Source organism: Falco punctatus, assembly GCF_963210335.1.
Source record: "Falco punctatus genome assembly, contig: scaffold_54, whole genome shotgun sequence".
NCBI lineage: Eukaryota > Metazoa > Chordata > Aves > Falconiformes > Falconidae > Falco > Falco punctatus.
In genome coordinates this window covers 301,149-443,046 of record NW_027660068.1, presented here as the reverse complement: position 1 = coordinate 443,046, position 141,898 = coordinate 301,149, and positions in this window count along the sequence as shown.

Here is a 141,898-nt window from a genome sequence, read left to right as displayed (position 1 = left end):
TCTAAACTGTCACAGGTCCAGATCTCCCAGCGGTGCTTTGCAATCCCCAGCTTGTATAAACTCATCTAGCCGCACCAATCTGAGGGAGACCTTCCCAGCAGAACCTGCTGAGCTCTTGCCCGTAATTGCCCTTCAGAAAGGGAACAACACCAGGTTAGTAAGCAATTTCATTGTGATCTGTCTTGGTGTTTACATCTTGCTTGCTTTCACCAGGCATCAGCTCCCCATCTTGACAAAGCTGGGCAAAAGTTAAATCCCATGAGGACACCACGGGCAAAATACTCCTGGCAATTTAGCAACCAACTGACAAGTGAACAACGCTGACAGTTCTGTGGCTCAGGCTTTCCCGAAACCGCACTGCCTTTTCTCTTGCAACCGTACGTTTAGTCAGTGCAGCGTGCAACGAGGCTGCAACATCCTTCGTCCCATGGTATGTTTCTCTTCTACAACCAAAACCCCTTTACTCCACTGGTGCCTTAATTTGCATTATAAAATCATCTGAGTTTGTGAGAATTGATTTCATTAAAAGCTGCCTCCAACCCCAAGACCGACAGTAAAATTACTGGTGATTGAATTGCCTCGTCTGTCAACTAAGACCTATTGCAGGAGAAAAACCCAAAGATCATCTAATCTTGGCATACATAATGTTTTGGTAATGGTATAAAAGCCAAAGTCAAGCACTGTAACCACTCCGGTAAAGACAGCCTGTTAGGTCAAAGCATCCAAGACTCCATCTCCATACTGAAAAAATCCTGCACAGAGCCAGCATCTCACAAGCTCTCTCTTTCCCTCTTTCCCTGCACGTAGGCTCTGTTGTCACATCCCTGTACACCCCATGGTAACTCTCCAATCCCACACCTCCATGTAGTATAATGGTACTGCAGGGAGGGATGCAAGGCGGCTCCTAGCACTGCGCCATGTAGGATCATTTCCTGAGCTTCCAGAGCCTGATGGGACATTCCTAAATGGACCTTCTCAGACAGATCCTCTCTAACCCATAGCACAGCACAGCACAATGTAACGTCAGGAAAAGGCAGTGCTGCACCGAGAGCTGCTTCCAGGCACCATTTTCAACTGAAATGTACTGGAATGACATTTATCTCCGTGAATGCCGTGGAGAAGAAACTCACTATCCAGCCTTAACAATGAGAACGGCAGGAAGAGATTTTTTATATTTATACTATTTTTGTTATTACTACGCTATGCAGTGAAGAGCTGGGTATGGACATGCAGGGGGAGGACAGGCACAAAGACAAGCTGCATAATGGGCAGTGCTTCGGTGTTAGGGTCCCTGCGCCCCCCCGCCCTTATTAAAGAGGAGTCAAAACGTGGCCATGTTTTCTGGTAGATCCCATGGCAAGGGAGAGTTCTGAACAAGCAACAGCAGAAGGATGCTGAATTGGCCCCGTGGATTCATTTGAGAGCTCTGCCGTGGAGTGAAATACACCACACAAGTCCTTAGATAAAGTTGTAAGAGGCAAGGAATGTCCTTATGAAGTGACCCGCTGCAAGAGCAGAGCTCGCAGTACTGACCGAGAGGAAAGGTTAGCATTGGAGATGGGCTGAAAAATGCACTGAAGGTGAAAGCTGGTAGGTTACGCTTGATGCCATAGAGAAGGGAATCTTGAGAAAGGAGGCAGAGAGAAGTGACAGGAGCAGCACATTGGACTAGGAAACTGTGGCGCCTGCAGCTGCCTTGCAAAGGGGCAAGAGCCTGAATTCGCCCACGCCAGATGACAGAAGTTGCAGCAACTAAGAAGTCTCAGTTGTGCAGAGAGAGAATAAAGGACACCGAGGCCAGCTGATGGTCTACAAACTTTGATCTCTCATTCCCTTCTACTCCACTAAGCCTCCTCCCCCTCTCACGTGCACGCACGCTTACACATAGCGGCACACAAAACTATTATGTGATATTAATGTTGGCTTTAACACAACACTACATCCGTACTCAGCAGAAGTTAAGCACACACTAAAGCTGCTTCAGTTCTCCACTAACTAGGAAGAAGCTAAAACAGTCCTGAATTTAAGTCTGTAAGGCTGGCACTCCTACCACCTATGCCATAACTCTTAAATACTGCGTCTCGTATCTACACATTAAGCTCTCCAGGACAGGAAACATCACGCATTAATGTCCAAAGCACAGGTTTAAGTGTTTGTGATGCTGAACAACCATTACGGGAGTCATTCAAACGAATGCATGACATTAAACGAAAAACTTCCCCTGTCATTAATAATGATGCAGCCTTGGTCACAGCCTCTAACGCAGGGAAATTAATCCCCTGACATGAGGAGGAAAGCGGTCTCTCCCATGAAAGCCTCTGTAAGTAGAGTTGTTCAAAGACAATTAACAGCTAATGACCTAATCGCCTGTGGAGCAGTGTATTGGTGTGACTCTCCAGCCAACTTGTCATGCCAGCCGGGAGGCCAGTTCTTTTCTGCTGGGGTTGCTGGAGCCACTGAGCTCACCTGGGACGTCGGGGCAGGCACAGCACAAGCAGCAGGGAACCCACTGTCACCCGGTGCAGTCCCCAGCACTGGCTGGAAAAACCACTCCTGGCCCACCATGGCCTCATCGCACAGGGAGAACGTGGTTGTTCTGCTCCCAGGCTGCAAGGGGACGTGGTGACCTGGTCAAGAGTGGGCAGCACTCAGATTTTGAGTGGAGGATACAAGCTTGGGGGAGTACAGTCGAGATACTGGAGGGCTGGGCTGCTATTCAGGGGACACAGCAGAACCGCATGCAGCCGAGGGATGGAAAATGCAAAAACCTGTATTTGGGATGGAAGAATCCCTGGCAGTACAGGCTGGTGGGCACGAAAGCCTTTCTACAGAAGAGGAGCTTAGGGGCTGGAGCACAGCACATACAGGGAGATGCTGGGATAAATGGCTTTGCACAGCCTTGAGAAGGAAAGACGAAGGCTGGTATCACTTGGTCTTACTTTTCGTGTTGAGTGCACACCTGATCAAACTTTGACACCGGTCTTGCTTTGAGCACTGTGTTTGCTCAGATGATCTCCAGAGGTCTCTTCCAAAGTTATTCTATGATTTCATCTTCTCCAGCAGCCCAATTCCATTTCACATGTTCCCCAAATTTCTCATATTATTTCCTATACATCTGTGCATATATATAGGCAGATGGTAGACAGACAGGCATTAGAGGAACTCAACCTTTAAGAACGTTCCCAATGAGGAATTCATTATGACATTTTGCTGAACACTTAAAGCAAAAAAAAAAAAAAAAAAAAGAGCAAAAAGACAGGAACCTCAGAGTGTTTAAAAAGAAATCTGAATGAACGTGGGGGCGACCTAATTAGAATAAAACGCTGCTTATATTCAAAGATCATCAGCTTGAAATTTCAAACTGGCTTTCAAAAGTTCATAACGAAATGGAAGAGATGACTGATGCCTTTGGCTGACATGGGAAATCTTACCAGCTTTTGATCTCTGCGCACATGCAATCCAGTCATTCAGAATTGTACTTTCTTGTGTAGTTTGAAATAAAGCTTTCGTAACGCTTCCCATCCCTTTGTTGCAAATCAGGATTGAAACATTCAATCGATGAAGTTCAGCATAAAATCCGTATCAAGCAGGATTCAACATACGCTGTATCACTCAATAGAACAGTTGGCAAGGGCATTGCCAAGAGATGCTACGCACGACTGGGTACTTGTTTTGGTGGTGACGACTAGATCTGGAAATCCCAGAGGGAAGCTGTACAGGGATTTACAAGTTCCTGCCTGTGTATTTCCACAGTGAAAAGAAGCAGCCTGCTTGAATAGCATCCTGGAAGCCTGCTTCAACAGCCTTGCCAGGCTTTGGTAGAAGCCTCTTGGACCTTCGCATTTCCCAGGAGAAAGAGCAAAGAGCCTTCTCTTGACCCCTGTTTTCCTGGGGAAGAAACCGAAGCAACTCAGGTGCACTAAGGCAGACAGCAGGTCTTTGCTGCATTCTGGACCTCAGCTCCTACACCAAAACCTCTGGGACCAAGCAACTCGGAGCTAACTACCAGCCAGCTGAAGTGGTTTCCTTGCAGGTGCAGTTTCCAGAACGCATTACCCTCTCCAGTTCAGCAAACTGGAAAACCACTGACTGTCTTCTCAGACCAAGAGGAACAGTACAGGCTGTCCACGACACAGCACGCATCAGGCGCTTGACCAGGAGACTGCCGAAATGCCACGTGCTTGTGGCCTCCCAGGGAATGGGTATATTTGGCCAACAGGGCCACATAACCATTTCAGAAGGTACTGGAGATCAAGGAGGTTGCTGGTAGCTACTACAGCATGCTAGAGCACTTTCCAGGAGATCTGAGAGAGACAAAGCTCTAGAAAAGGCTCCCAACCCACACACCAGGTATTTGCTGCACCTTTTGCCTGTGCGCCCTTTGGCATTCTGCTTTGGGGCTAAAGTGCAGGTTTGTAGCCGCTGCCAGCTCATCTCCGCTTAAGAGCTCATTCTAATGAAGAATATTGGATCCCAGGGACCGGATCAAACCTACTGGAAAACCAGGTTCTGGACCCCACAGGGTTTTTGTCAGGGTCTCAATACCAGTTGCTTTGATCTATCATCTCTGATTGCACTTGCTACTATAGACAAACTGCTGGTAAAGCTGACGATAAATTCTTAAATGTCCCTTCCACCAGCTCAGAGCTTGCCCATTTCTTAACACTGCCTTTGGTCTTCAGGAGCTGAGCTCCTCGAGCTGTCGTCTGCCACGCAGGATCTTATACAGCCCAAGGGCAGTCCAGCTGCCTTCCTACATTTGCTCGTTCCATCTAACAGAATCAGTCTTGCGCGACTGTGCACTGAAGACACCGTTGCACTATAAAACTCCACTCTGCAGCTTGCAGAGTTTTAGCAGAGGCTGCGCCATGCTTCAAACACTATAATCAACAGCAAACCCCACGTGCCCTGCCCATTTCCAGCCACGGCAGCAGTACGGCAGCTCACATGCTCTGGCTCCTTTTTGTCGCTGTTTACCAACTATACTATCACACAACAGTGTTTTGCGCAAAAAGAGATGAGCTCCCTACCTCTGAGTGCTGATGCAGTAGCGGGCCGCCCCGTTACCGATGTTGCGAACCAGCAGTGTTTTCTGGGTGCTGTACTTGACTGGACAGGCTGAGAAATTCACCTGGTCGGGGAAGTCCAGGATAGCTCGGGCACCTATAGCTCGGAGAGGCACAACAAACTTCTCCCTTTCTGTGATGCAGATGAGCTCGTGGAAATAAACCTGCAGGGAAAGAAACAATCTCAGCACAATGTTTTTAGTACTTTCCCCACGGCAGAAGGAAAACTCCTGTTTTCTATGACTGTAGCAGTATCATTCCGTAACGCAACAGTACTTTTTACCTTCATGAGCTTTCATTCCAGTAGCATGACTTGCACAGGGTCGTTAACTTGCAAAGAAGAAACAACCCCATTGACTCACCTGCTTTTGCAGCAAGCTGGCAGCACCACAATTATCTGATGCTTTGATTCTGAGACACCAGAACAGTCTCTTCATGCAAGGGATCACAGCACTAACGCAACCTGCTTCGATCGCCACTGCAGACTATTGGAAGCACCACTGAGAACCCAGCTGTGCCACAGCACTAACTCCAGTGCCAGCAACGCGGCGACCTCGTTGAAGCTTGGCAGGGGATGCTCAGGTACACTTTCAAAAGGACTTCACCACATGCATAGTCAACGGTCAGTCTTTGGTGAAATACTTCACAAGCTGGGCACGGTAACTGCGGCAGCGTCAGGGCAGTGTAGGGTACGGCTGTATTTCCTGCCCCTTCTCACAGCGTTACAGGGCCAAGGCTGGGGACACGCACCCTTCAAAAGCCACCTGATCCACCTCCCCACACCAGAGCTGGCTCAGCTCCAGACCCAAACTGTTTTTGCGAGAGGTTTCACAAGTACCTAAAAGCGCTAACAGTTCCACCCCTGCCCTCAGCAGCCTACGCCAGCTCTGCGCTAGAGTTAAAGGGTGTTAGTTCTTCCTGTGTCTGAACTCCGTTTCCCTTTACATCTCACCCCAGCCTCAGGGGACACAGGAGACAGCTCTGGCTGATGCCTTAATCACACCCCTCTGTAAGGTCTGTTCTAGAGGAGTAAGTGACGGGGTGCCTGGTTAGCACACCCACCCCAGGCAGGCGGCATCGGGAGCTGCACACGGGGGACACTCAGACACCCCGCCAGAGCAAAGCCGGCTGTGCAGTCCCAGCCACTGCCTTCTGCAGAACAGAGCCAGGCAATCCCCCCCGTGCCCCGGCTGTCTGGCGTTTAGCAGCAGGAAGGCAAATCAAATTACCAAAATCATGTTACTGTAGAGATGAGCAGAGCAGTCTCCAGATGTATGGCGTGGCATCGCTGCGCTGGAACTATCACCTTGCCCCCACTGAAATCAGTGGTAAATCTGCTGCCATAGGGCCAGGAGCCATCACGCCCAGCAGCGCTCTTATTGATGAGCTGATAAAAACTCTGCTTCTCGTCACTCACTGGCTGCCCTGATTTTTTCCTCAGTGCTTTTAATTAATTTGATATTTTTATCACTGTTGAAGCAGCAAGTGCTTTAGGATTGTAATGGTTTAGGAATTGCATACAGCAGCAAACTCCCTTCAGCAGAACCGATCCAGACTCCCCCACAGCTGGGATTTCCTGCTCCCGTCCCCATCCCCTCCTGGAAGGGCCCTAAGGCAGCCAGCCCAGGCACAGACACGTACCTATTGCTCTAACGCAAGCACTGACAGCCAGCGCCTCACCCACCACCCAGCACCTCGCCTACCACCTGCTCAGCTGGGGTTTAAGCTTGTCAATACAGATGCTGCCCCATCCAAGACAAAAAGGAATAATCTCTTTTTCTAGACATCTCAAATATTCACCCTAGAAACTGCAGAAGGGCTTTTGCTTTCCCTATTTGGAAGGTAAAATACTAGGAAGGGAACTGCAGCAAGCAACCTGCATGATTTAATACCGCATTTCAGGAAAGCGTTTCATCTTCAGCAAGTCGTTCTGAATTGGCAATTTTGTACTCAATCTTGCAGCCTAAGCCTTCTAAAATAAAAGCTATGGGCAGCCCATATGAATTTAAAGCACCTGTTATCTGGCTACTTCACGTCCTGCACTGTTTCGGTCCTCAGAAACTCATTAGCAAATGAAGAATGTTATTTGCTTTTGTTGTTGTTGTTCTTTTGGCCACACTACTGTAACAAAGGCATTGCAAAGCCAGCTGAAAGCTACCTGCCTTATTAAGTCTTGGCATGCCATATTTACTTAGCTCCCTCTTTCAGGTGCCAGGTAGGCAGAGGAGGATGCAAGTTCAGATCAGCAGGAGGATAAAGAAAAAAGGAACTTCAACAACTGGAGCTACTTGAAGGAAGTAAAAGGAAGTAATTGTCAAGGCGTTGTCATTGCTAAGGAGCAAATGGATCAACAGCAATGCAATTAAGAGCCCAAGAAATAAATACCCCCCAAAAGCAAGCACAGGCAGCCTTCCCAGCTCCGTTGCTGCTGAGGGGCGCTGGGACCACCTGCACAGCAATGCACAAGGGATTTCTCCAGGGACCCGAGGGCAAGGCTAAAACCGCAAGGATTTGGTTTCACAGAGACAACCACGACCTTGAGAGAGAAAGATGCCTCTCGCCATTCATGCAGATGCACATTATGCTACAAGCCCCCTCTCCAGGGACACCGTGGGACATGGCATCCCGTGCAAGGCTTGACTCAGCACTTCAGAGCGGGCTGACCCTTCAGCCACGCTCTACCACCCCCACCAAAGTGGGACCTTGCACCAAGCTGAATGCAGCATCAGCCCAAACAGGGGGAAACCCAAGGCAAGAGGGGTGCTAGGCAGAAGCTGGCTGTTTGTGCCACTGTGAACCTACGGTCCCTTAAGCTTCTGAAAGCTGAATTGCCCTCCCTTGGGGGCCACAGGTTGCAAAGTCTCTACTGCAGCACTGCCTCGTGTTACCAGGGCACTAACTCTGCTACGCACTCGCTTGCAGCCTAGGGGCACAGTTGAGACCAGTGCAAAATGTTGTTCTACTTTGCAACTGCAAACCCTTAGCAGACTGTTTAAGACCAGGTTTCTAAATAAACGTGCCTGGATGACAGAGGGGTTGCATCCCATCTATGCGTTAAAGTTTGCTGTGTTTAGACACAGCTTCAGGCTATAGGTTTTCATGAAAATACGACTCCATCCTGCATACAACTCCCCTCAGTTTCAAGGAAGATACAGACAGTTGTACGATGGTTCCCCTTCTCGTGCTCCCCTGTGACAAGCAGTAAATTACAAGCTCTGGCCTTCCAGGTATCACCACTGGCACCTGAACTGGCACCCACTGAGACTGAAGCAGCTGCTCGTCTTGGGTGTTGTTTCAGGCTCTTTGTAAACTCAGGCTAACAGTAATTACTGTCACAGCAATATCAACCCTAACTGCCCAGAACCCCAAACTCAGATGTCAGTTTCCCTGCATAACCTATCCCAAATGCTTCACTGAAGCCCTTGCAGCAGCCAACTTGCAAAGAAAAGATCCTTGTAGCATGAGGTAACACGGCAAGCCAAGCAGGGAAAGCTCCCGCTGAAACCCTGATATCAGAAAGGCTGGAAAATAAGGGCCGTGACAACAGAGGAGAGACCAGAGGATGAAGATCCGTTCGCAGCAGAGGGGGTGCCCCTGCGCCTGCCCCCCTCAGCCGCTGGTTCGCAGGAGTCTTTGAAATGAGTCACTTGGCTTCAGGTTCCTGTGGCGCCGCGCCATTTGCCTTGGTCTTCCGCCCCTTTCCTCCTCACAAGAGTCATCTTAAAAGTATTCTTGGAATAGCTTCTGTGCACAACAAAACATCTAACAGGGCTGGGCTGAATTTTAAAGGACTTCATTTCAGTAACGCAATAACTCACTGTCCTGTCATATTTCAGAGTAATCAATGTGCATTAATTCAGTCTCCACTGAGCATCAGCAATGAATTTCACAAACCTCACAGACTGAACTTGCATTGCCTGAAAACAGTGCGCTGCTACAGTGGAAAGAGCAAGAGGACAACACAGAATAAGCTGTGCTATGTTTTTATGTGCTTCTTACTTCCTTCTTCCTTTACAATAAACTATTAATAAGCCTGAAGGACGCACAAATGGAAGTATTTCTGTCTGTTGTTTATCGGCCAGTCAGTGCCACAATGGTTCCCAATTCAGCAGAGGCCGTCAGACCATAACGCAAGAACGCACGGGAACAGGGGCTGGCACGAGAACACCCACGCTGTACAACTGGAGCCATAAAACAGAAACGTGCAAATCAGAAGCAGCAAGAGTAACAAACTGGAAATGTTGCCCAGCAGAAAAATTAGCAGTTCATTTATAACACAAGTGCCAATAAACCAAAAGGCACACCAGCTATTCCTTTTCTGACAGTCCGAGCACGTGGCACATTCCCAAATGACTGCGAGACAGTAGGAAACTGCTCATTTTCCAAGAAAGGGCTACGTGGCATTTCAGCCACTAACAACTCACATGGCCCTATTACTTAGGGCCGAGGCACAATTTTACTCCTTTCAATCAGGACTGACTTCACTGAAGTCAGACTTACTCCAGGGAAGAACAGATTCAAAGCAAGAGAATGACACAAACCAGCTCCTCATCAGGAAGGTCCGGACCCCACTTCACTGGGTTACCCACAGTCCCTGTGGATCATGCAGTATCAGAGACGTAGGGGTTATTCAAAGGTAGCACTCCTGAGCCTTCCACAACTAACACACAGACACTCTGCAGGCAAGCAACTGCAAGCCCAACACAGGTGGCTTTACAGAACCATCTCCCAAAGCCTGCCTCTTGGCTAAGGGCTTTTCAAGGTGCTCTGCACATCCTGACCATGCTACTGATGCATTTCTAGCTGAGCGACAGCACTGCGGGACTTTGCTGACTCACACTCCACCAAGTATGAGACAAAAAGTCCGATTTGTACAACGTTCTGGTTCTGCTGTAGAGTCCTCATGTGCTCCTCACCAAGCAGCCCACATGCCTCTGCCAGTGCCCTGCAAGGAGCACAAAACCCAGGTCGGCAGAAACCGCCAGGGTGTCGCTCAAGCTGTGCAGAGGACCTCGCTGGCACAGCTCCCTAATGCCACACACTCACCAGTTCAAGGGCAAGACAAGGGACAAAGTACTGGACATGAGTGCTCCTGGGGGTTCTCTCACCCTACTTCTATTCGGGGTGATGTTCATGTGTTGCTCTGCTGCTTCTCTGTAGTTGAAGAGCGGCTCTTTGCCCTTCATGGGAACCGATTTACTTCCATCCCAAAAATGAATGCTCATGAATACTAATAAATCACATTTTAAAGGAAGCAGCGTCCCCTGCAAAGCCCATCTCGGTGAGATTAAGCTCTTATGTCACTTGGGCAGTATGGAGAACTGCCCTAGGCCAACATCATTTTAACCTTCCATACGAATGACGTAAAACAATTTCTCAGTCCCTCCCCAAAGCAACCGATCATTTCACAAGCATGGGGAGCCAGGCACCACAGGGCATCTCCTCTCTAGTTTGCCACAGCCATGCTGTTTGAGGATAGGACAGGGTGTTAAACTAAGTGTAAGCAGCAAACGGAAGATGAGAGAATAGCTGTGCCCAAAGAGAGCCTGCACCTCTGGCCTGGTGCAGAAACACCAGCTGGCTCAGAGCGACCCCCTCACCTTGCATCACCCACAAAGTCACGCAAAGAACTGTGCCAAGAGGCAGCAGAGTGCTGGTGCAAAGAGTCAGCCTGCCTGTCTGTGTTCCCCTGCAGGGCTTCCTCCCTTCCATGCCAGGTACCAAACCCTTTGGCGTTAAGAAGCCTCCAGGTAACACCGCCGCCCCTTCACATCACGGCACAGTGCCAGACTTGCCAGGGCCACAGCACCGATGCTCCAACCTCCGAGCAAAAGCATGGCACACGGGGCAGGGAATAGGTGCCAGCTGACACAGCAACCACAGCCCCATGCACGCAGGCACAGCCACACCAGCGTGACTGCCCAAAGGCTCCAGGCTAACACGCTGCCTGCAGATTCTACCTGCCCCTTCATTCCTGTGTGCGCTCCAGATGCCTCTGCAGCACACCAGCCTCCTGCTGGTTAAAGACATCTGGAGCTCAGCGTGTCTGTGCCAGGCTGGCTCCCTGCCACGAGCACAGCGCATCTTCTCCCCTAGAATCACAGCTGGAGCACAGGTGGGCAAGTATCCTCAGGGGCAGCACAGCGGCAAGGCTGGAACACAGAGGGTATGAAAAAGCATCACCTTCGCTCCAGCCCAGGCTGAGGCAGGGAACTGGTTGCCAGATGGGAAAGGGGAAAGCTCTCGGGATCTAGCCATTCCCCTAGCGTTTTCCATCATAATTAAGCCCCTAACATCGAGTAGAGAGGTGCGATGGCTAAACACCTTATCAGCACCCCTCCCTGCCGTTTCCCTACTGTCCCACGTGCACCTTCCCCTGAAAACGCCCAGGAAAGCACAGGGAGGGAACGCACAGCTCGTCAGTCCCTGCTGCGGTGGCATCGCATGGTGCTGCCAGCCAGGATGTGACCAGCTGCAGGCTGCCTGACCACAGCCTAGAGCAAACCTCGCAGCACGGCATGGGCTATAACCGGTGTGCAAGAAAAGTGCCGGCTTCAGACAGAGCGTTCTGCCGTCTCACTACTGCGGCCAACACGATACGCATTCAAGAAGCGGCTCCAGTTTTCAAAGGTGGTGGTCCTCACTCTGATCAGGCTCAGCTTTGGGTCCAACAAACAACACGTTTGTATTTATGCAAACAGGCTTTTGTATTTATAATTATCAGAGCAAACCCCTAATTATGCAGCAATGGTCAGATACTAGAAACCAACACCATGAGAGGCCACCCCACCACACAGTGCACTCTTATCCCTGAAGCCAACAGACATGGCATTAAACGTTCCAGCACCGAAGGATAATCACAGTCTGAAGCATAGAAGAGCCTCCAGCCTATGACAGCATCATCTTCACCACAGGAAAAGTTTCCCCCAGCTGTAGATCCAGTGCAATGCCACTGAAACCAGGACAGCGCCTCAAAACCCACAGCAGATGCCCTGTTCTGAACCCAGCCCCGCAGGTTCACCTCCCACTGAAGGCACACATCTCTCGGGACCTCCAGTCTCACCTTGTTCTCATCAGGGGAGAAAACGATGCGGAAAGTCGCAAGCATGCCAGGCAGTACCTTGCGGCACACAGCATGGTGGCTGATCAGCTTGAAATAAGGTGAGCTCTCCAAGATGACCTTCACCAGCCCAGGAACCTGCAGAAAAGAGAGGGAAGTACGATCTTGCAGCTTGTGGAAACAGGAGGAGAAGAGACCTGGTGACACCACCTTCGCAAAGCACTTTTAGCTCTGGAGGTACATGCACGTAACACATAAGAGTGAACATTAATCCCTTCTGCCTGGGCAAAACAGCTCGAGGCCAGAGGCAGCAGGGCGATGAAGGAAGCGCCAAGCAGGGAAGACACCAGCAGCACGGAGGTATAATATCTGAATCAAGTCACCCGTGTATTCAATAAGCCCAGAGAATCTGCTGGCTTCTGCCCGTACGCATCCAGGCAGACATGCCCCTAGAAGGGGCATGTATTATCTGAAGGCCAAACAGTACGTGTTAATCCTGGGGGAAGGAAGAAATCCACTTTAACGTGCTGGGTTTGAGCGGGGCAGTCTAGCTGCGGTGCTACAGCCATGTAGGCAGACCAGCAAGAGGGGACCACAGATACTGTGGCCTTACTGGGAATAAAAGCAGCAAATGAAGAGCAAAAGGAGGAGACACAGGAAGACAAAGAGACAACCCCAGAAACAGAGAGATGGCTGGGAAAATCCAAAGGGAGCTGGAAAGAAGCAAGGGAGAAGCACAATAGGCTACAAGGAAAGGCTGATGCAGAGGATGAGAGCCAGCAACCTGGCACAGTGATGGAAAGCCAGGCGACCCCCCAGGCTGTGCCTATCAACTAGGGGCTTCAAAGGCATTTTCTGCCCCGAGATACATGACTGGCACTGGCTGGTGGTGGTTTCATTATTAAAAGCCAACCTCTGCTCTCCGGAGGCTCCTGCTGCCTGTGACTGCAGCCAGGCAGCTGCCAGCGCAGGCAAGCCAGATCCCCGGGGACCCCTGCCCACCCCCAGCAGTCCCTGCAGGCACCCTGCTGCACGGTTCTGACCTCTGGGGCACCACCAGCACACAGACGGCACACAGGCATTTTGCTAGCACACAGACAGCAACCCCTGAGCGCCAAATCTCAAAGTCTGAAGCAGGTGATTTGGACTGGTGGGCAGCTTCACGGATCAACAACAACCCCACATGAGGCTTGGAAAAAATGGAGGCTCATTCTGCACCACCCACCCGAGCCTGGTAACCCACGGCCAAGGCAGTCCTGAACTCTCCAAAGGCCCTTGGAACCCAGCAATGTCCGGGGGCAGCGAGTTCCAGGAGCCAACTTCACAGTGCAGACAAGCATTTTGGTCACCATGTCCCTTGGAAGAGGAACACGTGTGGCTCAGACCTTCAGCAAAAGCCACCCAGAACATCTGAGGGTGCTGAGGAACAGCCTGAAGATAGAAAAGCAATTTTACAACACGGGTAAGAGCAGGAAGTATATAGTACAGCACTTCTGTAGTTGCATGATTACAGAGCCTCTATGCGGAATATATTTTGCTGTCAGCTGGATTTTTATGGGGCAGACAACTTCAGGCTACCATGCAGTGTAACTCAGTATGATTCAGAGGAATGGGGGAAACTGGCACGAAAAACTTGAGACAGAGCACAACGTTGCTTTTCTCCAGGACATCGCCAAAAGCCAACCAATTTAGAGTATAACACCCTCGCAGGATTATCCTGTCCGTCTTTCTGTATTTAAAACATACCAAAGATTTTCCTGGAGCTTATCTTACTTTTACACCCATGCTCTCCAATGGTTGAGCTCTTACTAGCTTCAAAACTACATTGTTTTGGGAAAAAAAACACAGTTCACACATTGCCTCCCCCTTCACAGGGCACGTAAATCCCAAGGTGCAGCTTTACACAGTACAAGTTTATTATCTTTTACTGGGAATGGCAGAAATGTTAATGCAGATGATCTTTTCCACTTGAGGAAGCACGAATAGAGCAAATTAACTGTTTGCCTGTTGGCTGGTACTTGGCAAAGATAAACATTTTTAAGTGCTGCATGGATAATGGAGCAGGTGAAGCCAAAGACTCAGTGGGAATGAAGCAGAGAGTAGGAAGAGAGAAACCGAGGCACATTTTAATCAGGGACGAGGATACCTACAGCAAAGACTGCCCAAAACTCAGCGCAGATCACACCAGTGGCATCCCCCGGGTGCAGGCGCCCATGCTGCATCTTAGCAATGTTCCCAAGTTAAATGCCAGACCAGGAATGGTGCAGTACTCTCCCGGAATAACTGAGGGAGCACACCTGCATCCTTCCTTGCCAAAGGGTCTTCCATTTTCACCCATATCCCTGTCACAACCTGTTATCTCAGGAGATACTTGGACTTCTCTTGCTGTTCTTCCACCTGCAATATGCCTCGACAGCTTTTTTTTGTTGCCCACCTGTTTGTCCTCCCCAACAGGGACATTTGGAAAGGAGGCGAATTCACCGTCTCTTGTGCACACTTCCATCTTCCCATCCCACCCTGCCCTCACGCATACCTCTTCCTCTCCATTACAGAAGAGTATCCTTAATTACACCCCTCCTTCTCACCTGTCTCTACTGCCCGTGCACTTACTGCTGCGTATCAAGAGAAACCCTTGCGTGTAGGAAAGCGCGCAGGGAGAGAACACCGAGCTCAGCTCCTTTCCTCCCTCCTGCCTTTTCCCACCAGCTTGCCCTTGGCACATGCCTCATTCCAGCAAACGTTTCCCCAGCTGAAGTTCAAAAGGTCCCAATTTCCCTCTTGACAGTGGAACAAAACCGCTGACATTTTTCGACTTTTCCATTCTCAACTTTCTTGGGAAGTCTCAAAATGATCGTTTTTTTTTCAAGTAAAGGTGGAGACCTTTGAGGGCACTTTACTCCGAACATGCTGTGGCTCTCCAAAGGGGAAGCAGAGCATCACGTTGTCTCAGGAAAACCTGAGCAGAACCCAACTAAGCTTAGCAGGAGCCTGAAGGGGCACCTAAAGGCCTCCCGCTGCTGATGCTAAATCAGCCTGCTTCCACTGCTGTTTCAAAACACCTTTCCTGAAGCGCTGTTACCGCTAATTATAACTTACTCCAGCATAAAGTGGAGAAGACCCCACCCCGAGCTCTGACAGCCCGTTCAGCTCTCTGTGCAGCTCACCCAGAGGCAGAGGTGCCCTGTGGAAACTGAGATTAACCACGGAGCCACCAGGACGCGGTGCACACTCGAGGGAAAGCACGAGGGCAGGGAAGAACTGTACAGCCCCCAACATTCCCAGCCGTGCAGGGCTTCCACGGGGAAAGGTCCTGACTAGAAAAGCTCCTTCCAGCGAGGTACTACCAACACACAGCCAAAACCAGGGGGAGAAACCTCAGCATGGGAAGATTTCCACCGTCTTGCAAAATAAAGGCGGTGAGACGTTTTATTCTGGATGCGCTGTGCTGCAGCAGGCGACTGGCTACGCTGTGCACCGCGCGGATGACACTGCTCTACAGTTCCAGCACAGGGTTAAACTTCCACGTCCCAGCACTTACCTTGTCCACGTTCCTCAGAATCAGTGGCACTTCATAGACCTCATCGGGGACGTAGCTCTGAAATACCACCTCTGATGGGAAAGGCTGGAAGAAGCTCTGTTCCGGGGCAACTGCCGAGAACTGGAGATGCAAAAGAGAGCAGAGAGTTTCAGCCGCGGGGAGAAAGACTCATCGGTGAGAGAATACAACACCGGCCTCCAGCGAAGGACAGTCCCTTGGTGAGTACGCCTGCCCAGCTCACGCTAGGGGAACAGCAGCTCACCCACCTGTGTTCTGAGCAGACCAAAAGTTTCTGGGCCACACCGAGCAGGCTCAAGCGAGCAGCTCTTTTGGCAGGCGTTTCTCCAGGTCTCCTTCTCCAACAGGCAAGGCAGCACTTACCTCCGGCAGAGCCCTGGGCTAACACGGTCACACAGCTCCAGAGCACTCGCTGCAAGAGCTGTAAGCACTCGTGGAGCAAGGGAAAGCCAAGAATTTACAGGAGACCCCATGGGAAACAATTTGGGGATCATCTTTACTTTGAGACACAGAGACCAAGCCCAACACATCCTCAAATCGCTTTTTTGACACACAGCCCAGAAACCAGGAAGAAGAGAAGACAGGCCAGAAAGGAACACCGCCGTTAAGAAAGCGACAGATGAGGTGGTAAGTTCCAGGTACTTTCCCAGCATCACTGGGCAATCTGAGTAAGGGTGGACTTGGCATCTCCTTTTCCCACGAGCTTTAAGTGGATGCTTCATTATATTCTATTATTGCCATTTTATTTAATACCACTACAGAAGCAGGTCTGAAAACATACAGAAACAGCAAATGCTTACAGCGCCCGGGCGTTACTTTGAGAAAACTCCTCCCTGCTCTGCCTCCCCCCTTCCAGCTGAACTCTTCACACCCACAAGACACAGGCACGTCTCCTGCTTCTCCACAGCAGTCAGGGTCGTGCTGAAGCCAGCGGCCACAGCACACGGCCAGTTCTGTGTGTGCTCGTCCGAGGCGTTCCCAACCTCACGCGCTGTCTAGGGCAATCCTTAACCAATTTGCTACAGGTCTCTCGCTGGCAGTTTTCCACTCAACAGCCTACCTCAGTCATCTACCCCTTTGGAACGTGTGTTATACTAAGCCGATCTGTAAGAAAAGCAGCTTTAAACACACGTGTAAATAAACATTGATCCAGATAAAGCACACCCACTGCCCTCTGCCCAGGGCCATTCCCCTGTGTACCTGGCAGCCTGAAAAATCTAACACCCTGTATGGGTCCCACTCGATGTTCCAACCCAAAGCATTCATGCAATTGCTTTAGCTACACCTTGAGTAGTTACCGTAGGCCCTCAGCCCTCAAAGACCAACACAGCCACCACTGAGGGCATCCTATGACCCCAAGCGTTTGACAGAGACTACACCCAACCAAGGGCTGGCTATTTCAGCAGGAAGGTGGGAAATTGCAAGCTTGCATCCTTGTGGCCCGCCCCAGCCTTCCCCCAGTAGCATGCTTTAGCCACAGTAGCTCATCTCCAGCAAAAGCCACCAACTTCAACAGAGGTTGTTTATATGGGCTTAGTGCAGGTCAGGACTTCGACGTCTCACTGGGGAAAAATGTTTTACCTTTCCCCCAGCAGAAGGAACTCCACACCGGCAGCAGTTTGAAACAACAACAGGACTTAGTCACCAAGGCATTTAGATAAGCTGGAGGCAAGCCTGTCACAAGCACGCGCTCTCTTCAAATGTCACATCAAACAGCAAGGAAAAGGGCAAGAAAAGGCTACCTTATGATGGGACGCTTCGCTCATGTCTAGAATCTGGATAATCTGGGGTCGCCGCATCTCCCGAGTGTTGGCCAGCCTCTGCCTGGTGGTAAGAGACGTCTCCTTCAGGAGGGCAGAGGGAGTCAGCTGAAATGCAAAACACCAGCAAGAGCTACAGAACTGCCTTTATTCAGAAAGGCTTTTCTTCTTCAAGAGCCACCGATGAATAATTTGTGATCATAGCCGCTAGGATAGTCCTGGAAGTCCCATAATTACCTGTTGAAATATTTACCATTAGTAAAGTAATGATAGCGCAATACACATGCTCCAAACAAGTAGCTTTGTCCCGTTAGCTTCTCCTTCGTGATTTGATGTGACATGTTGGGGGATTTTGCTCTTCGGGCATTTGTTTCCTTTCCAGTTTGGCTGGAGTGAGCCAGTGACCTTTGAAAAAGGTTGGGAGGAGTCATCAGAAATCCCTTAACTCCATCCTTGCACAACGCTCACAACCACCACACATGTGCAGATGTCACTGCTGGGTGAGTCAGGAAAGCAGAAAATCAGTGTTGTGCCAAGACTGAGGTGGAGAGGAATGGCTCCAAGTTTTAGTTATCTCTTTTTAATTAGCACTTGTTTTCTCTGTTTGGGCCTCCGAGACTCCTCCACAGCAGTATGCAAAGGTATCTCCTCGACAGAGCTTCAGCACCAGGTCATCTTCAGCCAGGTGAGCTCTGGTCCGCAAAAGGGCCGTCTGAGGATGGGGAGGAGGAATTGCCCTGGCTCCGCTGCTGTCTGCAGCGCTGGATCTGTGCTCCACACGGGATACGGGACAGAACAACTGTTTTGGAACCTGTTCCATCTGGGACCAGCCACACCTCTCGAAACCTTCAGGCAGAGTTTGAGCAGCCCACCACATGCCCAGCTACCTGGAGGGCAGGTATGGTCAGAGCAGCGCTGGCAAGCATCCCGACGTGACAAAACGTTACTGCCCACACAAAGCGGGCGGAAAGAAACACACGCTCATGCTTCAGCTATTCCGGTGCAATGCCCGGTACGTTCATTTAAACTGGCTCCAGTGGCACATCCAGACACAACTCTGGACTTCCCCTGAAGCAGCACACAGTCCATCCCCTACTGCACCATGGTCACCACCTCCGACAGAAGCATGGCAGCAGAGAGACGGGGAGGTGGTGTCCAGCTTCACAGTGCTGCCAGACAACAGGAGGGGCAGGTAGAGGAAGGACGCGGGGGCAGTTTCCAGCCTTACACAGCTCCTACCTGGCCGCAGCAGGTACTTACAGTTGCGGGCTTCTCTGTCCCTCTGGCTAGCTTCGGACTACGAGGCACTACCACTTGGCTCGGGAATCCACCGGCCATCCTGGAGGACCCCGTGAACCAGCGGGGCTTTCCGGTGGCCATGCCTCAGTTGACCTGCAAGGAACAGCAACGGGACTTGGAAAATCCAGCATCCCCTTCCATGGCAGACCCAAAGGAGACAGCTGTGTCTCCGGGCTGTGGCATCCTTCATAACTGGAGAGCAGCCGGCATCCCCACCCTGTCTCATAACTAGACCATAGTTCAGTGGCAGAGTTAAGACTGATAGAAGTAAAAGCCCAGAACAAACACTCCAAAACAGCCCTTTGCTGTGGGCGCAGTCCCACAAGCCACAAACACACATCAAAGACTGCTGGCACTTCTCATCTTCTCCCCCTCTTCCATGTATTTTGCAACTATTTGCTGGAATTATTATCCAAATCTCTATTAATACCCAAACTGTCCTTTATTACTCTTTAAAAGTTTTTTGGTGGGAACAAAGGATAAATGTCACTTCACTGCTTCATTTTGCAAAAACAGCTGACCCCATGTGACTTTGTGCCTGACCCTACTAAGTGCTCAGAGTATTATGAACAACCTTAAACCCAGGGATCGCTGCTGCCCCAAGCATCAAAATCAGACCGCTCTCCTACTTTGCAAACCAAACGCCCATCCTTTGTGCAAGGAGGTTGGTGATGTTTTTAACTAAGGGACCATAGAGTTCAATACTCTGATTAACAACTATGGTTTCTCAAAGCTAATTTGGTTAGGTTACAAAAATTATCCAGCAAATATGACTCCTTCCAGGCATGAAATTACCATGCCCAAGAGCCTTTCTCCATGGAGAATGAGGGCCTTATTTTTCACTTACTAACACCCAAACTCTAGGCTCCCTACAGGCATTAAAAGCTGTAGCAGCAGAAACAAAAGCATGAAACCATTAAAGTCGCATGAGCAATTAGCTCAAATATAAATACAACAGATGTGACAGCTCGGCCACTTCAGGCTATCCTAATGGCAGTTCCTCTCAAGCATCCTTATCCTGCAGGCAGCATGGCTTAACAGGTCCCTGGGCCATCCTTCTTCTATCACCAGCCTGCTGACAACCTCCCCATCTGTCTCTCAAAAAGTGGGTGTGCAAGAAAGGGAAAGAAAACACCCCCAGAAAGTGGGTCTCAAGCACCGACAAAAGTCAAAGGTAAGTATGTACAGCATTTACTAAGCACTACTTTGGACGAGAAATCATTTCCCCTCCCTTTCTGGCTAACTGGACCAAGGAACAGATGGATGTCCCCACCTCTTTTTTTCTGGGACTTGAAAGACCAGTGGCCTCAAACCCAGCTCTACCCTAAAATTATTTTACATCCTGACATTAAGTAAAAAATCACAGATCCTACCCCCTCCTGCTTCCTCCTGTTCCGCATCACTTTTCTTCACGTGGACTTGCTGTACACGGCTAGACACCATTCTGTGCAAAGACCACCATTCCCTTCCCCTCAGGTTTGACCCACATCCTGCAAACAAGGCAATACTTTCAGCTCATTACTCCCGAAACAGCCACAGCATTGCGCATGTTCACGGTACCAGGCCCTTCATAGTTTCAGGGAACAACAGGGTTGCCATTTCCTTTTGTCCTTGCCAGGAACATGAGAGAACAGCACGGTCCTACGGACACAAGGGCATGCTGCAGCTGGAGCTCGGATTGAAAGCTAGAAGTAACTATTCGTTAAGAGAGAAATCTAATGGGGATGATACAACACTAATCTGGGTATCAGTGCTTTATTACTGGGTCTTGAGAGCAACTGGATTATTTGTTTCAACTTTCTAACTATAATTTCACTTCACTTGAAACTAATCCTGCTCATCATGCCCACACCAGTTATTTCCAGAGGGCTTCCAGTCTGCCTGCCCCCATACCAGTCCAGCAGCTTCCCCTACCCTCCAGCCCCAGAGTTAGGCACTTCCAGAGCCCCGCTTCCCTGGAGCCTGCAGGGACCAGCCTCCTGCATCAGGAGGAAAGCAGCAGAACTAAGAAAGCAGCCACATTCTCCTGCAGGGGCAGGACAAAACAGCAACCGCAACACAGCCCACCTCCAGCCACCACCCCTGGCTGCTGCACGGGGAGCTCCATCTTCCCCACCTCAGAGAGCCCTTTACCCCCTCCCCCCCCCCCCCCCCCGAAATTAAGGACAGACTGCAACTGCCCCTCTGCTCCAGGCTCAGGGCACAGACAGCTCGGGCACCTCGACTGTGGGTTCAGAGCATGAACGCCCCAAACCTGGGCAGGGGAACCAGCTGCGCCAGGACACAACAGCTACCATCGCCTCAGAAAAGCAATGAGGAAATATACCCAGGGCTGGGGTACAATTCCTGACGTGTCTCAGGAAACCCAGATGTGCCAGAGCAGGGTGCCAAGCTCCAGCCTCCTCCCCCACGCTCCCTTTACTCCATTACCTACTACTACCTACTGCTGTGCTTTTGTGCTGTGCCTCACATGGCTGCCAGGGCAGGGTGAGAAGCAGCAAGAGAATTCCTGCCTGGCACCTTCTCCAGGGGAGCCGTGCTGCACTTTGCCGAGGTGAGGTTTTTTGGCTCTGCATGATTTCAAATGTGAGGGGTCTGTTTTCTCACCACAGAAAGCAGGGAGCAGAAATTTTGTGCTGTTCCTCTCATGGCTGCCAGGGCACGGTGGGAAACAGCAAGAGAATTCCTACCTGGAACCTTCTCACCATGTCCTTGCAGCCACATCAGGCACAGCAGAAAAGTTCGGCACCCTTCTCTCTGTGGTGAGAAATTGGACGCCTATACATTGGCAATCATGTAGAGCCCCAAAGAGTCACCTTGGCAAAGTGCTGCACTGTCCCCCTGGAGAAGGTGCCAGGCAGGAATTCTCTTGCTGCTTCTCACCCTGCCCTGGCAGCCATGTGAGGCACAGCACAAAAGTTCTGCTCCCTGCTTTCCGTGGTGATAAAACTGACCCCAAAATTTTGCACTCATGCAGAACCAGAGCTGACCTTGACATAAGTGCAGCACTGTTCCCCCCTGGAGAAGGTTCCAGGCAGGAATTCTCTTGCTGTTCTGTACCCTGCCCTGGCAGCCATGTGAGGCACAGCAGAAAAGTGCTGCTCCCTGCTTTCTGTGGTGAGAAAATGGAACCAAAGTTTTTGCACTCCTGTAGAGCCAAAAGAAAAAAATCTATCTTGAGAATGTGCAGCACTGCCCCCCTGGAGAAGGTGCCAGGAAAAAATTCTCTTGCTGTTCTGTACCCTGCCCTGGCAGCCATGTGAGGCACAGCAGGAAAGTTCTGCTCCCTGCTTTCTGTGGTGAGAAAACTCACCCCTTCTCATTGGCAATCATGCACAGAAACAAAAAAAAATCACCTTAGAGCGCAGCGCTGCTCCCCTGGAGAAGGTGCCAGGCAGGAATTCTCTTGCTGCTTCTCACCCTGCCCTGGCAGCCATGTGAGGCACAGCACAAAAGTTCTGATCTCTGCTTTCTGAGGTGAGAAAATTGATCCTTCAGAGTTGCAATGGTTAAAAGCCCAAAAAATCACCTTGGGAAAGTACAGCACTCCTCCCATAAAGAAGGTACCAGGAAAAAATTCTCTTGCTGTTCTGTACCCTGCACTTGCAGCCATGTGAGGAACAGCACAAAAGTTCTGCTCCCTGCTTTCTGTGGTGAGAAAATGGAACCAAAGTTTCTGCACTCCTGCAGAGCCAAAAGAAAAAATATATCTTGGGAAAGTGCAGCAGTGCTCCCCTGGAGAAGGTGCCAGGAAGGAATTCTCCGGCTGCTTCTCACCCTGCCCTGGCAGCCATGTGAGGCACAGCAGTAAAGTGCTGCTCCCTGCTTTCTGTGGTGAGAAAACTCACCCCTTTTCATTGGCAATCATGCACAGAAACAAAAAAAAATTACCTTAGAGCGCAGCGCTGCTCCCCTGGAGAAGGTGCCAGGAAGGAATTCTCTTGCTGCTTCTCACCCTGCCCTGGCAGCCATGTGAGGCACAGCACAAAAGTTCTGCTCCCCGCTTTCAGTGGTAAGAAATTTCACCCAAGCATTTTGCATTCATACAGAACCAGAGCTCACCTCGGCAAAGTGCAGCAGTGCTCCCCTGGAGAAGGTGCCAGGAAGGAATTCTCTGGCTGCTTCTCACCCTGCCCTCGCAGCCACGTGAGTCAGCACTAAAGTTCTGCTCCCCGCTGTCTGTGGTAAGAAATTTGACCCAAGCATTTTGCACTCATGCAGAACCAGAGCTCACCTCGGCAAAGTGCAGCACTGCCCCCCTGGAGAAGGTGCCAGGCAGGAATTCTCTTGCTGTTTCTCACCCTGCCCGGGCAGCCATGTGAGGCACAGCACAAAAGTGCTACTCCCTGCTTTCTAAAGTTAGCAAAATTGACTGTCCACAGTTGCACTCATGTAGAGATAAGACTTTCTTACTCAAAAGCAAAACCCAAGAAGCCACGTAGCCTTGGGAACCCCCTTGTCCTTCCGTGTGGCTGGTGACTTCCCATGGCTCTTCCACAAGGCAGGACAAATAACCATGAATTTGGAAGCCCACGTTAGTTTAAGTACACTTAGTCCTCTGACAGTCACTACTTATGGGCCAGCGGTCCTCTCACCCCTCCACAGATCTGCCTCTTAGTCCTCTAGCAGTCATTCTCCATGGAGGGACTACAAGTCCTCCATACCTACCTACCAACTCACCAGAAATGAGTCAGACCACGCCAGAAGTGACACTGCCTGACCTGCAGGAGATATATTAGATCAGTAACGATGGTTTCAAGACAGAAAAAACACCACCATCCACCAGCACAGCAGAAAAACAACCAGAAGAAACATCATACACAAACCAAAGGCCCACATCCAAACCCCACAAAGGCAAAATAGCTGAAAAAAGGCACTCTCCACAAAAAAAACCCACCACACAGATCACAAGATAAGATAAAAATGCCATAACCCTAGGAACGCAGGGCCAACAAACACAGGTTCTGTCCATAACAGTAACACACTTTGACACTAACTCGCCTGACCTCTGGCATACCATAACCTTGTTACCCCCAAACCCCAGCACATTGTAGCCCTAAGGCAACACAAAATGGAACACAAAGTCCCTCGAGATCTTCGCCAGGGCCTTCAGGTGGTCCCTGACCTCACAAGTGAGAACAAGATGGAGGCACCGGGACAACACCGGCATGCGTCTTCACACCCTGGAAAAGGGCCTGAGATAAACGCTCCTGGGCAGAGAGGCTGAGGCACTTGGAGGCTTTGAGCCAGCCCTCCACCATCACAGGACTTCAGCTCATCATTTCTGTGTCAGAGCCACCAGGCAGGTGGCCCCATCCTCCCTGAGAGCCCGCTCAGGGCACCTGTACCCAGCTCCAGGGGGCTGGACACACAGCCTCGGATCCATGGGGGGAGGGGTGCTTTAATCCTGGGAGCAGGATTTCTAACAGTGCCCCTGGGGAGGAAAGCCTCCTCAGGCCTGGAAGCCTGAGAGACATCTCTGCGCTGCTCCACATGTCACCAAAAGCTGGGGCTGAGGAAGGCTGCTTTGGGGCCCGTCGAGGGAACCAGCTCCCCTGGGCTGCTCTGCAGCCACCGGCTGCTGTTGCTGTCGCGCGGGTCTCAGTGCTGCTCTGCAGTCGGCCGTCACCTCCCCGGGGACACTCTCCAGCGCAGCACACGTCTGCACTGGCTCTCCCTGGGGACAAAGATCACAAGCGAGGGATGGGCTTGGCTTTGGCCCCAGCCCCAGGCTGCCACCAGAGAGACCTGCCACCCCCGCCCCAGCTGTGCGATGTGGGCACCACGTACAGCTGCAGATGTGGGTCAGGGCAGCTGTGGGCAGGGGGCAAGCCCCGTGGTGGTGCCCCCGGCGCTGGCAGCAGGCAGAGCTGGGGAGAGCGAGGGGCAGCCCAGGGCAGCCGGCAGCTGGTGGCGGGGCCCGTCAGGGTGCAGCACCCTCAGCAATGCCCGGCTCCGTGCGCCTCGGCCCCAGGGCTGCAGCGCAGGGCTGGCCCCAGCTGGGGCTGGGCTGGGAACAGGCAGGCAGGGCCCCTGGCAGCCCCGGCACGCACCTGCTCCCTGCATGGGGCAGCCTGGTCCTTTGCAATCGACCCCGTGGCATCCAGAGAAGAGCCCTGCCCTGGGCCTGAGCCATCGCTGCAGGGATGAGGCCTTCCTCGGCGTCCGTCCCTCAAATCCCTCCCTCCGGCCCCCACGGTCCGTCCCTAAAACACTTCCCCTCTGGCCCCCAGTCCCTGCTGGCCCTGAAGGCCGGCCACAGCACTTGGTTTCAAGCCTGAGCTGGTCATGTCATGGCTGTTCTGGAATGTGGTACAGTGAAAGGAGAGATAGAAATGGCAAATCTTCCCCCTCGGGGCAGTCAAATGCTGGCAGAGGTTGTCCAAGGAGGTTGTGGAGTCTCTGTCCTTGCAGATCTTCAAAGGCCAAGGGCACACAGTTCTCTGCGACCTGCTCGAGGTGAGCGTGCTGGAGCAGAGGGCTTGGCCCAGAGGACCTCCACGGGTCCCTTCCAACCCCACCCTCCCGTGTGGCTCTGTGCTTTGCTTTTCCTCCTAAAGCCCCTCAACTCAGCCCCGATGCCCGCTGGAAAGGGTGCTGGGGAAGGGACGATCCCAGTCTCCTCCCCTTCCCAGGGTCCTTCCCAGCACAAGAGCTCCCCACTCCACGAGACCCTATGGCAGACACAGTCAGGAGAGGGAAAAGATTCTTTTATTGTCAACAGCAGCTGCGGGGGCCCAGGAGTCACAGCTGTTCAGCCGGTGAAAATCAGTCAGCACCTGCAAGGACAGAGTCAGAAAGCTCTGATAAGCCCCCAGAGGCAGGAAGAGGCAGGATTTGGTTCCCCCCTCTTTGGAGGACGCTGTTTCCGAGGAATTCCTCATGGCCCAGAAGGGACAGCTCTTGCTGGCCTCCACTCGAGGCCGGCTCCGGTGCCTTCTCCCCAGGGGTGATGTCCCTAGGGCGCTGTGCGTGCGCAGGGATGCTGACAGTGCCCCTGTGCCGTGCAGCAGGGCTCGACGGGGAGCCCCCGGGGAGCTGCCGTGGGGCTCATCCCAAACCCTGCTCAGCACCAGCCCTCGCCGGCCCTTGCCAGCCAGCTGGGCTGACTTAGGGCCGTGTTCAGAGCTGGGAAAGATGGGCAGCAGCGCGTGGTACGCACCTGGCCTTCCTGACGTGCTGCAGCTTCCTGCATTTTCTCAGGTTTGGGTCCACGAAATCATTTCCCCTCTTCTCCTTTTTATTTGTGCTTGGCTGTCCCTCTCCTCTGCCCAGGCTTCTTTTCTCTTCCTTTTCCTTGACGTTTCCTTCTCCTGGTGGGAGCCTGCAAACCTTTCCATCCCACAGCGTGATGAGATGGGGAAAGCCCCAAGCCCCTGCAGTGAGCTCTCAGGTCAGGCAAGGGGAGCTCTTCCTACCTGGTTTCCTGGGGCAGGCTGGTCAGTTGTGGCAGGCGTGCCAGGGACTCTGCCGTGCCCTCGGGGGTGCCTGGAGGCAAATCTGGAGGTGCCTAAACCAGAAATTTGGGCAGTAGCGGGTGGCAAGTAACGGCCTGGGGTAGTGAGGGCCTGACTGCCAAATTGCCATCTTAGCTCTAGAGAGGAGATGCTGTTTTGCATCGTGCACATTTTGCACAGCCCAGCCAACGCAGCCTAGACTTGATGAAGCTGCGACGGAGTAGGATTTGAGCAAAAGCCCTCTCAAGGTGGCAGCTACTCCTTTCTGTCCTTCTGTGGGTATTTTGTAGGTATGTTTTGTTTGATGAAGCAGATCATACTTAATGAAGTGCATTCCAGAAACAGCCTTTCCAGTTTTCCTTAACACGCACCACTCTGGGGGGAGAGGAGGAGCCCCAAAGGCACAAGAGAGCGGCTGCCAGGAGGAGCCCCAGCAGCTGCTTGGCCTCCTGGGAAATTACTGTCCCACTTGAGACATGTTGTCCCAGTGTCTGTGGAGCTGCCGTACCTCTGCCGCTTTGGGCCCTGACCCTGTGTCTCCCCCAGCTCCTCTGTCGATGTCCAGCAGAGAGGCGGCTGCATCCAGAAAGGCTTTTGCTGGACGCTGGGTCTCTGCTGTGCCTGCAGGGCCACTTTGCTCTTCGCACCGCAGCTCTGGAAAGCAAAAGCACATGCAGCAGCGTGACTTCTTGGAAGTCAAGAACACCTAAGCAAAGCCCAGCCGAGCCCTACACCACTTGTCTCCTCAACGTTGAGGTTTCTGGCATCCCAAGCCCCAGTGTCTGTGACAAGCCTCAGTCCCGCCTCCTACCTGTGCGCCTGTCCATGGGTGCTGGCACCTCCTCGGCTGATGGAGGGGAGAGGCTGGCCATCTCCTCCCCAAAGATGTCCCCGCAGTTTTCAATGAGGAACTCCACCAGCACGTTCACCTGCAGACATGAAAGCCTTGGTCTCAAGCCAGGTGCCTGCAGACGTGTCAAGCAGCCTTTCCCGCTGCTGACCCTTTGTCGGCGCAGGTGGCTGCGGCTGGGGGTTGCTCTTCCAGGCACGCAGCCCACCAGCCCTGGCTCAAGGGAGGAGGCAGCCAGGGACCTCTCAACAGCCAAGCTCCGATGGGCCGGGAAGGCAGCACTGGCTGCTGGGTAGGGCGTACCTTCTCGGTCACCGCCAGCATGGCCTGCAGTGGGAGCAGGTCCTCGTTGGGTGGGCTCAGCAGGTTGGGCCCGATGCAGATGGCCAGGTTGCTGCAGCTCATTCTGCTGGTGGCTGCGTTGTGGCCAATGTGCTGCAGCAGGGCCATCAGCCGCTTCAGGAGGAGGAGGTTGGCCGCAGGCAACTTGTCGGCCACCCTGAGGGAAGAGGAAGACAAGGCTGATGAAGCAGAGGGTGCCCACAGCCGTCCCCGCAGCTGGCCCCAGGCGGGTGGGAGCCAGCAGCTGTGTTGCACAGCTTTGCAGCTGCCCGAAAAGACAGCTTTCTGAGGAGCCCGTGCCTTGGCAGGCAGGTCCCAGAACTCTCCCGGTCCCTGCTCACCAGGCAGGCTGCTGCCCACACTTACGCTTTCAGCTCCTCCACCTTGGCCTGCTTGCTGGCCCTCTCCATGGCTGCCATCCAGTCCTCGTAGAGGTCGATGAGGAGGAGCTTGGTTGGGATGCTTCGCAGGAAGTCCTGCAATGCCAAGGGCTGCAGGTGAGCCTTTGAACGCTGCAGGCCAGCCAGGAGCTCCTCCAGCTGCAGGTCAGAAGCGCTCACCTTCAAGATGACGGCCAGCAGCAGCGCAGGCTGGCTTCCCATGTCAATGTCCTTGCCGCGGTCCAGGGCCTCGCGTAGCTGCCGAAGTTCTGTGCCGCCGGCAGCTCTGCGGAATATCCCCTCCGTCGTCGGTCCTCGCTGGCGCAGGACAGCCAGCAGCTCCTGCAGGAGAGGCAGGAGGCCACTTGCTTGGCTGAAGAACCAAGCGGTGGCAAGGACCAGAGCTCTGCCCCAGACGTGGTTGCCTAAGCGCCACAAAGGCTCTGGGACCAGAAGCAGGTTCTGGGGGTGCAGAGTCCAGTGCCCTGTCCCCGCAGCTGCTGGGGACACGCAGGCCCTCTCCAGAGCAGCCGGAGGGAGGGCTGGGGACCCCGTCTGTCCAGGCTGGCTTACCTGGATGGGCCGGGGCAGCGTGTTGTCCTCCCCACAGAGGGCTGCCAGGGGCTGCCCAAAAAGCGCCCTGCTGCAGCTGGAGCCCGCCTGCCCTGGCGCCTGGGCAGCGGCCGGGGTGCGCCGCAGGGCGAAGGGCCAGGGCAGCCCCATCCTCCTGCTGCTGGTGCTGCTCCCACTGCTGCTCCCTCCTGCTGCAAAGGAAAACAGAGTAAGACACCACCAATGGAGACCCCAGGCCAGCGGTCCCAGCGCCTGCCCTGCCCTGCGCTGCCCCGCCTGCAGCACGGTGCTGTGTGGTGCGGCAGGATGGGCAGGGAGGCAGCAGCTGGAACCGCGGCTGTGGCTCGGAGGTGTTGACTTAGAGGCTCTTGAGAGCCATCGTGCCACGGGGTCAGCCTGTGCCAGCCTTCGCCCTGCCCTCCTGCAAGCTGCGGGCTGCAGCAGAGGCTCCGTGTCCCCGCAGAAGCACGTCCAGCAGCCGCGGCCCAGCAGTTGTCCTTGTCCGTCCAGGTGACATCCTTCCGTAGGCTGCCCAACCTGCATGGCGACACTCGGGACAAGTGAGCACAGCATTGCAGGAGGTTGCCTTGCTTTCCCAAACTCACCTGGTGCGGGGCAAAGTCCCCCTGCGTTTGCAGATGGGGCCGTCGCAGGCCCTTGCTTGGGATGAGCCTGCAAGAACCAAGAATCAGGCTGTGCTTGCAGAGCAGCCCCGCAGCAGAAAGGGCCACCAGCAGCCTGAGCGCGGCAGAGCTGGGACCCTCTGCCCTCCCGGGCTCTCTTCCCCATGTGGCAGGGTTCCTCCCAGTGTCACCAGTCAGAACGTGCTGGCGTGCTGCTGGCTTCCCAAAACCCTCTGCTCCCTGAGTGGCACCGTCAGACCCTCTGTCCCTCCCACACAAGGTCACCCCAGTCCCTGCGCATCCCGGCGCAGCCACAGGCAGGTGCAAGGCAGCCATTCTCACCTCTGCCTGTGCCTCCATCAGCCTCTCCAGGCTCCTGGCGCGCAGTGTCCTCCACTGGGCAGGAGAGAAGGAGGGGAAGAAGGTGAGCAGCCATGGGTCTGCTGCTCGGCTGCAGGAGCAGTGCTCGGGGACAGGGCCCAGAGCAGAGAGACACTCACGGCGTGGCGGCGGCTCAGCTCCTTCTCCAGGAGCTTGATGGATGTCAGATGGGTGACGCGGGCTCCCTTGCGTCCTTCTGGTGTCCTGTGCACCGGGAAGGGAGAGGGAGAGAGCTGGGTGAGCCCCAAGCCGTCTCTTGTCTCTTGTCAGGCAGCTGTGCCTGAGAGCTGCTCGCAGCCACGGGGGCACCTTCCCCAGCTGGGGGCTGTGTTCCCCCGTCCGTCCAGCTTCTCCTGGAGCATCCCCCCGGCTTACCCCAGCAGCGTGGCCACCCACAGCTCCTTCAGTGCCTGGGAGCTGCAGAAAGAGAGGGGAGACAGCGTCAGGCCCTGCTGCCCCCAGCCCTGGGCAAAGGTGGGTGCCTGCACAGCCCTGCCCCGTGGGGCAGGACAGAGGCGCTGTCCAAGCCCTGGGTCGCTCTGTCCTGCCTGAGCGGCTGCGTTTGCCCTTCCCTTCTGGGGACCAAAAGGTGACCAGGGGATGCAGGATGGGGAAACATCTCCCGTCCCTCCCTCCCTGCCACCGAGCTGCCTGCTCCCTGCCCAGCTCTGCACGCAAGGCAGAGGCCAGTATTCACGGGATGGCGTGGGCACGGCTGGGAAGCTCTCCTGCCCGACCACGACTCACCCAAAAGTGGCGATGCAGGAGCCGGTGGGCCAGGCGAGGATGACAGAGGTGCTGTCCTCATCGGTGCTTTCCTCCTCCTCCTGTCCATCCTGCCCCGCAGCCTCCTTCCCGCTGCTGAGCACCCACAGCTGGTCCAGCGCCAGGCGGAGCTGTGGGCGCAGGCTGGTGCCATGTCTGCAGAGAGCAGAGGCGGGCACTGAGCTGGAGGGGGGCTCCTTGGGCTGGGTCCCCACGCGCAGAGCCCTGTCCCCCACCTGCCCTTGGGACGGACATTGGTGCCTCCAGCACCGAGGGGCCGGGGCCTGGGGCTGGTGCCAGGGTGTCCCTGGGCCGGGGCTGGGGGCAAGGATCTGGGCTCTGAGGGTCTTACCGCAACCTGGCGACCACCAGTTCCTCGTGGAGGAGGAGCAGGCGCCTCTCGCTCCTCTTGCGGCCCCGGGTCAGCCGCACGTCTGCGCTCAGCACCGGCTCGGCGTCGCTGAGAGCCTCCCTGCAGAGCAGAGTGCGGCGGGCATGAGCAACGTCAGTGCTGCGTGGCCCAGCTGTGCCCACGTGTCCCTGAGCCCGGGGGGAGCCCACCTGGAGCTGCAGCAGCAGCAGGCCTGGCCCATCCTGCCCGGGAGAGGAGGGCCCTGGCCGTGCACCGAGGAGGGGGCCCAGCCGGCGACGGGGAGGCTGGGAAGCGGGGTGCTGGTGCTGTGGCAGCGCTCCTGGGCCAGAGGCTGCCTCCTGCCAGTGCCGCTGCGTGCCAGCACAGCTCTGCCCTGCTGCCTGTGGTGGCCGTGGGCTCCCCGTGACCAACGGTCTGAGCCCAACGGAAAGTGGGCGGAGCCTGGGGGGGGGCGGGGCCGGGGCCCTCTCCAGTATGGCCGGCCCTGCCTTGCCCGGGGGAGCCCCGAGCAGGACAGGGCAGGGGGCGAGGGCCACCTCCCTGCGCCTGCGGCCAGCGCTTTGACCTGGGGTTTTGACAGGGTCCTGGTCGATAAAAGAAGCTGTTTTTCCTAGAGATGGCCGTTGTGGCCTGAGGCAGACTCCTCTTGGTGGAGGCCGGCCTAGCGGTCGGAAGGCCTCTGGCACACAGGCCGCGCTAGGCCTCAGGCCCCAAGGCGCTGGAATTGGAGCAGGCCCACCGGGAGGAAAAACTTCCATTTTTACCAAAAGACGGGGGGACTAGCAGCAGTCAAGAGCCGCTCGTGTCCTGCCAGGCGCCACAGGTAAATGAAATGTGTGGTGAGCTTCGGCAGGGATTGTGGTGCCCCTGGAGCACCACCCTTGCTTGGGAAGGCCTTATCCCACCTGGGTGCTAAGGCTTCCCCCTTGGCAATCAGGGCTGGATGAGCAGCACCCAGGAGCCCCTGCCCTGTTAGCCATGACCTTCACCCAGCCGGTGGCCAACACGGCCAGGGGCGAGTCTGTGGGGTAGGCCATGACCATGGCAAAGAAGGGACCCGTAGTCGGCTTTTGATGGCCCGTGTCTCGTTTCACTGTTGACCCTAAGCAATGCCTTGCTTCAAATAGATGCCATTCAGAGAGTTACACACCCGCCCTTTTCGGGAAAAATGCAGGAAATCAGAGACATGTAGCAAGTTCTCTGTTGGCTGTTGTACACAGCAGCAAGAAGCGGCGTGGGTCCAGTGGCTAATGCTGGAAGGGGAATTCAGCACTTCTGGGAAAGGGAGAGAAAGGCACTCTTGTGGGCCAGGCTGGGACTGGGGAGCCTGGGTGGGTGTCTGGGGTCCCAGCTTTCCCGCAGTGCTGACTGTGGTGCCTGCTGCTTGTTCTTCCCTGCATCGCCGGCTGCATCCACCTGCTGGGGCTGTGCTTGGGAAGGGCACCGGGGGTGAGCAAGCCCACGGGAGAGGCCTGGGGAGAAGCTCTTCTCCAGAGATCTACCAGAAACTGTGCAGAGCATCCGAGAGGATGCTCTGTGTGACAAGGGAAGGTGCCCGTTGGTCCAATGTATGGAGCCTGCAGGGCTCCCGTCAGGGTCCTTTGACCTACCCGTCCTCCAGCCAGCAATCCAGGTGCTGGGGGGTCCCATGTAGGTCTCCTGAGGTACCCTTTAGCCCCGGGCAAGGTGTCGTGCCTCAGTGTGTGCTTGCAGGGCATGTTTCCTTCCTGCTGACAAGGGCAGAATTGCAGTTAAATGCCCCTGGGCGATCCCGAGCCAAGCAAACTTTTTTCTATGGGTCACACTGCTTTGCAGTCCATGTGTGTGGTTCAGCTCCTGTATAGGAGCTGAGGACACGAGGTGACCTAGCTTGGAAGCTGGCCACTCTTGCTCCAGGCAACTCCAGTCGCTTGCGTTTTCCTTCAGCTTCCCCAGCCTGATCATCTCCACTGTCACCTCCTCCCTGTCCTACAAGAAGTATCCCTCTCCCAGCCATTAGGACAGTGGCACAGCACTCAGAATCCAGATCACTGGTAGAGAAGAAGGACAGAGGAAAAGAGAAGTTCTCCTTTGAAAGAAATCCTTCTTTGTCCTCCTTTAGCTACCAGTGGATGAAAAAAAGGGGAACAGAATTTCAGGCCAGCCACAGCACTGGCTTTCAAGCCTGAGCTTGTCATGTCATGGCTGTTCTGGAATGTGGTACAGTGAAAGGAGAGAGAGAAATGGCAAATTTTCCCCCTCGGAGCGGTCAAATGCTGGCAGAGGTTGTCCAAGGAGGTTGTGGCGTCTCTGTCCTTGGAGATCTTCAAAGGCCAAGGGCACACAGTTCTCTGCGACCTGCTCGAGGTGAGCGTGCTGGAGCAGAGGGCTTGGCCCAGAGGACCTCCACGGGTCCCTTCCAACCCCACCCTCCTGTGTGGCTCTGTGCTTTGCTTTTGCCCTGGCAGAGATCTTCAGGGACTTTGTGCTCCATTTTGTGTTGCCTTAGGGCTACAATGTGCTGGGGTTTGGGGGCAACAAGGTCAAGCATGCCAGAGGTCAAGCGAGTCAGTGTCAAAGTGTGTTACTGTTATGGGCAGAATCTGTGTTTGTTGGCCCTGCGTTCCTGGGGTTATGGCATTTTTATCTTATCTTGTGATCTGTGTGGTGGGTTTTTTTTGAGGAGTGTGCCTTTTTCAGCTATTTTGCCTTTGTGGGGTTTGGATGTGGGCCTTTGGTTTGTGTACGATGTTTCTTCTGGTTGTTTTTCTGCTGTGCTGGTGGATGGTGGTGTTTTTTCTGTCTTGAAACCATCGTTACTGGTCTAATATATCTCGTGCAGGTCAGGCAGTGTCACTTCTGGCGTGGTCTGACTCATTTCTGGTGAGCTGGTGGGTAGGTATGGAGGACTTGTGGTCCCTCCATGGAGAATGACTGCTAGAGGACTAAGAGGCAGATCTGTGGAGGGGTGAGAGGACCGCTGGCCCATAAGTGGTGACTGCCAGAGGACTAAGTGTACTTGAATTAACGTGGGCTTCCAAATACATGGTTATTTGTCCTGCCTTGTGGAAGAGCCATGGGAAGTCACCAGCCACACGGAAGGACAAGGGGGTTCCCAAGGCTACGTGGCTTCTTGGGTTTTGCTTTTGAGTAAGAAAGTCTTATCTCTACATGAGTGCAACTGTGGACAGTCAATTTTGCTAACTTTAGAAAGCAGGGAGTAGCACTTTTGTGCTGTGCCTCACATGGCTGCCCGGGCAGGGTGAGAAACAGCAAGAGAATTCCTGCCTGGCACCTTCTCCAGGGGGGCAGTGCTGCACTTTGCCGAGGTGAGCTCTGGTTCTGCATGAGTGCAAAATGCTTGGGTCAAATTTCTTACCACAGACAGCGGGGAGCAGAACTTTAGTGCTGACTCACGTGGCTGCGAGGGCAGGGTGAGAAGCAGCCAGAGAATTCCTTCCTGGCACCTTCTCCAGGGGAGCACTGCTGCACTTTGCCGAGGTGAGCTCTGGTTCTGTATGAATGCAAAATGCTTGGGTGAAATTTCTTACCACTGAAAGCGGGGAGCAGAACTTTTGTGCTGTGCCTCACATGGCTGCCAGGGCAGGGTGAGAAGCAGCAAGAGAATTCCTTCCTGGCACCTTCTCCAGGGGAGCAGCGCTGCGCTCTAAGGTAATTTTTTTTTGTTTCTGTGCATGATTGCCAATGAAAAGGGGTGAGTTTTCTCACCACAGAAAGCAGGGAGCAGCACTTTACTGCTGTGCCTCACATGGCTGCCAGGGCAGGGTGAGAAGCAGCCGGAGAATTCCTTCCTGGCACCTTCTCCAGGGGAGCACTGCTGCACTTTCCCAAGATATATTTTTTCTTTTGGCTCTGCAGGAGTGCAGAAACTTTGGTTCCATTTTCTCACCACAGAAAGCAGGGAGCAGAACTTTTGTGCTGTTCCTCACATGGCTGCAAGTGCAGGGTACAGAACAGCAAGAGAATTTTTTCCTGGTACCTTCTTTATGGGAGGAGTGCTGTACTTTCCCAAGGTGATTTTTTGGGCTTTTAACCATTGCAACTCTGAAGGATCAATTTTCTCACCTCAGAAAGCAGAGATCAGAACTTTTGTGCTGTGCCTCACATGGCTGCCAGGGCAGGGTGAGAAGCAGCAAGAGAATTCCTGCCTGGCACCTTCTCCAGGGGAGCAGCGCTGCGCTCTAAGGTGATTTTTTTTTGTTTCTGTGCATGATTGCCAATGAGAAGGGGTGAGTTTTCTCACCACAGAAAGCAGGGAGCAGAACTTTCCTGCTGTGCCTCACATGGCTGCCAGGGCAGGGTACAGAACAGCAAGAGAATTTTTTCCTGGCACCTTCTCCAGGGGGGCAGTGCTGCACATTCTCAAGATAGATTTTTTTCTTTTGGCTCTACAGGAGTGCAAAAACTTTGGTTCCATTTTCTCACCACAGAAAGCAGGGAGCAGCACTTTTCTGCTGTGCCTCACATGGCTGCCAGGGCAGGGTACAGAACAGCAAGAGAATTCCTGCCTGGAACCTTCTCCAGGGGGGAACAGTGCTGCACTTATGTCAAGGTCAGCTCTGGTTCTGCATGAGTGCAAAATTTTGGGGTCAGTTTTATCACCACGGAAAGCAGGGAGCAGAACTTTTGTGCTGTGCCTCACATGGCTGCCAGGGCAGGGTGAGAAGCAGCAAGAGAATTCCTGCCTGGCACCTTCTCCAGGGGGACAGTGCAGCACTTTGCCAAGGTGACTCTTTGGGGCTCTACATGATTGCCAATGTATAGGCGTCCAATTTCTCACCACAGAGAGAAGGGTGCCGAACTTTTCTGCTGTGCCTGATGTGGCTGCAAGGACATGGTGAGAAGGTTCCAGGTAGGAATTCTCTTGCTGTTTCCCACCGTGCCCTGGCAGCCATGAGAGGAACAGCACAAAATTTCTGCTCCCTGCTTTCTGTGGTGAGAAAACAGACCCCTCACATTTGAAATCATGCAGAGCCAAAAAACCTCACCTCGGCAAAGTGCAGCACGGCTCCCCTGGAGAAGGTGCCAGGCAGGAATTCTCTTGCTGCTTCTCACCCTGCCCTGGCAGCCATGTGAGGCACAGCACAAAAGCACAGCAGTAGGTAGTAGTAGGTAATGGAGTAAAGGGAGCGTGGGGGAGGAGGCTGGAGCTTGGCACCCTGCTCTGGCACATCTGGGTTTCCTGAGACACGTCAGGAATTGTACCCCAGCCCTGGGTATATTTCCTCATTGCTTTTCTGAGGCGATGGTAGCTGTTGTGTCCTGGCGCAGCTGGTTCCCCTGCCCAGGTTTGGGGCGTTCATGCTCTGAACCCACAGTCGAGGTGCCCGAGCTGTCTGTGCCCTGAGCCTGGAGCAGAGGGGCAGTTGCAGTCTGTCCTTAATTTCGGGGGGGGGGGGGGGGAGGGGGTAAAGGGCTCTCTGAGGTGGGGAAGATGGAGCTCCCCGTGCAGCAGCCAGGGGTGGTGGCTGGAGGTGGGCTGTGTTGCGGTTGCTGTTTTGTCCTGCCCCTGCAGGAGAATGTGGCTGCTTTCTTAGTTCTGCTGCTTTCCTCCTGATGCAGGAGGCTGGTCCCTGCAGGCTCCAGGGAAGCGGGGCTCTGGAAGTGCCTAACTCTGGGGCTGGAGGGTAGGGGAAGCTGCTGGACTGGTATGGGGGCAGGCAGACTGGAAGCCCTCTGGAAATAACTGGTGTGGGCATGATGAGCAGGATTAGTTTCAAGTGAAGTGAAATTATAGTTAGAAAGTTGAAACAAATAATCCAGTTGCTCTCAAGACCCAGTAATAAAGCACTGATACCCAGATTAGTGTTGTATCATCCCCATTAGATTTCTCTCTTAACGAATAGTTACTTCTAGCTTTCAATCCGAGCTCCAGCTGCAGCATGCCCTTGTGTCCGTAGGACCGTGCTGTTCTCTCATGTTCCTGGCAAGGACAAAAGGAAATGGCAACCCTGTTGTTCCCTGAAACTATGAAGGGCCTGGTACCGTGAACATGCGCAATGCTGTGGCTGTTTCGGGAGTAATGAGCTGAAAGTATTGCCTTGTTTGCAGGATGTGGGTCAAACCTGAGGGGAAGGGAATGGTGGTCTTTGCACAGAATGGTGTCTAGCCGTGTACAGCAAGTCCACGTGAAGAAAAGTGATGCGGAACAGGAGGAAGCAGGAGGGGGTAGGATCTGTGATTTTTTACTTAATGTCAGGATGTAAAATAATTTTAGGGTAGAGCTGGGTTTGAGGCCACTGGTCTTTCAAGTCCCAGAAAAAAAGAGGTGGGGACATCCATCTGTTCCTTGGTCCAGTTAGCCAGAAAGGGAGGGGAAATGATTTCTCGTCCAAAGTAGTGCTTAGTAAATGCTGTACATACTTACCTTTGACTTTTGTCGGTGCTTGAGACCCACTTTCTGGGGGTGTTTTCTTTCCCTTTCTTGCACACCCACTTTTTGAGAGACAGATGGGGAGGTTGTCAGCAGGCTGGTGATAGAAGAAGGATGGCCCAGGGACCTGTTAAGCCATGCTGCCTGCAGGATAAGGATGCTTGAGAGGAACTGCCATTAGGATAGCCTGAAGTGGCCGAGCTGTCACATCTGTTGTATTTATATTTGAGCTAATTGCTCATGCGACTTTAATGGTTTCATGCTTTTGTTTCTGCTGCTACAGCTTTTAATGCCTGTAGGGAGCCTAGAGTTTGGGTGTTAGTAAGTGAAAAATAAGGCCCTCATTCTCCATGGAGAAAGGCTCTTGGGCATGGTAATTTCATGCCTGGAAGGAGTCATATTTGCTGGATAATTTTTGTAACCTAACCAAATTAGCTTTGAGAAACCATAGTTGTTAATCAGAGTATTGAACTCTATGGTCCCTTAGTTAAAAACATCACCAACCTCCTTGCACAAAGGATGGGCGTTTGGTTTGCAAAGTAGGAGAGCGGTCTGATTTTGATGCTTGGGGCAGCAGCGATCCCTGGGTTTAAGGTTGTTCATAATACTCTGAGCACTTAGTAGGGTCAGGCACAAAGTCACATGGGGTCAGCTGTTTTTGCAAAATGAAGCAGTGAAGTGACATTTATCCTTTGTTCCCACCAAAAAACTTTTAAAGAGTAATAAAGGACAGTTTGGGTATTAATAGAGATTTGGATAATAATTCCAGCAAATAGTTGCAAAATACATGGAAGAGGGGGAGAAGATGAGAAGTGCCAGCAGTCTTTGATGTGTGTTTGTGGCTTGTGGGACTGCGCCCACAGCAAAGGGCTGTTTTGGAGTGTTTGTTCTGGGCTTTTACTTCTATCAGTCTTAACTCTGCCACTGAACTATGGTCTAGTTATGAGACAGGGTGGGGATGCCGGCTGCTCTCCAGTTATGAAGGATGCCACAGCCCGGAGACACAGCTGTCTCCTTTGGGTCTGCCATGGAAGGGGATGCTGGATTTTCCAAGTCCCGTTGCTGTTCCTTGCAGGTCAACTGAGGCATGGCCACCGGAAAGCCCCGCTGGTTCACGGGGTCCTCCAGGATGGCCGGTGGATTCCCGAGCCAAGTGGTAGTGCCTCGTAGTCCGAAGCTAGCCAGAGGGACAGAGAAGCCCGCAACTGTAAGTACCTGCTGCGGCCAGGTAGGAGCTGTGTAAGGCTGGAAACTGCCCCCGCGTCCTTCCTCTACCTGCCCCTCCTGTTGTCTGGCAGCACTGTGAAGCTGGACACCACCTCCCCGTCTCTCTGCTGCCATGCTTCTGTCGGAGGTGGTGACCATGGTGCAGTAGGGGATGGACTGTGTGCTGCTTCAGGGGAAGTCCAGAGTTGTGTCTGGATGTGCCACTGGAGCCAGTTTAAATGAACGTACCGGGCATTGCACCGGAATAGCTGAAGCATGAGCGTGTGTTTCTTTCCGCCCGCTTTGTGTGGGCAGTAACGTTTTGTCACGTCGGGATGCTTGCCAGCGCTGCTCTGACCATACCTGCCCTCCAGGTAGCTGGGCATGTGGTGGGCTGCTCAAACTCTGCCTGAAGGTTTCGAGAGGTGTGGCTGGTCCCAGATGGAACAGGTTCCAAAACAGTTGTTCTGTCCCGTATCCCGTGTGGAGCACAGATCCAGCGCTGCAGACAGCAGCGGAGCCAGGGCAATTCCTCCTCCCCATCCTCAGACGGCCCTTTTGCGGACCAGAGCTCACCTGGCTGAAGATGACCTGGTGCTGAAGCTCTGTCGAGGAGATACCTTTGCATACTGCTGTGGAGGAGTCTCGGAGGCCCAAACAGAGAAAACAAGTGCTAATTAAAAAGAGATAACTAAAACTTGGAGCCATTCCTCTCCACCTCAGTCTTGGCACAACACTGATTTTCTGCTTTCCTGACTCACCCAGCAGTGACATCTGCACATGTGTGGTGGTTGTGAGCGTTGTGCAAGGATGGAGTTAAGGGATTTCTGATGACTCCTCCCAACCTTTTTCAAAGGTCACTGGCTCACTCCAGCCAAACTGGAAAGGAAACAAATGCCCGAAGAGCAAAATCCCCCAACATGTCACATCAAATCACGAAGGAGAAGCTAACGGGACAAAGCTACTTGTTTGGAGCATGTGTATTGCGCTATCATTACTTTACTAATGGTAAATATTTCAACAGGTAATTATGGGACTTCCAGGACTATCCTAGCGGCTATGATCACAAATTATTCATCGGTGGCTCTTGAAGAAGAAAAGCCTTTCTGAATAAAGGCAGTTCTGTAGCTCTTGCTGGTGTTTTGCATTTCAGCTGACTCCCTCTGCCCTCCTGAAGGAGACGTCTCTTACCACCAGGCAGAGGCTGGCCAACACTCGGGAGATGCGGCGACCCCAGATTATCCAGATTCTAGACATGAGCGAAGCGTCCCATCATAAGGTAGCCTTTTCTTGCCCTTTTCCTTGCTGTTTGATGTGACATTTGAAGAGAGCGCGTGCTTGTGACAGGCTTGCCTCCAGCTTATCTAAATGCCTTGGTGACTAAGTCCTGTTGTTGTTTCAAACTGCTGCCGGTGTGGAGTTCCTTCTGCTGGGGGAAAGGTAAAACATTTTTCCCCAGTGAGACGTCGAAGTCCTGACCTGCACTAAGCCCATATAAACAACCTCTGTTGAAGTTGGTGGCTTTTGCTGGAGATGAGCTACTGTGGCTAAAGCATGCTACTGGGGGAAGGCTGGGGCGGGCCACAAGGATGCAAGCTTGCAATTTCCCACCTTCCTGCTGAAATAGCCAGCCCTTGGTTGGGTGTAGTCTCTGTCAAACGCTTGGGGTCATAGGATGCCCTCAGTGGTGGCTGTGTTGGTCTTTGAGGGCTGAGGGCCTACGGTAACTACTCAAGGTGTAGCTAAAGCAATTGCATGAATGCTTTGGGTTGGAACATCGAGTGGGACCCATACAGGGTGTTAGATTTTTCAGGCTGCCAGGTACACAGGGGAATGGCCCTGGGCAGAGGGCAGTGGGTGTGCTTTATCTGGATCAATGTTTATTTACACGTGTGTTTAAAGCTGCTTTTCTTACAGATCGGCTTAGTATAACACACGTTCCAAAGGGGTAGATGACTGAGGTAGGCTGTTGAGTGGAAAACTGCCAGCGAGAGACCTGTAGCAAATTGGTTAAGGATTGCCCTAGACAGCGCGTGAGGTTGGGAACGCCTCGGACGAGCACACACAGAACTGGCCGTGTGCTGTGGCCGCTGGCTTCAGCACGACCCTGACTGCTGTGGAGAAGCAGGAGACGTGCCTGTGTCTTGTGGGTGTGAAGAGTTCAGCTGGAAGGGGGGAGGCAGAGCAGGGAGGAGTTTTCTCAAAGTAACGCCCGGGCGCTGTAAGCATTTGCTGTTTCTGTATGTTTTCAGACCTGCTTCTGTAGTGGTATTAAATAAAATGGCAATAATAGAATATAATGAAGCATCCACTTAAAGCTCGTGGGAAAAGGAGATGCCAAGTCCACCCTTACTCAGATTGCCCAGTGATGCTGGGAAAGTACCTGGAACTTACCACCTCATCTGTCGCTTTCTTAACGGCGGTGTTCCTTTCTGGCCTGTCTTCTCTTCTTCCTGGTTTCTGGGCTGTGTGTCAAAAAAGCGATTTGAGGATGTGTTGGGCTTGGTCTCTGTGTCTCAAAGTAAAGATGATCCCCAAATTGTTTCCCATGGGGTCTCCTGTAAATTCTTGGCTTTCCCTTGCTCCACGAGTGCTTACAGCTCTTGCAGCGAGTGCTCTGGAGCTGTGTGACCGTGTTAGCCCAGGGCTCTGCCGGAGGTAAGTGCTGCCTTGCCTGTTGGAGAAGGAGACCTGGAGAAACGCCTGCCAAAAGAGCTGCTCGCTTGAGCCTGCTCGGTGTGGCCCAGAAACTTTTGGTCTGCTCAGAACACAGGTGGGTGAGCTGCTGTTCCCCTAGCGTGAGCTGGGCAGGCGTACTCACCAAGGGACTGTCCTTCGCTGGAGGCCGGTGTTGTATTCTCTCACCGATGAGTCTTTCTCCCCGCGGCTGAAACTCTCTGCTCTCTTTTGCATCTCCAGTTCTCGGCAGTTGCCCCGGAACAGAGCTTCTTCCAGCCTTTCCCATCAGAGGTGGTATTTCAGAGCTACGTCCCCGATGAGGTCTATGAAGTGCCACTGATTCTGAGGAACGTGGACAAGGTAAGTGCTGGGACGTGGAAGTTTAACCCTGTGCTGGAACTGGAGAGCAGTGTCATCCGCGCGGTGCACAGCGTAGCCAGTCGCCTGCTGCAGCACAGCGCATCCAGAATAAAACGTCTCACCGCCTTTATTTTGCAAGACGGTGGAAATCTTCCCATGCTGAGGTTTCTCCCCCTGGTTTTGGCTGTGTGTTGGTAGTACCTCGCTGGAAGGAGCTTTTCTAGTCAGGACCTTTCCCCGTGGAAGCCCTGCACGGCTGGGAATGTTGGGGGCTGTACAGTTCTTCCCTGCCCTCGTGCTTTCCCTCGAGTGTGCACCGCGTCCTGGTGGCTCCGTGGTTAATCTCAGTTTCCACAGGGCACCTCTGCCTCTGGGTGAGCTGCACAGAGAGCTGAACGGGCTGTCAGAGCTCGGGGTGGGGTCTTCTCCACTTTATGCTGGAGTAAGTTATAATTAGCGGTAACAGCGCTTCAGGAAAGGTGTTTTGAAACAGCAGTGGAAGCAGGCTGATTTAGCATCAGCAGCGGGAGGCCTTTAGGTGCCCCTTCAGGCTCCTGCTAAGCTTAGTTGGGTTCTGCTCAGGTTTTCCTGAGACAACGTGATGCTCTGCTTCCCCTTTGGAGAGCCACAGCATGTTCGGAGTAAAGTGCCCTCAAAGGTCTCCACCTTTACTTGAAAAAAAAACGATCATTTTGAGACTTCCCAAGAAAGTTGAGAATGGAAAAGTCGAAAAATGTCAGCGGTTTTGTTCCACTGTCAAGAGGGAAATTGGGACCTTTTGAACTTCAGCTGGGGAAACGTTTGCTGGAATGAGGCATGTGCCAAGGGCAAGCTGGTGGGAAAAGGCAGGAGGGAGGAAAGGAGCTGAGCTCGGTGTTCTCTCCCTGCGCGCTTTCCTACACGCAAGGGTTTCTCTTGATACGCAGCAGTAAGTGCACGGGCAGTAGAGACAGGTGAGAAGGAGGGGTGTAATTAAGGATACTCTTCTGTAATGGAGAGGAAGAGGTATGCGTGAGGGCAGGGTGGGATGGGAAGATGGAAGTGTGCACAAGAGACGGTGAATTCGCCTCCTTTCCAAATGTCCCTGTTGGGGAGGACAAACAGGTGGGCAACAAAAAAAAGCTGTCGAGGCATATTGCAGGTGGAAGAACAGCAAGAGAAGTCCAAGTATCTCCTGAGATAACAGGTTGTGACAGGGATATGGGTGAAAATGGAAGACCCTTTGGCAAGGAAGGATGCAGGTGTGCTCCCTCAGTTATTCCGGGAGAGTACTGCACCATTCCTGGTCTGGCATTTAACTTGGGAACATTGCTAAGATGCAGCATGGGCGCCTGCACCCGGGGGATGCCACTGGTGTGATCTGCGCTGAGTTTTGGGCAGTCTTTGCTGTAGGTATCCTCGTCCCTGATTAAAATGTGCCTCGGTTTCTCTCTTCCTACTCTCTGCTTCATTCCCACTGAGTCTTTGGCTTCACCTGCTCCATTATCCATGCAGCACTTAAAAATGTTTATCTTTGCCAAGTACCAGCCAACAGGCAAACAGTTAATTTGCTCTATTCGTGCTTCCTCAAGTGGAAAAGATCATCTGCATTAACATTTCTGCCATTCCCAGTAAAAGATAATAAACTTGTACTGTGTAAAGCTGCACCTTGGGATTTACGTGCCCTGTGAAGGGGGAGGCAATGTGTGAACTGTGTTTTTTTTCCCAAAACAATGTAGTTTTGAAGCTAGTAAGAGCTCAACCATTGGAGAGCATGGGTGTAAAAGTAAGATAAGCTCCAGGAAAATCTTTGGTATGTTTTAAATACAGAAAGACGGACAGGATAATCCTGCGAGGGTGTTATACTCTAAATTGGTTGGCTTTTGGCGATGTCCTGGAGAAAAGCAACGTTGTGCTCTGTCTCAAGTTTTTCGTGCCAGTTTCCCCCATTCCTCTGAATCATACTGAGTTACACTGCATGGTAGCCTGAAGTTGTCTGCCCCATAAAAATCCAGCTGACAGCAAAATATATTCCGCATAGAGGCTCTGTAATCATGCAACTACAGAAGTGCTGTACTATATACTTCCTGCTCTTACCCGTGTTGTAAAATTGCTTTTCTATCTTCAGGCTGTTCCTCAGCACCCTCAGATGTTCTGGGTGGCTTTTGCTGAAGGTCTGAGCCACACGTGTTCCTCTTCCAAGGGACATGGTGACCAAAATGCTTGTCTGCACTGTGAAGTTGGCTCCTGGAACTCGCTGCCCCCGGACATTGCTGGGTTCCAAGGGCCTTTGGAGAGTTCAGGACTGCCTTGGCCGTGGGTTACCAGGCTCGGGTGGGTGGTGCAGAATGAGCCTCCATTTTTTCCAAGCCTCATGTGGGGTTGTTGTTGATCCGTGAAGCTGCCCACCAGTCCAAATCACCTGCTTCAGACTTTGAGATTTGGCGCTCAGGGGTTGCTGTCTGTGTGCTAGCAAAATGCCTGTGTGCCGTCTGTGTGCTGGTGGTGCCCCAGAGGTCAGAACCGTGCAGCAGGGTGCCTGCAGGGACTGCTGGGGGTGGGCAGGGGTCCCCGGGGATCTGGCTTGCCTGCGCTGGCAGCTGCCTGGCTGCAGTCACAGGCAGCAGGAGCCTCCGGAGAGCAGAGGTTGGCTTTTAATAATGAAACCACCACCAGCCAGTGCCAGTCATGTATCTCGGGGCAGAAAATGCCTTTGAAGCCCCTAGTTGATAGGCACAGCCTGGGGGGTCGCCTGGCTTTCCATCACTGTGCCAGGTTGCTGGCTCTCATCCTCTGCATCAGCCTTTCCTTGTAGCCTATTGTGCTTCTCCCTTGCTTCTTTCCAGCTCCCTTTGGATTTTCCCAGCCATCTCTCTGTTTCTGGGGTTGTCTCTTTGTCTTCCTGTGTCTCCTCCTTTTGCTCTTCATTTGCTGCTTTTATTCCCAGTAAGGCCACAGTATCTGTGGTCCCCTCTTGCTGGTCTGCCTACATGGCTGTAGCACCGCAGCTAGACTGCCCCGCTCAAACCCAGCACGTTAAAGTGGATTTCTTCCTTCCCCCAGGATTAACACGTACTGTTTGGCCTTCAGATAATACATGCCCCTTCTAGGGGCATGTCTGCCTGGATGCGTACGGGCAGAAGCCAGCAGATTCTCTGGGCTTATTGAATACACGGGTGACTTGATTCAGATATTATACCTCCGTGCTGCTGGTGTCTTCCCTGCTTGGCGCTTCCTTCATCGCCCTGCTGCCTCTGGCCTCGAGCTGTTTTGCCCAGGCAGAAGGGATTAATGTTCACTCTTATGTGTTACGTGCATGTACCTCCAGAGCTAAAAGTGCTTTGCGAAGGTGGTGTCACCAGGTCTCTTCTCCTCCTGTTTCCACAAGCTGCAAGATCGTACTTCCCTCTCTTTTCTGCAGGTTCCTGGGCTGGTGAAGGTCATCTTGGAGAGCTCACCTTATTTCAAGCTGATCAGCCACCATGCTGTGTGCCGCAAGGTACTGCCTGGCATGCTTGCGACTTTCCGCATCGTTTTCTCCCCTGATGAGAACAAGGTGAGACTGGAGGTCCCGAGAGATGTGTGCCTTCAGTGGGAGGTGAACCTGCGGGGCTGGGTTCAGAACAGGGCATCTGCTGTGGGTTTTGAGGCGCTGTCCTGGTTTCAGTGGCATTGCACTGGATCTACAGCTGGGGGAAACTTTTCCTGTGGTGAAGATGATGCTGTCATAGGCTGGAGGCTCTTCTATGCTTCAGACTGTGATTATCCTTCGGTGCTGGAACGTTTAATGCCATGTCTGTTGGCTTCAGGGATAAGAGTGCACTGTGTGGTGGGGTGGCCTCTCATGGTGTTGGTTTCTAGTATCTGACCATTGCTGCATAATTAGGGGTTTGCTCTGATAATTATAAATACAAAAGCCTGTTTGCATAAATACAAACGTGTTGTTTGTTGGACCCAAAGCTGAGCCTGATCAGAGTGAGGACCACCACCTTTGAAAACTGGAGCCGCTTCTTGAATGCGTATCGTGTTGGCCGCAGTAGTGAGACGGCAGAACGCTCTGTCTGAAGCCGGCACTTTTCTTGCACACCGGTTATAGCCCATGCCGTGCTGCGAGGTTTGCTCTAGGCTGTGGTCAGGCAGCCTGCAGCTGGTCACATCCTGGCTGGCAGCACCATGCGATGCCACCGCAGCAGGGACTGACGAGCTGTGCGTTCCCTCCCTGTGCTTTCCTGGGCGTTTTCAGGGGAAGGTGCACGTGGGACAGTAGGGAAACGGCAGGGAGGGGTGCTGATAAGGTGTTTAGCCATCGCACCTCTCTACTCGATGTTAGGGGCTTAATTATGATGGAAAACGCTAGGGGAATGGCTAGATCCCGAGAGCTTTCCCCTTTCCCATCTGGCAACCAGTTCCCTGCCTCAGCCTGGGCTGGAGCGAAGGTGATGCTTTTTCATACCCTCTGTGTTCCAGCCTTGCCGCTGTGCTGCCCCTGAGGATACTTGCCCACCTGTGCTCCAGCTGTGATTCTAGGGGAGAAGATGCGCTGTGCTCGTGGCAGGGAGCCAGCCTGGCACAGACACGCTGAGCTCCAGATGTCTTTAACCAGCAGGAGGCTGGTGTGCTGCAGAGGCATCTGGAGCGCACACAGGAATGAAGGGGCAGGTAGAATCTGCAGGCAGCGTGTTAGCCTGGAGCCTTTGGGCAGTCACGCTGGTGTGGCTGTGCCTGCGTGCATGGGGCTGTGGTTGCTGTGTCAGCTGGCACCTATTCCCTGCCCCGTGTGCCATGCTTTTGCTCGGAGGTTGGAGCATCGGTGCTGTGGCCCTGGCAAGTCTGGCACTGTGCCGTGATGTGAAGGGGCGGCGGTGTTACCTGGAGGCTTCTTAACGCCAAAGGGTTTGGTACCTGGCATGGAAGGGAGGAAGCCCTGCAGGGGAACACAGACAGGCAGGCTGACTCTTTGCACCAGCACTCTGCTGCCTCTTGGCACAGTTCTTTGCGTGACTTTGTGGGTGATGCAAGGTGAGGGGGTCGCTCTGAGCCAGCTGGTGTTTCTGCACCAGGCCAGAGGTGCAGGCTCTCTTTGGGCACAGCTATTCTCTCATCTTCCGTTTGCTGCTTACACTTAGTTTAACACCCTGTCCTATCCTCAAACAGCATGGCTGTGGCAAACTAGAGAGGAGATGCCCTGTGGTGCCTGGCTCCCCATGCTTGTGAAATGATCGGTTGCTTTGGGGAGGGACTGAGAAATTGTTTTACGTCATTCGTATGGAAGGTTAAAATGATGTTGGCCTAGGGCAGTTCTCCATACTGCCCAAGTGACATAAGAGCTTAATCTCACCGAGATGGGCTTTGCAGGGGACGCTGCTTCCTTTAAAATGTGATTTATTAGTATTCATGAGCATTCATTTTTGGGATGGAAGTAAATCGGTTCCCATGAAGGGCAAAGAGCCGCTCTTCAACTACAGAGAAGCAGCAGAGCAACACATGAACATCACCCCGAATAGAAGTAGGGTGAGAGAACCCCCAGGAGCACTCATGTCCAGTACTTTGTCCCTTGTCTTGCCCTTGAACTGGTGAGTGTGTGGCATTAGGGAGCTGTGCCAGCGAGGTCCTCTGCACAGCTTGAGCGACACCCTGGCGGTTTCTGCCGACCTGGGTTTTGTGCTCCTTGCAGGGCACTGGCAGAGGCATGTGGGCTGCTTGGTGAGGAGCACATGAGGACTCTACAGCAGAACCAGAACGTTGTACAAATCGGACTTTTTGTCTCATACTTGGTGGAGTGTGAGTCAGCAAAGTCCCGCAGTGCTGTCGCTCAGCTAGAAATGCATCAGTAGCATGGTCAGGATGTGCAGAGCACCTTGAAAAGCCCTTAGCCAAGAGGCAGGCTTTGGGAGATGGTTCTGTAAAGCCACCTGTGTTGGGCTTGCAGTTGCTTGCCTGCAGAGTGTCTGTGTGTTAGTTGTGGAAGGCTCAGGAGTGCTACCTTTGAATAACCCCTACGTCTCTGATACTGCATGATCCACAGGGACTGTGGGTAACCCAGTGAAGTGGGGTCCGGACCTTCCTGATGAGGAGCTGGTTTGTGTCATTCTCTTGCTTTGAATCTGTTCTTCCCTGGAGTAAGTCTGACTTCAGTGAAGTCAGTCCTGATTGAAAGGAGTAAAATTGTGCCTCGGCCCTAAGTAATAGGGCCATGTGAGTTGTTAGTGGCTGAAATGCCACGTAGCCCTTTCTTGGAAAATGAGCAGTTTCCTACTGTCTCGCAGTCATTTGGGAATGTGCCACGTGCTCGGACTGTCAGAAAAGGAATAGCTGGTGTGCCTTTTGGTTTATTGGCACTTGTGTTATAAATGAACTGCTAATTTTTCTGCTGGGCAACATTTCCAGTTTGTTACTCTTGCTGCTTCTGATTTGCACGTTTCTGTTTTATGGCTCCAGTTGTACAGCGTGGGTGTTCTCGTGCCAGCCCCTGTTCCCGTGCGTTCTTGCGTTATGGTCTGACGGCCTCTGCTGAATTGGGAACCATTGTGGCACTGACTGGCCGATAAACAACAGACAGAAATACTTCCATTTGTGCGTCCTTCAGGCTTATTAATAGTTTATTGTAAAGGAAGAAGGAAGTAAGAAGCACATAAAAACATAGCACAGCTTATTCTGTGTTGTCCTCTTGCTCTTTCCACTGTAGCAGCGCACTGTTTTCAGGCAATGCAAGTTCAGTCTGTGAGGTTTGTGAAATTCATTGCTGATGCTCAGTGGAGACTGAATTAATGCACATTGATTACTCTGAAATATGACAGGACAGTGAGTTATTGCGTTACTGAAATGAAGTCCTTTAAAATTCAGCCCAGCCCTGTTAGATGTTTTGTTGTGCACAGAAGCTATTCCAAGAATACTTTTAAGATGACTCTTGTGAGGAGGAAAGGGGCGGAAGACCAAGGCAAATGGCGCGGCGCCACAGGAACCTGAAGCCAAGTGACTCATTTCAAAGACTCCTGCGAACCAGCGGCTGAGGGGGGCAGGCGCAGGGGCACCCCCTCTGCTGCGAACGGATCTTCATCCTCTGGTCTCTCCTCTGTTGTCACGGCCCTTATTTTCCAGCCTTTCTGATATCAGGGTTTCAGCGGGAGCTTTCCCTGCTTGGCTTGCCGTGTTACCTCATGCTACAAGGATCTTTTCTTTGCAAGTTGGCTGCTGCAAGGGCTTCAGTGAAGCATTTGGGATAGGTTATGCAGGGAAACTGACATCTGAGTTTGGGGTTCTGGGCAGTTAGGGTTGATATTGCTGTGACAGTAATTACTGTTAGCCTGAGTTTACAAAGAGCCTGAAACAACACCCAAGACGAGCAGCTGCTTCAGTCTCAGTGGGTGCCAGTTCAGGTGCCAGTGGTGATACCTGGAAGGCCAGAGCTTGTAATTTACTGCTTGTCACAGGGGAGCACGAGAAGGGGAACCATCGTACAACTGTCTGTATCTTCCTTGAAACTGAGGGGAGTTGTATGCAGGATGGAGTCGTATTTTCATGAAAACCTATAGCCTGAAGCTGTGTCTAAACACAGCAAACTTTAACGCATAGATGGGATGCAACCCCTCTGTCATCCAGGCACGTTTATTTAGAAACCTGGTCTTAAACAGTCTGCTAAGGGTTTGCAGTTGCAAAGTAGAACAACATTTTGCACTGGTCTCAACTGTGCCCCTAGGCTGCAAGCGAGTGCGTAGCAGAGTTAGTGCCCTGGTAACACGAGGCAGTGCTGCAGTAGAGACTTTGCAACCTGTGGCCCCCAAGGGAGGGCAATTCAGCTTTCAGAAGCTTAAGGGACCGTAGGTTCACAGTGGCACAAACAGCCAGCTTCTGCCTAGCACCCCTCTTGCCTTGGGTTTCCCCCTGTTTGGGCTGATGCTGCATTCAGCTTGGTGCAAGGTCCCACTTTGGTGGGGGTGGTAGAGCGTGGCTGAAGGGTCAGCCCGCTCTGAAGTGCTGAGTCAAGCCTTGCACGGGATGCCATGTCCCACGGTGTCCCTGGAGAGGGGGCTTGTAGCATAATGTGCATCTGCATGAATGGCGAGAGGCATCTTTCTCTCTCAAGGTCGTGGTTGTCTCTGTGAAACCAAATCCTTGCGGTTTTAGCCTTGCCCTCGGGTCCCTGGAGAAATCCCTTGTGCATTGCTGTGCAGGTGGTCCCAGCGCCCCTCAGCAGCAACGGAGCTGGGAAGGCTGCCTGTGCTTGCTTTTGGGGGGTATTTATTTCTTGGGCTCTTAATTGCATTGCTGTTGATCCATTTGCTCCTTAGCAATGACAACGCCTTGACAATTACTTCCTTTTACTTCCTTCAAGTAGCTCCAGTTGTTGAAGTTCCTTTTTTCTTTATCCTCCTGCTGATCTGAACTTGCATCCTCCTCTGCCTACCTGGCACCTGAAAGAGGGAGCTAAGTAAATATGGCATGCCAAGACTTAATAAGGCAGGTAGCTTTCAGCTGGCTTTGCAATGCCTTTGTTACAGTAGTGTGGCCAAAAGAACAACAACAACAAAAGCAAATAACATTCTTCATTTGCTAATGAGTTTCTGAGGACCGAAACAGTGCAGGACGTGAAGTAGCCAGATAACAGGTGCTTTAAATTCATATGGGCTGCCCATAGCTTTTATTTTAGAAGGCTTAGGCTGCAAGATTGAGTACAAAATTGCCAATTCAGAACGACTTGCTGAAGATGAAACGCTTTCCTGAAATGCGGTATTAAATCATGCAGGTTGCTTGCTGCAGTTCCCTTCCTAGTATTTTACCTTCCAAATAGGGAAAGCAAAAGCCCTTCTGCAGTTTCTAGGGTGAATATTTGAGATGTCTAGAAAAAGAGATTATTCCTTTTTGTCTTGGATGGGGCAGCATCTGTATTGACAAGCTTAAACCCCAGCTGAGCAGGTGGTAGGCGAGGTGCTGGGTGGTGGGTGAGGCGCTGGCTGTCAGTGCTTGCGTTAGAGCAATAGGTACGTGTCTGTGCCTGGGCTGGCTGCCTTAGGGCCCTTCCAGGAGGGGATGGGGACGGGAGCAGGAAATCCCAGCTGTGGGGGAGTCTGGATCGGTTCTGCTGAAGGGAGTTTGCTGCTGTATGCAATTCCTAAACCATTACAATCCTAAAGCACTTGCTGCTTCAACAGTGATAAAAATATCAAATTAATTAAAAGCACTGAGGAAAAAATCAGGGCAGCCAGTGAGTGACGAGAAGCAGAGTTTTTATCAGCTCATCAATAAGAGCGCTGCTGGGCGTGATGGCTCCTGGCCCTATGGCAGCAGATTTACCACTGATTTCAGTGGGGGCAAGGTGATAGTTCCAGCGCAGCGATGCCACGCCATACATCTGGAGACTGCTCTGCTCATCTCTACAGTAACATGATTTTGGTAATTTGATTTGCCTTCCTGCTGCTAAACGCCAGACAGCCGGGGCACGGGGGGGATTGCCTGGCTCTGTTCTGCAGAAGGCAGTGGCTGGGACTGCACAGCCGGCTTTGCTCTGGCGGGGTGTCTGAGTGTCCCCCGTGTGCAGCTCCCGATGCCGCCTGCCTGGGGTGGGTGTGCTAACCAGGCACCCCGTCACTTACTCCTCTAGAACAGACCTTACAGAGGGGTGTGATTAAGGCATCAGCCAGAGCTGTCTCCTGTGTCCCCTGAGGCTGGGGTGAGATGTAAAGGGAAACGGAGTTCAGACACAGGAAGAACTAACACCCTTTAACTCTAGCGCAGAGCTGGCGTAGGCTGCTGAGGGCAGGGGTGGAACTGTTAGCGCTTTTAGGTACTTGTGAAACCTCTCGCAAAAACAGTTTGGGTCTGGAGCTGAGCCAGCTCTGGTGTGGGGAGGTGGATCAGGTGGCTTTTGAAGGGTGCGTGTCCCCAGCCTTGGCCCTGTAACGCTGTGAGAAGGGGCAGGAAATACAGCCGTACCCTACACTGCCCTGACGCTGCCGCAGTTACCGTGCCCAGCTTGTGAAGTATTTCACCAAAGACTGACCGTTGACTATGCATGTGGTGAAGTCCTTTTGAAAGTGTACCTGAGCATCCCCTGCCAAGCTTCAACGAGGTCGCCGCGTTGCTGGCACTGGAGTTAGTGCTGTGGCACAGCTGGGTTCTCAGTGGTGCTTCCAATAGTCTGCAGTGGCGATCGAAGCAGGTTGCGTTAGTGCTGTGATCCCTTGCATGAAGAGACTGTTCTGGTGTCTCAGAATCAAAGCATCAGATAATTGTGGTGCTGCCAGCTTGCTGCAAAAGCAGGTGAGTCAATGGGGTTGTTTCTTCTTTGCAAGTTAACGACCCTGTGCAAGTCATGCTACTGGAATGAAAGCTCATGAAGGTAAAAAGTACTGTTGCGTTACGGAATGATACTGCTACAGTCATAGAAAACAGGAGTTTTCCTTCTGCCGTGGGGAAAGTACTAAAAACATTGTGCTGAGATTGTTTCTTTCCCTGCAGGTTTATTTCCACGAGCTCATCTGCATCACAGAAAGGGAGAAGTTTGTTGTGCCTCTCCGAGCTATAGGTGCCCGAGCTATCCTGGACTTCCCCGACCAGGTGAATTTCTCAGCCTGTCCAGTCAAGTACAGCACCCAGAAAACACTGCTGGTTCGCAACATCGGTAACGGGGCGGCCCGCTACTGCATCAGCACTCAGAGGTAGGGAGCTCATCTCTTTTTGCGCAAAACACTGTTGTGTGATAGTATAGTTGGTAAACAGCGACAAAAAGGAGCCAGAGCATGTGAGCTGCCGTACTGCTGCCGTGGCTGGAAATGGGCAGGGCACGTGGGGTTTGCTGTTGATTATAGTGTTTGAAGCATGGCGCAGCCTCTGCTAAAACTCTGCAAGCTGCAGAGTGGAGTTTTATAGTGCAACGGTGTCTTCAGTGCACAGTCGCGCAAGACTGATTCTGTTAGATGGAACGAGCAAATGTAGGAAGGCAGCTGGACTGCCCTTGGGCTGTATAAGATCCTGCGTGGCAGACGACAGCTCGAGGAGCTCAGCTCCTGAAGACCAAAGGCAGTGTTAAGAAATGGGCAAGCTCTGAGCTGGTGGAAGGGACATTTAAGAATTTATCGTCAGCTTTACCAGCAGTTTGTCTATAGTAGCAAGTGCAATCAGAGATGATAGATCAAAGCAACTGGTATTGAGACCCTGACAAAAACCCTGTGGGGTCCAGAACCTGGTTTTCCAGTAGGTTTGATCCGGTCCCTGGGATCCAATATTCTTCATTAGAATGAGCTCTTAAGCGGAGATGAGCTGGCAGCGGCTACAAACCTGCACTTTAGCCCCAAAGCAGAATGCCAAAGGGCGCACAGGCAAAAGGTGCAGCAAATACCTGGTGTGTGGGTTGGGAGCCTTTTCTAGAGCTTTGTCTCTCTCAGATCTCCTGGAAAGTGCTCTAGCATGCTGTAGTAGCTACCAGCAACCTCCTTGATCTCCAGTACCTTCTGAAATGGTTATGTGGCCCTGTTGGCCAAATATACCCATTCCCTGGGAGGCCACAAGCACGTGGCATTTCGGCAGTCTCCTGGTCAAGCGCCTGATGCGTGCTGTGTCGTGGACAGCCTGTACTGTTCCTCTTGGTCTGAGAAGACAGTCAGTGGTTTTCCAGTTTGCTGAACTGGAGAGGGTAATGCGTTCTGGAAACTGCACCTGCAAGGAAACCACTTCAGCTGGCTGGTAGTTAGCTCCGAGTTGCTTGGTCCCAGAGGTTTTGGTGTAGGAGCTGAGGTCCAGAATGCAGCAAAGACCTGCTGTCTGCCTTAGTGCACCTGAGTTGCTTCGGTTTCTTCCCCAGGAAAACAGGGGTCAAGAGAAGGCTCTTTGCTCTTTCTCCTGGGAAATGCGAAGGTCCAAGAGGCTTCTACCAAAGCCTGGCAAGGCTGTTGAAGCAGGCTTCCAGGATGCTATTCAAGCAGGCTGCTTCTTTTCACTGTGGAAATACACAGGCAGGAACTTGTAAATCCCTGTACAGCTTCCCTCTGGGATTTCCAGATCTAGTCGTCACCACCAAAACAAGTACCCAGTCGTGCGTAGCATCTCTTGGCAATGCCCTTGCCAACTGTTCTATTGAGTGATACAGCGTATGTTGAATCCTGCTTGATACGGATTTTATGCTGAACTTCATCGATTGAATGTTTCAATCCTGATTTGCAACAAAGGGATGGGAAGCGTTACGAAAGCTTTATTTCAAACTACACAAGAAAGTACAATTCTGAATGACTGGATTGCATGTGCGCAGAGATCAAAAGCTGGTAAGATTTCCCATGTCAGCCAAAGGCATCAGTCATCTCTTCCATTTCGTTATGAACTTTTGAAAGCCAGTTTGAAATTTCAAGCTGATGATCTTTGAATATAAGCAGCGTTTTATTCTAATTAGGTCGCCCCCACGTTCATTCAGATTTCTTTTTAAACACTCTGAGGTTCCTGTCTTTTTGCTCTTTTTTTTTTTTTTTTTTTTGCTTTAAGTGTTCAGCAAAATGTCATAATGAATTCCTCATTGGGAACGTTCTTAAAGGTTGAGTTCCTCTAATGCCTGTCTGTCTACCATCTGCCTATATATATGCACAGATGTATAGGAAATAATATGAGAAATTTGGGGAACATGTGAAATGGAATTGGGCTGCTGGAGAAGATGAAATCATAGAATAACTTTGGAAGAGACCTCTGGAGATCATCTGAGCAAACACAGTGCTCAAAGCAAGACCGGTGTCAAAGTTTGATCAGGTGTGCACTCAACACGAAAAGTAAGACCAAGTGATACCAGCCTTCGTCTTTCCTTCTCAAGGCTGTGCAAAGCCATTTATCCCAGCATCTCCCTGTATGTGCTGTGCTCCAGCCCCTAAGCTCCTCTTCTGTAGAAAGGCTTTCGTGCCCACCAGCCTGTACTGCCAGGGATTCTTCCATCCCAAATACAGGTTTTTGCATTTTCCATCCCTCGGCTGCATGCGGTTCTGCTGTGTCCCCTGAATAGCAGCCCAGCCCTCCAGTATCTCGACTGTACTCCCCCAAGCTTGTATCCTCCACTCAAAATCTGAGTGCTGCCCACTCTTGACCAGGTCACCACGTCCCCTTGCAGCCTGGGAGCAGAACAACCACGTTCTCCCTGTGCGATGAGGCCATGGTGGGCCAGGAGTGGTTTTTCCAGCCAGTGCTGGGGACTGCACCGGGTGACAGTGGGTTCCCTGCTGCTTGTGCTGTGCCTGCCCCGACGTCCCAGGTGAGCTCAGTGGCTCCAGCAACCCCAGCAGAAAAGAACTGGCCTCCCGGCTGGCATGACAAGTTGGCTGGAGAGTCACACCAATACACTGCTCCACAGGCGATTAGGTCATTAGCTGTTAATTGTCTTTGAACAACTCTACTTACAGAGGCTTTCATGGGAGAGACCGCTTTCCTCCTCATGTCAGGGGATTAATTTCCCTGCGTTAGAGGCTGTGACCAAGGCTGCATCATTATTAATGACAGGGGAAGTTTTTCGTTTAATGTCATGCATTCGTTTGAATGACTCCCGTAATGGTTGTTCAGCATCACAAACACTTAAACCTGTGCTTTGGACATTAATGCGTGATGTTTCCTGTCCTGGAGAGCTTAATGTGTAGATACGAGACGCAGTATTTAAGAGTTATGGCATAGGTGGTAGGAGTGCCAGCCTTACAGACTTAAATTCAGGACTGTTTTAGCTTCTTCCTAGTTAGTGGAGAACTGAAGCAGCTTTAGTGTGTGCTTAACTTCTGCTGAGTACGGATGTAGTGTTGTGTTAAAGCCAACATTAATATCACATAATAGTTTTGTGTGCCGCTATGTGTAAGCGTGCGTGCACGTGAGAGGGGGAGGAGGCTTAGTGGAGTAGAAGGGAATGAGAGATCAAAGTTTGTAGACCATCAGCTGGCCTCGGTGTCCTTTATTCTCTCTCTGCACAACTGAGACTTCTTAGTTGCTGCAACTTCTGTCATCTGGCGTGGGCGAATTCAGGCTCTTGCCCCTTTGCAAGGCAGCTGCAGGCGCCACAGTTTCCTAGTCCAATGTGCTGCTCCTGTCACTTCTCTCTGCCTCCTTTCTCAAGATTCCCTTCTCTATGGCATCAAGCGTAACCTACCAGCTTTCACCTTCAGTGCATTTTTCAGCCCATCTCCAATGCTAACCTTTCCTCTCGGTCAGTACTGCGAGCTCTGCTCTTGCAGCGGGTCACTTCATAAGGACATTCCTTGCCTCTTACAACTTTATCTAAGGACTTGTGTGGTGTATTTCACTCCACGGCAGAGCTCTCAAATGAATCCACGGGGCCAATTCAGCATCCTTCTGCTGTTGCTTGTTCAGAACTCTCCCTTGCCATGGGATCTACCAGAAAACATGGCCACGTTTTGACTCCTCTTTAATAAGGGCGGGGGGGCGCAGGGACCCTAACACCGAAGCACTGCCCATTATGCAGCTTGTCTTTGTGCCTGTCCTCCCCCTGCATGTCCATACCCAGCTCTTCACTGCATAGCGTAGTAATAACAAAAATAGTATAAATATAAAAAATCTCTTCCTGCCGTTCTCATTGTTAAGGCTGGATAGTGAGTTTCTTCTCCACGGCATTCACGGAGATAAATGTCATTCCAGTACATTTCAGTTGAAAATGGTGCCTGGAAGCAGCTCTCGGTGCAGCACTGCCTTTTCCTGACGTTACATTGTGCTGTGCTGTGCTATGGGTTAGAGAGGATCTGTCTGAGAAGGTCCATTTAGGAATGTCCCATCAGGCTCTGGAAGCTCAGGAAATGATCCTACATGGCGCAGTGCTAGGAGCCGCCTTGCATCCCTCCCTGCAGTACCATTATACTACATGGAGGTGTGGGATTGGAGAGTTACCATGGGGTGTACAGGGATGTGACAACAGAGCCTACGTGCAGGGAAAGAGGGAAAGAGAGAGCTTGTGAGATGCTGGCTCTGTGCAGGATTTTTTCAGTATGGAGATGGAGTCTTGGATGCTTTGACCTAACAGGCTGTCTTTACCGGAGTGGTTACAGTGCTTGACTTTGGCTTTTATACCATTACCAAAACATTATGTATGCCAAGATTAGATGATCTTTGGGTTTTTCTCCTGCAATAGGTCTTAGTTGACAGACGAGGCAATTCAATCACCAGTAATTTTACTGTCGGTCTTGGGGTTGGAGGCAGCTTTTAATGAAATCAATTCTCACAAACTCAGATGATTTTATAATGCAAATTAAGGCACCAGTGGAGTAAAGGGGTTTTGGTTGTAGAAGAGAAACATACCATGGGACGAAGGATGTTGCAGCCTCGTTGCACGCTGCACTGACTAAACGTACGGTTGCAAGAGAAAAGGCAGTGCGGTTTCGGGAAAGCCTGAGCCACAGAACTGTCAGCGTTGTTCACTTGTCAGTTGGTTGCTAAATTGCCAGGAGTATTTTGCCCGTGGTGTCCTCATGGGATTTAACTTTTGCCCAGCTTTGTCAAGATGGGGAGCTGATGCCTGGTGAAAGCAAGCAAGATGTAAACACCAAGACAGATCACAATGAAATTGCTTACTAATCTGGTGTTGTTCCTTTTCTGAAGGGCAATTACGGGCAAGAGCTCAGCAGGTTCTGCTGGGAAGGTCTCCCTCAGATTGGTGCGGCTAGATGAGTTTATACAAGCTGGGGATTGCAAAGCACCGCTGGGAGATCTGGACCTGTGACAGTTTAGATGTTGTACAACAAAGCAAACGTACAAATGGACATAGTTAAAAAGCATGTCAGAAGAAGAGCTATTAATAAACCTCCAAACCTTATCTTTCCTGTTTTGTCAGGAGCAGTAGTTACTCATTACAAGGGTAGATCTAACAGGACAAGAATTACCATAAAGAACAGCTCACAATTAATGGCTAAAAGGCCAAAGTTTAGCCTGCCAGCTTCGTCTGTTGGCAGTGGTTTTCGTGTGGCTATTAGTGTGTCAGGGACGTTTCCTTAGCATCTCTTATCTGTAGGCTGCAGGGAACAGCTTAGTGATGTGGACTGAAGTTCGGAGTTCAGGTGAAGCATGGACCTTGCATCCCTCTGGGTCTTGGAGAACCAGGTCTACGTGAGGGTTACCAAGCTCCTGCTACAGCAGGAACCAAGTTGTCCTGTGGGTACAGCGTGGGGTGGGAGGCAGGAGGTGTGGTGTCTGACTTGCGCTCAGTTTCTCAGTCCTGAGAATGAGTCCTGACCTCGGTGGGATCCTCTTCTCTGGTAATTTGAAGATACGAAGGTATCTACTTTCTCGGGCATCCCCTGAAGTCATCCTCAGGAGTGTCATTCCCATCCCAGCTATCTGAGGGCAGGGGTATGCAGACATGGGGACGGAGTAGGAAGGGGATGGGGTGGGAGGCAGGGCTGAAGTGTGGCCTTTAACCAGCAGCTTTTCTGTTCCAGCAATGTTTCTGGTAAAAATAATAAAATAAAAAGGGGGGGGGGGGGGGGGCGATTTTTCTCTGTGCCTTTCCCACAGCAGGCAGTGATCCCAGCCAAGCACCAGCAGAGCCCTGCCCAGTATAACCAGGCACAACCCCCAGTGCAGGTGCAGGGCCATGCAGAGCAGCCCGGTTCTGAGGCTGGTGGCACCTTGGATTTCCTCCTCCCTCTCAAAAGTCTCAGGTCCAGCACGTGAACATTGCAGGCCCAATGCTTCCCCATTAGTCACTGGCGATGTTCTTGCTAGTCGTGATGGGAGCAGGTCAGGCCCCCAATTGCATCAGTGTCTCCTTAACGAGCAGGAACTCCAGCAATTTCATCAGCTGTCACTGCTTACATGAACGAAGCTCAGCTTGCGCATGGCTCCGATTTTTCTCATTATTTTTGTGGGCTGCATTCCCCAATCACTGAAAAACTCTGCAGACCATATTTTTAAGGTGACAAATTGACCAGCAGCAAAGCACTAAATGCAATAACTTTTGCTTTCCAAGTGAGGCTGTACAAGAGCCGCAAAGCCCAGCTGCTGTTGTGCAGAAACATGTTGCATCTGACTTTTCCCTGAGCATTAAAGGACTGAATTATGTCTGTCAGCTGAGAGCTGTTTCCCTGGTGACAAATCATAATTGCTCTTGTTAAATCTAAAGTACACCGACACGTTTTCATAATATTTCCCACACATTGCACAGAATTTCTCTAGTAGGCCAAGCAAACAGTTACCAAGCCTGGATTACAGCCCAGAGCCCCAGACTGCATTGCTTGTGAATACGCAGGAAACCTCCTGTTAAAGGTGCCTTGAAATGCTCCTGGTAATGGTGCTTCATTTAGCTAGAGATTTAATTGTTCAGGCTGTAAACGGGATACTCCTTTTGTGTCTTCTTTTCTTGTTTCTGTATCACTCTAATCTGCCTTTGCACTCGTACAGATTTTTCTTTGCTTAGAACAGCTTTCATTGAAATGCTGATAAAATGTGCCCTTTCTGAGGCAAAACCAGGATGCTTTCAAGGTAAAAAAAAAAAAAAAAAAAAAAAGATAGATAGATTAATTCTGCCAATTAAACTCTAATTATTCTCTGGCCATTCAAGAATAAACTTCTGTTCTCCCTGTCTGATTTCCAGGGTGTACTCTCACTGGGACAGGTATCGCCTTGACATTTGCATCTCTTGAGGTTTATAGGTGGCAGGAAAAGACGGATTCAACTCAGTGTCAAGTTGTGCATGCAAATAACTCTTGCCATCTCCGTGCCCTTCAAAAACCCTCCTCCGATCGTATCGCTAGCAGTCAGACTCTTGAGCCTTGCTGCAGAAAACTGGATGCAGGGTATGGGGGAGACGAGGTCATTTTATAGCTTAGGATCTTCTGAGGGCTGGAGCTCTTCAGGAGTTGGGTCGGTGGCTCAGTTCCTGGCCCTGTATGTTCTCTTTTTCTGCTGCTGACTGTGGTTTCTTGGCCCCTTGCTAATACAGGTGAGCTGGAGTGAGCTAGACGGCAGAAGGAACGTAGTCCCCAAATGTCCCACAGTAATCCTGATGTGCCTCTCCGTGTTGCAGCCCTTTCTCTGTTGATCCCTCCGTTGGGACTCTTGGGATTGGCGATGCCATGCAAGTAACGGTGGACTTCCACCCAGAGAAGACTGGTGATTATTCCAGACCCCTGACAGTTCACTATGACACAGGTAAGGTCTGGGCGCTGCATGGTGCCCAGTCTCTGCGTCCTTCAGAACAGAGAAACAGAGACCTTTCAAAGCAGAAAAATGTTAAGTGCTTTGCAGACTACTTCTACGACCTTTTATTTCAAAACCTCTGTATGTTTCGGTGCTTGAGTGAGCAGGTAAGGGGCAAAGGCTGAGTGTGCCCTTGTTCTGTGTGGCTGTGTGCCGGTCTCTCCCTGGAGGATGCTGGCGTCGGCTGGGTGCTCTCCACCCAGCACCTCCCGTGACTGTCATCTGCCATCATTCCCTGTTGTCCCAGTCACCTTAATTCCCTCTCCAGGTGTATCTCCCCTGTCCCGGCTTTGCCTCAAAGAAAAGTGACAAATAGTTGGTGCTTAGGGGACTTTTAAAGTGCATCCCCTCAAGCAGGAATGAGTTTTTTTGGAATCGGGTTTTGCTGGGAGTTGCTGATTCGGAGGCGGGAGGAACCTTGATTCTCCGTTACAGTGTGCATACGCACGTGTGAAGCTTCATTCCTTGGCGGTGCTACGTTTGAAGCACAACGTGGGAATGCGTGCCTCTGTCAGACTCGCTCCAATGCCGCTGTCTCTTACACATCTGTCCCCTGCACTGCTTCTACGTTGTTTTGCCACAGACCCTTGTTCTTTCTTTTTGCCCTCTCCCACCTGCGTCCCACAGCTCACGACATCAGGACTAATGCAGCCAGGACTTGAGGGCTCTTGGGATTTGGCAGGAAGAGCTCGCTGCCTCCCGAGATAGGTGTAAAATTTATGTTAGGCTAGGAGAAGCTGAGATCAGGCCACAGAAACACCATCAGCTTTAAGCTTCACTCAAGAGTAAGTGGGGAATATCTTTAGGAAAAGGCGTCATGTTAAAATGCTTCTGTCGGCCTTGGCTCAGCAGGGGTACGTTGTGGTGCCGAACGAGACGCTTCCTCAGTTGCATGAAGGCACTTGGCGTGTGTTTCCTCTCGCCTGAGAGGGAGGTTTGGTTTGTCCCTGTTCCTCAGCGTTGGTCCTTGGAAGTGTGGTGTCCTAACCGAGGTGATACTGTGTGCTGCTTTAGCCCGGCAAAGAGCATTTTAGTTGTCTTGGGTTTGTGGAGTTACAAATGCTCCTGTATCTTCCAAATGCTTATGTAGCCTTACGACTTATTTCAGCTTTGTCTAACGTTTTTCAGTTATTGACATATTCACGGAGAATGGTTGATGCTCACTCAGAGGAGCTTATTGTTTTGGGTAACAGTTTCTAGGAAGAGTGACTGAAATATCAGCTAGGGAAGCACAAAAAAGTGCCTTATTTGTACGCCTATACAGAATCTATAGGATAAAATTCAGAGGGCTAGAATTTCTCTGGGGCAGATGAGCAGTGACAGTGGAGATTAGGGCCGTAGGGTTTATACTTTGTGACGGAACAGAGTGAGCGAATAATTAGGGCCAGGATCTTTGTGGCTTGCTTTGAAAAACCTGAGAGTCTTGTTCTTACTGAAACAGCTGGTTCCTCCATAGTCGATCTTTGCAAAAGTGATTTGTGTGGGTAGGCCACGGGGATAAACTCTCTGCCGGCTCTGAGATGGGTGTTTTCCCAGGAACACGTGCAGCTCCCTGGGAGATGAACCCAGGATTTCATTCCTGCCTGCCAGTACAATGTTGCAGTTATTTTGAAATAAACTACGAATTGCGAAGGAGAGCAAGGGGATAATGAAGGGATTATCTCTCTAGCTTTGAAGCATACAGGTAAGTGAAAGGCTGCTGAGATTAATTGCTAAAGTGAAGCAGAAACGTTTAATCAATCAGTCTTTCGAGGTGTGGTGCAGAGCTTATTGCAGGAGTAGTGCAGAGCACCAGACAGCGTTCCCTGACCTCGCGCGGCGAGCCCTGGCTAATGTGTCCGGCACCACGGCAGGCTCCCTGTGACGCGCGTACAGAAAGCAGCCGGGTTGCTCTTTCGGAGCCACCAACAGAGTGTTTATTAAGAAACAGAAGTGCTAAGAGCAAAACAGCAGTTTGTGTTGGGAGGCGTTTCCCTCGCTTGGCTGTGTATCGGTACTGACTTGCTCGCAGGCAGCAGTAGTTCTCAATGGATCACACCCTTCTTAGGGTGACTTACGCAGGATCAGGTGAACATTGCTTAAATTTCTGCTGAAGCTGGGTCAGATCTGTCCCTAGCATTGCTTAAGCAAGCATGGAGCTCTTCCATGTGAACAAGTCACAATTTTTCCCTTAGCGTATGATTTGGTTGATTTAAATTGTGTGTCCTTTGGGCTGGTTAGGAGCACAGGTACTGTCCCCTGGATAGACTGTGTGTGTGGTGGCAGTTCTGTTGCTACAAATTTATGGATGAGCGTGGAGAAAATGTTTGCTGCTATGAGCGTAATGATTTACAATGAAAACTTGTCCTTCAGTGCTTTACGTGCCTAAACTCCTCCTTTTCGCCTGTGTACATGTGTCTGGGTGTGAAAAATCCCAGCTCGTACTGAAATGAGGGTGACTTGGGATGTTCAGGGTTCCAGCGTATCCCTGTCCAGCACCTTAACATCAGATCATGGTACTTGAAAGGGTTTCTGAAACCTGCGTGCGAAGCACTCGTACAGCTTTGGAAAAGGTTTCAATTCCACTGAAAGTCCTGTCGGTCACTTGGCCTTTCCCAGATGACGTTCAGCCCACCCTGTGTGGACCGTGTGGATGTGGGAAAATAAGTTTATGGAGGTAAGTCCTAGTCTCAACCAAGCCAGTATTCATAAAGTTTTGATATTCTTTCAGCTGTCAAGTCCTGCTCAAGTGAGATGATGCCCAAGCTGCTTGCCCTGAGTGCTGCTGATTGTACACCAAACCCAGTTTGCTGCAGTAACAACATTTATTGCAACCTGGCAGCGTAGCACCAGCTTGGTGTGGGAAGGTGAGCTTTGCTCAGGGACACGTGGCTGAGGAGATGCATGACGGGTTTCCAGAGGTGTGCCAGAGGTGCAAAGCAAATCCACCAGTCCAATGCCATCCAGAAACAATAACGTCTACGGCAGGTGCTCCATGCAGGTGGAGAAGGCTGCCAGAGACAGGAGGTGCCAGAGAGATGCTTGGAGTTGTGGAAGGAGAATTGCTTCTCTACTCAGAGCTCCCTAAATGCTGACTCACAGTAGGCTCCTGTCTCCAACGAGTACTAGTATAGTATGATGGGTGGTCTTCAAGGTGTAGGACCAGATCCTGTGCCTGTATGTGGGTGCCTCCAGTGCCCACTGGCTCTTGTGGCAAGGCGCTACAACACGCTTCTAGCCCAGGGGATCTGTGGTGCGGCACTGAAATTCCTCTGTGCAGTTTTTCCCCATTGGTTGCTGCATCCCTTGGCATCTCTTTGTCAGCACAGAAAACTTCAGTAATTAGCAAAGCACCACTGAGCTTGTGCATGGCTGAGAGGCGCTATATACTGAGATGCTTTTATTGCTGTCAGTAATAAAAGTAACGATGCAGATGGCTCTCTTTCAGTAGTTCTGTGAGCCTAACGCAGAAGCAAAAGCCTGGGGGCAGGATCTCACCCTCTTTGAGGGGAGGATCAGAACCCATACCCATAGGAGTATTTCAGGAGACAGCATACCCAAGAGGAGGCAGCCCTCAAGCAGAACTGCCTATTCCATTACTCTTCTCTCTCCCCTTGGTTCGGAGCCCCAAAAAGCAGTTTCCCCAGAAGAGAGGTAACGTGTGTGGCTCAGGAGTAGTTCTCGGTGGTTTTAGTCCTGCTGGAAGCCTCCAGCCTTGTGCTAAAAGCCTGCTGAGGAACCATCTAGGTGTTTGGCAGATGAATACCCTGTTTTCCCTCAACTTCCCACACAGCTTGCAGGAGGGCTGACAGCTGCTGAGCAGGAGCTGTGCTAAAGCAAATCTTGGCTTGTTTGCTGTGGATGGCAGACCCAGGCTCAGAGCATCCTTTGTGGTTCTGCACGCCCAGGGCACAGCTGGGGGAGTTCAGCCTCGGCTCCTCAATTGCTTACTTCAAGGGCAGGTAGAAGGTGCGAGCAGGGTCTGATTCTGGCTCCGTGGTTGTTAATCAGGGTGAGTTTTCCTGCGCTGGCTCAGTTCCTGTCCCCATAGGAAGTGGGTGAAGTCATGTCTCCCCTCCTGAGCCCTGGGCGGCAAGACTTGCTCTGTGCCAGATTCAGGTTATTCCTGTATGGCAGGAGAGAGCAGCTAAATAGGCTTCTTCAGTGCAGCACGCTGGGAGCTGGAGATGATGTGGAGCAGAGCTTGCCTTGCCCTGGGTCAGGGAGGGCTCTGGCTGCCTTGTTCCCCTGCCCCTGAGCTTTGCTGCCTGGCCCTGACAGCAGGGGGTCCCCAGCACCGTTTCCTCCCCATTGCTGCTTGCTAGGCGTGGGGCAAATGCCATCAGCCTCGTAGAATCATAGAATGATGGAGGTTGGAAAAGACCTTGAAGATGACCAAGTCCAACTTAACCCCGGATTGCCAAGCCCACCACTAAACCGTGTCCCGAAGCACCACATCTGTGTGTTTGTCAAACACGTCAGGGGTGGTGATTCCAGCCTGCAGCGTGGAGAAGCAAGCCCTGCCGGAGCCGTCTCCTCCCTGGCAGGGTCCCGCCGCCCCCCCCAGTCCCGAAGGCTGGCCGGCAGCTGCTGCTTAGGCTGTCCGCACACGGGGGGCTGCTGCAGGGGGGTTTGGTACTGAGCACTGGAGAGCTACTGGGATGTGTGGTTTGGGTTGGTCAGTAAGCGTGATGAGCTGGCCTCAGATCTTCCCCTTCCTCTAAGCCAGCACCAACACTTGCACGATAGACAAGATCTCCTTAGGGCAACGTAAGCATCTTGGGTAGATCTGGGAGAACTGGCTGGGGATCACTGTATTTAGTGCGGCAGCAATGCTCAGGGTGGCAGGGGATGTCAGAAGAGGATCTGGGTCTTCTGCCCTACGCAGGATGGCCTGAGCCACTGCCCTGAGGTGCCTCTGCCCTTCTCGGTCTAACCACAGGCAGCTTCTCTGTGCTGCAGCAGCCTCTGGAGCTGTGAGTGATAACCGCCAGCTTGAGAAAACACCGAGGTTTCATCACAAATGGGGGAAAAGGAGGCATGAGATCACAGGAAAAATCAAGGCATATGAAACACGATTAATTAGGGAGCTGATGTGGAGCTCTTCAGTCACCTGTGGCACGACAGAGAGTTTGATGTGGTGTGTTAGAGCCATTTGGGTTTGGTGAAGATGACGGTAACTACAGAACCAGGTGTGCTCGGCTGGCAGGAGGGCAAGCGCAGCCTCTGCATCTCGGCCGCGGTGGGAAACTGTGGTAGGGGCTGCATCGCGTTGCGTATGGGCCGAGGGGAATTGTCAGGGGCGTTACTGACTGCTCAGCTCCTGCACAGATCAGCATGGGGTTCCCAGCCGGGAATGTCGATGTGTTGGGGTGCTGAATCCCTTTCTTCAGCTGAAATTGATGCTGGGCTTAGCTGAATCGGCTTACTTTGGTAAATGAGGCCACCTCCGCAAGGGCTTGGCGGTGTGTTAGTGGCCACTGTACACACGCAGGAAGCTCATTAAATCCCAGCCCTACGTGTTTGTTGATGTTTGAGGCTGAACAAGTAACGGCAGCATGGGTGTGCCATCACCTCTGGGCATCTCAGCTACTCGCAAGAGTAAAACAGTACCTCGCTGTGATACTAGTCTGTGGTTTTGTGCAGACTTTGGAGAAGACAACCACCTCTGCATGCCTCTCTTCTCTTTCCTTTAAGAGCCCCCTTTCTACCGAAGGTCCTGTCATCTTGCCAGGCTGGCACTGCCATCGGTAGCTTCCAGGAACTTGTCTGAAAACAAAATGAAAATCCTATTGACTTAGCCTCTAGATCAAGCCTTTTTCTTTGTCTTTTTTCTCTGCAAACCCACTGATGGATGTGGATAGGCAGCAGGGTTTAACTGAGGTTCAGCCCTCGCTCTGTTGTGTTTCACGTTCCTGAGATCACTCAGGTTGCTGAGCCCTCGCGGTTTGTACTGACTCCAGCCGGAGCGGAGGAGGCTCAGGACTTGCCTGAGCAAACCCTCTGCCTCGCTGCATCTTGACCTGAGCTGTGCCTGTGTCGTGCGGGATACCAGGGTGGGAATGCCAAAACCATTTCTGGTTTTAACCTTACTCTGGTGTGAGCGTTCACAGGGGCTCTGATGTCGCAGTGTGTTCGGTTCCTATCGAGCTAAATTCACGGCAACAGCCCCATAGCTTCTGGTGGCCACCGCTGTGTGCCACTGCTGGTCAGGTCTGTAGCTCTTCATCGCCGCGCAATTCTCCGACCCTTCAACACCAGGCAGGCTGGTAGTGGCTTCTTACCAGTGCTGAGAGGTGGGGAAACCTTCTGCTTCCCTAAGCAGCAGCCTCTTGGCTCCAGAGCTTTACTGTAGTGCGTGAAGTGATGTAATTATTTCCGTTTGTGTTTAGTGCTAGCAGATGCAGACAAACTTGTTTTGTTTGGTGAGTTTTTAAAGATCTTGTTTCCCATGTTATCCGAAGGTGTAAGCCAGGCTCTGATGCCGTGGTTATTACAAGAGGCTGCTCTAGCTTTCCCTTGGACTGCCAGGCATTTAAGAACTTTGCAAAGGGATTTTCCTTTCTGCTTGCCTCAGGTCGTGAGTGCATGTTGTGCTTTTCTTCCTTCACTTGTGAGAATTCCCAGCAGGACTGGCTAGTTTCTGTTGGACTTTTATGTTCTTGTACGTCTGCTTCAAAGCGAGTGCAGGGTGGCATATACTGTAGGCAAAAAGAGGCGTAAATAGGACTTTGTGCGATTATATGTTGACTTTGCATGTGAATCGTAGCAGGGCTGCAACGGACTGAGGATTGGTAACTAATACTTTATACAAATAATTGGTTATATAGGCTTTTATAGTTCAAATCAATTAGACTGATGGGTGAGTATAATTGGTCTCCAAAGTGTTCCTTCATGTCAGATCAGCTAACAGTTAACAACAGTTTCCTGTCTTTGTTCCCCTTTTCCACAACTGCTTGTAACAATGATTTTTCTTTATATATACTGTTTTAGATAAGGTTGTTAAATTTCTTGCAAACAGAGTATGGCCTTCGCCCTTCTCTAGGGCCTTGTGTTTCAAAGCCGATGGTCTGTCGCTTTGAGGGTAGAAGAAAAGAAATTAAGTTTGTGCTTCATTTGCTTGATCTTTTTTTTTTTGTTATTCATGGCTTTATATCTCCAAAACTATGTGTCACCCCTTCTGACAAAAATGCTGCTAAAGCAACCCGTGGAGTTGACTGCATGAGCACGGCTGGGGGGTGGGTGCTAGGAGGGTTATTTGGAGGTTAAAAGTCTCTTTTTGGCTGTTTTGTTCATCCCCAGAAGCAGACTTCCATGTGACGCCGCCTCTCCCGTTCTTAGCCTGTGAAGGATTTCTGGAAGAACGTAGTTTTCAGCTCTTTGCAGGGCATCCTGGACTGCAGCTTGTCTCTTCTATCATCAGTGGAGATCACTAGTATGTTCTTAGGTGCCATGAACCCTGGATGCATTTCGGGGCAGAACTGACCATTCATTAGTCTCCTTTCCTCATGGATCAATCAATGTCTGCTGAGAAGCAGAAGAGTAGCTTGAAGGGTGATTGATTTATGAAGTGGCGTATTGAGCATGCCTTTGCCAGGCAATCAGAATGAAGGTTCCTGCCCTGTTTTTCCCCGTGGGCCAAAAGCAGTGTTTCAGCTGATCAGGGACCGCAGCGTTTCATGGCTGTAGTGGCAATAACGATTAAAAATAGCCCACGGCATCCTGGATATGCGGCAGCGCTGTCTTGCGTTATCCAACAGTTTCATTGTCCTTTCAATCCATTCTGCGAGGGTCCTTCACGCTGGGCAGCACAAAGCCTCTGTGCTGGCTGCCAGATATTCCTGCGCTGGAGTATTTCATCCCGTAACAAAGCCAACAGCCCTTCCTAAGCACGGTGCGGAGGAGGTAATGGGGAATACTTTGGGTGCTCCATTACAGGAGGATGCACAGCAAGGAGCCTGGTGGAAAGCAAAGTGACTCCTAAGTGCAGGAGAGCCGTCTGAAGAGCCTGCGACCTGTCCCGTAGATGCTGTGGCTGGTCATTGCTCTCCATCTCCCTTTTCCTGCCCATTTGTTGTCTCACGGTGGCTTGCAGTGCTCTGGGGTAGCAGATCCTTTCCTTGCGATGGGCTGCATGGGCTCAGAGGGGGCTTTGCTGGGGACTTTAGCTGTTGACAGCATCAGCTGTGGCAGCAGTGATGATTAGGGTGCCCTGAGCTTTGTTGTAGCCTGGGCAATGGTCCTGCAGAAACCCCTGTGTTGGCAGCAGTTATTTAATGGTGAGGTTTATAAACAAGCTGCTCCTAGGGCTGGAGTAACCAGCGCGATGGTTTTAATGATGTCTGAAGGTAGCTCATGAGCACTGCCTCAGAGAAACACTTAAAAATGACTGTCACTGCCCTGTGTTTTGCTCTAGTGCTGGAAATACGAGCGTGGGGACTGACAGGTGGCCTTTGTCAGAGACCCAGCACACTTTGTAGGTGATGCCATTAGCTTCCTGACAGCAAAACAGCTCAGAGCAGCGCTCCTGACTCTGACCGAGGTAGCTCTGTGGGAGGTGCAGCAAAAAGCATATGGTGGGGAGGGCTGGATCCAGCCGCAGGGGACTCCTCTCGCTTTCCAGAGATCGTTAGCCTGGTGAAGTGACTCCCTTCTCCGGTGGTGAAGTGGTGCCAGCAGACCTTTGCACGCTGTTTGAAAACCCAGAATATGCTGGTGATGGTGAGGCAGTTGGGTATCGTGATAGCAGCAGGAGCAAAAGAACTGCTCAGAGGGTCGATGTGGAGGTACAATGACACCCTTCTGAGTGAAGAGCTCGGCTTTTGTTGCTTGCTTGTATTTTCAGTGAAAAAGCAGCAGGACCTGTCTCTTTTAGAAGAGGTGAGAGCCAGGCATAGTTTTCTGACAAACTGGGCAAATTAATTTAAACTTGCTTTCCCTGTTACCCAAATATTCTGAACCGGACTGTCATGCAGTCCTAAAAAGGTTTAAAATCCAAATGCAGCGAGGCGGGAGTTACAGGGATAGAGGGAGAATATTACGGTGAGGACGAAAGGCAGCAGAGTGCTGTTTTGTTTCTCTTCAGTCTAATCCATCTGGCTACCAGCTTCCTAATATTTAGAGCAGTAATCGATAGAGGAAGGTACTGGCTGTTGAATGCTGGGAACGCATTCTTCATAAAACCTGAAATTTGTTTTGAAATCTTGTTCAAGGGTTTGCTTAATATTCGGAAAGATATTTTAGCTCTTCTGTAAATTCCCTCTCCTCCTGCACAACAGGCCCCACAGAGGATGTCCCAGTGCTGGGTTTCTTACTTTCAGATAGTTAAAAGTTACCGTGATGTGCTAAGATACCGGTGGCCATAGCCGTGCAGGTGGATGCTGGAATAAAACACGGTGGTGTTCCTGCTGTCTCAGAGAGCATCGTTCAGGAGTGCACAGCCCAAAGCATCTGCTCTACTGCTGTATAAGAAGCCTCTCTTTTAATTTCAAGTTCAGGTGTTGCTTTGTTCAGGTTGCAGAGTGAGCTGTGTCCTGCTGTCTCTGGGAAATACGTCAAAAGCATGTAAGAATGAGAGAGCTGACAGCCTGTAATAAGGTCATCGTGTTGTGTAAGTAACGATAGGGCAGGTACGTCTGGATTCAGTAAATGTGCTTTCATGGCAGCAAAGCGTCCCAAAGCACAGACCCACGGACATCACCCCATCAAGTGAAACACCTAGGGCTACATTGCTGTTACAGTACAGAGATTGTTTTGTGGTTGGGTTGGTTTTTTTTTCCTCCAGACTTATATATTAAATAACCAAGAGTCTTAAATAAATGTCACATCTCATTTGGCACGCAGGCATGAAGCCTGCAGCTGCCCTGGGCCAACCCTGACAGCTCTGCTCTGTGCCAGTTTATCTGCCTGGCAGAAAGACCTGCTGCTCCCTCCTGACTCGCTGGCATCCGCACGCTCTCGTCTGTACCGGGAGGTTTGTGGGTTTACACAGTCAGCACGATGCCAGATCCTTCTCTCTGTGGTAGAAGGTGCTCCGGCAAAGCCCTCCAGCCTTCAGAAGCGTCCTCGGTGCCTGCAGCCGGGAGTGTAAGTGCTCTCCAGGAGAGCAGCAGTAGGGGATGCTTAGCAAAGCGTGTAGAAGCAGGCAGTGCGTATGCTTTCTCCCTCGTGGGCCTTGGAGGCAGCATTTTTCTGTGCTGGAGGCTTTATTCACGTCTTTGTTTAATCGCTGCTGATGGTTTTACCTGCCAAGCCTTTGTCCAGTTGCCTTGTGGATTTATAGCGATGAGTGTCTGTAGGCACCTATGGCAGTACGTTCCAAAGGAAGGAATATTCCTTGGAAAAGTACTAGTACTACTTTTCTCTAATTTTGACTAATACTATTTCAGGCCCTCGGGTTCCTGTTTTACAACAAATTGTGACAATTTTTTCCGCGTTAAGTTTTTCCCAGGCCATTCATATTTCTACAAACCTACCTATCTCCTATGTGGTTTCTAGGTTGAGGAATCCTGTTCAGTCTTCGTATAGAAGCTGCTCTGTACTTCGGAGAAGGGCAGAAAGAAAGATGAAATTTCAAAGGCTTCAGCTTGGTTTTTAAGATCAGAAGTATACCCATTATTTCAAGACCCACCTGGCCATGGGTTTAGACAGCGAGATCATGATAGTTTTCGTGGAGTTTATTTTGCAGTAGTTTGTTGTCTCGTAGAGCATTTTTCATGTCATGTTTCCATGAACCTGAGTTGTACATGCTCAAAGCACTGTGCATGTCTCCCATTTCTTGGGTCCTGCTTCCTCTGCTTGCCAACGTACGCTGAGGATTCAGCGGAGGGGGAAGGCAGCGCTTATAAAGCACACCTGCCTCTGTAACGCTTCTGAACCTCAGTTATTTTTCTACGCTAAGTTGTCCATTCCAGAAAGCAGGCTGTCCAGTCATGGAGACGTTGCTGTTTCTCTCGCAACATAACTCATCTCTGGCCACGAATCCCTCCCGCTCCTCCTGGGCTCCCTTAAGAGCAGAGAGGTTGAGGTTATACAGGCACGAAGGCCGAACTCTCCATGTGTGGAGGTGAGGCAATGGCTGCAGAGATCTGTTTGAAGGGTGATTCATTCCCAACCTCCCTCCAAGAGAGGGGCTCTCTTTCTCCTGGCACGGCTGTGATTCGCCGCATTGTGTCCGGCTTAGGGTTTAAGGAGTCCGTGTAGGACACCGCCAGCTCTCCCCCGTGCTGTTGCGTGGCAGCCTTGGAAAGGCAGGTCCATCCCCTGCTGCCTTGCTGTAACCCGTGCAGCGAGGAGAAGGCTCTGCCTCGGCAGGGGGATGCTCTCCAGGGATGGCCGGGTTGCTGCCCTTCTCAGCTGGGGCTGCCTCTGAGGCTTTAAACACGCTCCACAGAAGTGCCATTTCGACGGAGAATGTCTCGTGTTTGTGGTTTGCTTCTCACCTGGAAACCCTCACCTGCAACAGGCAGAGTAGGCTCGGTGCTCAAGTTTGAGATGGTTGACTCCCAGGAGCTGCTTGGTTGGGAAGAATGAAAGTTTGGAAGCTCTGGCAGCGAGGGCGCTTTGGTGGGGGTCTCTTCTGGAGGGTGAAGGGCTGGCAGGTGCTCCAGCAAGACTCCAGGCGTTCATCGGCTGCTGTGCGCAGCCAGGGGCTCTCTCCTCTTCGGTCTGAGGTGGAAGGCAAAGGTGTGCTCGCTCGGGTTGTGGGACAGCTTGGGAATGCTCGGTGCAGGCTTGCACGCTCGGGCACAGGCACCGACAGGCTCCAGGCAGAAGAAATGGGCTTGCAGGGCTGTGATGGGCAGGTTGGCATGGGCCGTGCCCCACCAGTCTCGTTCCGACCTGTCTGCACAGACCCACAGCAAGTGAGGGCCCTGCTGCTCCAACACGGTGAAGTTCTCATCTGCGTCCCATCCTGCCGGGGGCTGTCACTTTGCTTGCCTCCCTCTTCTGCCTGCATGCCCCAGGCACCTTCGCTTGTTGGCAACAAGGGATCAGGAGAGACACAACCCCGGTGGTATGCTTGCAGGAGACTCTGGGCGAGCCGTGACCGAGGTGGGGCCTCCTCAGAGTCACCTGAACGACTCAGATGCAGAATTCCCTGTGACCCGAGTGGGATGGCAACCCAAAGGCCACCTGGGCACATCTGAAAAAGTCCCCCTGTAGACAGGGTCACCTTGGGGTTAAATCTTTACAAGCCCACCCAGAAATAAGGTGCTTAAGGTGGTGTCCAGGACATCCTCGTGCTGTACACGTGCAGCTATCAGGATGTGACAAAGGTATTGATCTGTGGAACTGCTAATACAGCTAAAGGCTGTGACACTTCTGTTCCCTGTGGCTTCCTCCGTTCCTTGTACTCCCATCAGCAAGGGCGATGAGCAAAGTCTCCCTTTTGCTTTGTTCCAGGTGAAGATATTCACACAAGCCTTCATGGAGCCGCTGAAGATGTCAACATCAGGCTAGGCAGGAACTCCTTGACAGCTGGGAAGACCTACATCACGCTGTCAAACCACAGATCCATCGTCATCCACAATCGGAGTAAAGTCATAGCCCACTCCAGTGGAAGGCTTTTGTTAGTCAAGAAGAGGAGGATCAGGAGAAGCTGAGGTTCACTGGGAAGATTCATTTCAGTAAGATACACGGCCCAAGGGTAAAACTAACGTACGGCCTCAGAGGGATGTTGGTGCTTTTTTGAGTGGCATAGGGCAAGTAAACCATCCACGACACCAGGGTGTCCCCCCCTGGGCTTCAGGGTAATGGAGCTCAGTGCTTCCCATTCCGGTTCCATCCATGTTCCAGCTGATGTTTTTTGGGGGAAAGGTTGCATTTCCCCGGAGAGCAAATTCCCATCTGTGGGAGCCCTAAGTCAGTGAGGCCAGGTCCCTGGGCTCGCAGAGGGTCTGTGAGGCTGAGGAAGGTGTCGGCACTCCTTACCTGGGACGGCGTTGAGCGGTAGCACCTAACAGCTGCAGGCAGCGTACCTGCTGTGATATTCACTGCAGTTACTTCCACTCCACCTTTGATAAGACGGCAACCTTCTTCAGCCTTCCTGTCCAGTAGTGCACAGGGCAGGGTGCTTTGCTGGCCCCGAACGTTGAGGCCATCTGTGCAAGATCAGTGTGTTAACAGAAAAAGTCTCATGACCTTCTCTTAGTACGTCCCTGCACCATTCTTTTAGCATCTCTTCCCACCTGCCTATCTCAGATGGGACCCTGAGTGATCCTCTCTCCCCTCAGAAGCAACCAGGTTTCCCCACAGTTAACTTCAACCCAATGTTTTTCCAATGGCACTTGATCTTATGCCAGCTCGTGTTCTACACTCTGAGCAGAGTGCTTTGTTCTTCCTTACTTGCAGTCTTAGAGGTGGTCATAGCTCCGAGGCCACTGTGCTGCTGTAGCAGAAGCTTTTGAGATCTCAGAGCAGAGAGGACCTTTCCGATGGGAGGAGGCAGTTCAGCACCCTGCGCTTGGCTGTCACCCCAAAAGACCTGGATCATCACAAGGTCTACCCAGGGGTTTGCTCTGTCTCCCTCCTGCAGGACTTTCTGGGATTCAACAATGGAATTATTGTCTGTTGATGAAGGCTTAGTTGAGGGTTGCTCATCTCGGTGCCTGGAAGCCCCCCTCATGCACAACGCTGTAGGTCAGCCGTGGAAAAACATTTCTCATGTCACTCCACAGGGAGCAAGCCAAAGAAAGTATTTTTGGCACTGGTGACAGCATTTGCCCGAGGCTCTGTCTGCGTGCTGCTAGTAATGCCCATGGCTGTGTTTCCTTTCTAAATGTATTGGAATTTAGCTGGGTGGTGATTGCGGTCCTGTTTATACCACGTTGCCCTGATGTGCTGTGTATGGAGCCTTCCCCTCATCCCCCTCGAGTAGTCACCTGCTGGTCCTTGGTGGCCAGGGGACTGGAGCGTGAAGGGGGCACATCCACGTGCCAGCTGGGAAGCAAGTGCTCTGCAGCAGTGCTGCCTTCTCACCTCTCGGTTGCGAGCAGCTTTAAACACTAGAATGATTGCTGCTACAACTACCGAGCAAGGGAGAGGTGACCTGTGTCAAAGCTCTGTGGAGAAGGCCAAAAAGAGAAAAATGTTGAAGTGGTTCAAGGCTGGATGTAAGGGTTTGGATTCAGAGATGCTGGTCCTGCCTTCGTTATTGGGTGATGCTAGGCAAAGTCCCTTCACCTCTCGGGGCCTCTGTCTTCATGCATATAAACCCGTTAATTTCACTGAAGTGATGCAATGCCTGAAAGTCCGTGAGTTTGCTTATCAAATGCTCTGGGATCCTCTGCTGGATGGCAGTGTAGGCAGTGGAGCAGATCTAGTTTGCTTATCCCTGCCAGTCCAAAAGGGAAGGTAAAAAAGAGTGGTGCTGGTAACCTGCAGCTGAATCCCAGCTGCTCTCCCCTTGCCAGCGAAGCACTGCAGTGTGTGCTCCTTCATCTTCATCCATCTCCCCCGAGCACCTCTACGGGAGGAAAAGCCATCTGAGGGTGTTGGTGGGTTGTCCATTAGTCGTGGCAGTAGCTTTGAGCCAGGAGGCTCTCCGGAGGGCTGCTAGCTTTCAAAAACCTCCTCTTAGCTCGTGAGTGTGGCGTAAAACTACCTGCCATGCCAGCGAACAAGTGATAACCTGATCTGCTTGGGACCCCGTGGCGTGGGGTCAGCCCCTTGCTGAGCTGCTCCTGCTGTTCCTCCCCCAGGGCGTTGCTGCTCCTGCGCTTACGCAACAGTCTCTGCAAATTTTATTAAATGATCTGCTTGGTTTGTGTCTCTCCATGGCTGCAGGCGCTGTCGCAGGCTGCAGAAGCAGGAGGAGAATGAGAGGAATTCTTTTCTCAAGCAGTGTGCAATGGACCCCATGCTCCAAGAACGCCTTTCCCTTCTCTCCTGTGCCTTCCAGAACCAGAGGGCAAAGGTGCAAGAAGACTCTGTGCTTTTCTCCAGTGATATTTTTGCCATTGAGCCGGTGGTAAGTGATAGCTGAGAACCTCTCTTCCTCCTCCTCCTCCTCCCTGGATGAGGTCACTTGGCAGATACCCGCATCAGCATCTTGATGTGCCGAGAGGGAAGACATGAGGTTTCTAGTGAGGCTGGGAGAGGTTGTTGCAAAAAAGCGTTTCTAAACAGTGAGCTCCTGGCAGGCGGCGAGAGCCTGCCTAAAGCTGAGCTCTGCTGCAAGGGCTGTAAATTAAGGGCACTTCATAAGTGTCCTTACAGTGTTCAGGGGTACTGATTATTATATAGAAGGGCAGGCCTTACACGTAGCGTATGGGGATTAACCATGGGCATTAGTTCACCTATTGAAGAATGAAAAGGTCCTCTATGGAAAGGAGGCCAAGTTCAGCCCAAGTTTAATCACGGAAAGACCAATCCCTTCTTATAATCTGGATTTATACCATGTGTGACTCTCCCTGCCAGCATTGTCTGTGAGCCTGCACACAAGGCTGGCAGGTTTAAACGGGCTTTTTGAGTTTCATTGCAGACTTGGAGAAAACTTTTTGCTTTTGTGTTTGCGCAATCAAAACCTCATGTCCTTCAATGAAACAGAGCCCTGACTCTGAGTATTTGCGTGGTCTGAGATGAAGAATGCCTGCTGCCTGAGCAATGCAAAATCCCTTCTCATCTTGGAGCAAACCCTAGAATAATCCGAGCCTCTTCTTTCTTTTATAGTAGGTGAAACAATTTTTTTTTTTTTTTAAGGAAGGGGATCTTGTTCTCTTCTATAGCCGGAATGAGGCTGAGAGCCCCCCGTGTCAGCACAGCTGCAGTTTCACACCACTGCAGCTGAGAGCAGCATGATGGGACCAAGAGCCTGTGTCAGAGCAGCAGGGGTATTGCAGAGAGATCACCTGAGCTGTGCCAGCTGGTTTTGGAGCATGTCCCAGGGCTCCTGCTTCATTACAACTGGGCTAGGTCTCCATAACGAGCTTAACCTGCTCTTGGGCTCCTGAAGTGCATTAGGGTGAGGTCCAGCAGCCTGGCTGCCCGCTGAGTCCTGGTGCTCCGTGTGGAGCTGTACGGACCCAGAGTGTAGCCTGGCCTCAAGTCTTGAGTGGAAACCTTTCCTGAATGGCTGTGTTGATGTTACAGTTTGCTTAGGACTGGGTGTAAGTGGGATACTACAGGAGTCGTTCCCCTCCTGTCCTGTTCAGCATTATCAGTCTTTAGATTTCCATTAAATCCATGATTTATGGAACAATGGGTTTCACATTCATAGTTTTGCTGATGTCTGTCTTCCCCCCTGGCGTACGGGTGTCTTCACATCAAATGCTAGTCTTTTTTCCTATCAAATGTAAAATCTAAAAATCCACTGCTGCTGACTTCCACAACCTTCTCCCCGGTGAGAGTCCCGTAACTTCTAGCATGGACAGAGACCCTTCTTGCAGCGCCGTGTAAATCTGCTGGAGGGGCCCCACCAGAGCTGGGACCTTGCTGCCTCGGACCTCCTGGCCAAAAGCGGCGGCTGCTCTTCCCACCTATCACCTGTGGTGCCTGGGAGCACCCTACAGAAAGAATCAAACCCTTGGAACAAGTGGCTGGAGGTTTCCAGAGGTTAGGAGGCTGCTGGAGGGACGATAGCCTTGGAAAGGCTCTCTGGGCAGGGTGGCTTTGCAGGGTTTGTGCAGCAGCTTTGCTGTGTAAGCGGGCTGTTAGCTGCCAGGTGTTGCTCTCAGTGGAAGCTGCAGCAGGCTGTTTCAGCCTGTATAAGGTTAACTTGCTGATGAAAATAATAAGAAAAAAGAGGAGGAGTGGTTTTGCAGTCAGCCTGTGACCATGAACATTTTGAGCAGCCGTCCAAGCCTGTGGGAAACAAGCTGTTTCTCTGACTTTCTGAGTGCGTCTCAATTTTGATTTATTTTTGCAAAGACGCATGGTATGTCAGCAGAAGCATCTGTGGTAGAAGCCCAGGTGGCTCTCAAAGGACAAAGTCCTTTGCTGCACCTTCCCCACCACAGCTTAGCTGTAAGTCACAGTACAGACACATGGGAGCTGACTCCTTGGAAATGGAAACCAGAGGAAAGGGAGGAAAAGGATTTGTAATCATTGCTCTTACCTTGACAAGTCATCACTGTCTTGTCATTGCCTGGTAGCGACTCCTCAGTGCCACGTGTCAGCTCTGAGCCGATGGAGGTGGTCTTCAAGATGTGCAGGTTACGCAAGTGCTGCTGCTGGTGGTGCAGAGGTTGGGCCAGGAGATAACAGCGATATTTGTTCCTGCAAACCTCCACCTCAGCTGAGGTGCCCAGCTGGTCCCCATCCAAATGAGAGGGGACTGCAGAGCACTTTGGTTTTTGGCAGAAGGCGCCATCTCCAGTGGGAGCAATGGTCCATCCCACCGCTCGCTGTGGGTTCGGTTATTTATGGGAAGGGGCAGATACTGGCTTTGGCGTTGCCTTTTCCCTGAGTGCCCTGAACTAACAGGATGCACTTTGGGGAGTCACTTCAGCACTTGTGTTGCCAGCTCTGTCTTTGGGGGTCTGGTGTGCTTTGAGCAGTGATTTCCTTTCCATGGATCACCTTCTCCCTCCACCAAACAAAGCAGGCCGACAGTTGGTGGTGCCCCACTTTCCAAGACCAGCTTTTTCCTTTTCAGGCTGGTGGAGATGGAGGAGATTCTCATTATTCTAGGGGCTGAGGGAGGGGAAATAGGATCTGCATCTGTTTACGGTTGGTCTCCTTATTGAGATCACTTCTGTAGTGGTGAGTCATGGTGTGCCATCCCCTCGGGTATCACGTTGCCGTATGCTGTAGCAAAGCCAGGGCGCAACAGCAGGAGTTTTTGTGCTGGGTCATCATACATCCACCGTCTGTATTTTATGCCACCTGCCAGCTGCAGCCTGCCTGAGGCTGACATTAAGCCAGAAGTGTTGCAATATCGTGTTCACAGCACTGCATAGTTGCATTTCTGTCCTGGCAAGCATCCACGGTAGTTTTCCATGATCTGACTCAACTGCCATCTTATGGAGAATATGCCAGCCGCGGCAGACCGCTGGCTCCTGCCGTGTCCCAGGGCTGGTACGCCTATGTAGCAGTAGCCCCAAGGGTGAGTAGTGAAGTGTATCCTTTTAACCAGCAATTCTTTCTTCCCCGTGGGGTAGCAGGAATGTGAGGAACCTTTCCAACAGCCTATTTTCATTTCCCAGGAGAAATAACTCGCAATATTTTCCAGTTTTATGGTCTGACATACAGCAGTAATGAAGGGAGAAATGACAAAGGTTTCCCAAAATAGTCATGGCCTTAACAATTTTTTTTTAGCCGCAGAATAGTAGAATAATGTGTAACTGATGATTTCTTCTTGCCCTCTCCCTTTGAGTCAGTCTGGCGTGTAGCTTCACTGACAATACAGGGAAGCTGATTGTGGATGTACTGACCAAAGTTTCTGTCCAAATACATTGAATCCTGGAGAACGGTGATTTCATGTCAGAGATCTGAGTCTATTAACTGCTGGTGCAGGTTTTCTTGGGAGCGAGGATATGAGTGCAAGGCTCCATCAATAATGCTGCGTTAGGATTGTTGCAGAGAGCTGTGCGGATGCATGTGAATGGGTGGGTTGTGTTGCTCGTCCGTAGGCTCGTTTCCTCTGATGCCTTAGAGCAGTCTCCTCTGACTGTGCCTTGGGATCCAGCAGCACCCTGGATGTAGGGAGATATGTCCCTTGCCAGGATCTTATTGCATCACTGACTGGCTTCCTGGAGCATGGCAGGACATCTGGTGAATTATACAGCGTACAGAGAGATCCCAGCAACACTGCAGCAATCACCGTGGTCTCGGTGGTGTTGGGCAAATCATCCCGCTGGGGCCTCGGCCGCTGGGAATAACACCTGCCGGGACCCATCGCCACTCCCTCGCTGTTTGAAGATTTACGCTTGCAGGGTTCTCCCAGGTTCTTGCTGAAGCTGGATTTTTTTTGTGTAGTGGAAGTTCACCATTTTGGTGTTCGGTTTGGGTTATTTTGAGCCAGGATCACATTCTAGTGTCAGAGAAATGCCACGTGGGCACTGACCCAGCTCCAGTTCTGCTTCCGACAGCAGCGGTGATGCAGGAACGGGAGGAGGCCAGGGCAACTAGGGCTTTGTGTCATGGGCGATGTCTCATACCCCCTGTGGAGACCCGCAGGCAGCCGGAGCAGATTGCAAAGCCCTGATATTCCTCTTCTGCCAGTTGTTGCCTGCAAGCAGAGGGAGGCTTGGACAGTGAGCCCTGGCCGGGGTAGCCAGCTCTGACGGGACCTTGCCTTTGTTTGTGAGCTGGTTTACAGATCTCTTCTGCGATGATGAAGGCAGGCTTGGTTTTCTTTCTTTCTATCTTTGTAACTAAGAATGGAGAAATCCATTTGACTTGCTAAATCTCTTCTGACCTGAGAAAAGGTGTTCACATGGCTGTAGTGACACAGGGGTATAAGGGAAGGTTTGGAGGGAAACCGTATCTTTTCTTCAGGTCAGCTGGCACTTCTGAAGAGAGCCTTGATATGCTGAAGCCAGCCAGTTTAGGTCCTTTATTATAGCCCTAATTAAAAAAAAAAAAAAAAAAAAAAAAAAAAAAACCAAACCCAAAAACCAAGCCTTTATCAGGTGCTAGTAAAGGTAAGGGACTTAATTTTTTTCACAGCTGCTTCCAAAGTCTTACACATTTTGTAAGTGTTGTTTGCTCCTTGCTCGTCATTGATGCTCTAAATAAAGGCTTACAGGGCTGTGGTTGAAAACAAGAAATGTAACGTTTGAAGATAAATGGTTTGTTGTCTCCTGTCTTAGGAGGGAGATGTCTGGCCAAATTCTTCAGTTGAAATTTACGTGATCTTCAAACCCCGAGAAGCCAGAGTGTATCAACAGTCTACTGCGACATCTCAGGTGCAGCTCCTTTCTCCTCCTCCTGCTACCCACAGCAAAGGCGAGACACAAATACTCTTCCAGCCCAGTTGGTTCCCACGGAATTTCTAGTCAGGGCCGGTGGTCAGCAGGGCAGTGCCGGCACCTTCCTGCTGTCCCTGTGGCTCCCAGCTGGTCTGTGCAGAGCCAGGGCTTAGCGCGCCTGGCTCCGACCGCTGATCCCAGAGCAGCCAAAGCAGCGAGCTTTCATACCATGCATTCGTTGTGCTGCAAGGTGTTTGTAAAGGCAGAGAGGTACACAGCAGAAGAGCTTTGGTGGATGGGCACTAAGCCCCTACAGACCTCCAGGAGGAGCCTTTATTACGTGGATGCACCACTGGGCTCCTGAGGCGGTAGGAGCTGAGTGAATCGTGCTCCCTGCCCCTGGGTCACCTCCCGCTCTCCAGGCGCTGCCAGACCGTAGGTGGCTGAGCCCTGCTGAGCGCAGGGTGTCTGTGAAAGTGCCACACGTGTGCTGCTGTCCCTGCGTGGGAATCGTCACCTCGTGGCTCAAGTCTATGCTTCATCTGGGTCGCGTGTTACAGGGCTCGCTGTCCTCAGCAGGGTGAGCACCCTCCCCAGAAGTCAGAGTGCGAGCAGTCTGCTAGACAAGCTTTATGCTCCTCCCGACTTACAGGAGTGCTGTCAGGTCTTTTTCTGGGAGCGGTTATCACTGACCCACCGAGTTACGCCGCCTTTGCCCTTACAGAGGTGATGGCCTTGCTGTGCTGGCACGGGGCAGGGAATGCTTGCAGCAAGCTCCGTGGTTCAGGTTACCTTGTCCTTCCTCTCCGTCCGTGTGGTGCTGCTTGAGGTGTTTTTCAAGAGTGGGAGGTCCCTGTCAGATTTCCATCCAGGGAACACTCTGGGTTTCCCCATCTAAGAGGAAGGAGGTGCGAGGCCCGTGGTCCCCAGCAGCCAGGCTCCCATTCTGGAGGGTGCTGAGATCACTAACCCAGCTGCTTCGAGCCATTCCTTACTGCTCCAAGCTGACAGATACAAAGGCCATGAAACAGCTTTTTATTTATACGGTAATTGCGCAGGGTTTACTTGGCAAATGCCACCTACAGTAATTAACCAGGGCTCGTGTTAACAAACCGCCTTCCTGGCCGCCAGCTGCAGTTGTTAGAGCTGTGGAAGGAAAGGATTGATTTAAAAAGTTGCTCCCAAGGGAATCCTGGCTCAGCGCTGTGCTCCTGGCCCTGGGATTTTTGCTCTGGTGGTGGGGCTGTCCATCACTTTGCTGTAGGGATCTCCAAGGGTTGTGCCTGGAGAGCTGTTGTTGTTGTTGTGGCAGAGAAATAGGAAAATTACTTACATGCAACCTGGGAGTTACAGGAAACAGAGCTGGGCAAGCGATCGGTGTTTAGAAAGAGGAGCCTGCTCTGGAAAAACCCTCGTGGTCCCTCAGGAGATCTGAACTCTTCCATGGGCCCCTTGGGAGAGGACCTCAAGGAGGTCACCTACCCCCCATCCCTCACAAAACAGAGCTGAGCCGCTGTATCGTCAGGGTGGAAACTGTCCCAGGGTGCAAAAAGAGTTTAAAGAAGAAACCAGTGATCTTTAACTAGGGAGTCATTAATTTTGCTTCTTGACGACTCTGAGCAGTGTGACTGCCTTCCTCGTGCATTTGCATGCCAGTCACAGATCCCTTTGGAGGACGATTTGCAGACAGTGTGTGCCCCTTGCAGGGAATATTTAGAAGCTTTGCCCTAGTGCAGCACTGTGAAATGTGCAGCTGGATCTCAAGCCCCACGGGGAAGTGGCTGGCCTCCACGTTTTTTTGCAGTTGCCTCCATAAATTGCTTAGCCGAACACTTCTGGATCAGGTGATTTACAGAACTCATCAGCACTGTGCAACTTGCAAAGCCAGCAGTTAAGAAGTGGTTTGAAATCTGTTTTGTTTAAGCTCAAAATGAACTTTCTTAGTTATTCATGCAAATAAAGCCATGGCTCTTGAGTGCTGGAAGGAAGCACATGGTGGGGGGGCTCAGTCACCTAAAATTCTTTTTTTTGTTGTTTTTTTCTGGATATGGAATTCGTCTGATTTCTTCCAAAACCCATTTCTAAGCCACTTTTGCAGGGAGAATCAAAATCCTAAAAGCTGATCACTCCTTCACCTTGCCGTGTCCTACATCGTGTAAAACTGGATCTCTGTGTTGATGTGGTTGGATGAGAATCACATTCAAAACCAATCTCAAAACCTGGGGACGTTCTGTGGGCAAAAAAATGAGTGCCAGAAAGCAGCAGAAGTTAGGGACCTGGGAAACAGTTCTGTGCTGTTGGGCCACCCACACCCCTATTTCTTTGAATGCCGAGTTGTAATCCCTCCATGACGTGCCAAGGTGTTAACCCGACTGAGATCCGAATTCTCACTCCACAGAACCAGGTGTGGCTTTGGGACTGAGGACAAGGAGGCTGCGGCCCCTCCATGCCCTGGTCCATGTGCTCTGGGACATGCTGCGGTGGGAGCATCACACGGTCCCAGCCCGGGGTACCCAGGCCTTGGGCAGCGGCTGGGTGCTCCTGGAAGCCCCAGCTGCTAGCGAGGAGCAGGACATACTCTCTTTTTTCTTTCTTTTTCTCTCGGCTGTCCTGAATGGTCTGTATTTTACTCTGCTCCTCCTCCTTTCAGGAGAGCGCTCTCTGAGGTTCACCTGGAAGGAGAGAGCGTAAAACTCCCAGGGTTTCCTAAAGTTCCAGCATCAGTGTAGGGGCAGAAGAAAGGATAGCTTCCGCAGACCTTCCAGGAGAGGCTGAGGGCCTGCTGCAGAAGGGAAAGAATGGCCCCTGATTTTTTTTGATGATAGTGGCCATGGGACATGCCTCACCCATGATTATGGACAAAACTTGTCCCTTGGAAATCTTTGTCATTTTCTAAGAGCTCTGATGGTTTAGAATGTCAAGTTTTTAATGAAAATTAAGCCACATATGATGCAAGATGGAAAAATCTTCTGAACAGCAAGCACCCAGTACTGCCTCTTTTCGGGTGTCTGTGCAATAGAAGTACACAGCCCTCTGATGCGTGCCTGAGCTGTGAAGTGTAACTCATCTCTGCTGTCAGCTGGCCTTCGGCTGGATCCACTTAAAACCCACCGAATTCAGCAAAAGCTCCCTAGCTCTTCCTTTCTGGCTTTGGACGTGATCAAACATCCCCGTGCCACGGTTGCAAGCCCAAAGTCAGGGATCACTGAAAAGGCTGTTCCAGGAGGGTTTTTTCCGAGTCGTGATCTAGTCACACGTGGGCTGCTCTTTGCAATAAGAGGCTGGTTTGGACATTCTGGAATGACTAAGCAGCAGACTTTTATAAAAAAAGAAACCAACTTTCAGTCCCTAAGCTTTAGTTAATGGTGGGTGTCACACAAAAGGAGCTCAAAGGGTAGAGGCATAGTTTTGCACAAAAGCCACAGTGACGGTTGTGTACAACTTCTGGGGCTTTCTTCTGCTCCTTGTGCTACTCGCTTTCCGTACAAGAGTAGAATGGGATGGCAGGGTGACCTAAGCCAAAATCTGAGCTAGAATTCAGGCACTTTAGGCTGCTCCAGTGGTTCAGGAAAGCCTTCAGACTGAAAGATCCTGCACTATGCCATCTTAGCAGACTTAAGGAAGAAAATGAGCATCTTGGAGTTCAGCTGTAAGCCTTGTGGTCTCAGTTGCCTTTGCAGCAAGGGGTATGTGTGTTAGCAGTACACTTAGAGCTTATCTGGTTTCAGTAGCGAGGAGGCTGGTTTTCCGTAACTGCTCGGCATGCTTCAGGTGGGGCGTCTTTACAAAGCTGAGCTCTTGGTTTGATGGTGGGAACAGGTGAGTGCTGCTCGCTGGAGACCGTAAAGCCCTGTCTTAACAAGGCGCTGCTGCAGGCGGTGAGCCCTGGAGCGCCCCGGTACGGAGCCCTGCGTTAGGCGCAGGTGGTGGCTGAGATGCTCTGCCTGCTTGAGGCAGCGCTCGGGTGCGCGCGTCGCTGTCAGCAGGCTGCTGGGGTATCGCTGTCAGCAGGCTGCTTTGCCTTGCTTGGGCTCATACTTCTCAGCTCCTGTGCGGTCGTCTCCGATTGCAGCGATACAGACAGCAGGTTTTTCTCTCCGGCTCTGTTTTGTGAGCTTTGTGCCTTCTCTGAATGGATTTCAAAGCTCGTTTAAGTGCATGGGAAGGAATTCAGAAATCATGTTTTATATGCAGCATCACTTTCTGAGGGTGCAAACTGATTGCTAAGTTACAAACCAGCCCAAGGGCTCCGTCAGAAGTTAGAAACCAGCCGCAAAGTTTATCTTCTCACAGAGCACCTAGTGCTGGTGCCACCCAGCCCGGAGTCAGGGACTAGCACTGAGGCTGCCTGGAAAATCCAGGCGAACCGAAGGAATTCTGTACTGACATGGCAACCTCTCCCCAGGCCGTGAGACCAGGCTGCCCCTGCACATCGAAGGGAGCGGCATAGGGCCCCAGCTCCGCTTCAGCTTTGACCAGCTGGACATCGGGAAGGTTTCTGTTGGATCAGCCCACAGCTATGAGGTGAGCAGTGGGGCTTGCTGGGGTTGGGGTGGATCCTGATGGCCCCTGGCAGCAGTGAGCTTTGTGGACCTGCTGGATTTCTGGCAACACAGGCAGTTATGTGCATGGATTATTTGATGTAAGTTAAATGTGGGAGTTTTTGCAGAATCTGGATAGTTTTGATGGGGTCTGAAAGGTGCGTATGTTGTCCACAAAGCCCCGATCCCTGCGTTTTGGCAACCTCCCCTTGAGATCAGCTGGGAGGCTTCGTGCAGAAAATCCAGCCCTTGACACATGAAAGCAACACCGGGTCAAAAAGGTCAGGGGCTTTTGTTTCAGCCCTAGATGATGCACCCAGGTTTCAGCACCCTGGTACCCTGGCGGTTAAAAAGCAGCTGGAACAAACGTGTTGTGTTCCGACTCGAGTCCGTTGCAAACACCTTTCAGTGAAGCGCATCCAGCTGGTTCCTGGCGCCGGAGGGAAGCCGGGCAGCCTCCCCGCGCAGAGCTGCCCGCGCAGGCACCGGGAGCGCTGTCCCTGCTGAGCAGCCTCCTGCCACCCTTCAGACCTGGTGCCCCTCTGGCTCTATGAACAGAGCAGGGCAGTTCTGGAAATGAAGCAAAGGAGCTTTCTGCGTATTTGCCTCCCCCCGCCGATTGTGGCAAGTTTTCTCAAAATAAAAACCGCAAACAAAAAGATACAGCGACTGAAAGAGGTAGAAAATGAGGCAATACATCATGCCAGACACTTTCAAAAGCTTGACTTTTACAGGGAAGGACACGTTAAGGTGTTTTCTTACCAAAATACTGTGCGCTGTATGCATTTTTGAATGCTGATTCTTTATTGATTCTATATATATCCATTTATTGGTTTCATTACTGGAGAAAATGTGCATAAGTAGATGATACTGTAAGTGCTGTATTAGTAGCCAGACTGGAGGTAAACCTCAGTGTAGGATCCCTAAGTGCAATTTGTAATGAAGGTGTAAAACGTATGAGTAGTTTCCAAGTTACCAGTGCAGAATTTGAATACATGAATGTTTTCAACAGCGGCTACAAAATTAAAAAAAAAAAAGGGCTGTACCTCTGCTTCTGTCTCGGTTTTTCTGACAGGTTTTGTGAGGACAAAACTTAGGGAAAATAACTGCCAAGCAGGTAGATAAGTCCACAGAAATGGCAGGATTTCACCTGCAGCCTTCGGAAACTGTAGAGCTTTGCTTTGGGTAGGTTTGGTGACCACCAGTGTGCTGATACTCACAGGCAGGCGTGGGCATTTCTTGCTGAATCTCAGCAAATGCTGCAGGATTGTGTAGCTTGTTGGAACAGTAAATAACGGTAAATTAGTAGATGATGGCTGTGAATATTTATGAAAGAGATTCTTTAGAGCGGGTGGAGCTGCTATGCCCCTCACTCTCATCCTTTCTTGACATGTCTGGTTGAGCAGAGACAAAGAGACTCTCAGATTAAAGAAAAGAATAAAATGCGCCTCACTGACGTACCCTAGCAGAGTCGGGGAGTGCTGCTGAAGCTGGTTATGGGGCTGTCCCGAGGTATTTTCTACATCCAGTAAACTTGCTGGCTGTAATGGGAGCTGAATGTGTTTTGCCCTTGGCAGGACTGGGCTCATCTGGAGCGGGAGCAGTTAGGTGACGATTCGCTAGTAATGCTGCGACCGCCCTTTGCTGCTCTTTGGGGCAGGTCTGCATCGCCTTGGTGATGCTGAGCACATCCTCAGCCCTGCAAGTCCAAGCGGACTGCTCTGTGCCAGTGGAATAAACCCAGAGTGACTCTCTTTATGTGAAGTCATCACTGGGGTTTTTTGCATGCAAACCCCCAAAGGCAGAAACTGTCCTGTTGTGTTTTCTTCGGCTTCAGCCAAGCAGCAGCACACAGCATCTTCTGCCTTTTGTGGAAGTTTAATTAGAAAACAAATCAGCCTTCTGTAAGGAAAGAAAATTCCTCATGTATTTCCATTTTGTTTTCTTGCTGCTGCAGGTGGTCCTGTTTAACAAAGGAGTCATCGATGCCCCCTTCAAGTTGGTCCCTCCAGCGACCGCTCAGGGCTCCTGCTTCTCCTTTCTCCCCCAGGAGGGCATCGTTTTACCAGATGGCCTCCAAGTCATCCAGATCTCCTTCAGTTCCACCGCCCTGGGGCAGTTCACAGAAGAATTCCGGTTCAGTGTGGATGGGTCCCCTGCACCTGTGACCTTGACCGTCAGGTGAGGAGGGTTACAGGAGCCTGGGGGGTGCCTCCACAGTAATTCCCACTGCAGACTCCTCTCCTCGAGATGGCATCTGTCTCCTTGCTTTCTGTCTTGCCTTTGTTTCAAGGATCCCTGTCCAGCCCTTATCTCTCATTCTCCAGCCCCACAACTCAAGCTGTTTGTTTCAAATGCTTTTGAGATGCCCACCCACCGGGGCAAGCCGAGCCTCCCTCTTCAGGGGGGGTTGTGCACTGGATTTAGTTCTCCAGAGAGGAAAAACTCCCAGATCTTTTGAGTGGAGGTGAGCTGGCTGGTGGGACACGGGGCTGCAGAGGAAGGAACAGCGGTGGGAGCGCAGGTGGTTCCTCTCCTACCTTGTGCTCCTTCCTGCTCTGCGAGGACCCCGATCTCCCTTCAGAAGCACTATTGGAAGATGTGGCTGTTGCCATAAAGACTGCCCTCTTCCCCCGTTCTCTTGCAAGCTGTGCTGTTACCGGCTGTAGCGCACAGGGCTCTGGGCTGGCTGCTTGGCCGAGCCCTCTGGGCAGTCCTTCAGGTCTGACTTCCTTGAGCACAGCTCCTGTGTGCTCAGCAGAAACGGCAGTTATTTCCCCCCTCGCTGCAAGGCTCACCCTTGGCAGTTTCCCAGTGTGAGACCCAGGTGTGGCTGGTTTGGAGGCAGTTTTCTATCATCTTTTGGCAAGTGCTATTACGGAAAGCATGTCTGCTCCCTTTGCTCCATCCAGAGTGGGATGCTGGGGCTTGGCAGGTTAAGTCTGATTACGTGAGGTCCTTGGAGAGGGAACCTCATTGTCAGAAGGGATTTGCTACCTAACTTGTTCTCAGGAACTAATTCAGCTCCAGGAATCAAGAATTAGCATGGGACTGAAACTCCTGAAAGTCAGATTTTGAGTGCTTTTTGATTGTGCAGTCAGAAGATGCCCAAGCCATAGGTGATTACTCTTTACTTGGAAACAGACCTGACGAGGTCCTGAACACTTGTTCTTTTGCTGTTTAGAAAGGGATGCTGGAACTGGGACACCACGGGTGAGTGCAGGTCCCTCCTGCGGGAGGCTGGGGTCTGTTCATGTGTACGAGAGACCCGGTGGCAGTCCTGTGAATAAACTAGGAGGCACGGGTCACTGTGCTCCTTGATTTGTATTTGTTTTTTTCACCAAGAGGCAGAGCTGGCATTGATTGGCATCAACCATGAAATGAATGAATGTTGTGCAGCTTCAAGTGCTGATTTCAGTGGATGTTGGTGAGTTTTGGAGTTTGGAACCTCTCTGAATTTAGGGATGGGCGAGCTGGTGTGGTGGCTTCAGGACACTCGTGTTGGGTGGTGCAAACAGTCTTGCTCTTGGATGTGTCAGCCGGTGCACTGGTGACAAGCTGATACTTTCCTCCAAGATTCAACCATCCACTGTGTAGAACTTGTGCTGCGTTTCTCAGTAGATGTCTGGGGCTCCTGTGGATTCGTGCCTCAAATTCCTGCACGTGTAATGATAGTGTTGAATAAGGTCTGAGGAAGATGTCCATGTAGCCCATGGAAAGGCCAGTTCCAGCAAAGAGATACCAAAGCAGGGAACCTGTGGCTGAGAGGGCTAGTTACAATGAACCTGCTTCTGCATGGACAGCTCTGCCCGTCACATGACAGATGGGGAAACTGAGGCACAGAGCCATCACTTGTTCAGGGTCCTTCACTGGGCCAGCAGCAACCTGGGGGTGTACCCTGCCTGCCCTGGTGCCCTGAGCCACCTCAGCAGCTGCCACCTGCTGACCACGTTTCTTTGGCTGCCTCCTGTGCACAGGGATGCTGTGCCGAGCGCAGGGGTGACGGGTTGATTTGAAGCCCACTGTGCTGCTGAGACCAGCTTCTATCCGTCCCGGTGGTAACGAAAGCCGAACGCTTTGCAGTTCTTTTTGACCAAGCCAGTTCCTCCTCTGCCTTTGTCCTTACGGGGGCTGTGTCATCGGACCGACTTTCCCTTCGAATGTACCTTCCCTCCATTCGGCGACGTCTCCTTTGGTGAGTGTGCCCTGGGCTTGGACCGCCGGTGGGGAGGTCTGTGCCTTACTGAAATGAAGCGCTTTGGGAGCGTCTGTCGCTTGTGTTCCTCCACAGCAGCCTTCAGGGTGTTAGAACCAGGGCTGCCGCTTGCTCAGGTGGTATTTTGCTGCCGTGAGATCCAACAGGACCAAAGGAATAGAAAGTCAGTATTTTTCTGGTGCCCTCAGAGCCTGCTCAGCCCCAACCTCCCAATCCTTGGCGGCAGAATGATGGTGAAAGCCCTTGTCCCAGAAGGGCCCAGGGGATGGGGCTGCAGGAGAAGGGAGTTGGAGCCACACGCTAGCCTGTGGCTGCTCAGGGCGAACGTTCCTGTTGCAAGGCGAGGACACCACTTACCCACTTGACCTTTAGTGTGAGCTGTTAATTTGTGCTGTGAGGGCTCCTCGTTATCACCTGCCCGGTAATAAGCCCAGGCAGTAGCTCGGCATTGGATTGGGCAGTGATGTCTCCAGAGATGTGGGCTCCTCCTCCTTGCCCAGCCGAAGCACTGCTCCACTGACGGAGCCGGTGGCTGAGCACCCAGAGCATCTCCACTGAAACGCAGATTCTGATTCTCCATCTCGAGTCTCAGAGAAAAGGCTTTGTACTGAGATGATCTAAAGTTTACATGTGGAATCAATTGTGGATTGATTGAAGGGCCATGATCATTCTGTGCCCAGGATGCCTCTGTGGTTTCATGCTGTTCATGGACTTTCTAGGAAAACTCGATACTTTCCCTGAGCCACTGCCCCCTCTCCCTGCATCACCACTCGGCCACTTCTCTGCTTCCTTTGGAATAAATAAACCCACAAGAAACGCACCGGCAGAAATGCGGTTGTGTAATAGGAGATTCATCCTACTTAATCTGATTTCATTAACAAGGCCTTTTCAGCTGAAGGCAGCTATTGTATTTTTGCTTCTTGTCACTGTGCTGCTGGCTGTTGTCTGCATCTGGTGACTTCGGTCCCATTTGGGGCTGTGCAGTGGGTCAGTCGGTGCATGTCCTTTCTGTGCCCCACCCCCGCCTCCCTGCCGGAGTAATTGCTGGCGGTGGGCAATGGTCACTGCTGCTGGGCACAGAGAAACTATCTGCTGTGTCTGCAGGTGGTTTTCCTCCCTGTCTTTATTCAAATAGCACTCGGTAAGCAGGGCATGGGAGGTGTCTTCTGGCAGAGCTGGTGTCCGTTCCAGACCAAGCTGCGGGCTGGTGTCCTGCCTCTGCAGAACAGCCACCCCCTCACCCAGTGTGGTTGTACCACTGGTTTTCCGTTGTGGAAAGCAAGTGTCAGAGCTGAAGTGATGTCAGGCTTTGTGGGCAGTAATCAAAGGCAGTGTGGATGTGATGTCCCCGTGTGTTAGGTAAGGTGAGACACAGTTCCTGCTCATTTCTAAGGAAGCATCAGGTTTGCCTGCAGTGAGGTGGGCTGAGTTGTCATGTGCTCAGTCTGGTTGCCCCAAAACAGGAGATGCCTTAAGGGTCCTGCCTAGAGAAACTGCATTAGAGTGCAATGCATCATGTTGTAGTGCCCAGTTTCATCCTTTCTTTTCCTTACATGACAATGCCCTACTTTCATATATTGAAAACTGGGGGAATGTTCATGGAGTTAATGGGAGATTTTACAGGCTGAATTTTCAGAATAAATGCTCTGTCTGGATGCACACTGATCAGTGAGAAAGAGTTGGGGCTGGTTTGGGGGCAGGTGAGAGAGCTCCTCACAGGTAGAGACAGCTCTTCAGCACCAACGGCACTGCCCATTGCCAAGGAAGCAAGCTGTGCCATCCATGGAAAAAGCAACTCCAGTCACAACTCACTCCTCCCTGAGCTTCTCCATTACCTCTCATTCACACTGAAAAGAGATAAACAACAAGCACCGGTCTGTCCTAACAGGAGAGTCACACCAGGAATCACGGGATAACTGGGGACTTAACTGATATTTGTCTCACCTTCCCAGGCTTTCCTCGCACCCTGCCGTGTCGCCTCACTAACACCTCCTTGGTTCCCATGACTTTCAACCTTCGCATCCCTGGCGATGGCTCAGGACAGCGCAGCGTCACCAGTTTTGCTCAGATATCAGACAACACTTGCCCGTCCTGGAGAAAGGGAGCCCAACATCACATCAAGCCAACTGAATTCACCATAATGCCCTGCAAGGGGACCATCCGCTCCCAAGGAGCCCTGCATATCCAGGTATGGCACGAGCCCGGCCATACGTGCTTCAACAGTGGAGCTGAAGCTTCACTGGTGCGCAGGAGGGCTGTAGTGCTGCTGGCTTTGGGCATAACGCAAGTAAGAGATCGGTGTTCGTGTTAGGTTTTTGTGAGCTGGGGTACTCTGGGGCAGAGCACCGTTTTGTTTCCAAAGTTGTAAGCCAAGGATCATGTACCCTACGGTCAAGCACAGAAGCCATGCGTGTGTGTCTGAGCTGCTTAGAGCGATTTGATTTAAAGCGGGCCGAGGAAGGATGAGGGCAGAAGGTGACTGTTGAAAGGAAGATGTCATTGCATAAAGCAGTTTGCTATTCTTCCCGCTCTTATCTTTCCTCTCGTGTTGAGCAGAATGGTTGCATCCACTGCAGCGAGGACTGGAAAAGCTCCAGCAGCCGTGAGCTGCACAGCTGCTGCTGGGCCACGTTTTGCCCTCAGCTTCCCACTGTAAAACTGGACTCATTCTGTGAAAGTCAACAGATTTCCTCTGGATTTATGCTGTTGTAGTCGAGAGTAAAAATTGGTCCCAGTGGCAAGTAGAACATTAATTGTGCTTTAATTTAGCTTACATATGCCCTGGTACGCAAGGCGTACTTAATAAATCGGATATCGCCAGAAGAGTTTTGTTACTCGGAAAGACAGTGGTCTACACGTGGACCAGCAGAAGAAGTAAGGCAAAATACCGCTCCCTTTCCTGACCGTGGGTGAGAGCCAGAGGACACCACGCGTGGCTGATGGCTTCTGGCAGTGATTAAGTATTTGACGCTCTTCTCCTCTACCAAGTCACCCTGTGTTCCAACACGGTGAGGCAATACGAGCTGGTGCTGGTGGTGGACGTGGGTGGTGTTGGCCAGGAGGTGTTGGCGCTGCCTCTCACAGCCAGGTACCGGCGCTTTCCTTGCAGCTGGCCACCTTTCCCCGCGTACCCATGCCCAGCGCGCTGCCCGGCGTGGGGTGTCCTGGCTTCAGCTCCAAATGAGAAATGTTGCTTAACGAGCTAGTTCTGCCCAGCTCGCTGTGAGCACAGCCGTGCTTTGAAAGCAGCCCATGATGAGATGTGCTCAGTGCTCAGGGCCATGTCTCTGTCTTATTTTTATTTTATATTTTTTTAAGGGAGCAGTGATTATATTCACTATTGGCCTGTTGTCTGGGACTTGAGGAGAAACGAATCTCCAAAGGGCTGCCCCTGCTTCTCCCTGCAAGCGGTGGGCTTGTGCTGGGTTGGCCCAAAATGCAGCATTTGTTTGGAAGGCGGCGAGCAGCCTGCTGAAAGCTGGGGTCTGGCTCAGTTAGTGAAGGCGTGTGCAAATGGGAAAGGGGCTTACGGCAGGAGTGGTGAGGGGAAACTAGTTCTTGGTGTGGCAGGTGAGCTCAGGTTTCTCTGGTTCTCTTGAGCATGAACGTTCCCAGACTTAAGCCAAAAGCTGCTCTTGGTGCAGCCACGTTCAATGCCGTTGCGCCACAGCGGGTGCCAGTTTAATGACGAGAGGGACGCAGTTCGCTGGCGCTGTTCCCTCTCCCCGGCAGAGTCACCCACTGGGTGCCTGGGCTGCAATTTTGTAAAACGAGTGGGAATGGGAAGAGTCAGCGTGTGGGCTGGTGGGTGGAGGACCCAGGCAGCTGCAGGAGCTGGGAGAGGCTGGTCACCCACTGCGAGAGGCAGGCGGTGCTGGTGCCCTCCATCGCGGGGGCAAGCGGCTGAGGTTTCAGGCAGGGCGAGAGCGGTACGGGAGAGGAGGGAGTTGCTTTTACTGAGATGCTGGAGTCTTGTTTTCCTTGAGCTTTGGGGAGCGCTGGTCCCCAGCGGGAAGGCTCCCGCAGAGCTCGTGCCTTGCTGGGACTGTGGGAGGGTCCTTGCCAGCCTCCTGGGGCAAAGGAGGGGCAGAGCTTGATGAGAGAGCACTGGGGCAGGGCACTGGGCAGCCTCTGCCACGGGAGTCTGGGGCTGCCCCTCCTTTACAAGAGGCTGTTGAGTAAGAAGAAGTTAGAGGTGATCGATTGCCGTAGAGGTAGGAAATGTCTATCTGGCAGAGACAAATGCGTTGCGTCTGTTTCATGCTGTTTGGGGAGTAAACAACTTCTACATTCTCTCAGTGTCTCTAATTCCCTTTGGTCATCTCTTCACCCGGATGTGTCGTTCCTCTGCTGCACGTGCTCAGCCCTGTTCTGACATTTGGATGGTGCTGTCTGAAGTTCCCTTACGAGTGGATGCTGACCCTTGTGAACGACAGCGATCTTCCAGGCTGCTGTGGAGTCCTTCCTCAGGCTTGGCGTCGTGTTCGCCTCCTGCCCTCAAACGTCGTTATTGAGGAGTTTATTAGGAAAAAAATGGGGTTTGGATAAGACCTTGCTGTTTCATATTCAAACCTAAAGTTTTGGAGAGAACGGGAAGCCACCTGAATATGAACTTCAGGAGCGGTTTGAACTCTTCAGGAAGCAGTTTCGGTTCTAGTCTTTGGGGTGCTTTCATGCAGGAGAACTTTGAGGGTTGTGAAAAGCTGCTGCAAGGAGGCCACCAGCACCGGAGTGGGTGTTTGTGGGTGCAGCAGCTTTTGGACCCTGCGAGGATGCTAATTAGGCCTATATAAATCTTGCACCTTGTGTTGCGCCTTTCTGCTTTCTCTTAGGGATTTTTAAAAATGTGGGTGAATTGCCGTTGTGGTAGATGTTAAGGAGCTTGAAGTTTCCTCAGAGGTCACTCTGAAGTTGTCTTTGATTCTGTCCCTTATAGAGCACAAGGAAGATGCTGCTGTGTGGTACTCCAGCCCTGTGCCGTGTGGGATTATCCAGCCTCACAGCTCGGTGGAGATCCCGTTTACGCTGGAAGCCCAGGCGATAGGAAGGCAGGACACTATGGCTAGTGTCTCAGTGTTTGGGAATGAAAGATCCCTGCTGGTGAGTGCCAGGCGAGATGCGTGCCTTTGTGTGACTCATCTTGGTGGGCATAAAGTGTACAGGGGTTCTGCCAGGGAAAAGGAGAATGTCATAATATGTGGCTGGTGCAGACACAGAAAGAAGGGATTCATGGCATAAGTAGCAGCTAATGCCTAGAGAAGGGTGGTGTCCTCTTAGGTGGAAATCTAAGTGTCTGAGATGGTGTTTAATTACGGACGTGTGAGGCGGGATAACAAGCCCAGTCTGAAACCCAGAGCAATTCCTGGGTCTCTCACTCTCGTGCGTTACGAGATGAGCAGCAACTGCTGCTTCATTAGAACTCTTGTTCAGGAGCTCACGGGGACATCGCTGAATGCCGCTAAAAGCAGGAGCGGTGTAAGAGACCGTGCTGAAATGATGGTTTCTGTTAAAGCTGGATTTAAGCTTTCCTGAAAGTCAGGTCCATCCCGCCTGAGAAATAACCATCGTATCTCTTTGCCAAAAGCCCCAGCCAAAGACGCATGAGACTCCACACTGCTTGCATCTGGGGCAAAGGCTTTTTTCTCTTTTTTTTTTTTTTTTTTTTTCCCTACCAAGCTTGAAAAGGGGTGAGGCAAAGCATTCCTGGACTAAAGGCTCCTACAAGACATTTGCATTCAGGCATATACAGCAGCAACAACAAAGTGTAGGCAAGAGAATGTTGTATGTGGTGTCCTGGCTTCCACTGGCTGAAATCAAGAACAAATATAGTTAATTAAACTTTAATTTAAAAGGATACTAACTTTTGAAGCAGCTGTTTTAAAATGTCTTGTCCTCTCTCTGAGCACGGAAGGGGATATCAGAGGATTCCCGAGAACCTGAAGCTTTCTGTAACAGAACGGAAGGCTGACATTTTGAAAACAATTGCAGGGATATAAACTTTTTATAAACCGAATTGAAACGATGATGCCAAATCCCCTGGATGCCACTGATCATCTCAACCCTGGCTGCTGGGGATGTGCATGTAAACCTGTCAACAGCAAGGCCAGGCAATGCAGGCTTTGCAGGGAAGTCTCAAGTCTGACAAAACAGTTGCTTGCAAACAGAAGGCATGCTTCCCCGAAAGAGGAGGGTTTCTCCCCACTGGAATAACCAGTTGTTTATGTGTCAGCTGGATTTTGAACTACAGGTACCTTGAAAAGCTTTTACCCTTGGGCTAACAATTTATAAATTGAAAGTTGACCTTACCTTAATGTTTTCTATTTGGACGTGAGCGTGTCAATGTTTTGCCCAAAGGGCGAGCGTTTCAGCTGGAGAAGCGTAGCTGTCCCTAAAGAAAGGACTAGATGCGTTGCATTTTCTATAGGTCTGTCTTCTGGTTGCAGTGCAGTTCCAGCAGTTCCCTGGTAGCTGACGCACCCAAAGCTTTCTGGGCTGGCAGAAGAGCTGGCTGTCTTGTTACGTGTCCTGCACTGGTGGCAGATCCTACCCGTACGACTGCAAGTCTGACCTTGGGAATGGCTGCGTGTTCCAATAGAACTTCAAAGCTCGTTCTTGCCTTAGGCTGCGGTGCCCAGTGTCGATGCCTGGTCTTTACCACCGTTTCAGGCGGAACGTGGTACAGATCTTTCATCCAGGTTGTGCAGAGTCCCTCCACAGCTCTGTTGTCGGGTATTTTGTTTGCAGGTGACCGCGTGCCAGCTCCAGTCTGGCATGTGTCATCTGCATGAAGGAGCTGGTAAATCCCAGCGCTGGCGTTACTGGTGGCAGAGCTGCCATCACTTCTTGCTGCCTTTCCCTGTGCCATGTTGCCTGTAAGGCTGTTGAATGGCATTTTCCTTGTCCCTTTTAGAACCCTGTAGATGAAGGGGTTGGGGTTTTTGAAGCCCTCTCCTTGGTGGTGAGGATGCGTGGTGTTAGTACACAGGCTGACAGAAGGCAGCTCTCCTGGGCATCCTCCAGATGTTGTTGCGCTCATCTCCAAAGGGCTCTGCCCTGCCTTTGCTGCTGCTGTCCCGCTGTCACTGGGAAGCTGAGCTGGCTGGCGAGGCGCAGCTCTTCCCTGCAGCTCCTCCTTCCCGGGAGCTTTGGGCAGCATCGCCCAGACATGTATCATCGTGCATGGCTTCAGTTCCTTATTTTGGAGGCCCCAGCCTTGGTAGGTGAGTTTTTTGGCTCTTAGTTGCACGCAGCAGTGCCCTGTCAAGGGATGAGCATTTCTGGATGCTGCTGCTTCTGGCTGAGTTGGGCTGGTGATTCTGACAGCTGTCAATACCACTTCCTTGAGCCAGGCATCATTAAAGGTTTTACATTGTGGAAGCTGGTTTCTTTTTCAGTTAAATCGTACTCTGTGCCCTCCAGTGAATCATACGGCGTCTGGTCAGTGTTGGGAGTTTTATGCATTCAGATCCTGTTGAAGTGTTGAGGTGTTTGGAACCAGTGAAATCTACCGCAAGAGTGGACAAATTCTCGTTGTTTTTAATGATGTGGGAAGGTGGTTTAGCAAAGGGGTCTGTGTTCCTCCTCCAGTAGTCTGTGCCAGTTCTGCAAGGAGAAAGCTTTTGGGTCTGACTGTCAAGAGAAAAAACACCGCTTGAATGATGTAATGAATAATTAATGCCTGTTATTCATGTCATACCAGGAATACACATAAGCACACATCAGAGGCCATAACTTGCACGATCTCTGCTCTGAAGAGCCTGCTTCGCTTCTGGCTTGTGCTGGTTTGCAGAGGTGCATTTTTGGGAATGTCAGAGAAGTAACTGTCCAAGTGTCGCTGTGCAGCAGCAGCGGTCAGGGAGGTTTGGGACAAGGCTGAGCGGCAGAAGGAGCGGGAGCAGGCACAAGGCAGAGAAAGGAGAGCTAACTGTGGAGGAGGTCTGGAAAGGAAAGCGTGGGACCCAGGGTTTCTCTGTCCCCTGAGAACGGGAGCTTGAGGCTTTTGGATGGGATCGCTCCCGAGCCTGCACTTGCCCCAGGCCTTCAGTTTCAGCCTTGAACACTGAAAACTTCCAACAGCCGTACTTATCACCCCGTCGAGGAGGACCCTTAGAGCTGTCACATATTTTTTAACTTCCCCTGCTTTTCTTTTTTCTTTCCTACCTGCTTCCTGGAGCAGAATATCTGTTTAGTGAGTGTTGGAGAAGGACGGGTTGTCTACGTGCATCTGAGTGAGATCAATTCCGACAGTATTGAAGTTCTACAAGATGCGTCCAAAACTCTCCACCTCTCCAATCAGGCTGTCATCCCTGCATCCTTCTGTGTAGAGATGGTAAGTATCTGTGGGGCTGTTTCCCAATGAAAATTGACTGGTCTGTAGCAGCCCGTGGCCTGATTTTTACATGCAACGTTTCCGTATTGCTGTCTCGGAGAGAAAGCAAGATATTCCGTCCCAACGCAGCGAGAGGAGCCTGGCTCTGGGGGCAGTTTTAGCTGGGGCACCCCTCAGTAAAATAGACAGCTTGCATAGTCATTTGCACAGAAATGAGTCTGGATCATCTTTACAAGTTTTCCCTTTGTTTTCTGGACGGTATTTAACGGAGAGTCGTGTCTTTGGAGCTCTGAGATCAAGAGGCCCCTGTGGCCCTTTGCTCCTGGAAGGGCATGGATTTCCCGACGCTTTCCCCATTAGGTCTGCGTTTGCTTTGTGTCAGACTGCTGTTTGTGACAGAGTCTGGGGTGTGAAGTTTGTCCTCAACCTGCCTGTGGTGAGGTGAGTTTCACACCTGCTGGGGGCCCGACCAGCTGTGGTGTTGCACAAACACAGAACGGTAAGGGTTGTGTAGCTACAGAGTCTGTGGGCTCCGTCACGTTGCAGAGCATCTCCGGGGGCCAGCCGCAGGGAAAGGCCGTTGAACTGATGGATGCTGCAGCTGACAAGCTGCGTGGCAGGTGGCAGGAGGAGGTTGGGTCGCTGCCCTGGCAGGGGGGGCAGGGCTGGTGCAGCCAGGGAGGGCTCTGTGCAGAGGCTGGGTGGGATGTGCCGCTCACTGGAGGTGGGATCTGTGAGGGGCTTAAAAACAGGGTTGGGAGGAGGTTTGTTCTGCTCCACGCTAGGTGGGTGGGATTTGTGGAGCTGGTTCACCCAGGCCTGGCTCTGTGGGCTTGGCTGGGTCTGCGGGTAAAGCATCAGGCAGCGTGCGAGAGGCCAGGCTCAGCCTCCTGGGCCAAGGAGGAGGGGGCGAATTTCCTCCTTGCTGCTTTTCCAGCTGTTTGGGGGACAACGGTAACCTCCAAGTGGGGGAGGGATTCCTAGGGCAGCTTTCTTTGAATCCACCATGAAAGCCCGCTTGCCATCTGTGGCGAGAGCAAGCCACCAGGGATGGCTGGTACTGGTGTTGAAATGATGGGTTTGCATGCCTGTCGCAGGCAGTGACCCGCAGAGCTGTTCGGGTCCTGCTGCCCCGGTGCAATGCCTTCCCTCCTCCCCGGGCAGCTCGCGGTGTCGCCGGGGGGCTTGCAGGGTACATCTGCCCCTCCGTTGCCTCAGGGCCCTAACCCATGGGACTGGGCAATAAAGCCTGTCGTGCTTCACCGCCATCCCTGCCAATCCTGGGGCTGATCGATCACTAGAGCAGTAATACGCGGCGGCTCAGGGACGGTTTCTTTCCCTGCAATAAAGAAACTTGAGCAGTGGCTGGGGCCAGATGATCTCCAGAGGTCTCGCCAGCCCCAGCCGCCCTGTGACTGTGTGTGTGTGATGCTCCCCCCTGCTGACTCCACGGGGCCGAGTTCCCCCATGGTGAGCATCTCTGCTTTTCAGGGCAGCTGCTGCTCTCATGGAGACGTGCCAAGAGGCAGGTCCTGGGAACCTGCTCCGTCAGCCGCTTCACCAAGGGCTCTTCAGCCAGACTCCGGGCACGGTGCTGCTGAGGCTGCCTGATGGGAGCAGCGCGGGCGTGGGCGAGATGTGCCCGAGCTGCGCCCTGGCCCTCAGCAGCTGCCTGCTCTGCTGCTCTTTTGCTGCCCCAGTTGAAGTTTTGCCCTTGGCTGCCTTACGCTGCCTGGCAGCTCCTTGACGGGAAGCAGAGGGGACTGAATAATTGTGGAGATAAAGCCTGGGATGCAGTCGGGTGTCAGGGTGACGTGCACGTGTCCATCTGAGAGCGGAGCAGGCTGGGCTGTGCCTTAGCCCAGCTGATGGGTGACACAGGCATCCTTCATTCCCCCGTGTCCCTGAACCCAAGCCTTGTGTCCTCTAAAGCGCCAAAGCCGCTGCTCTGATTCCTGCTTGGAGGTTGCTGCAGGGTGGTGAGCCGTCATTTCCCTGTCTCCCATTTGTTGGCCAATCTGCAAACGGTGGCTGTGAGGCTCAGAGGTCATGGTCTCCACTCGAAGGAGCGAGTTATTGACTGAAATTTTCACAGGAGCGTTGCATCGGGAATGTTATGCAGACTGACGGGCAGCTTGACAAACTGAATGAGGCTAACTGAAGAGGCAGCCACAGGGCAAATGAAAGGCTGGTGTCTTGTTGGAAACAGAAAAGGAAAATGCTGTAATGATGGTGGCCGTGCTGCCACCTCAATGGTACTCTTAACCGTCGAGCGTACATTGCTCTTCCTGTTAAGGCAAGCTTGCTGCTTGCTTTGGGGGAGACAAGAGCATTACCTGAGCAAGCCAGGATGATTTGTGGTGAGCTTCACTTTGGGATAGTGACTTCAGGAATCACTTGCAGTACCCCTCAGGCACCAGCTTCCCTGTACCCCTCTCCTCTCTGCTGGGTGAGTTGTGTCTGTTCTGTTCTCAGTTGCAGGGAGCAGCAGGGAGCATCTCTGCCACCCAATGAAGATAAATAAAACCCCGCCAAATCTGTGCGTTGAGATGGGGCTTTTTGGGTGGGAAGAGGGGTGTAGGGACTGCATACCTGCGTCCTCGGTTGGCTTATCCCTGCTTGCCAGGGTGTCTGCAGATCTGCGACCCTTGGGACCAGTGTGTCGTCCTGTGCTCACCCAGCGAATCCTGTGTCTGTCGGGTGTGCTTTTCCCTGTCAGATTGCTTTCCCAGCTGCCAGGCAGCCCAGCCTGCTAGGGAATCCTCTGGATCCAGCAAGGGGAGGATTTGTGTCTGTCTTGGGTAAAAAAAGACTGGAGGAATGGGTCAACATGATGGAGCTGTTGCAGCTTAGCGGGGGGCTGATGTAACCTGCTGACAAAAGTGGCTGTTTCTCCTCCTTGCTCCACTGTCATCTTCTTTTCCTGCCTCCCTAAGTGCCTGATTTTTGCCATATTGACAAGTGCCAAAGGCTTGTTATGGACTGATGGAAGTGTTTGCTCTCCCTGCAGAAAGGAAAAAGCATCATTCTTAGATCATTTCCTACTTGTTCTTTGTCATGCTGTCTTCTCGGGGATCTTTTGTGTGGCTGCTAAGGCTGACATCTCTTGGCATCACAGAAGGCAGCTGCATGTCACGTCTCTGTGATCAGGAAAGAAAAGATAGGCCTAGGGTGTAAGGTTTCTTAGTCAGTGGCAGCTTTTTTCTGCCTGCATAACCCCCGTGCTGGGTCTGTTATGTGCTGCCACAGGGCGCAAATGGTTTCCCAGCGCCTTGTAACGAGGGAGGAGGCAGAAGACCTTCCTTGGGATTTCCTCTTCTCATGACAGTCGTAATGCGGGGTGCTGTCTCCTTCAGCCTGGTCCCTGAGCTCCCTGATCCAGAGCCCTGTGCTCCAGGTGAAGCTCGCTGCTGCCTGGTTTCCAGCAGCGGTCGTACAGCCAGCTGCGTCGTCTTCAGGAGGGTGCCTGGTGGCTCAATGCAGATCCCCTTCGGCGTTCCCAGGGATGCGCTGCTGTCACATTCAACTGGAGCTGACCTTGCAGAAGAGACCAAGTTTTGTGTGTTTTTTTAGAAAAGAAAAAAAGCCGTAACTATTTGTCTTGTCACTGGGATTCACTGCAGATAACTGATTTTTCAGGCAATGTATAAAGGCTCTTGGTCAGGTGTGGTGTAAGCAAGGGCAGAACACGCAGTTCCCATTCCCATACTGGCTTCTCCCCTCTAGCACACAATTTTTTTCATTTACTAATTTAATTGTTTATTACCTCAATCCTTTGGCGACACTGCCTTTATTAACAAAACGGCCATATGGAGAGACAGCAAAACACGGAGGAGATAAACTTAAAAACAGTTCTGATGAGGGGATGCTGCTTTAGTGATTCTGTTCCTTGTTCTGGCTGACGGGCGATTCTGCTGCTCTCTGAGCAAACCGTGCAGGCTGCAGGCAGTGAAGGCTTTGAAGAGCATGTCAGCATTGGCTGCAGTTCTCCCCAGCTGCTCTCACTGAAGTCGGAGCAGACTTGAATTGGCAAGAGGGTGGTTTTTAAATCTACTGCAAATTACCACCACTACCACCACCACCACCCCGCCCCCCCAAAGCAGCTGAATAATTAGCCAGCAGGTCAGTGTTTGCTCATAGTGAGACAGAGGCAGACAGTGATGTGCCCTTCAAATGGTATCTGCAGTGCTATATAGAAATTAGGGTTAAATTAACCTTCCAGGGTACGGGCAGCGCTAGCCCTGCATATGTGGCCTCTTCCAAGGTGAGCAGAACTTCTGAAGATGCGTAGGCTTAACTCTTTCCAGAGCTGTCCCACCAGAGCCTCATGGTGCTCCAACAGCTGACCTTTAGAATGAAACCCTTGGTTTGGGTTTAAAGGCTGTGCTGCTTACACAGCAGTACCGGTTTCTGATTTCCACCCAGTTTGGTTTTGCCAGAGCTGTAGGGAGCTGGTCATGTCATGGCTGTTCTGGAATGCGGTACAGTGAAAGGAGAGATAGAAATGGCAAATTTTCCCCCTCGGGGCGGTCAAATGCTGGCAGAGGTTGTCCAAGGAGGTTGTGGAGTCTCTGTCCTTGGAGATCTTCAAAGGCCAAGGGCACACAGTTCTCTGCGACCTGCTCGAGGTGAGCGTGCTGGAGCAGAGGGCTTGGCCCAGAGGACCTCCACGGGTCCCTTCCAACCCCACCCTCCCGTGTGGCTCTGTGCTTTGCTTTTCCTCCTAAAGCCCCTCAGCTCAGCCCCGATGCCCGCTGGAAAGGGTGCTGGGGAAGGGACGATCCCAATCTCCTCCCCGAGGGTCCACCCCAGCACAAGCGCTCCCCACTCCACGAGACCCTATGGCAGACACAGTCAGGAGAGGGAAAAGATTCTTTTATTGTCAACAGCAGCTGCGGGGGCCCAGAAGTCACAGCTGTTCAGCCGGTGAAAATCAGTCAGCACCTGCAAGGACAGAGTCAGAAAGCTCTGCTAAACCCCCAGAGGCAGGAAGAGGCAGGATTTGGTTCCCCCCTCTTTGGGGGACGCTGTTTCTGAGGAATTCCTCATGACCCAGAAGGGAGAGCTCTTGCTGGCCTCCACTAGGGGCCTTCTCCCCAGGGGTGATGTCCCTAGGGAGCTGTGCGTGCGCAGGGATGCTGACAGTGCCCCTGTGCCGCGCAGCAGGGCTTGACGGGGAGCCCCTGGGGAGCAGCCATGGGGCTCATCCCAAACCCTGCTCAGCACCAGCCCTCGCCGGCCCTTGCCAGCCAGCTGGGCTGACTTAGGGCCGTGTTCAGAGCCGGGAAAGATGGGCAGCAGCGCGTGGTACGCACCTGGCCTTCCTGACGTGCTGCAGCTTCCTGCATTTTCTCAGGTTTGGGTCCACGAAATCATTTCCCCTCTTCTCCTTTTTATTTGTGCTTGGCTGTCCCTCTCCTCTGCCCAGGCTTCTTTTCTCTTCCTTTTCCTTGACGTTTCCTTCTCCTGGTGGGAGCCTGCAAACCTTTCCATCCCACAGCGTGATGAGATGGGGAAAGCCCCAAGCCCCTGCAGTGAGCTCTCAGGTCAGGCAAGGGGAGCTCTTCCTACCTGGTTTCCTGGGGCAGGCTGGTCAGTTGTGGCAGGCGTGCCAGGGACTCTGCCGTGCCCTCGGGGGTGCCTGGAGGCAAATCTGGAGGTGCCTAAACCAGAAATTTGGGAGGTAAGGGGTGGCAAGTGACAGCCTGGGGTAGTGAGGGCCTGACTGCCAAATTGCTGTATGAGCTCTACAGAGGAGATGCTGGTTTGCATCGTGCACATTTTGCACAGTCCAGCCAACGCAGCCTAGACTTGATGAAGCTGCGACGGAGTAGGATTTGAGCAAAAGCCCTCTCAAGGTGGCAGCTACTCCTTTCTGTCCTTCTGTGGGTATTTTGTAGGTATGTTTTGTTTGATGAAGCAGATCATACTTAATGAAATGCATTCCAGAAACAGCCTTTCCAGTTTTCCTTAACACATACCACTCTGGGGGGAGAGGATGAACCCCAAAGGCACAAGAGAGCGGCTGCCAGGAGGAGCCCCAGCGGCTGCTTGGCCTCCTGGGAAATTTCTGTCCCACTTGAGACATGTTGCCCCAGTGTCTGTGGAGCTGCCGTACCTCTGCCGCTTTGGGCCCTGCCCCTGTGTCTCCCCCAGCTCCTCTTTCGATGTCCAGCAGAGAGGCGGCTGCATCCAAAAAGGCTTTTGCTGGACGCTGGGTCTCTGCTGTGCCTGCAGGGCCACTTTGCTCTTCGCACTGCAGCTCTGGAAAGCAAAAGCACGTGCAGCAGCGTGACTTCTTGGAAGTCAAGAACACCTAAGCAAAGCCCAGCCGAGCCCTACACCACTTGTCTCCTCAACGTTGAGGTTTCTGGCATCCCAAGCCCCAGTGTCTGTGACAAGCCTCAGTCCCGCCTCCTACCTGTGCGCCTGTCCATGGGTGCTGGCACCTCCTCGGCTGATGGAGGGGAGAGGCTGGCCATCTCCTCCCCAAAGATGTCCCCGCAGTTTTCAATGAGGAACTCCACCAGCACGTTCACCTGCAGACATGAAAGCCTTGGTCTCAAGCCAGGTGCCTGCAGACGTGTCAAGCAGCCTTTCCCACTGCTGGCCCTTCGTCTGCGCAGGCGGCTGCGGCTGGGGGTTGCTCTTCCAGGCACGCAGCCCACCAGCCCTGGCTCAAGGGAGGAGGCAGCCAGGGACCTCTCAACAGCCAAGCTCCGATGGGCCGGGAAGGCAGCACTGGCTGCTGGGTAGGGCGTACCTTCTCGGTCACTGCCAGCATGGCCTGCAGCGGGAGCAGGTCCTCGTTGGGTGGGCTCAGCAGGTTGGGCCCGACGCAGATGGCCAGGTTGCTGCAGCTCATTCTGCTGGTGGCTGCGTTGTGGCCAATGTGCTGCAGCAGGGCCATCAGCTGCTTCAGGAGGAGGAGGTTGGCCACAGGCAACTTGTTGACCACCCTGAGGGAAGAGGAAGACAAGGCTGATGAAGCAGAGGGTGCCCACAGCCGTCCCTGCAGCTGGCCCCAGGCGGGTGGGAGCCAGCAGCCGTGTTGCACAGCTTTGCAGCTGCCCGAAAAGACAGCTTTCTGAGGAGCCCGTGCCTTGGCAGGCAGGTCCCAGAACTCTCCCGGTCCCTGCTCACCAGGCAGGCTGCTGCCCACACTTACGCTTTCAGCTCCTCCACCTTGGCCTGCTTGCTGGCCCTCTCCATGGCTGCCATCCAGTCCTCGTAGAGGTCGATGAGGAGGAGCTTGGTTGGGATGCTTCGCAGGAAGTCCTGCAATGCCAAGGGCTGCAGGTGAGCCTTTGAACGCTGCAGGCCAGCCAGGAGCTCCTCCAGCTGCAGGTCAGAAGCGCTCACCTTCAAGATGACGGCCAGCAGCAGCGCAGGCTGGCTTCCCATGTCAATGTCCTTGCCGCGGTCCAGGGCCTCGCGTAGCTGCCGAAGTTCTGTGCCGCCGGCAGCTCTGCGGAATATCCCCTCCGTCGTCGGTCCTCGCTGGCGCAGGACAGCCAGCAGCTCCTGCAGGAGAGGCAGGAGGCCACTTGCTTGGCTGAAGAACCAAGCGGTGGCAAGGACCAGAGCTCTGCCCCAGACGTGGTTGCCTAAGCGCCACAAAGGGTCTGGGACCAGAAGCAGGTTCTGGGGGTGCAGAGTCCAGTACCCTGTCCCCGCAGCTGCTGGGGACACGCAGGCCCTCTCCAGAGCAGCCAGAGGGAGGGCTGGGGACCCCGTGTGCAGGCTGGCTTACCTGGATGGGCCGGGGCAGCGTGTTGTCCTCCCCACAGAGGGCTGCCAGGGGCTGCCCAAAGAGCGCCCTGCTGCAGCCGGAGCCCGCCTGCCCTGGCGCCTGGGCAGCGGCCGGGGTGCGCCGTAGACAAAAGGGCCAGGGCAGCCCCATCCTCCTCCTGCTGGTGCTGCTCCCGCTGCTGCTCCCTCCTGCTGCAAAGGAAAACAGAGTAAGACACCACCAATGGAGACCCCAGGCCAGCGGTCCCAGCGCCTGCCCTGCCCTGCGCTGCCCCGCCTGCAGCACGGTGCTGTGTGGTGCGGCAGGATGGGCAGGGAGGCAGCAGCTGGAACCACGGCTGTGGCTCGGAGGTGTTGACTTAGAAGCTCTTGAGAGCCATTGTGCCACGGGGTCAGCCTGTGCCAGCCTTCGCCCTGCCCTCCTGCAAGCTGCGGGCTGCAGCAGAGGCTCCGTGTCCCCGCAGAAGCACGTCCAGCAGCCGCGGCCCAGCAGTTGTCCTTGTCCGTCCAGGTGACATCCTTCCGTGGGCTGCCCAACCTGCATGGCGACACTCGGGACAAGTGATCACAGCATTGCAGGAGGTTGCCTTGCTTTCCCAAACTCACCTGGTGTGGGGCAAAGTCCCCCTGCGTTTGCAGATGGGGCCGTCGCAGGCCCTTGCTTGGGATGAGCCTGCAAGAACCAAGAATCAGGCTGTGCTTGCAGAGCAGCCCCGCAGCAGAAAGGGCCACCAGCAGCCTGAGCGCGGCAGAGCTGGGACACTCTGCCCTCCCAGGCTCTCTTCCCCATGTGGCAGGGTTCCTCCCAGTGTCACCAGTCAGAACGTGCTGGCGTGCTGCTGGCTTCCCAAAACTCTCTGCTCCCTGAGTGGCACCATCAGACCCTCTGTCCCTCCCACACAAGGTCACCCCAGTCCCTGTGCATCCCGGCGCAGCCAGAGGCAGGTGCAAGGCAGCCATTCTCACCTCTGCCTGTGCCTCCATCAGCCTCTCCAGGCTCCTGGCGCGCAGTGTCCTCCACTGGGCAGGAGAGAAGGAGGGGAAGAAGGTGAGCAGCCATGGGTCTGCTGCTCGGCTGCAGGAGCAGTGCTCAGGGACAGGGCCCAGAGCAGAGAGACACTCACGGCGTGGCGGCGGCTCAGCTCCTTCTCCAGGAGCTTGATGGATGTCAGACGGGTGACGTGGGCTCCCTTGCGTCCTTCTGGTGTCCTGTGCACCGGGAATGGAGAGGGAGAGAGCTGGGTGAGCCCCAAGCCGTCTCTTGTCTCTTGTCAGGCAGCTGTGCCCGAGAGCTGCTCGCAGCCACGGGGGCACCTTCCCCAGCTGGGGGCTGTGTTCCCCCGTCCGTCCAGCTTCTCCTGGAGCATCCCCCCGGCTTACCCCAGCAGTGTGGCTACCCACAGCTCCTTCAGTGCCTGGGATCTGCAGGTAGAGAGGAGAGAGAGCGTCAGGCCCTGCTGCCCCCAGCCCTGGGCAAAGGTGGGTGCCTGCACAGCCCTGCCCCGTGGGGCAGGACAGAGGCGCTGTCCAAGCCCTGGGTCGCTCTGTCCTGCCTGAGCGGCTGCGTTTGCCCTTCCCTTCTGGGGACCAAAAGGTGACCAGGGGATGCAGGATGGGGAAACATCCCCCATCCCTCCCTCCCTGCCACCGAGCTGCCTGCTCCCTGCCCAGCTCTGCACGCAAGGCAGAGGCCTGTGTTCATGGGATGGCGCGGGCATGGCTGGGAACCTCTGCTGCCCGACCACGACTCACCCAAAAGTGGCAATGCAGGAGCCGGTGGGCCAGGCGAGGATGACAGAGGTGCTGTCCTCATCGGTGCCTTGCTCCTCCTCCTCCTGTCCATCCTGCCCCGCAGCCTCCTTCCCGCTGCTGAGCACCCACAGCTGGTCCAGGGCCAGGCAGAGCTGTGGGCGCAGGCTGGTGCCATGTCTGCAGAGAGCAGAGGCGGGCACTGAGCTGGAGGGGGGCTCCTTGGGCTGGGTCCCCACGCGCAGAGCCCTGTCCCCCACCTGCCCTTGGGACGGACATTGGTGCCTCCAGCACCGAGGGGCCGGGGCCTGGGGCTGGTGCCAGGGTGTCCCTGGGCCGGGGCTGGGGGCAAGGATCTGGGCTCTGAGGGTCTTACCGCAACTTGGCGACCACCAGTTCCTCGTGGAGGAGGAGCAGGCGCCTCTCGCTCCTCTTGCGGCCCCGGGTCAGCCGCACGTCCGTGCTCAGCACCGGCTCGGCGTCACTGAGAGCCTCCCTGCAGAGCAGAGCGCGGCGGGCATGAGCAACGTCAGTGCTGCGTGGCCCAGCTGTGCCCGTGTGTCCCCGAGCCCGGGGGGAGCCCACCTGGAGCCGCAGCAGCAGCAGGCCTGGCCCATCCTGCCCGGGAGAGGAGGGCCCTGGCCGTGCACCGAGGAGGGGGCCCAGCCGGCGACGGGGAGGCTGGGAAGCAGGGTGCTGGTGCTGTGGCAGCGCTCCTGGGCCAGAGGCTGCCTCCTGCCAGCGCCGCTGCGTGCCAGCACAGCTCTGCCGTGCTGCCTGTGGTGGCCGTGGGCTCCCCGTGACCAACGGTCTGAGCCCAACGGAAAGTGGGCGGGGCCTGGGGGGGCGGGGCTGGGGCCCTCTCCAGTATGGCCGGGCCTGCCCCGCCCGGGGGAGCCCCGAGCAGGACAGGGCAGGGGGCGAGGGCCACCTCCCTGCGCCTGCGGCCAACGCTTTCACCTGGCTTTTTGACAGGGTCCTGCTCAATAAAAGAAGCTGTTTTTCCTAGAGATGGCCATTGTGGCTAGAGGCAGACTCCTCTTGGTGTAGGCAGGCCTAGCAGTTGGAAGGCCTCTGGCAACCAGGCCGTGCTAGGCCTCAGGCCCCAAGGCGCTGGAACTGGAGCAGGCCCACCGGGAGGAAAAACTTCCATTTTTACCAAAAGATGGGGGGACTAGCAGCAGTCAAGAGCCGCTCGTGTCCTGCCAGGCGCCACAGGTAAATGAAATGTGTGGTGAGCTTCGGCAGGGATTGTGGTGCCCCTGGAGCACCACCCTTGCTTGGGAAGGCTTTATCCCACCTGGGTGTTAAGGCTTCACCCTTGGCAATCAGGGCTGGATGAGCAGCACCCAGGAGCCCCTGCCCTGTTAGCCATGACCTTCACCCAGCCGGTGGCCAACACGGCCAGGGGCGAGTCTGTGGGGTAGGCCATGACCATGGCAAAGAAGGGACCCGTAGTCGGCTTTTGATGGCCCGTGTCTCGTTTCACTGTTGACCCTAAGCAATGCCTTGCTTCAAATAGAAGCCATTCAGAGAGTTACACACCCGCCCTTTTCAGGAAAAATGCAGGAAATCAGAGACGTGTAGCAAGTTCTCTGTTGGCTGTTGTACACTGCAGCAAGAAGCGGCGTGGGTCCAGTGGCTAATGCTGGAAGGGGAATTCAGCACTTCTGGGAAAGGGAGAGAAAGGCACTCTTGTGGGCCAGGCTGGGATTGGAGAGCCTGGGTGGGTGTCTGGGGTCCCAGCTTTCCCGCAGTGCTGACTGTGGTGCCTGCTGCTTGTTCTTCCCTGCATCGCCGGCTGCATCCACCTGATGGGGCTGTGCTTGGGAAGGGCACCGGGGGTGAGCAAGCCCACGGGAGAGGGCTGCGGAGAAGCTCTTCTCCAGAGATCTACCAGAAACTGTGCAGAGCATCCGAGAGGATGCTCTGTGTGACAAGGGAAGGTGCCCGTTGGTCCAATGTATGGAGCCTGCAGGGCTCCCGTCAGGGTCCTTTGACCTACCCGTCCTCCAGCCAGCAATCCAGGTGCTGGGGGGTCCCATGTAGGTCTCCTGAGGTACCCTTTAGCCCCGGGCAAGGTGTCGTGCCTCAGTGTGTGCTTGCAGGGCATGTTTCCTTCCTGCTGACAAGGGTGGAATTGCAGTTAAATGCCCCTGGGCGATCCCGAGCCAAAAGCAGGTTTTTTTCTATGGGCCACACTGCTTTGCAGTCCATGTGTGTGGTTCAGCTCCTGCATGGGAGCTGAGGACACGAGGTGACCTAGCTTGGAAGCTGGCCACTCTTGCTCCAGGCAACTCCAGTCGCTTGCGTTTTCCTTCAGCTTCCCCAGCCTGATGATCTCCACTGTCACCTCCTCCCTGTCCTACGAGAAGTATCCCTGTCCCAGCCATTAGGACAGTGGCACAGCACTCAGAATCCAGATCACTGGTAGAGAAGAAGGACAGAGGAAAAGAGAAGCTCTCCTTTGAAAGAAATCCTTCTTTGTCCTCCTTTAGCTACCAGTGGATGAAAAATAGGGGGACAGAATTTCAGGCCAGCCACAGCACTGGCTTTCAAGCCTGAGCTTGTCATGTCATGGCTGTTCTGGAATGTGGTACAGTGAAAGGAGAGAGAGAAATGGCAAATTTTCCCCCTCGGAGCGGTCAAATGCTGGCAGAGGTTGTCCAAGGAGGTTGTGGATTCTCTGTCCTTGGAGATCTTCAAAGGCCAAGGGCACACAGTTCTCTGCGACCTGCTCGAGGTGAGCGTGCTGGAGCAGAGGGCTTTGCCCAGAGGACCTCCACGGGTCCCTTCCAACCCCCCCTCCCGTGTGGCTCTGTGCTTTGCTTTTGCCCTGGCAGAGATCTCCAGGGACTTTGTGCTCCATTTTGTGTTGCCTTAGGGCTACAATGTGCTGGGGTTTGGGGGCAACAAGGTCAAGCATGCCAGAGGTCAAGCGAGTCAGTGTCAAAGTGTGTTATTGTTATGGACAGAATCTGTGTTTGTTGGCCCTGCGTTCCTGGGGTTATGGCATTTTTATCTTATCTTGTGATCTGTGTGGTGGGTTTTTTTGTGGAGAGTGCCTTTTTCAGCTTTTTTTTCCTTTGTAAAGTATGGATGGGTGCCTTTGGTTTGTGTACGAAGTTTCTTCTGGTTGTTTTTCTGCTGTGCTGCTGGATGGTGGTGTTTTTTCTGTCTTGAAACCATCGTTACTGGTCTAATATATCTCCTGCAGGTCAGGCAGTGTCACTTCTGGCGTGGTCTGACTCATTTCTGGTGAGCTGGTGGGTAGGTATGGAGGACTTGTGGTCCCTCCATGGAGAATGACTGCTAGAGGACTAAGAGGCAGATCTGTGGAGGGGTGAGAGGACCGCTGGCCCATAAGCAGTGACTGTCAGAGGACTAAGTGTACTTGAATTTACGTGGGCTTCCAAATTCATGGTTGTTTGTCCTGCCTTGTGGAAGAGCCATGGGAAGTCACCAGCCACACGGAAGGACAAGGGAGTTCCCAAGGCTACGTGGCTTCTTGGGTTTTGCTTTTGAGTAAGAAAGTCTTATCTCTACATGAGTGCAACTGTGGACAGTCAATTTTGCTAACTTTAGAAAGCAGGGAGTAGCACTTTTGTGCTGTGCCTCACATGGCTGCCTGGGCAGGGTGAGAAGCAGCAAGAGAATTCCTTCCTGGCACCTTCTCCAGGGAAGCAGTGCTGCACTTTCCCAAGACTTTCTTTTTTCTTTTAGCTCTGCATTAGTGCAAAAGTTTTGGATCAATGTTCTCAGCACAGAAAGCAGGGAGAAGAACTTTTGTGCTGTTCCTCACATGGCTGCCAGTGCAGGGTGAGAACAGCCAGAGAAATTTTTCCTGGTACCTTCTTTATGGGAGGAGTGCTGTACTTTCCCAAGGTGACTTTTTTGGGCTCTTAACAACTGCAACTCTGAAGGGTTAATTTTGCTCACCACAGGAAGCAGGGAGCAGCACTTTTCTGCTGTGCCTCACATGGATGCCAGGGCAGGGAGAGAAAGAGCAAGAGAATTCCTTCCTGGAACCTTCTCCAGGGGAGCCGTGCTGCACTTGTCAAGGTGAGGGGTTTTTTGGCTCTATAAGTTTGCAAATGTTAGGGGTTAATTTTCAAAACACAGATATTAGGGAGCAGAACATTTGTGCTGTGCCTCACATGGCTGCAAGGACAGAGTGAGAAACAGCAAGAGAATTCCTTCTTGTCACCTTCTCCAGGGAGCACTGCTGCACTTTCACAAGGTGAGCTCTGGTTCTGCATGAGTGCAGAAGGTTTTGGTCAATGTTCTCACCACAGAAAGCAGGGAGCAGAACTTTTGTGCTGTGCCTCACATGGCTGCCCGGGCAGGGTGAGAAGCAGCAAGAGAATTCCTGCCTGGAACTCTCTCCAGGGGAGCCGTGCTGCACTTTCCCAGGCCATGTTTTTTGCTTCTGTATGAGTTCTAAAGTGCTGTGTCAATATTCTTACCACAGAAAGCAGGGAGCAGAACTCTTGTGCTGTGCCTCACACGGCTGCCATGCACAGTGGGAAGCAGCAAGAGAATTCCTTCCTGGTACCTTCTCCAGGGGAATTTCCCAGTTCCCGAGAGACTCCTGGCAGCAGCTGCAAGGGGGCTCCCAGCCGAAGGGAATTGGGGTGGGAATTGGTGATGTCTCCCTTCCTTGGTCATGTTAACACTTTGGGATAACAAATGGATGCTTCGCTCCTATTGCTTTTTTATCATATTGCTCACAGTAACTGCTACTGGTTCCTTTTATCATATTGCATGCTATTTTCTTTTATTGCAATATAAGAAACTGCATGTGATATATTCCATTATTTGATATATTTGATAGATTTGACTATATTTGATCTGGAGTTCAGCTTTGCTGTGTATCCAGTCAGTGAGCAAAACATAATTCGGCGTAGTCGGCATCGTGCTAAGTAAAACTCTCTCTATTTAGGAAAACGAAAAAGTTCCTCGACTTGCTATTGTCAGGTGGGAACCATTGCCTTACGGTGTTTGGGCCAGAGTGGTCTGGTGGTGCTGGGCAGTTGGGCCATGCCAGGGACAGAGGGACGGGGGCAGGGGAGGGGGGGAAGGGGTTTAGGGAGGGACGGGTGGGAATGGATGAAGGTGTTTAGGGATGGAGCGGGGTGTGTGGCGGTGGGGGGTGGGGCAAGGATGTGTGTTTGTGGGAGTGGGTGTGGGGGGGGGGGGGTGGGGGGAGGTGGAGGTGTGTGTATTGCTAAACCGGGGGGGGGGGACGTTGAGGGTGTGTGTGTTATTTAGAGAACAGATTGGGAAGCCTGGGGGAAGGGTTTTAGGGACGGACAGGGAGTTAATGGAGACCTTTAGGGAAGGACTGGGTAGTTGGGGGAAGGCCTTTAGGGATGGACCAAGAGTGGGGGAGGGACTTGAGGGCTGGACCAGGGTCTGAGGGAAAGGTTTTAGGGCCAGGGCGGGGAGGTGGAGGTGGGGGATGATTTCAGGAACAGCCAGGGTGGAGGAGGGGGTCAAGGGAAATCTTTCAGGGTTGTTTGGGGGGAAGGATTTTAGGGACGGATGTGGTGTCTGGGGGGACCTTTGATGCCACCGTATAGATTCCACTGTATATACGTTTGTGTCCAGGGATTCTGTTAAGGGAAGGCTGCTGGCTCGGCAAAGGGACAAGATGTCTGAGCTCCCCAGTTACCACACTGATTTGCTGTGTAGCTCTACGTTAAACACACCTGCGCACAAAGGTTAGGCCAAGCTGACTCTCTAAAGCTGTTAGAAGTGACGAAGTAAGGGACCTCTCATCCAGGGAGTCAGCCTTGGGAGGGATGGGGAACAAAGAATGGATGGGGAAAAGAACTGCGTTCTCTTCGGTGATGCAGAAAGAGCCTGCGGGTGAGGACGTTGTGGTCGCAGGAGGAGACAAGCCGATAGAGTGCTGCGATCCGCAGAATGTTGGTTGGAATTCGGACAAAGGTAATTGTTGTGGGGGGAGATCGTGACCTCTGACTCAGATAGCCCCCCGAGAGAGGGCAAGGCCCCGCTTGGGGAGCACAGGGAGCTAGTAAAAAACCTCAGCAGTGCTGTCTGAGGGTGTGTGCTCGTTTGCATTAAAGCAAGCAACTTGTAACCCATCCCGTGCCTGACTGAAAATGCATGTGTAATGCGCTATGAGTGTGCAAGTGCTCTGCTGTCCGTAGTGCGTACCCTCGAGGAACTGGGTGAGCACGCTCAGAGGAAACATTCCCCCGTGCTCCCAGCACTGCCATAAAGAATGCCGGCCTTCTGAAACTTGCAAGCAAGTCTTAGAGGGTTTTTCTCCCTGACCGACTTTATGGTATCATTCCCACCATACTGGAGAGAGCAAATCTTTTTCTCTTTGGTGGTGAAAGCAGCTTGGGGAGCGTCACTGAAGTGCAGCACTTTTTTAACCTCAGGTCTAAAGTGCCACCGGTCCTACCGTGGAATACATCCTTCCTCAGGCTTTCAGCAAACGGAAAGGATGCATCAAACCCACCCCACAAACATGTCCTGCACTTTTTTTATCTTTCCTGGAACGTGGGGACATGACCCTGCTGGGCCATCAGTGCCACCTGCCTGGGAGCCAAGATGGTGCCTTTACATTCCAGGCTAAGGACTTACCTTCTTTTTTTTCCTTTTCAGCGACTTTAGAGCCATCCTTAGGGAGGCTGGTTAAGCTGGTTTACTGCACAGCTGGTCGCCAGTGGAGGGAAACGGTAATATCCGCTGTTGCCTTTGGTGTTTACTTGTTACCTTGTCGCTCGTTTGAGTGATCTTACCATGCCCCGGCAAGCAGAAGCTATCACTCCACTTTAGGCCTTGGTCTAATAGTCATGCAAAGCAACATTGAAAGTCATTCTGAGATCTGGAACAGGCCCCAATGTGCATTTTATAAAAGTGCTTCTTGGCTGCTCGTTATCTTTGTATGGTTTTTTTTCCCGTTTCTCCAGACTGTTGAAGCTCTGAAAGGCGCCGATGAGCTGCTCTCCCTCAGTTTGCTCCTTTGCCTTTGGGGAGTGCGTTTCATGTTTTCTTCATGGCTCTGCAGAGGAGAAAATCCATGAGTACACCACCTTGGTTTATTCACCTAAGCTAATTTCAGAAACTGCCTCCTTTAACTTAAACATGAAATTCTTCTTCACCTCTTTGTGCACTTGTAGAAAAGCAGGGTGGGGTGGGGGGTGGGGGCTGGGGGTGTCTTCAGGAAGTGCCCACAAAAGAGCCTTTAGGAGACCCTGTCCCTTGACTCACATGTGGGGTAGTGAAGAGTCTGAGAAAGTCACGGGTGTTTTGGTGTTCACCAAAGCAGGTTTTCATTTTGTTTTTTTTCTTTTTTCTTTTTTCTCTTATGTAGCTTATGTCACCAGGTAGTGACAGCCTGGGGATGACAGGAGGGGACAGCAGGCAGTGGCAGTATGGAGGGTGACCAGAGGGGACAGTAGGCGGGGACAGGCCTGGGTGGTGACAGGAGGGGACAGCAAGCAGTGGCAGCCTAAGGGTGACAGGAAGGGACAGAAGATTGGGACAGCCTGGGGGGTGACAGGAGGGGACAGCAAGCGGTGACAGCCTGCGTGGTGACAGGAGGGGACAGCAGGCCGTGACAGCCTGGGGGGTGACAGGAGGGGACAGCAGGCAGTGACAGCCTGGGTGGTGACGGGAGGGGACAGCAGGCAGTGGCAGCCTAGGGGTGACAGGAAGGGACAGCAGATTGGGACAGCCTGGGGGGTGACAGGAGGGGACAGCAAGCAGTGACAGCCTGCGTGGTGACAGGAGGGGACAGCAGGCAGTGGCAGCCTAGGGGTGAAAGGAGGGGACAGCAGGCCATGACAGCCTGGGAGGTGACAGGAGGGGACAGCAGATTGGGACAGCATGGGGGTGACAGGAGGGGACAGCAGGCAGTGGCAGCCTGGGGGGTGACGGGAGGGGACAGCAGGCAGTGGCAGCCTAGGGGTGACAGGAGGGGACAGCAGGCCATGACAGCCTGGGAGGTGACAGGAGGGGACAGCAGGCCGTGACAACCTGGGGATGACAGGAGGGGACAGCAGATTGGGACAGCATGGGGGTGACAAGAGGGGACAGCAGGCCGTGACAGCCTGGGGGGTGACAGGAGGGGAAGTAGGCTGTGACAGCCTGGGGGGTGACAGGAGGGGACAGCAGGCTGTGACAGCCTGGGGGTGACAGGAGGGGACAGCAGGCCGTGACAGCCTGGGGGGTGACAGGAGGGGACAGCAGGCCGTGACAGCCTGGGGGGTGACAGGGCACGGGGCGGTGATGTGCCCAGGGCCGTTGGGAGAGCCACCAGAGGCGCAGGGGCTGACAGGTGACGCTGGGTGGTGAAGGCCCCAGGGGGTGACAGGAGGGACACCGCAGCCCTGGGGGGTGGCAGGGCACGGGGCGGTGACAGGCTGGGGGACAGCAGGGACACCGGCGGCCCAGGCGGGGCTGATGAAGGCCCCTCCCCCAGGGGCGCTGAGTGGCCCCCTGAGCCCCTCTGTCACAATGCGGAGCCGCCCGGGTTGCCATAGCGAGCAGCTTGGCCTGGCAGCGCTGGTGCGAGGAGGGAGCGGAGGCCGAGCCAGGGCCTGTCGCCATCGTCCTCCCACCGGGGCTGCGAGGAGGAGCCGGCGGGCTCAGCCCGCGCTGCTGGCCCCAGCCCCTCGGTGGGCCCTGACCTGCTGTGGGGGCCGCGAGGCCAGCTGCTGCGTGAGGTGCCATCGCGGAGCGGGCACCGCCTGGCCCCGGCCATGTCGTGTGTCCACTACAAGTTCTCCTCCAGGCTGAGCTCTGATGTGGTCACCTTTCACGGCCCCCACATCTCCCTGCGCGACCTCAGGCGCCAGATCATGGGCCGCGAGAGGCTGAAGGCGACCCGCTGCGACCTGCAGGTCACCAACGCCCAGACCATGGAAGGTGCGTGGGGGCGGCGGGCGCGGGGACCGGGGACCGGCCGGCTGGCGGCGGCGCAGGCGCCCAGTGAGGCGGTTGGGCCACGGCCGGCAGCGGTGACTTGTGCTGGGGCCTCAGAGCTGCTCTTCCGTGGTTGTGCGCTGGCAGCTGGCGTCAGGGCTGTGTGCGCAGCCAGGCACAGCAGCGTACGGGGTCGATGGGCGACACCGCGCGTGGAAGAGGTTTGGTTTCTGGGAACCCTTCTAGGTAAAACGAGAAGGGAATGTGGGACAATGCCTTGTCATCACAAACCTGCCAGATTTCTTTGAAAGCCGGCAGAGAAGGCTGAACGTGATAGAAAAGGAGTGGGTGGCTAATTTGAAGGGGAAAAAAAAGTGGGTTTGGTGACTGAAATTTGTCTTCAGCTACTTTTACTCCACCGCATTGGAAAAGTGGTGCTTGGCTGTTGCAGAAACTGCTCAGTAGCAACATTTGGGATCAAGAGTGTATCTGTGAGTGAGAATGTATGCAGACCCTGGAAAGCCATCTTGTAGACGAGCGTTCTGTCTAAAGTATACTTGGCATTTCTTGCCAATACAGCTTCTTTGCTGCACCAAAGACATGTTCATTCAGATGCTATTGAGCATCATTTCTTCATTTCTTTCAAACGGTGCATTTTTGTCGTGGTACTGCGTGTTAGACGGTGTCAGGGCAGTACTGAAGTTTTATGGCAGATCAGTTATGGTGAATATACCTAAAAATGTTCTTCGAGAAGCCCTGAGTTCTTTTGAATCTCAGAAATGGTGCTTGATTCTCAGAGACGGTAATGGTTTCGTATTACTTAGCGTGCTGTTTCAGTTTGGTAATCTACCGTCTGGCAAAGCTTGCATGTGATTAAAGACTTTGGAATATGACTTGTCAGAAATACAAAGACTTGGAAACCGTCTCCATTCCTTAAACATTCAAATTTTATCGGTTGGGGTTTTTTTTCTTTTTTCCTGTGGTTCTGTGACATTCTCTCAACAGTCTTGTCTTTACAATGTGTACTCATAGGATTTTTTCCTCTCCCTGTTTGATGTATTAAAACTGAAACAGAATGACATGCCTGCTCCGGTAACTGTAACTTTGGCCCCAGCCTTTCCAGTGGTTGGACCTAAACACGCTGTTTACCTACAGATAGGTAAAGTATGTTCAGGAGAGTATCTGTGAGGAGACTTAACAGCACGGTGTTAGGGGTCTTGGGGGTGTTACGGGGTCGCGTGTCATATACAGCAGTAGAGACAGACATGCAGGTAGAGGCAGACGTACAGGTTGTGACACAGATGCTTACTGGAACTTCTGTAAGGGTGTCTTCCCTGTGGAAATGCAAAAATCCCCCAGCGGTTGTCAGAGCAAAGCTAAGGAATACAATTCAGTGTCATACACATGTATGCCAGATTTTGGGGTTTTATACATAACCGTGAATTTCCGTTTTTATTGAACAGCATCTGCGTGCCTAAAGTCACCTTCAGAAGATGAAGGAAAGAACTAGGCCTGGATGTCCTGCCTAAAGGGGGTTCTTGGAGATCTTCCCTGTGGAGATATGGTCGTGGGTTTTATAACTTGGTGCAGGAGTCCTGACTAAATGGTGACATGATCTTGGAAAGACCCTTCAGTGAACCCTGAGTGAAGATGGCCAACTTGTTCAGATTTTTCCGAGCCCCGTGATCACGGAAATCTCGTAATAGAAGCAATGCTAATAGAAGCTAAAAGTAAACAGGATTTTAAACATCACTGGGGGGAAAAAAAAAGAGATGGTGGACTCTTTTTGAAGATGGTGGGAAGGCAAAATGGATGGTTGGGATGTGTTTGAAAAGGTGGGAGGCGGGGTGGGGGTGTCCTCTTCCGTGCTCGCTATTCTAGAGACATGTTCTAGGGTTTTGTAAGCTAACAGGAGCAAAAGCAATGGAAGTTAGATCAGGAAAGAGCCTCATGTTGTAGCAGACTCTGCTTTAGTGACTTTAGAGACCATTTTGCTGTTGGCATTGAAACAATTCAAAACAAATGGAAAAGATTTTGCTGCTTGTGTTTGACTATCAGACCTGAAGATTTCTGGAATGGTACCGTGAGATGATGAAAGCATGACGCTGTGTGTAAAATGTTGCTTTTCTATCTGTAAAGGGATTCCCTGAAGTGCTGCGTCACATGTTAATATCACTCTTACAAACTGACTGATGCTTTCTCTGTATTGATGTTGTTTCCAGAATACACAGATGACAATGCCCTGATTCCGGGGAACTCATCGGTAACTGTTAGGAGAGTCCCTGTTAGAGGAGTTAAAGCTACCGGCAAAACAGACCTTGGGTAAGTAGCCGTAACGCGTTGTGTCCTGTGGGAGGGGTTTCAGTGTGTTCACCTTCTTTGTGGCTGTTGGTTTACGGAGGCATTCTGGTTGTATCTTTCTTGTTAAAGCTGCTGTTAACTTTTGTTGTGACAGGGCAGATTTGAAGGTACCTGTCCCAAAGCAGACTTAGATTTTTCAGCCCGCTGGGACGTGGCATTCAAAGTCCAACAGTGGTAACTGTTCTGATGTTTGAATTGAGTTTGTTCTTGGGGTTGTTTTTTCTGAGAGTCAAGTTCTCCATCCTGTTTCCTCTAAGCAGAGAGATTCCTTATTTTATGCTTTTGCTTGTAGTGCTTTTAGAGTAAACGGAGAGACACATTGCAGTGTGAACTGGTGATTTGTTCCCATCTGCCAGCAGTCCGAGTCTCAGTGTTTGCCTGCTTCCTTTGTTTGGGGGAGGGGGGCAGGGTATTCTTACACCCCAAAGGGGTGTGTGTGTGTGGGCTGCATGCTATCTCCAGAGGAAAGACTGAGTGGCCAGCTGGCAAACCGTGCGAACAAGAAGTTTCATTCTTAAGTGCTTCCTATTAGATTCCTAAAGACAATGTCTGTCGGGCAAGAGAAAAAGAGCAACGTCCTAAAGCGTATTGCCTTTTGTGCCAGGACGGTGAAGGAACAGTTGATCTTTTCCAAACCTGAAGCTCAGAAAGCAGTTGAGCACATTCCCAAATGTTGGTAGTTACCTTTCTAAGTTTGATTTCACCCTAAGCTGCTCTCTGTGCTCCAGGTATTACTGCTGTATTCTTCAGATTTATGGAGGACAGAGAATCTGATTACAATTGCAGATATTCGAATGTAAGCCTGACTACAGCATTGTCGCTGTCATCGATGTATTCGTACAGTCCAGTTCTGTATCAGCTGCATCAGCATGGTTTGAATGGTCATGTTTTCCAGCCTTCTTCAAGATAGACCTCTCCTCCACCATGAGTAGATATTACTGACTTGTGGTTTTGCCGTGTCTTTCTAATGTTAGTACTCAATAAATAAAGTATACCGGCGAGTTACAGCGTGTCTCAAACAAACAGTACAGCAGCATCCTAGTACCCATGAAGCATCTGCAAGCAAACCCCCCTGAATTTATGTGGCTCTCCTGTAAGCTTTGAGCATATTAGTGCTTCCCAGCACTACCAAGAGTTTCTGGATGCCACAGCACTGTGCTGCTAAGCATGGCCTTGTTTGGGGGGTTAATTTAGATGGGGATGCTTAGTGCTGTCTTGTCAATATATCCTCCATTTCTGGTTAGATGGCACCCTCTCCTGGTGTTGGCATGCTGCCCTAAAATGAGAGGCTAGGTGCCACTAGCATCAAAGATCCAAGAAATACCTGCACGTGGGGATAAAGGATGAACGCCGCTGCTCTGCTAAAGTTGCAAATGGATCAGGCAGGTCAGCTTTCTATTCCTTCAGCTGGAGCCATTGTGGAAACAACTGGTAGAGTCGTTAGTGTTTGGGAATGGTGAATGCATGCTGTCACGGTGGAGAGGCCTTCAGGAATGCGTTAGTCACCTTGTAGTATCTTCCTCAAGGCAAATGGATGGAGAAACCATGGTGTGGTAATCTAAAGCACTTCCTCATGTTCAGGAGGTACGTGGCTGTACTTGCGAGCCTGGTGGTGGTGTAGCAGTGGCAGGAAGAATGAGCCTTTCTATTTGTGCAGGACCTGCACAGCAGCCTTTGGGTTGCCTCTGCTCGTGGGACGCTTTGGATGATGTATGAATTGTTTGTTAACTGATGGACGGTTGCATGTTTGATTCATGAGTAGCATGCAGGTACAGACCAATGAGTATGTGGGATCTCGGCAAGGGCTTGTGTGTCATAAGCGTTTCCTAAAATATTGTAGCATGTTCAAGATGATCTTAAAGCAAGTTCTGGTAATCAAGACTTTTTTTCTTATTTTTTTAACACAGGCCTCCTCGATCACAGAAAATCCTAGGAACTGCTTTCAGGTGATGTTTCTACTGCTATTTGTAGTCACTTTAGGCTAAGTATGGTAGGTACCTGAACACAGTGCTGGGGCTTCCACCAAGAAACACTTTTCTACAGACAACTGTTCTTGTTTTGTCAGAGGAGTGTAGAAACCAAAGTGCTCTATCTGGTACCTATTTGTGATAGTGGGGCTATACAGATTGCCTGAAGGTGCCTTCGTATTTGGATGGCTGACTATTCAAGAACAGAAAACTGTAGCACAGTCTTCACAGTTTTGGTAGAGGGCAGAAAGAAAATATGTGAGGACTTCTTCTTGCACTGCTGTATTCTGTATCTTAGAGTCATTGGGGACAAAGAAGGAATGGGATTTTGGGCTTTATTTCAGTTGCACTGAATGTACCAGGAGAGCGCACTTTATGTATAGAAATAAATTTCCGTATTCATAAGACTACCAGAACACAATGTTTTGATGTTCAGGTTTTATAAACTGTTTTCACGGCTTTATGTTGGTTTCAAGTGCTTTATTTTAAGTTCTGATCATCTTTCTTTCTTCTTCTAGAAGTCGAACTGAGCCAGCGAGTAGAACATCAAAAGAGGTATGTAAAAACACAAGCTGAAACTTTTTTCTACATGCTGCACCTAAGTCTAAGAAATGTAGCCTTGTACTAATTCTTTTTATATATATAAAAATATATAAAATATATATGTTTTATATATAACATTTATAATATATATATATCAAACATATTTTCCAGTGAAACATAGTGTATGCTGTAAATCCAATGTATTTGATTCAGCATAGTGAAAACTGAGCAATGCCAACATTTGCACGGTTCTAATGTGAATAATGGTATTTGTGCCTAGTAACGCATTGCATTTCGTACTGACTAGGCTAGAATATTTCTTGTATGACTGTGTGTTGTACAGATAATGTAGGCTCATTGGTAGAGCTTGTAGGTTCAAGGTTTGCACCACTGAACTTGGTACACCACCACTTTGAATTTACATTTGGAAAAGGGGCAGCATTTTTCTTCTGGTCAGAAAACACTGTTGTTCTGCTGCTAAGACATGAATAAGTAACTCGAGGAGATACTTGACTCGTAATGGCCTAGATCTCCATTTGGTCCTTGGGGGGAATGCTACGTGCAACGATGCATTTCAAAATAGCCCTCATAGTACAAACCTTACTTTGCGGTGGTGTTTGGTTTTCATCTGTAAGTATAACTGCTTGTTCTTCACTAGAATGGAGTGAGGCATTACACGAGCTCTAGGTCACTGGATCTGATCACTTTGTAAGCTCTTAGGATAACTTCATCTAGAAATTTGTGAACTTGGAGTCTAATTAAAGTAAACGAAAGACAGCGCAAAAACTATACTGCGTTCATGTATCACACCTGTGTGCATTTAGTAAATGATGAGCTATTAACTGATTAATTTATAAACTGCGCTGACAATGTTTCCTGTAGTGACACTTCCTTCTCAAATAAACGGAAATATTTTTTTTAGATCCTTTTGAGCTGAAAATGGACAGCTTCCTTGACCCTCCGTCTTTTAAGCAGTTGTGAGCATTTGACAAGGGTCCCCCTCTGAGGTATTCTGAGCAATTGGTTGATCTCAGGAGGGGTTGGTTGCTTTAGTTTCTTCTCATTAACAACGTAGGCATACTTAAGCTGTTTAAGGTTTGGACTTTGTTTTGAACAAGTATAAATTCCACTGGCTTGGAGATGGCTCTTCCAGTGACGCTCAGAGGATATAGCGCAGGCTTTCATACAGCAGTAGGGGTGAACTATTGCTCTGTTTTGATTGTAGAACTTGAACATGTGTTTAATTTTTCTGAATAGGTTGGCGACCCTTCTGCACCTCTTTCTCTGGCCCAGCTTATTAAGGTATGCTTAGATGTACTTGCTTGTGAAATAGTGTTTGTAAACCTTACACTGTGCTCTCTAGCTGGATAACTGCTGTAATATGAGCAAAACATTAATTGTTAATAATTCAGAGTGTTTCTCCTAACTTTGAAATGTTACTTTGATACTATCCTGTAGAGAATAGTTCCCAGCTTGGGAAGATGGAAGGGGAGCACCTTACTGGCCTCAGTGTAATGCTGCAGTGTTACCCATCTGCAAGACACAAAGAAGCAGCACTTCAGAAGCTGTTTACCATTTTTCATATGTCCCGCTCATTGTGCATTGGAAACTAACACAATTTTTACAGCAGGATTTAATTGGCTGTAAGTTATGGACATTTCTAGGGCCTTTGCAACAGCCAGAACAGACGTGTTTCTGGAACATGGACAATTGCATGGCTGTTTTTGAATTTCTAGTCATTACAGTTACAGGTCCATTCTTTGAATGGTGCGGGACTGCCTGAATTGTGGCATACAGGCAGAGGACGACGCAACCTAATTTGTTTACATGCAGACTGTGCAAACTGTGCAAGTGCACCTAATTGTTGATAGGACTGTGCCAGTGTTTATGCGAGGCACATCAGCAGACGTGACCGCCTGAAAGCATGTTTTGTAATGGAACTGCTGGTATTTTGTGCTCAGCAACGTGTAACGTTGTCTGGGGAAACACTAGTGATTGCACTTGGTGAAGAGGCGTAGTGCTAGCCACAGAAGTGATTAAAAACATAGTCTTTAAAGTTACAAAGAGTAGAGAAGGCAGGGCCTAACGCAGAGGAGCTAGTTCTTTCCTCTGAAAATGAAGGCCAGAGCTCATTTCCACGAGAAAGAAATCTCTTCCCACTGGGAACGTCTTCCCTCGCTCACTGCAGAAATTTAATTGTGTTAATTAACATTTTGCGGCAGGGTGGGGGTGGGGGTGTGTGCAGAATTAGTTTGGGAAGCAGCCACCAAAAGACATTGGTCTCCCTCAGGGCTGTCCCTTGGTTCTGTAAAGGCATGTGAAATTTACTCTAAACTGTCCAAGCTTTTGAGAAATTCAAAGATTTCAGAAATACGGAGATAGGTAACAAAGCAGCTCCGAACTGTTACCCTAACCTCTTTAGTGCAGGCTGGCACAGGAGGCAATGTGTAGTAAGAACTTTTCTGCTTTGCTATGACTATGTTTTGAATGCCATAGTTAATGTCGGCCTGTTCCTAGAAATGTGTTGTGGGTTTTGGGTGTGTTTTGTAAACCATTTGGGTTCAGACAAATCAGTCAAGTGTCTATAAAAGTTCTCTGCAAATGTTACTGGAAATGATTTCATAGATGGCGATCTGGATTATGTTCCTGCGTATATGGAACAGCTAGATGAAATCACATGTGGAAACTAGTTGGTTGCTTTTGTGAGTGAATGCATGTAAAAAGGAAAACATGAGCAGTTGGTCTGTAGGATAGGTGCTTGAAGTTCCAAATAATTTACAGTCACCCCCTTTGACCCTGCTTGTATCTGGACTAGTGTGGAATAGAAACATTTGAAGAAGTACTGTGTAAAAAAAAACCATCTGGCTTCCATAGTTCGAAGATCTAGTTCTGCGTAAGGTTTATATTACAATTTGCGTGTTAAAAGGACAGTGCCAACTGGAAAAAAATTGTAGTTCAGTCACTTCCTATGAAGAAGCGAGTGGCAGCGGGGGAGGGGGCGGAACCGTGCGGTTTGGACTGCCTACAGCACATGATGGTCAGATGTCTGCTGAAAAGAATCTTTTGTCTTGCTGAGGGATTACAGAAAGCTTGATTCCTTTTAATGCTTCTGGGTCTGAAGCTGAATTTCAGCAAGCAAAACCAACTGCCACGACTCTGAAGTTGTGTGTCCTTTTGACGCTGCAGAATGTAAATAATGCTACTTGCACACATCTTTCTTGGTTAAATGTACCGTGGCTCGCTTCTTTGACTAGTCTGGAGCTTAAAGACCAGCTTCAAAATGCTGGCTGGTGTGCTTTTTTCTACACATAGCTTCAGTCCGCTTGGACAAAACTTGGATTGGCTTCACAAGTCTTTATGTAAGGTACAAAGAGAGCCTATTTGTAGCCTAATGTGTGTGTCAAATAACCATTACCTGTTAAACAGACTGCCAACCTGGCTGAAGCCAATGCTTCCGAAGAGGATAAGATAAAGGCGATGATGATACAGTCCTGCCATGAATACGATCCATCCAAGTAAGTATCAAATGTGGTCTTCAAAGGTTATGGAAAAAGTATGGAGATGTTTCTTTTAAGAAGAGAGACACATGCATACCTTTTCCTTTTTTTCCCCAAACCTTCTAGTTACTTGAGGGAACCCTTGGATCTGCCTCCACCATCATCCAGTTGCTTTTGCTGTGGAAAACCTGGCCACTTTGCCAAGAACTGCCCGGTAAATAGGGTAAGATTGGGGCAGGCCTCTGGTGTTACCGAGCTTTTAGGGTTTTTTACCTTGGCATTTATGTGACAAAGACATGAACACTCCCAGTAAGAATTGTTTCTCTGGAGGCGAAATGTTACATGGCGATGTTGCAAAGCCATGTTCCAAATTCAAGGGAAACCCGGAATTCTACATGTGAAACTTTTTTTTTCTCTAGCTCACAGACATTAAAGATGTCCATAGATCTTTCTCAGTGAACTTTCATACATATTTGTATCTATTTCAATAGTACTGGAAATTTTCCTGGTTCTAACTCTTTCTAATGACAGTTCAAAGTTGTTGGTATTTCCTCTAAAAACAAGAGGTTTCTGTTGACCCCGTCTATTGAGTATCTGTCAGTTTTAACTACAGAAGCCTCTGGCTGAATATTCATGCCGTTTAACATCAGTCCCTGAATGTACATGCAGGAGGGATGAATTCAGCCTTCCTATATAGAAGTGAATGTAAGTTTCCATGGGGGCTGATTTGGAGCCCTGAATTAAGCTCTCACACGTTGCCCAAGGGCTTTGGAGGGGGAACAGGTTTGTGTCTCTGCTCTGAGCGGATGGTGAGCAAAGGGCTATTTCACCCTGAAGGGTCCTGAAGTTAAGCCAAAGAATGACGACTGGGTTCAAAACTCTGCTCAAGCCTGTGGTACGTCCTGGCTATGCTCGTTGGGGAAAGCAGGAGTATGAGTCGAGCAGCCATTATGTTAGGTAAAAGGAGGGGATTAAAGGCTTTCGCTGCTTAAAATTATCTCTGAAACGTCATTTTAAGTGTGCGTCTGAAGAGGAGAGATGTCTGCATTTCTGTTCTCAACAGGACAAAAATGTGGAGCCTGTTCGCAGAATTAAAAGGAGCACCGGAATTCCAAGGAGTTTCCTGATGGAGGTGAAGGATCCCAACACAAAAGGTGCCATGCTGACAAAGGCTGGGAAATACGCGATACCAACTATTAATGCGTAAGTATGGAATTAATCGGGCCGACCAAAATGCGAATGAGAGCAACCATGCGTAAATGTCTGAGTGGCAATGCAGCCGAGGTGGCCAGCCTCTAATTACGAGGGAGGAAGCACTACCGTCGTATCTTAACCTTAAAATCTGCAATACTTTCCCATATTGAAATAGAGTAGCCCTGCTGTTCATGCCCCGGGAAGCTGGCTGACCTTGGGGTATGCTAAGAACCTGTATTTCTGCAAGGCATTTCAGTAGTGTTTCCAGCTGGCATCATTCTCTCTGAATGCTCGTTCTGCTTCTGGTTTACGTTTCAAAGGCTTCTTGCAAAATTTAACAAATAGCCCTTGGACTGAGATTTCCTCCTCCTCTGACTTTTAGCAAATCTCATGTGTGAAACGGGCTGAAGTGTTCCTGTTGCTATAAACTAAGAAATTACTGCTGTGTGCTGACAAGAGTGGCTGTTGGAAAGTGCACTCGGTAGCACTTCTCTTTTTCTGTCATGGGTCTCCTGTTGTAGAAGCTGTAGCACAGACTTCTTTCATTTACAAAATGAAATTACTTGGGGGACGAACTTTACCCTGATCCAGCAATTTGCATTTACCCTCTGGCAAAGGAGAGGTGGGGTTCCTTTCCCCTGCTCTCTAGCTGTCAAGCAATTATTTTTCTAGTCTGAGCTAATTTTGTAGTTGATCCAACGGATGGGAGAGTTCTGCAGAAGGAAAAATGTTCCCCCCTCCTTCTTCTTCTGATAGTGTGGCCCTAGAGAAGTCATTTAGCGTAAATGCCTACGTTGTAGAAAGCCAATGTGGAGTGAGAAGACTTCCACCTATTACCTTCGTTTGATAAAATCCAAAGCTTGGAAAATTTTTCCTTTCCCATCTTTCACTTTTTTCTTTTTCCTTCCCCACCTGCCCTCCAGGGAAGCTTATGCTAGAGAGAAAAAGGAAAAGCCACCCTTTTTACCAGAGGAGCCCTCCTCCTCCTCTGCAGACAGGCCTGTTCCAAACGAGTTGTTATGTCCCATTTGTAAAGATCCAGCGACGGATGCAGCGCTTATTCCCTGCTGTGGAGCAAGTTACTGTGACGAATGTAAGTGAGTAATGTCATGTAAGGAGTAAACTCCCCTCCCGTGTTTTTTAATCCAAAACACCACATCGGATCTTCTGAAAGCAGGAATAGGAGATCGCCTGTGCTACGTGGTCTATTTCATACTTCAGTACGCCCGGAGTAGGAAAGGCCTCTTCTCCGTAACGGGGGGAAAAAAAAAAACAAACCCAAAGGCCAAAGAGCTTTTTTCCCTTTCTGTGTATCTAGTCAAATCTTCTTCACATGCGGAAGGTCGAGTATGAGAAGAGTGCATAATTGTGCAGGTGATTACAGTATTAGATGTGGAATGCACGTAGTTTGTCCACAGCTCTTTCTCTCATACACAACTATAGAGCCAGCTCTGGTGACTGACTCTGGTCCGCCACAAACAGGCAGTCGGGCATTTAATCTACATTCTTTGCCACAGGAGTTGGTTAAACCTTCAAAACTCGAACCGACTCACGGCTTTTTGAGATGTGCTTTGTTCATTAGCCTTGATGTTGGTGGCTTCTTGCTGTACTCGGTAGTGGAAAAAAGACTAGTCCAAACATCAGGACACAGCCCACTCTATGTCTTCAGCTGTTACAGCGGGGGAATGTCAAAACTGTAGAGCGATTTGCTGCGTACTGGGCATTTTTTACACTACTGACCATTTATAGCTTCATGCTCTCCATTCAAGACCGTATCCACCCATTAATCGTCTGTGTGTTCTTATAATTGATGAGAACCCCAAAGATTTCCCTACTTTGGCTGAAACCTATTTTGACGCTTCTAATTACACACAGGTATTAGAACAGCTTTACTGGAGTCAGAGGAACATACTTGCCCGGCGTGTCATCAGACAGGTGTTTCTCCTGACGCTTTAGTTGCCAACAACTTCCTGCGCCAGGTAACGTGGTGACTTTTTCATCAACTGTTTGTAAGGAAAGTCTGTTTGTAAAAAGCTGAAAGGGAGGAAATTGTTGACATCTCCTTAAAGAAGGATAAACTGAATAAGGCTGCATTTTCTTTTCAAATGCGTTGTCTGTTGTTACAGAAGCTGACAACTCTTTAGAGATAATCAGGCAAACTCAGGTCAAACTTTTGTCTAAACATGCTTGCCTGCCTCTCAGATTCGCTGTTAACACCGAAGTCCTTTAACTACAGATACTCTGAGCTACCAGTCCTTAACAGCAGTGTTTCCTGTGATGTGTTCCTATCTCTGTGTGCTGCTTTACTCTAGGCTTGATAGCATGTATGGGATTATACAAGTCATTTTACCCTGTGGAGGCTTTTCTTCATCTATTGTCGTCATAATCTGACACTTTGATCTTTTTGTCAATGTTCTTCTGCCTCTAGGCTGTGAACAACTTCCACAGTGGAACCGGCCACACAACAGGGCTCCATAAGGAGACTCAGCAGCAGCAGCGACAGCCGCCGTCACCGCCTGCACGACCACTTGTGACTGTGACACCTGCTGCTCAGGTGACTGCCACCAAACTTTCTAAATCTTCCTCTCTGTCAGTCAGCGGTCTGTTAAGTTTTATTTCAACATATGCTTTTGAAATACAGTATTTATTAGAGCTTATTTTCCAACTGTTTGCATTTATTCACAAGGGCTTTCCGGTCCCTGTAGCAAGACAACCGGCAGTACCATGTCTTCTGGGCCCCCAAGAGCAAAAAATACCCACACCTGGTGAGTGACCGTAACTTTAGAATTTCTTCTAAAAAAATTATCTTCAGATGAACTGAATGGGATTTATTTCTTTTTCCTCTCCCCACTCCAAAAGGTCATCCGATGAGAGCCAGTGCAGTTCGCTCAGCAGGTGGCAGACCAGGCTGGGGACTGTAAGTATTTCACAGAAATTCAGTCTATGACGACTTGTAACCTGTTAAACCAGGCTGTAACACCTACATTACTTCTACAGTAGCTGATTTATAATGAAATGCCTGTGCACAGATAGCTGTGGAGAATACAAGTGGCAATTCATTTTTAAGTGGCTCAGCTTGAGTTGGCTCTAACAAAGGGGATCTGTGCTTGCAGTAAAACGATTACAAATCAAACTCCAGTATGTGACCCAAAAGTAGACTCTGAAAAACAAACGCTTTTGGAGGAAACCGTAAGTATATATCAAAATTAAACATAATGACAGGATGAGGTGCAAAGCCACCCTTTCGAATTACTGGCTGGATAGGGCTGAAGAAATTGATTTCCCAATTGAAGTCAGCCTCCAACATTTGATTTTTAATGACTTAGTGATGGAGCAAATTGTTGGAAGAGTCAGTGCTGGTTTTTTGTGACCATTTTGAATTTCTTTAGTCTAGTCATCTCAAATAGCCAAGCTGCTTTCTCTCTGTTGGAGAGAGAGGAATCTGGTTTTGCTGTTATTGCCATATCAGTTAGTTCTTCCTTTTGGTATGTATTTGTTATGGATAGATTATAAGTGTGCGTCGTGTTTATAAAATCTTAAAGATAAATCAAAAGAAAACACAGCATCCGTCCCAGAGATACCTAAAATTCTCAGGTTCAGTAAGCAAGGAAAGAACAGTTCAGGGGCAAGACCAGGCCAAACAGATCATCACGAGGCAACAACCTAGGAAGTTTATGGGGAAGAATTGAAAGGAAGTTTGAGAGAAGCTTGGTTAATATCTGTGCAGTACTTTGAAGCTCGGAAGTGTGAAGTAGGAAGTGTATGGAGGAGTGGCAGAGGAGCCGTGGGCACCTGGCACCTGGGAGATGGGAGTCTCCTTTAAGCGTGGGCAGCCTCTGCCCACAGTCACAAAGCTGAATGGAGGGGGAGAAGCCTGAGGCAACTGCTTGGGGTGAGGATGTGGAAGGCAAGTGTGAGGGTCCAGAAATGAGGGTAGGCTCAAATGGACAGGAAGCTGCCAGAAAAATGCTCAGGTTGAGAACCAGAAGGGCTCGCCACCGTGCTCCCGCTTCATTCACATTCCTCTTTAAAATCAGGGCAGAGTGTGACAGTGACACGCGGGTTTGGGTTTCTCTGGAAGTTCAAATGGAGGACATCCACGTAGCACACGTACCCAGAGGACTCGGGCCCTGACACTGCCATCATCAACAGCAGCCTTTGCACCTGTGCCTCCACCTCCCTTGCATCCTCCCCCACCCCAGGCGCTTCCTTTCCCGCTGGCGGTACCACCACCACCACTACCTCCTCAGTTTCCACCTGGTCAGCCTCCATCTGCTGGGTATACCCCCGCCCCGCTCCAGAATATCCCCCAGCTCCTGCAAACATGTCATCAGCCAACAGCACGGCCAGCGACTCATTCAAATACCCTCCCAGCGACACCAGCACTTTCTTTATAGGATCACAGGGTCATTTAGGTTTAGTTGGAAAAGACCTTAAAGATCGTTGAGTCCAGCAGTTAACCTAAACCTACACAGTCCGCCATTACAGCAGGTCCCTAAGCGCCACCTCTACATTTCTTTTAATACACCCAGGGATGGTGACCCAACCGCTTCCTTGGGCAGCCTGTTCCAACGCTTGACAAACCTTTTGGTGAAGGAATTTTCCCAAATATCCCATCTCAAGCTCCTGTGGCGCAACTTGAGGCCACTTCCTTTCCTCCTATCAGTTGTTACCTGGGAAAAAAAGAGACCGACCCCCACCTCACCACAGCTGCCTCTCAGGTAGTTGCAGGGAGCAGTGAGGTCTCCCCTCAGCCTCCTTTTCCCCAGGTTAACCAACCCCAGTTCCCGCAGCTGCTCCTCACAGGACTTGTGCTCCAGAGCCTTCAGCAGCTTTGTTGCTCTTCTCTGGACACGCTGCAGCACCTCGGTGTCTTTCTTGTAGTGAGGGGCCCAAAACCGAACCCAGTGTTGGAGGTGCAGCCTCACCAGGGCTGAGTGCAGAGGGACAATCCCTCCCCTGGTCCTGCTGGCCACCGTCTTTCAGGCAGAAGCCAGGATGCTGTTGGCCTCCCTTGTCTAGGGAGGAGTTTTACGGGAACAACGGAGACTTCAAAAGGAGTAAGTGTTTGGCTCCAGGAAGTTGCACGGGTTTGCGCTTTGGTATTTCGTTAGCACCTTGGACTGCAGTTACACTAAAGCGCATCTGGCAGAAGCAAAAATGGCATCGTGTTTTATCCAACAGACCTTTTCATTGCAGATGGTAAATGTGCAAAACTCAAGCAAGACAAATGGAATTGTAGAACTTTCCCTAAATCCTGGGGGAATTCTAAACTCGTTTTGCTTGACTAGGATGTTCATGTTTGGCATTACATGCAGTAGACATTTTCTCATCTTGGCCGTGTTTTGTATTTTGGTGTCTGTTTGGAATAAATATCCAACTATAATTATAATAATGGTCAAACTGATTTTAACAGGGAAAAGAAAAAGTCCAGACCCAAAGTGTTCACAAACACTTCTTCTATGGAATTGGTGGCACGTGAGGAGTTTCAGGAGGAGTGCAGGCATTCATTTCCCAGGGAATTGCATTGCATGTCCCTGACGGAGAAGCAGATTGTCTAGAAGAATCAGGAGGAGTTCCAGTCCACCTCTCTATCCTTAGGTGGATTGGATGGTTCAAGGGACGAGTAGTGATGGGAGCTCCACATGTAGGTCCCTAGCTCAAAGATGGCAGGGATTACAGGCGACTGATAGTTATAACTGGGCAGCAGTTGAGAAGGAACGGGTGTCTCTTTTGCCAAAGCTTCTCTGCAGTGACATCCTTCGCCTCCTGACAGCCCTGAGGAGGCTAGAAACTGGACAGGTGTGGATTCCTGCGCCTCCGTGCTCTGACTGTAACTGTTACCTCAAAGCACTTTGGAGGAGATACGTGAGAGGAATTGCCTTTGTTGCCTCTGTCATCTAATCTCGCACAGACGGATTGCAACCTGGACTGCAAACTGGTGCCTTTTGCTCAGATTCTGCTGACATCCTTAAATTTTTCTTACAAATTAAAAGATCAGACTTGCGTAAGGAAATCTTCAGTTGGAGGAGGAATGAACATACGTGGAATAACTTGTGAAGAAAAATCTAAAGATAGCTGCTGTCTTCTGTCCTTAAAAAGCCCTTGGGCAGGAATCTGAAGAGCTCTCTGTAGTAATGCTGTCAGTATCTTTCCCAGAGTAGTGGCATTCCGTCAGCTTACTGGAGACTGAGTTTAGAAGCTTTTAGCTAGGATTTTTCTTGAAATGCAGTCACTGGCCTTGGTTGGAGCTAGAGGTATGTGCAGAATTTGGCTACCACTGGCTAGAAGTGGGGCATTTTGCATCCTGTACAAATTGCCAAATACGTAGTGAAGTTAAATAGACTAAGCTGGCATTTTCAAATGGAGCTTTACTGCCTCCAGGCTAAACCCTGCTTTCCTGACAGTTGATACTGCGCTGTGGCCATTAAGACTCACTTGTTTTGCATCTTACAAAGCACAAGAGTGATTTGCGCTGCAGGTGGATGCTGGGTAGTGAGACATCTGCATGTCCATGTACCAGCAGAGACCAGTAGACACCCCTGAAATCCATCCATAGCTAGGGTAGTCCATGCGATAGAAGTGAGTAGGAGCAGACTTACCCTTCCTGCGTGTTTTTACACTACCACAGCAGCAGCTGTTCTGGCTCGTAAGCAGAAACCTTTACATGCCGTCATGCTCTTCGGTTTGCAGGAGCAGTATATCAGCAGCTGAAAGGAACTTTGACATAAGCGTATGGAGAGGTAAAAAACCCAAACCCAAACAAATTTGGGAGAAAAAAAAATGGTGTGAGTGACTGTTTTGAATTAACTTCATTAATTTCCTTTGTGTTGCGTTTTGTTTTTTAAGGTCCAGGTCTCCCTGTGCCACTTCCTCTCACTCTAGAAGTTCGCATACCTACTGCAAGTCAAGATCAGGTCCTTCCCACCCTCGCTGCTGCTCTCAATCATCTAGCCGTGACCCCTCTCATTCCTACCCACGATCACCACCGTATCCAAGAAGAGGCAGAGAGAAGAGTCGAGGCTGTCATTCTAGGTCAAGGTCACGTGGTTATCCCCGCTCGAGGTCAAGGTCACATGGCTCTCCCCGCTCGTGCTAGTGGACTCACCCTTTCTCTCGTCTTCCCTTAACTGAACATTTTTGGAAAAAATACTGCTGATACAGAATTTAAATAAAAGCTGTTTTATGAAACATTACAAAAGATGACAGTGTGCACCTCACCCATTACGACTGGACTGCGCCCTTTTTTCCTCTTGGCACTGGTTCTACCAGAGAAAGCCCCGTCAGACAGTGAATAAAAGCCAGTTACAAAAGGAACCATCGTTAATACCATGGAGGAGTACAACAAGGACAACACTGCGACACCCTGAGATGTCCCCTCCCCGCGCTGTCCCTGCGGTGCGGGCAGCCAAGTGCCACCCGGCAGAGCCCCAGCATCTCCCCCAGGCTGCCTTGGGACAGGAGGGGACAGCAGGTGGGGACAGCCCGGGGGTGACAAGAGGGGACAGCTGGTAGTAACAGGCCTGGGGGGTGACAGGAGAGACAGCTGGTGGGGACAGCCTGATGGGTGACAGGAGGGGATAACTGTTGGGGACAGCCTGGGGGTGATGGGAAGGGTCAGTGGCTTGGGACAGCCTGGGGGTGACAGGAGGGGACAGCAAGCCGTGACAGCCTGGGGGGTGACAGGAGGGGACAGCAGGCCGTGACAGCCTGGGGGGTGACAGGAGGGGACAGCAAGCCGTGACAGCCTGGGGGGTGACAGGAGGGGACAGCAAGCCGTGACAGCCTGGGGGGTGACAGGAGGGGACAGCAGGCCGTGACAGCCTGGGGGGTGACAGGAGGGGACAGCAAGCCGTGACAGCCTGGGGGGTGACAGGAGGGGACAGCAGGCCGTGACAGCCTGGGGGTGACAGGAGGGGACAGCAGGCCGTGACAGCCTGGGGGGTGACAGGAGGGGACAGCAGGCCGTGACAGCCTGGGGGGTGACAGGGCACGGGGCGGTGATGTGCCCAGGGCCGTTGGGAGAGCCACCAGAGGCGCAGGGGCTGACAGGTGACGCTGGGTGGTGAAGGCCCCAGGGGGTGACAGGAGGGACACCGCAGCCCTGGGGGGTGGCAGGGCACAGGGCGGTGACAGGCTGGGGGACAGCAGGGACACCGGCGGCCCAGGCGGGGCTGATGAAGGCCCCTCCCCCAGGGGCGCTGAGTGGCCCCCTGAGCCCCTCTGTCACAATGCGGAGCCGCCCGGGTTGCCATAGCGAGCAGCTTGGCCTGGCAGCGCTGGTGCGAGGAGGGAGCGGAGGCCGAGCCAGGGCCTGTCGCCATCGTCCTCCCACCGGGGCTGCGAGGAGGAGCCGGCGGGCTCAGCCCGCGCTGCTGGCCCCAGCCCCTCGGTGGGCCCTGACCTGCTGTGGGGGCCGCGAGGCCAGCTGCTGCGTGAGGTGCCATCGCGGAGCGGGCACCGCCTGGCCCCGGCCATGTCGTGTGTCCACTACAAGTTCTCCTCCAGGCTGAGCTCTGATGTGGTCACCTTTCACGGCCCCCACATCTCCCTGCGCGACCTCAGGCGCCAGATCATGGGCCGCGAGAGGCTGAAGGCGACCCGCTGCGACCTGCAGGTCACCAACGCCCAGACCATGGAAGGTGCGTGGGGGCGGCGGGCGCGGGGACCGGGGACCGGCCGGCTGGCGGCGGCGCAGGCGCCCAGTGAGGCGGTTGGGCCGCGGCCGGCAGCGGTGACTTGTGCTGGGGCCTCAGAGCTGCTCTTCCGTGGTTGTGCGCTGGCAGCTGGCGTCAGGGCTGTGTGCGCAGCCAGGCACAGCAGCGTACGGGGTCGATGGGCGACACCGCGCGTGGAAGGGGTTTGGTTTCTGGGAACCCTTCTAGGTAAAACGAGAAGGGAATGTGGGACAATGCCTTGTAATCACAAACCTGCCAGATTTCTTTGAAAGCCGGCAGAGAAGGCTGAACGTGATAGAAAAGGAGTGGGTGGCTAATTTGAAGGGGAAAAAAAAGTGGGTTTGGTGACTGAAATTTGTCTTCAGCTACTTTTACTCCACCGCATTGGAAAAGTGGTGCTTGGCTGTTGCAGAAACTGCTCAGTAGCAACATTTGGGATCAAGAGTGTATCTGTGAGTGAGAATGTATGCAGACCCTGGAAAGCCATCTTGTAGACGAGCGTTCTGTCTAAAGTATACTTGGCATTTCTTGCCAATACAGCTTCTTTGCTGCACCAAAGACATGTTCATTCAGATGCTATTGAGCATCATTTCTTCATTTCTTTCAAACGGTGCATTTTTGTCGTGGTACTGCGTGTTAGACGGTGTCAGGGCAGTACTGAAGTTTTATGGCAGATCAGTTATGGTGAATATACCTAAAAATGTTCTTCGAGAAGCCCTGAGTTCTTTTGAATCTCAGAAATGGTGCTTGATTCTCAGAGACGGTAATGGTTTCGTATTACTTAGCGTGCTGTTTCAGTTTGGTAATCTACCGTCTGGCAAAGCTTGCATGTGATTAAAGACTTTGGAATATGACTTGTCAGAAATACAAAGACTTGGAAACCGTCTCCATTCCTTAAACATTCAAATTTTATCGGTTGGGGTTTTTTTTCTTTTTTCCTGTGGTTCTGTGACATTCTCTCAACAGTCTTGTCTTTACAATGTGTACTCATAGGATTTTTTCCTCTCCCTGTTTGATGTATTAAAACTGAAACAGAGTAACATGCCTGCTGCGGTAACTGTAACTTTGGCCCCAGCCTTTCCAGTGGTTGGACCTAAACACGCTGTTTACCTACAGATAGGTAAAGTATGTTCAGGAGAGTATCTGTGAGGAGACTTAACAGCACGGTGTTAGGGGTCTTGGGGGTGTTACGGGGTCGCGTGTCACATGGCAGTAGAGATAGACATGCAGGTAGAGGCAGATGTACAGGTTGTGACACAGATGCTTACTGGAACTTCTGTAAGGGTGTCTTCCCTGTGGAAATGCAAAAATCCCCCAGCGGTTGTCAGAGCAAAGCTAAGGAATACAATTCAGTGTCATACACATGTATGCCAGATTTTGGGGTTTTATACATAACCGTGAATTTCCGTTTTTATTGAACAGCATCTGCGTGCCTAAAGTCACCTTCAGAAGATGAAGGAAAGAACTAGGCCTGGATGTCCTGCCTAAAGGGGGTTCTTGGAGATCTTCCCTGTGGAGATATGGTCGTGGGTTTTATAACTTGGTGCAGGAGTCCTGACTAAATGGTGACATGATCTTGGAAAGACCCTTCAGTGAACCCTGAGTGAAGATGGCCAACTTGTTCAGATTTTTCCGAGCCCCGTGATCACGGAAATCTCGTAATAGAAGCAATGCTAATAGAAGCTAAAAGTAAACAGGATTTTAAACATCACTGGGGGGAAAAAAAAAGAGATGGTGGACTCTTTTTGAAGATGGTGGGAAGGCAAAATGGATGGTTGGGATGTGTTTGAAAAGGTGGGAGGCGGGGTGGGGGTGTCCTCTTCCGTGCTCGCTATTCTAGAGACATGTTCTAGGGTTTTGTAAGCTAACAGGAGCAAAAGCAATGGAAGTTAGATCAGGAAAGAGCCTCATGTTGTAGCAGACTCTGCTTTAGTGACTTTAGAGACCATTTTGCTGTTGGCATTGAAACAATTCAAAACAAATGGAAAAGATTTTGCTGCTTGTGTTTGACTATCAGACCTGAAGATTTCTGGAATGGTACCGTGAGATGATGAAAGCATGACGCTGTGTGTAAAATGTTGCTTTTCTATCTGTAAAGGGATTCCCTGAAGTGCTACGTCACGACATGTTAATATCACTCTTACAAACTGACTGATGCTTTCTCTGTATTGATGTTGTTTCCAGAATACACAGATGACAATGCCCTGATTCCAAGGCACTCATCGGTAACTGTTAGGGGAGTCCCTGTTAGAGGAGTTAAAGCTACCGGCAAAACAGACCTTGGGTAAGTAGCCATAACGCGTTGTGTTCTTTGGGAGGGGTTTCAGTGTGTTCACCTTCTTTGTGGCTGTTAGTTTACGGAGGCATTCAGGTTGTATCTTTCTTGTTAAAGCTGCTGTTAACTTTTGTTGTGACAGGGCAGATTTGAAGGTACCTGTCCCAAAGCAGACTTAGATTTTTCAGCCCGCTGGGACGTGGCATTCAAAGTCCAACAGTGGTAACTGTTCTGATGTTTGAATTGAGTTTGTTCTTGGGGTTGTTTTTTCTGAGAGTCAAGTTCTCCATCCTGTTTCCTCTAAGCAGAGAGATCCCTTATTGTATGCTTTTGCTTGTATTGCTTTTAGAGTAAACGGAGAGACACATTGCAGTGTGAACTGGTGATTTGTTCCCATCTGCCAGCAGTCCGAGTCTCCGTGTTTGACTGCTTCCTTTGTTTGGGGGAGGGGGGCAGGGTATTCTTACACCCCAAAGGGGGGTGCGTGTGTGGGCTGCATACTGTCTCCAGAGGAAAGACTGAGAGTGGCCAGCTGGCAAACCGTGCAAACAAGAAGTTTCATTCTTAAGTGCTTCCTATTAGATTCCTAAAGACAATGTCTATGTCGGGCAAGAGAAAAAGAACAACATCCTAAAGCGTATTGCCTTTTGTGCCAGGACGGTGAAGGAACAGTTGATCTTTTCCAAACCTGAAGCTCAGAAAGCAGTTGAGCACTTTCCCAAATGTTAGTAGTTACCTTTCTAAGTCTGATTTCACCCTAAGCTGCTCTCTGTGCTCCAGGTATTACTGCTGTATTCCTCAGATTTATGGAGGACAGAGAATCTGATTACAATTGCAGATACTCAAATGTAAGCCTGACTACAGCATTATCGCTGTCATCGATGTATTCGTACAGTCCAGTTCTGTATCAGCTGCATCAGCATGGTTTGAATGGTCATGTTTTCAAGGCTTCTTCAAGACAGACCTCTCCTCCACCATTAGTAGATATTATTGACCTGTGGTTTTGCCGTGTCTTTCTAATGTTAGTTCTCAATAAATAAAGTATACCGGCGAGTTTCAGTGTGTCTCTAAGATTTATCTCTAAGACTTATCCTTGAGAGATAACCATAAGTCTTAACCTAAAGACCTACCCTTAAGATCTAACCCTAAGATTCAGCCCTAAGACCTAAAGGGTAGAAGCTCCTGATCTGGCTTTGGTCAATCTGGGATCATCACTGGGAACCACGGAACTTGGCCAGCACAAGGTCTATTAGGTAGCAGGTTAAATGAGGCAGAGGAGAAGCCCACCACTCTGCTGAGCTGGGTTCTTGGCACCAAGGTACCTCTGTGACATTTTCACTGTTCTGCAGTGTAAAGATGGCCTGTGATTTTCAGAAACTGAAGATCAGTCTTTAAAATGCAATTCCTTTGGCAATAATAACATTGTGTCAAGTAAATACATACACCCCTCACCAGTGGAGTTTTGGTTTTTTTCTTTGTACCTTTGCTGCTTCTGCAGAAGCCAGTAGTGCAGAGGGCTGAGGGTACAGCTGCACAGAGTGGCTTCTGTTTTGTGAGCTCTAACTAAACGTGCAATGGACAGCCATTAAGATTGGGAAAGCTCACAAAAAGCTTAAAAACAGATAAACCACAACATTTCTTTCTTTTTTATAGACCTCCTTAGATTACTCCTTTTTTTATAAAAATGAGAAATCAGGGGTTATCATGCTTTGTATGCTATCTAAAGGCTTTAATCAGCAGTGCCTCCCCTGTCCGTTCAGAGGAGGTCATGTCCATCTTTTTTCAGATTTTCTGTAGCTGGAAGAAGTGTTTTTGCCAGCCACCACAGACAAGTTTTCCTAAAAGGCATAATCTGTCCATTTAAGTGTTCCTTCAGCCTGAAAATGATTTAAAAACTGTGCCTGCTGGTCTGAACCTGGATTTCATGTTCTAGTTCCCTCCTAACAAAATAAATAGAATGTTCTTTGCTGTAGATGCCCCATTGCAACGGGGTCTCCAGGAAGGGATTCTGCATCCAGCCCATCATAAATAATCACGCAGAATTCAAGAGAATATTTTAAGACCAACACGCTCTGCACTGATTAACGTCTTCACCACTGTCATCTACAGTGGTGAAGATGACAATGAGGAGTACAATGAAGAGGAAGAGAACTGTAAACAGTTTTTTTCTTTTTTTTTGCAAGGAAGAAGAACGAGGGGCTTTTCAACTCTTGCAATGCACTGCGCGAATGATTTCTTAGAAAGAGCATTACACTTCTAGGAAAGACTTGTCAACAAGTTTTTGAAATAGTTTCCTAATCTTCAAAATATTGGAGCTGGTAGTCACCAGCTGTGGCTGACGCACCATTTTCTGACTCCTGTGAAATGCCTAACTGTCTATTTCCATAGTGGTATCATTCCCAATCCTCCTTTTCCTTAAATAGAGTTTAAGATGGGGTCCACAAATCAGATGATGCGGTCCACAATTCAGATGGCCATCAAAGAGTCTTCAAAATTTCTCAAAATTCAGGTACTTCTTTTCTGGGAAACATACTCTTTGCTACTTTAACAGAACGTGTATGTGTAGGTATGTGTAGGTATTTACAAAGAGGCATTTTGTAAAACATTAGTTAAAACGTTGACTGTCTCTCACTTAGAGATGAGAGATTCCGAGGGAAGGAATGGATTGCACATTCCCAGCGAGTGAAAGCGAGAGAACACCCTGCTCCCGCGCGTTCCCTCCCTCGATGCCTGTGCTAGTTCTCAGGCAGCCCCAAGCTGCTTTTCACATCCCCCCTGCCCTTCAGGCCGGCTGGCAGGGCCGCCTGTTAGTGCTCCCTCACTGCGTTTCAGGCTGAGCACACCTGTCAACAAGACAAACAGGAGGGCTTTGCTAACCTTAGTATCCTCAGCAGAGACAGGGAAGGAGCACTCGCGTCACCAGCTCTGCTGGCAGGCATCACAGGGCAGCAGGTCTGGGCAGAGGTTTTGTGTCGAGCCCTCCCCGGGGACACATTGATCCCAAAGGTTTCCTTTTGGGTGTCAAAGGGCGATTGTTTTGAAAAGGAGTGCTGAGGATGGTTTTGGAAACATTGAAGATCAACAAAGAGCAGCTTCTGAGTATGTGTTGGACCTGCAGTTCCATTGCACTTGGCAATAGCCGCTGTTAAGGAGTCCTTTTCCTGGCCAGAAGCAGAGCTTGTGGGCAGACAAAAACCAACAGAAAATCCAGTACCAACAGAAAATTCTTAAATCCCTTGCTAAGGGATTATCAAAAGCTGATTTCCTTTTAGTGCTTCTGGGTCTGAAGCTGAATTTCAGCAAGCAAAAGCATCTGCAACAACTCTTAAGTTGTGCGTCCTTTTAATGCTGCAAAACATAAATAATGCTACTTGCATGCATCTCAGTTAAATGTACCGTGGCTAGCTTCTTCAACCAGTCTGGAGCTTAAAGTTCAGCTTCAAAATGCTGGCTGGTGGGCTTTTTTCTAAACATAGCTTCAGTCCACTTGGAAGAAAATTGGATTGGTTACACAAGTCTTTATGTAAGGTACAAAGAGAGCCTATTTGTAGCCTAACGTGCGTGTCAAATAATCATTACCTGTTAAACAGACTGACAACCTGGCTGAAGACAATGCTACCAAAGAGGATAAGGTACAGGCTATGATGATACAGTCTTGCTGTGAATACAACCCAGTCAAGTGAGTGTCAGGTATGTTCTTTGAAGGTTATGGGAACATTGTAGAGATGTTTGTTTTAAGAGGAAAGATACATGCATACGTTTTCCTTTTTTTTTTTCTTTTTCAAAAAACTTCTAGTTACATGAAAGACCCCTGGGATTCACCTCCACCATCGAACATTTGCTTGCGTTGTGGAAAACCTGGCCACGATAGAAAGAACTGCCCAACAAAATGGGTAAGGTTGTGGGGTGCTTCTGGTGTTACTGAACCTTTTAGGGTTTTTACCTTGGCATTTATGTGACAAAGACATGAACGCTCCTAGTAAGAATTGTTTCTCTCGGGGTGAAATACAGAGGTTACATGGCAATGTTGCAAAGCCCTTCCATATCCAAGGGAAGCCTGGAATTCTGAATGTGAAATTTTCTTTTCTCTAGGTCACAGACATTAAAGATGTCCATAGATCTTTCTCAGTGAAATTTCACACCTATTTTTGTCTGTTTCAGTAGGACTGGAAATTTTTCTGCTTCTAACTCTGTTCAATGACCATTCAAAGTTTTTAGTATTTCCTATAAAAACAAGATGTTTCTGTTGACCCCCTCTATTGAATATCTGTGAGTTTTAACTACCAGAAGCCTCTGGCTGAGTATTCATGCCGTTTAACATCAGCCACTGAATGTATATGCAAGAGGTATGAATTCAGCTTTCATAGATGGATTATTAAAGAATTTCCACAAGCTGAATGGGTTTCTCTAGGTTTGCTTTTAATCACAATACAGAGTTGGGCATCACCTCAGTGAGTGGCAACTTGAAATTTTTCATTTTGCATCTTACATAGATTTCTTAAAGCAATTACATAATCCCTGAAGTCCAGTCCACTTAAAGTTTCATCATCTTTTCGATTGTTCTGTTCTTCTTGGTCAGCCGGAAAGTACTTTGAATTCTCATCCATCAACTGATCCTCGTCATTCAATCCAGTTGTTGACGGTGTAGGTCATGCTGTTGTCTTCTTGACTCAAAATCATAAAAGTCATTTATATCTAATCATAATCATCTGACAGGCTTATTTGATTATTACTTACTGTTTAACATACCCATTTATTTTTATCTACTGATTAACTCAGTTGAAGGCTAAATCAATCACAGAAAGAATTGTACAACGGACGTGGTTATATTGTTATTGCTGCACCTGTGTTTTCACTGCTGCTAACAACTAATCTTGCTAGTTTAACCTAGACAATACTGCTATTAATCTACGATTAACCTTGAACATAGATGGTGAATATAAGTTTCCCCAGGGACTTGTGGATATTTCTCGAGCTAGCTCGACAGCATCAGTGAGCAAAAACTGACCTTGGGAGAGAGACACAGTTATGCTTGTTGGAAGGAAGTCATGGGAGCAAGAAGAGAAACTTTAAGATACGGAGTTGTCTGCAGAGCTCGTGGCCTTGTAGGTAAAGGCAGTTGCTAAGTTGCTGTGTCTGCAACAGAAAAAAGAGCTACAGTGGAAAATTACTGAGCACAATCACAGGCTGATACGTCAGCCTGCTGTAAAGGTAAAAAGGCTTGCTTGATTTTAGTAAAGTGTCTTTGATTGTCTTCGAGTCTTCAATCTGCTCTCAGAGTCCGTGCATCAATAAGCCACAGGGACTGATTCAGAGCCCTGAATGAAGCTCTCACTCTGCAAAGCGTTTTGGAGGGGCAGCGGGTTTGTGTCTCTGCTCCGAACAGATGGTGAGCAAAGGGCTGTTTCACCCTGAAGGGTCCTGAAGTTAAGCCAAAGAATGTTGACTGAGTCCAAAACACTGCTCAAAGCTCTGGTAGATCCTGGCTATATTCACTGAGGAAAGTAGATATTTCAGTCGAACAGCCCTTATGCTAGGTAAAAGGGGAGGATTAAAGGCTTTCAGTGCTTAAAATAATCACTGCAATGTCATATTAAGTGTGGGTCTTAAGATGAGAGATGTCTGCATTTCCATTCTTAACAGGGCAAAAATGTTGAGTCTCTTCCCAGGATTAAAAGAAGCACAGGAATTCCAACAAGTTTCATGATGGAGGTGGAAGATCCCAACACAAAGGGTGCCATGCTGACAAAGGCTAGGAAAAATGCAATACCAACTATTAATGTGTAAGTGTGGAATTCATTGGCCTGACCAAAAAGTGAATGAGATAAACCATGTAAAAATGTCTGAGTGGCAACGTAGCCAAGGTGGCCAGCCTCTGCCATTACGAGGGAGGAAACATTATAATCGTATCTTAACATTAAGACCTGCAATACTTTACAATATTAAAATAGGGTGGTCTTAATGTTCATGCCCCTGGAAGCTGGCTGACCTTGGGATATGCTAAGAACCTGTATTTAGGCAAGGCATTTCAGTAGCATTTACAGTTGGCATCATTCTCTTTGAAAACTCGTTTTGCTTCTGGTTTATGTTTCAAAGGCTTCTTGCAAAATTTAATAAATAGCCGTTGGACTGAGATTTCCTCCCCCTCTAACTTTTAGTGAAGTTTTCCTGTAGCTATAAACTAAGAAATGCCTACTGTGTGCTCTCAAGAGTGGCTGTTGGAAAGTGCACTCGGTAGCACTTCCCTTTTTCTATCGTGGATCTCCTGTTGTAGAAGCTGTAGCACAGACTTCTTTAATTTACAAAATGAAATTACCTGGGGACGAACTTTACCCTGATCCAGCAATTTACATTTACCCTCTGGCAAAGGAGTGGGTGGATTCCTTTCCCCTGCTCTCTAGCTGCAGAGCAATCATTTTTCCAGTCTGAGATTGCTTTGTAGTTGATCCAATGGATAGGAGAGCTCTGCAGAAGGAAAACTGTTCCTCCCTCCTTCTTTTGATATTGTGGCTCTAGGAAAGTCATTTAACCTAAATGCCTACATTGTAGAAGGCCAAAGTGGCGTGAGAAGGCTTCCATCTATCACCTTCGTTTGATAAAATCCAAAGCTTGTAACAGTTTTCCTTTACCCATCTTTCAATTTTGTCTTTTTCCTCCCCCCCCCTCTCCTCCAGGGAAGCTTATGCTAGAGGGAAGAAGGAAAGCCTCCCTTTTTACCAGAGGAGCCTTCCTCCTCCTCCTCCTCAGACGATCCCACTCCAGAGGAGTTGTTACTTCCCATTTGTAAAGATGCGATGACGGATGCAGCAGTTATTCCCTGCTGTTTCT